Here is a 135,086-nt window from a genome sequence, read left to right as displayed (position 1 = left end):
CATCACATGCACCTGGTCCATCCCCCAAGCAGCCCCAGCTGCTCAGTGAAGCAGCTGTGTGCCCTACACCGCAGACCCAGCCTGCACATTCGGAGCCTCACCTTGTAGGCCCCGTTCAGCCCAAGGGTCCGGCTCAGTCGGAGCCATGTTTGAAGCCCAAGGGTTACGCTCAGTTGGAGCGTCTGGCTCAGTTCGAGCCTCCTGCCTCGTCTTGCCGCCGCCGCTTGGAGCGCGGTCGGCCCTCAGTCTCGTCTCGCCGCCGCCGCCTGGAGCGCGGTCGGCCCTCAGTCTCGTCTCGCCGCCGCCGCCTGGAGCGCGGTCGGCCCTCAGTCTCGTCTCGCCGCCGCCTGGAGCGCGGTGGGCCCCCTGCCTCGACTCCTCGTCGCCGCCGCTGGTGCCGCGGTGGGCCCCCTGCCTCGACTCCTCGTCGCCGCCGCTGGTGCCGCGGTGGGCCCCCTGCCTCGACTCCTCGTCGCCGCCGCTGGTGCCGCGGTCGGCCCCCTGCCTCGACTCCTCGTCGCCGCCGCTGGTGCCGCGGTCGGCCCCCTGCCACGACTCCTCATCGCCGCTGCTGGAGCCGCAGTCGCCCGCCTGAGAGGTTTGGACTCTGCTTTTTGGCCCCTTGGCCTGGACGGCCCCCTGAACTATGGACTGTGTGTTCCCCCTGGCCGTTGCTCTTTTTGTTTCTGTTTTTGTCATAGCTCCTGAACTGTTCCTTGTTTTGACCCCCTGTTTTGGACTTTGGAGCTCTCCGGCCTTGTGCCGTCGCTTTTTGTGTCATCCAGTTTTTTTTTCTCATCCCTGTGTTTTGTCCCTGTTTTTGGACTTTGTCCCGGCCTTGTGCCCCTGCTGTTTTTGTTCTGACCTTGTGATTTTTGATGTTTTGCTCCCTGCCTTTGTTGCTCCCTGCCTGGTTTTGTTTTTGTTCCGGTCCCTCCGTCCTGGTCCCCCGCCTCCCTCCCTGGTCTAGTTTTGTTTCCTGTTTTGGCCGTCGGGTGCCGGCCTTTGAGGGGGGGGTGCTGTCATGGTCCTGGGCCGTCTGCCCAGCGTTTTGTGTTTTTTAGTTTATTTTTCCTGAGTGTTTAATTCCCAGTGTGTTTTGATGATCTTGTTCCCTTTGTCTCTGTCTCCCCTGCTCCATGGTCTTGTCTGTTTTGTCCTGATGTCTTGTCCCTGACCTCCTGTGTTTTCATGTTGAGTTATTCCTAGTGTTGTGACTAGTCTGCGTCTCTGCCCCGTGTCTGTGTGCCAGTTCCCCGTATGTAGTCTGCGTGCACCTTGGTTAGTCACTTCCTGTATTATTTTAACAATCTTGTGTTCCCTGTGCTTTGTGTCTAGTTTTGCTAACCCCTGTTATTAGTTTCATTTGGTTCACCTGTTGCTCCCTGCTGTTTCCTCTTGCCCTGATTACCTGCTGTGTATTTAAGCCCTCAGTGTTCATCTGTTTCTTGTCGCGTCGTCTTCAGTGTTCCCTCGTTGTGTATGTTCCTTCTCTGTAGTTACTTTAGTTTAGTTTTGGCATCTCTCCAGCCCCTGCCTAGCTGTGTTCTGGTTCCTGTTATGTTTTCCCAATAAATCCTCTAAGTCCTGTTTTGTGAGTCTGCATCCTGGGGTCCAATCCTGCCTGCCACACACACACGCCATGACAAATTGCCATAAGTTTTCCACATATTAGAGAGGGCTGATTTCTGGCTACGCCCCAAAACCAGGAGGTCAACCCAAGGTGGATCAAGTCTGTGATGATTTTAATGCTTCTCTCATGCCAAATTCTAGTGGCAAAGTGGCATTAGTAGCAGCAGAGGGAAATAGATGATTTCTTAACAACGACATTCGGTCAGAGGGAGACACAAATTTAAACTGGGACCTAAACTGTGACCAAATTTTAAGTGTAGAGAGCACTATGGGATTTGAACTAACAGATGATAATTTGATAGGTAGTGATGAATAGATTATCGGGGCAGGTGAGAAAGAGGGAGAAATTGGTTGAATTTCAAGATCAGGTTAGGTGAATTTAGCTAATGAGTCAATTTATGAATATGTGAAGACCAGTAATAAAAATGGGTAGGGAAAGACCACCATTAGTGGTGAATTGCTGCAATAAAGAGAGGCTTAGTCTGGGCGTCTTTCCACAAAAAGGAAGACACCATCTTGTCCAAAGACTCAAACACTTCTTCAACAAAAAAAGAATGATACATTGATATAAAAAGAGAAATCTGGGAAGCACATTCATTTTAAAAACATTTATCCTGATAATTAATTACAGAGGGAGAGAGTTCCACCCCTGGAGATCTGATGCAATTTGTGAGACCAGGGGAGCAAAATCTACATGTAACATTAAATCGCAAGTATCTAAACCCTGAGGGACTGAGTTTAAAAGGAATGTCAGACTGCCTGAGCTCTAGAGCTAACAAATTTACTGGGTAGTATTCACTTTTAAGTAGATGAATTTTATAGCCCGAGAAAGATCCAAATTTTTCTAGAATTGATAAAATTGGAGGAAGACTATATAAGTGATCCGAAACATATAGAAGAAGGTCATCTCTGTACAAGGATAAGTTAAGCTCAACACCAAAGCGGGTTATTCCAGGAAAGAGAGAGAGGGATCTCAGTGCAACAGAAAGAGGTTCTATAGCTAAGGCAAACAGGAGGGGAGAAATCAGAATCAGGTTTATTTTGGCCAAGTATGTTTACACACACCAGGAATTTGGTTCCAGTTGATGGTGACTCTCTAGTACTATACAGTGTCATATAATTCAACTTAAATGCTATACAATATATACAATATACAATACAATACAATATATAAATACAAATCTAGGAAAGGAAGGTGCAGTGTAATTTAAGAACTATACAATATACAAATCTAATAAAATAAACTATAGTGTGCATTGTAGTGTAAAAACAATAGTGTGCAACATTTAGGCAATGTATGTAGAGATCAATGTGATCGATTAGCTGTTAATGAGTATGATTGCATGAGTAAAGAAACTGTTTGAGTGTCTGGTAGTTTCTGTGTACAGTGATCTGTATCTCCTGTCTGAGGGAAGGAGCTGAAATAAACTGTGTCCAGGGTGTTAGGAGTCTGTGATGATTTTCGTTGCCTGTTTCCTGGTTCTAAAAGTGTACAAGTCCTGAAGGTTGGGCAGAGGAGCACCAATGATTTTCTCAGCAGTTCTAATAGTTCTCTGCTGTCTGTTCCTGTCTTGTTTTGTTGCTGCTCCAGCTAACTTATCATCTGCAGAGGAACGGTTTATTTGAAGAGTTTCACTCAGGTTTCAGAATTCATCACAGTACAGAAACAGCATTAGTGAAGGTTACACATGATCTTCTCACTGCCTCTGACAGTGGACTCATCTCTGTTCTTGTCCTGTTGGACCTCAGTGCAGCTTTTGATACTGTTGACCATAACATTTTATTACAGAGATTAGAGCATACTATAGGTATTAAAGTACTGCACTGCAGTGGTTTGAATCATATTTATCTAATAGACTCCAATTTGTTCATGTAAATGGGGAGTCTTCTTAATACACTAAGGTTAATTATGGAGTTCCACAGGGTTCTGTGCTAGGACCAATTCTATTTACATTATACATGCTTCCCTTAGGCAGTATTATTAGAAAGCACTGCATCAATTTTGATACTCAGCTTTACCTATCAGTGAAGCCAGATGACACACATCAATTAATTAAACTGCAGAAATGTCTTAAAGACATTTAAGACATGGATGACCTCTAATTTCCTGCTTCTAAATTCAGATAAAACTGAAATTCTTGTACTCAGCCCCACAAATCTTAGAAACATGGTGTCAAACCAGATATTTACTCTGGATGGCATTACTTTGGCCTTCAGTAACACTGTGAGAAATCTTGGAGTCATTTTTTACCAGGATACGTCCTTCAATGCACATATTAAACAAATATGTAGGACCGCTTTTTTGCATTTGCGCAATATTTCTAAAATTAGAAACATCCTTTCTCAGAGTGATGCTGAAAAGCTAATTCGTGCATTTATTACTTCTAGGGTGGACTATTGTAATTCATTATTATCAGGCTGTCCTAAAAGCTCCCTGAAAAGCCTTCAGCTGATCCAAAATGCTGCAGCTAGAGTACTGACAGGGACTAGAAAGAGAGAGCATATTTCTCCCATATTGGCTTCTCTTCATTGGCTCCCTGTTAAATCTAGAATAGAATTTAAAATCCTTCTTCTCACATACAAGGTCTTGAATAATCAGGCCCCATCTTATCTCAAAGACCTCATAGTACCATATCACCCCAACAGAGCACTTCGCTCTCAGACTGCTGGCTTACTTGCAGTCATCTGCCCTCAGCCCAACCAGTCGCTGCCCCTCCCTGAGCATGGTTCTGCTGGAGGTTTTGTCCTGTTAAAAGGGAGTTTTTCCTTCCCACTGTTGCCAAGTGCTTGCTCATCGGGGGTCGTTTTGACTGTAGGGTTTTATCTGTATTATTGTAGGGTCTTTACCCACAATACAAAGCGCCTTGAGGCGACTGTTAGGATGTAGGATGTAGTGCAGTCCTATATTAACAGCATCATTCACTAACCTGTTCACTCGGTAGGCAAACTGCAGGGGGACCAGTAGGTGTCCTGTGACATTCTTCAGGTGAGCCAACACCAGATGTTCAAAGGACTTCAATACCACAGACGTCAGTGTGACAGGCCTGTAGTCATTTAGTTCCGTGATGGAGGGTTTCTTGGGTATTCCAATAGTAATGAAAAGGAGACTGTGCCGCTTTTATTGAAAATAAGGAAGTCATTGATTGCTGATAAAATGAAATTAGTGAATAGCTCATCCGATAATAGAATGATTACATGTCCAACAAGGGCAAGAGCGAAGTTTATCTGTGAAATTTATGTCAAGGCTTAGAGGACCATGATCCGAAATAATGATTGGATAGTATTCAGAAGACATAACTCTATGGATGAAAAAACCATCAACAAAAAAAAAATATAACAATAGGACTGGTGTACCTGAGAGAAAAAGGAGTAAGTTATTTTTTGTGGGTTAGGTGTCCTCTAAGGATCTACAAACCCATTCTGAGACATAAAATCCCAAATTGATTTTGACATAGAAGACTCGGTAAAGACATGAGGTAAGGAGCAGTCTAATGTTGGGTTCATTACACAGTTAAAGTCCCCAGCAAGAATTAATAAATGAGTATCAAGAAAAGGGAGTGTGCTAAATAGATTATTTGTAAAATCTGGACTGTCAAAGTTTGGTGCATAAATGTTCACCAATAAAACAGGGGTGTGAACTAGACTGCCTGATATGATAAGAAACCTGCCATTGTTATCCTTTATTATTTTTGATGGTGCAAAATGAACCTTCTTACTAAATAATCTGGCTACTCCTCTGGCTTTAGCGTTAAAGGCTGAAAGATTTCCCCAACCCATGGATACCAGAGCTTGAAATGATTTGTATCCTGTAGGTGTGTTTCCTGTAGAAGGGTTTAGGCACTTCAAATGTGAATATATTTTAGATTGCTTCACTGGGTTGTTGAGGCCTTTAACGTTCCAACTTAGAAATCTGACAGAGGAAGTCATTGATGAAGCTTTCAAATCAGAGGACAATTGATCAGTTGTTCATAGCAGAAGTGAAAAGGCACCACCACCCCCAGGATAGAAAAAATACACACACATAAAACAAATACAAAAACTGATGGGAAAACAAAAACACCCATCTTTCCCACCTCTTGCTTGCACTAAGTCCTTCACAAAATGAAGGAACAATGCAGACTCCAATAAGAGTCACTGGCAAACTTATCCTTATGGCTAAATAGCAAAATAGTGAAAAAGAGAAAAAGGGAAAGAAAAAAAACACTCCTACGTACCAAGTGCTAGGTGACTCCTGCAGAACTAGAAAAAAATGCAAAAATGAAAACGTATAATAGGCACTATTAAAAGAACCAACACCTGCGGTAAACATCCTATGATTGAATTAAACCAGTAAGAAACAACTATTTAAAAATGGAAATAGAAAAAAAAATAAAATCCCCAGAACATTAAGTATAAACCAGAAATGTCAATTCTTCTGAATATAGCTTTCATTTGGTTGTCGACACAATGTAGATTTCCGTAGAGGTAAAGTCTCATGAGACTCCATCATGAGTAATCTGCAGCCAGGCTGGATGAAGCAGGCCAAACAAACACAGACACATTCAATTCCTCGAAGCAGGCGGCAACAGTCCACGAAGTCTGCACGTGCTTGGGCCATCTTGGCAGTATAATCAGGGAAAACTGAGATAGTCATATTATTCTTAATTAAATAGAAACACGCACATCCACAAAAAAATAAAATAAAACTGGGTGCTGGATCCGAACAGAACTCAGTGAAAAAGGAGGAGGTCCGCACACCAACAAGCTCCTGGAAATATTTTAATCCATGGGTATTTTAGAAAGTAGTAGTAGTAGTAACGGGCATTGCGGCCCGAAACGTTACTACTTTCTAAAATACCCATGGATTAAAATATTTCCAGGAGCTTGTTGGTGTGCGGACCTCCTCCTTTTCATAGTCATATTATTCACTTTGATCTGCTGAAGCTCCCTTCCCTCGACAGGATTTTGTCACAGTCAGTGTAGTAATGTAGCTTAGCTACAATGGCGCGGGGCCGCTCACCTGCCTTAGGTTTAGGAGCTGGAATACAGTGAGCGTGATCTAACAGCGGCTCCTCCGTTAAGCCGAAGGCCTCTTTTAGCAACCGAGAGACGGCAGCCGTGGAAGCCGACAGTGGGTCATCCTCTGGAACACCAATGATGCTGATTTTTTGACGCCGGGACCGGGACTTCAAATGATCACATTTATCCTCCAACTTCGCTAGTTTTAGTGAGGAAATCCACTTTTTGCTGGAGACCGACGATGTCATCAGTACAGGTGGAAAGGGATTTGTCCATCACAACAACCACTACCTTTAGCCCAGTGAAACTCTCCTGTACCGCGAACAGGCTAAGAAGACAATTCCTTTTTGAAGGAGAGCAGCTTGGACCAAGAGCGTAGGAAGGAGTTTACTATTGGGGGGGACTCATATCAGAAACCTGACAGATCCTTAAATATTTGGAGCAAAGCATAAAAAATGCTATTTGATCTTTTACTTTCTTCTTTTTCAAATGTTTCTTGGAAAAATAGTGTTGTGTACACCTGTATTATTGCATGTATAATTTACATATATGTTGGACAAACCACCAAACAAAATGGCTTTTAGTCTTTTATGAAGCATAATGACCATGTCATTCCAGGCTGTAGGGCTTACATTATTAGCTGGCCACACTGGTACTAGTACAAGGGAGCATCAGGGCCACATTGAGAAAAAAAAATAAATTGTGCATTTTGAGAATAAATTCAAAATTTTGAGAAAAAAAGTCAAAATGTGCAGATTAAAGTCGCTTCAAGTCAAACTACCACGACACGTCTGTTATCCCGTCCAGAATGTCTTGTATTATGAGTTAGTGAAACTATACTTTAGAATTGGTTTTAGTAACAAGGAAATGATTTCTCTTTTAGTACACAAACACAATGTAGTGATAAGTATAAGGACGTTAAAGAGAGAGTGCAGAAAGCTGCATCTGCTCAGAAGAAAAAACCCACAAACTGGCAGTGGTTAGATGGAAGGATAGCTGCACCTTCGGACAGCACAGAGGGGACATGTAGAACCACAAGACACAATAACACAGCTGATGAAGTTGTTTCTACCAAAGGCATTTTGTAGAGAGTACAGCAGCTGTGGCCGTTATTTGACTTGAAATGACGACTTCGACGATTATGACTTTATTCTCAAAATGATTAATTTTTTCTCAATGTGGCCCTCACACTCCTTCATATACTTGCAAGCTAAATATTTCAGTACAAAAGTAACGCACAGAAGTGCAAAGTTTGTTATGTTTTATTGGTCGAAAACAATAGTCAAAAATGCATTTATGTAGGTTGACTGGCAAAAGAACTGGTTCTTTAATTAAACAACGTTCTGACATGAAAGAATCCTCACAGATAATGTAATGAACAAATTATTCACTTTTTAATATCAACCTTACGTTAAAAAAAACAGCTATTAAAATATGCCTATTCAGTTTGAAACTCTAATCAACTAAATCAAAAAATATCAATAAAAATAATAATAACCAAAAGAAATGAATAAAAGTGATACTTCTCACATTTAATAGACAAGCTGTGCCTCTTTACAGCCCTGCATTTAGCCAAACAGGTACACAAAAGGTTAAAAACATTAGCCTAAGCATAAGAGCCAAAATGATTTTTCTGCCTCATTTGAAATTCATTGCAAACTGAATTCTTGTCCAGTAAGTAAACTTTATCCTATGTATGAAAGTAGACTGACAAACAACCATATTCATGGATTACATTCCTGACAGACCGTTGTTTTACCTCATTCAAAGGGTTTCTGACTCCTCCCACTGTCTCCGGTTCCCAGACACTCTGCCGTTCAGAGGGGGGCAGAGATAAAAATAAATAAAAGCACGCGAGTTAAAAATTTTTCTCCTCGGCGGTGTAATTTCTGGGTAGGACAAATGTGCCTGTCTCCAATATTGTGGGGGACACGTCCCCCCTGTCCCCCCCGGTTCCTACGCCTATGGCTTGGACTTAATGGAGGAAAGACTTTCACCAAGGACAGCATGAAACTTCATTTTAAGTGTAGCAGCAAAGTCCTCCTGGAGAGCCGCAAGTAGCTCTTTTTTGAGATTGCTGATATTGCTAATTGTGGAGGCCTGTGCTGCCGTCCCCGCATAGTAGAGGACTCAGCACAAGTCGAGGATTCACCATGAGGAGCAGGCTGTAGGTGAGGCTGGATTGAATTTCCTCCTTTAGTCGGCTTTGGTGGCATTCTTGTGACCAAACCAAAAAAAAGAATATAAGAATATATTAAAATTACTTAGATAACATTTGAGGTCAAAATCATGAAAAGTTGCCGAAAATATTATTGAAAAAAAATAGCCAACACTGCAGGAGCTCACCAAAATGCAGCTCGCCATTAACCAGAAGTCCCCAAGGTATACTTGATTTTAATTGGGATTTTAAGGGGCTTATCCTTCGGAATGGCTGAAAAGGAAAAAGTCTCCTTCCTTTCTAAACAGTGAGACAAACTTAAATTCAGATAAAGCACCACCCAGGCAATGAAAGGATATAACAGACTAGAATGACTTTATTATACAGAATGTTCAATGTACAATGATATTGTATGACACTGAACTCCTATTCAGTGTCATACTGTAGAAAGGGAGAGGAGTCCAGGGGAGTTATCAATATTGTATAAGCCCTGTATACTGTAATAATAAAAAGTCATTGTAATACTGTAACTTTTGACCATAGTAAGTAGGAAGGATTTAATGGAAATTTGAAACTGCTAATCGTAGATTTGGTAAGATCATTATTCACGTCGGCAGTAATGACACCCGGTTACGCCAATCGGAGGTTACTAAAATTAATATTGACTCGGTGTGTAACTTTGCAAAAACAATGTCGGACTCTGTAGTTTTCTCTGGGCCCCTCCCCAATCAGACCAGGAACGACATGTTTAGCCGCATGTTCTCCTTGAATCGCTGTCTGTCTGAGTGGTGTCCAAAAAACGACGTGGGCTTCATAGATAATTGGCAAAGTTTCTGGGGAAAACCTGGTCTTGTTAGGAGAGATGGCATCCATCCCACTTTGGATGGAGCAGCTCTCATTTCTAGAGATCTGGCTAAATTTATTAACCCTCCTAAAACCTGACTACCCAGGGTTGAGACCAGGAAGCAGAGTTGCAGTCTTACACGCCTCTCTGCAGCTTCTCTCCTCCTGCCATCCCCCCAAAACCCCATCCCCATAGAGTCGGTGCCTGCTCCCAGACCACCAAAAAACAAAGCTAAAATCAGCTAAAATTGTCCATCCTAATTGGGAGAGTTTCTGTCTGATTTCTCAGACTTTTTATCTGATTTAGTGCTCAGTTCAGATAAAATAATTATAGTGGGTGATTTTAACATCCATGTAGATGCTGAGAATGACAGCCTCAACACTGCATTTAATCTATTGTTAGATTCAATTGGCTTCTCTCAAAATGTAAAGGAGCCCACCCACCACTTTAATCATACTCTGGATCTTGTCCTAACATATGGCATAGAAACTGAAGACTTAACAGTATTCCCTGAAAGCCCCCTCCTGTCTGATCATTTCTTAGTAACATTTACATTTACTTTAATGGATTACACAGCAGTGGGGAATAAGTTTTATTACAGTAGAAGTCTTTCTGAAAGTGCTGTAACTAAGTTTAAGGATCTAATTCCTTCATTGTTATGCTCTTCAGTGCCATGTGCCAACACAGTGCAGAGCAGCTACCTAAACTCTGCTCCCAGTGAGGTCGATTATCTCGTCAGTAGTTTTACATCCTCACTGCGTATAACTTTGGATACTGTGGCTCCTCTGAAAAGGAAAGCTTCAAATCAGAAGTGTCTGACTCCGTGGTATAATTCACAAACGCACAGCTTAAAGCAGATAACCCGAAAGCTGGAGAGGGAATGGCGTCTCACTAAATTAGAAGATGCTCATTTAGCCTGGAAAAAGAGTTTGTTGCTCTATAAAAAAGCCCTCCGTAAAGCTAGGATATCTTACTACTCATCATTAATTGAAGAAAATAAGAACAACCCCAGGTTTCTTTTCAGCACTGTAGCCAGGCTGACAAAGAGTCAGAGCTCTGTAGAGCCAAGTATTCCTTTCACTTTAACTAGTAGTGACTTCATGGATTTCTTTACAAATAAAATTTTAGACATTAGAGAAAAAATTATTCATAACCATCTCAAAGATTATTCTTCATGTTCGGCTGCTTTCAGCACTGCTGGTATTTGTTTAGATTCTTTTGCTCCAGTTGATCTTTCTGAGTTAACTTCAATAGTTACTTCCTCCAAACCAGCAACATGTTTATTAGATCCCATTCCTACTAGACTGTTCAAAGAAGTCTTTCCAGTTATTGATGCTTCAATCTTAAAAATGATCAATCAGTCTTTATTAGTTGGCTATGTACCACAGACCTTCAAGGTGGCTGTAATTAAACCTCTACTTAAAAAGCCATCACTTGACCCAGCTGTCTTAGCTAATTATAGGCCAATCTCCAACCTTCCTTTTCTCTCAAAGATTCTTGAAAGAGTAGTTGTAAAACAGCTAACTGATCATCTGCAGAGGAACGGTTTATTTGAAGAGTTTCAGTCAGGTTTCAGAATTCATCACAGTACAGAAACAGCATTAGTGAAGTGTAACCTTCACTAATGCTGTTTCTGTACTGCGATCTTCTTAGAGCCTCTGACAGTGGACTCATCTCTGTACTTGTCCTGTTGGACCTCAGTCCATAACATTTTATTACAGAGATTAGAGCTTGCTATAGGTATTAAAGGTACTGCACTGCAGTGGTTTGAATCATATTTATCTCATAGACTCCAATTTGTTCATGTAAATGGGGAGTCTTCTTCACACATTAAGGTTAATTATGGAGTTCCACAGGGTTCTGTGCTAGGACCAATTTTATTTACATTATACATGCTTCCCTTAGGCAGTATTATTCGAAAGCACTGCATCAATTTTCATTGTTATGCAGATGATACTCAGCTTTACCTATCAATGAAGCCAGATGACACACATCAATTAGTTAAACTGCAGGAATGTCTTAAAGATATTAGGCCTGGATGACCTCTAATTTCCTGCTTCTAAATTCAGATAAAACTGAAATTCTTGTTCTCGGCCCCACAAATCTTAGAAACATGGTGTCTAACCAGATACTTACTCTGGATGGCATTACTTTGGCCTCCAGTAACACTGTGAGAAATCTTGGAGTCATTTTTGACCAGGATATGTCCTTCAATGCACATATTAAACAAATATGTAGGACCGCTTTTTTGCATTTGCGCAATATTTCTAAAATTAGAAACATCCTTTCTCAGAGTCATGCTGAAAAGCTAATTCATGCATTTATTACTTCTAGGGTGGACTATTGTAATTCATTATTATCAGGCTGTCCTAAAAGCTCCCTGAAAAGCCTTCAGCTGATCCAAAATGCTGCAGCTAGAGTACTGACAGGGACTAGAAAGAGAGAGCATATTTCTCCCATATTGGCTTCTCTTCATTGGCTCCCTGTTAAATCTAGAATAGAATTTAAAATTCTTCTCCTCACATACAAGGTCTTGAATAATCAGGCACCATCTTATCTCAAAGACCTCATAGTACCATATCACCCCAATAGAGCACTTCGCTTTCAGACTGCTGGCTTACTTGTGGTTCCTAGGATACTTAAGAGTAGAATGGGAGGCAGAGCCTTCAGCTTTCAGGAGAACATCTGAATTCACTCTGTGCTAAACATTCATTTGATAGAAGGAACAATTGTAATCATAGTCAAATCAGGCACCTCTTCTGTGGAACCAGCTTACAGCTTGGATTCGGGAGACAGACAGCCTCTCTATTTTTAAGATTAGGCTTAAAACTTTCCTTTATGATAAAGCTTATAGTTAGGGCTGGATCAGGTGACCCTGAACCATCCCTTAGTTATGCTGCTATGGGCCTAGTCTGCTGGGGGGTTCACATAATGCACTGTTTCTTGTCATTCACCTTATTTACTTTGTTTATACTCCACTCTGCATTTAATCATTAATTGATATTAATCTCTGGCTCTCTTCCACAGCATGTCTTTCTCTCCCTTCAGCCCAACCGATCGCGGCAGATGACTGCCCCTCCCTGAGCCTGGTTCTGCTGGAGAGTTCTTCCTGTTAAAAGGGAGTTTTTCCTTTCCGCTGTCGCCAAGTGCTTGCTCATAGGGGGTCGTTTTGACTGTTGGGTTTTCTCTGTATTACTGTAGGGTCTTTACCCACAATACAAAGCGCCTTGAGGCGACAGTTTGTTGTGATTTGGCACTATATAAGTAAAATTGAATTGAATTGAATTGAAGTCACCAAGGTGATTTTTCCATTCTCTGATGTCTTAGTGGACTGGGTTCTTGATATTGACCCAGATGGAGTATCTAAATTTGAAAATGTACTCTGGGACCAATTTGTGGAGTATGAATAAAATAGAGTGCTGTGCTCCCACTTGAAAGATGTAAGAAGATAGGAAGATATATCTCTTTTATTTATATATAAAAGGAGGCTATCAGGTGAGGTTTTAGCTGTCAAGTATCCTATGAGTATAATGCCGTTAGAACATCCCATCCAGTCCATGAAGTCCCCCAAGACTCTCAAGCTCTGGGAAGTCTGAGATTTCTTAAACAGCAACAGAAGCAAATTAAATTCTTAGAACAATTTTGGGCATTGAAATAATTTATCCAAAATCTGAACAAGTAGGCAAACGAGACTAAATGCCTTAATTGTAGCATGTCATGTCATTCTGCCAGCTACTTGGTGACTAAAAGAAGGCTTATTTTTTAAAATCTATTTCAGTCCCAAGGAAACACTTTGGAAAAGTATTCCTTTTCTGGTTTCATCCTTGTAGCTATTGTTTCAGTTTCATCAATCATGGAAATCTTTGATTTTTTTCCTTTGTCTTTTTAATTGGCCATGCTTCTCTAATACTACAAATTCACTGCTCTCTCAGTGATAGTCCTAGAGATATATAGTATACAGACTGCAGATAGAGAATCAAAATCTTTCAAAATCATTAGGTGCAAGCTCACTGTTTATGAATCCAAGGTGATTTTCTTTTTTTTTGGGGGGGGGGGGGGGCACATGTGTGGAGCAACTGTTTGGCAGTGGTATTTCTGTCACATGGCTGGGTTCTGTGACAGACTGGTAGAGACGAGATAAAGACAGAGAGAGTGAGAGAGAGAAAGAGGGAGGGAGGGAAGAAATCTTCTCAGTAAATCGCTCAGCCTACACAGTCTCCTGACAAAACCACAGGCTCGGTAATGCAGTATACACTGCAAGAGTGAACTCTAATATCTACACTCTACTGCAGGATACACAAAGCACAAATCTGGTGAGTAGACCTTTGTATCCTTGTACAGTTTGTGTTTGTCTCCACATTATCTCTTTGAAGCTATATGGCTTTCACAGGTAGATACTCTTCTGTCAGACAAGACACTATGTATAGAGCTCACCAGTGTGTTATAGAGAACTTTCTACCATCAGTCAGTTACTTAGAAGTAATGTGATATGTGTGGAATTAGAATGAAGTGCAGAGTCTCTTGATTCTATAATCTTTTAATTCCTTTAAGCTGTTGGCTGTGTGCAACATCCCATATTAGTCGATGCTTACTGGTGGACTGGCACAGACTAAGGGCAGCTAAGGAATCACTACATCTTGCAAGATTTTTCTGCTATTAAATAATACAAAAATGAAGATATTTGCAATTGACTGCAAGCTGACAGGAAATGGCATAGATCTGGGTGTGATGAATGTATGTACATGGACACACATATGTGCTGTTGTATGAATGGTTTTCCTCCAGAAAACCATTCATCCAGTGCCTTTTCCTTCCCACTTATTTCAGTCTACATTCAACATTTCAGCACATTTAAGGGTTGAAGGGAGGCAACACTAATGAAGTAGAGGTCGTTTTTACAAATTTGTGGCAGTTTGAAATTACCTAGATATCATCAGGACTCGGTTTATTCTAGTGAATGCCAGGGATGCTCGGTCTGTTTGGCATCAGGTGGAGTTTTCTGAGCAGTTTTTGCAGGTTTTGGGGTGAATTCTCTTGCCAAAAGAGACCCACTGCTGTCTGGGGTGTTGTTGCTATGGCAGGATGTGCTTGGTCTGCAACAGTATTTAGGTGGGTGGTATGTGAGAGCATACTTATCTCATATTGGCTTCTCTTCATTGACTCCCTGTTAAATCCTGAATGTATTTTAAAATCCTTCTTCTCACATACAGTACAAGGTCTTCAATAATCAGGCCCCATCTTATTTTAAAGACCTCATAGTACCATATCACCCCAATAGAGCACTTCAGTCTCAGAATGCAGGCTTACTTGTGGTTCCTGTGTTATTTAAAAGTAGAATAGGAGGCTTTGAGGCCCCTTTTCTGTGGAACCAGCACCCAGTTCGGGTTCAGGAGACAGACACCCTCTGTACTTCCTCTTACGCTTAAAACCTTCTTTTTGATCAATCTTATAGTTGGGGCTGGATCACATGATCCAGCCCCTGCTGAGGGCATCCCACTGAATATTTCTTCTTCAGGCACCTCATTTCACTCTCTCTGTGTTTATACACCACTCTGCATTTAATCATTAATTATTATTAATATCTGTCTATCTTCCACAGAATGTCCTTTGTCCCGTCTTCCCTCAACCCCAACTTATTGTGGCAGATGGCTGCCCCCACCCCAACCCCCAAACCCAGTTCTGCTGGAGGTTTCTTCCTGTTAAAAGGAAGTTTTTCTTTCCCTCTGTCACTCCTTCTCAATGTTAATGCTTGCTCATTTGACTGTTAAAGTTTTCTCTGTATTATTGTAGGGGCTTTACCTTACAATATAAAGTGCCTTGAGGTGGCTGTTGTTCAAATTTGGTGCTGTATAAATAAAACTGAATTGAATTGAATGTGTCTAAGTAAGATACACATGAATGCCAGAACCCAAGGTTTTAATAAGACAATCTGTGCTATTTACTTGACTTGTCAGTGGAGCCCAGGAGCCTAGCTCAGGGTCATCCACTAATCAGGTCAGTGGTTTGATGCTCAGCTCCTCTACTGCACATATCAATGTGTCTTTGGGCAAGATACTGACCCTACATTGCCCCAATGCATCCATATACATGTGCATGCATAAAATCACATGATAGAAACCACTGCTTGAATGTGAGCTTGAATTGGTGAATGTAAAAAGTACTTTCAATACTCATAGTAAAAGTCAGACCTGTAAAATGCTTATGTAGATATCCCATCTACATTCTTAGTTCAAAGATAAAGATTGTGTTTCCTTTCATATTCACACAGCACATGCACTCATTACTGGTTTGAAAATACACATTTAAACTGATCTTTAGTACTCTGATGTACAATATGAACTAGAAACAAGTTCCACCATGTCATAGCTTGGTAAGTAAATTTGTCTTTCAAATCATACCTGATAATTATTTTGACTAAATTAAGAAACAGCCTTCCATATAATACATTCTGTAATCTTGTCTCTAGTACATTTCTGATTAAACGTAGAAAGAGATCAGCATATGCTCTGCTAACACTTAGCAAGCCCAGGGTACCAAACATCTCATTTACATTAGTTTTGTAAGAACATTGCAATGCACAATGTGCTACTTTAATTTGAGCTGCTTGTGTTTCTTTTCAGAAGCACTAGACCAAATCACACAATAATAATGCATTTAAACCATCTTTTATAACACCTGGTGTCATCAGTTTTGAACTTCTTCTCACCACTATCAGACATCCAACCATTTTACTTGAAATGTTAGAAACATGTTTAGACTGTTAATTTATTATTGACTTTTATGCCCTATAGTTTTCCCTGCACGTATCATAATAGACTTTGTTGTAGGCATGTCTAAAACCAGATAATTATTATTTCAGTTTTCTATACTCTTCAGCTTCTGATTGTTTCATTTAACTTTTCAGCTGAAGCTGATTATATTGCTTTTTTGTAAGATATTTTTTCCCTTTATTAGATAGGGCACCGTGAAGAGTGACAGGAAAGTAGGGAGAAAGAGAGATAGGGAAAGACATCCTGGAAAGGGCAGTCTGCCTCCAGTTTATCAGATAGCTTTCTATCATTATTGAAGTACAAGATTACAAGTACAAGAGAAACCATCTTACTGCAACTATTATGGTAAAAAGTAGTTAAGTCAGGACCAGTGTAACAAATGAACAAATCCATTGGTATTTCCATATACAGTGGTATAAGTGGTAAGAATGCTTTGTTCTGGGACCTTGCTTACTCTCCCTCTAGTGTTAGGGTCAGCACTGACCCATTTTCAGGTTTTAAATGCATAAAAGTACCATTTAAATTTTTTTATTTGCATCAAGGCTTTTGACTTTGTCAGGAACCATCATTTAAACAAAACAAAACAAAAATCTATTTCATTAAATTTTAAAATACTCTGATGAAAATAATGACCTTTGTGGCGTTAGGGTCAGTTTTCACCCAGATTATAAAACAATAATTTGTGTCAGAACTGAAATCATAAACACAATGTGACCCCACTAACACTGTCGGAGAGAAGTTAGGTTTATCTCCTTGCCTGGACAAACATCCCCCGTTATCCCTACTGCTTGTATTTATAGCCTCTCATACTCTGCTTCCAAAGACTGATTAGATCACCCAGATGGACATGTACAGCCATGTATAGAGCAAGGCAGTTTAGTTTGTTACTTGTAGCGTGCACATCTCCAGTTTGCAGCATGCCAAAGTGAGAAGATTTACAATAAACCAAGCTCATATCTTTGATGAAGGTGAGGCAGAAGACACACTGTATCATAGTGATAAAGTTGAGCCACTTTCTGATGAGGATCATGATATTGAGTATCAACCACACACAGACACATCTGATGAATCTGATGAGGAGGTCACAAGTGCTGAAGCTGCTCCCGCTGAAACATACAAGAAATGGTAGCATCTCTTGGAGTACAACCTCTTGGCTTATATGGGCAGGAAAGCTGCTTCAGATGTCATCAAAATGACCTCTGGGATGGCAAGGTTTGCTGTGACAAGTATAAGTCATCATTGCTATGAAAAACCTTGAAGGAAAAAAAAAGTGTACATTGGGAATGATGAGTACTTGGATGTGTGGTGCTCTTCTTCTTCCTGGAGGGTACAGATCCATCAATGAGGCTAGTGATAATATGTGAGACACGTCAACAGGCAGAAATATATTCTGGACAACAATGCCACTTCATACCTTTCCAATGATATCAAGAGTCTTTAGATTTGACAACAGAGATACTACAGTAAAATCTGACAAGCTTGCTTCCATCAGGGACGTCTGGGAGAGATGGGTGCAGCTCGTTCCACTGATGTCCAGAGGTGACAACAAATAACTGTTATATCCCTTTCAATAGGAAAATATGGCATAAAAATCTGGACAGTCTATGATGCAAAAACCAGCCATGCATGGAATCTACAGATTTACCAGGTAAACCTGCGAGTGACATACCCGAGAAAAATCAAGAAAAATGTGTGGCCCTTGATATGACCACTGGACTGTGAGCTCACAATATCATGTGCCATAATTTCTTTGCCATCTATAACCTTGGACAAGGACTTGTCAGAAGGAAATTTGTCATGATGGGCACAAACCCAAAACCATGCCCTGGCTGTCCCCGGAAATTTAGCAGGTGAAAGACAGGGTTCCACTTTCTTCGACATGAGCTCAATTCAATTCAATTCAATTCAATTTTATTTATATAGCGCCAAATCACAACAAACTGTCGCCTCAAGGCGCTTTGTATTGTGGGTAAAGACCATACAATAATACAGAGAAAACCCAACAGTCAAAACGACCCCCTATGAGCAAGCACTTGGCGACAGTGGAAAGGAAAAACTCCCTTTTAACAGGAAGAAACCTCCAGCAGAACCAGGCTCAGGGAGGGGCAGTCATCTGCCGCGACCGGTTGGGCTGAGGGGAGAGAAAGACATGCTGTGGAAGAGAGCCAGAGATTAATATCAATTAATGATTAAATGCAGAGTGGAGTATAAACAAAGTAAATAAGGTGAATGAGAAACAGTGCATTATGTGAACCCCCCAGCAGACAAGGCCTATAGCAGCATAACTAAGGGATGGTTCAGGGTCACCTGATCCAGCCCTAACTATAAGCTTTATCATAAAGGAAAGTTTTAAGCCTAATCTTAAAAATAGAGAGGGTGTCTGTCTCCTGAATCCAAGCTGGAAGCTGGTTCCACAGAAGAGGGGCCTGAAAGCTGAAGGCTCTGCCTCCCATTCTACTCTTAAGTATCCTAGGAACCACAAGTAAGCCAGCAGTCTGAGAGCGAAGTGCTCTATTGGGGTGATATGGTACTATGAGGTCTTTGAGATAAGATGGTGCCTGATTATTCAAGACCTTGTATGTGAGGAGAAGAATTTTAAATTCTATTCTAGATTTAACAGGGAGCCAATGAAGAGAAGCCAATATGGGAGAAATATGCTCTCTCTTTCTAGTCCCTGTCAGTACTCTAGCTGCAGCATTTTGGATCAGCTGAAGGCTTTTCAGGAAGCTTTTAGGACAGCCTGATAATAGGGTTAGTTAACCCTAACTCTAACCTTTAATACCTATAGCAAGCTCTAATCTCTGTAATAAAATGTTATGGTCAACAGTATCAAAAGCTGCACTGAGGAGCTCTTTCATTGTTGATTAGAAACTTGTTCTGCTTTTAATTTTATATTTTATATTTATATTTTATCTATTTCTGAAAGGAAAAAAACTCCTCAGGATTTGTGTAGAAGTAAATATATATGGGTCAAAACTGACCCATAACACCCTAGATGTTACTATAGTTAATATAAAAAAGGTGATATGTTCTAATAATTTTTAGTCATATTAAAGTAACATTACAACCTTTTATTTATTTATTGAATTCTCTTGAGGTTCATTTTACCATTTTTTTTTAGACTGAAAGCGAGAGGTATGCTCTTAAAAGAAAGCAGCTGCAGGGGCACACCAAAAAATATTAAAACCAATCTTTTCATGGATAAGGAAGCCTAACAAGGTAACCAAGTGGTTAGAAACAAACTGAATGACCAACCATTGGTTTAACTGTATTTTTTTGGCTGATTCAGGACACAGGTCAAAACCGACCAGCTAACATCAGTGATAATAACAGGAAACTAACACAAGAGGAAGGTTAAATGGAAAGAGAGCAGCAAGAAGATCTTCAACACACAATATAATTTATAACAATTATTAAGTTAGACTCCACATGAAAGGAGGAGCTGGGATGGAAGTGGATTGCAAAGCCACTTGCAGATCCCTGTATGAGATTAAAAAAACGGTATGAGCTGAAACATCACCTGATAATCAGTTGAGACATCATCTGATGTGGGCTGGCATTGAGATCAGCTTATCAGCAAGGTTTATTTATACTTCACGTTGTACCTCAATTTCTTCTTAGCACAGCAACTTACAAGGCTAGCAGTCCCCTACCTCTAATGTTTGTCTCAACAGCGTGGAGGAGATAATAGGAAATGGGCCATTACATGAGGAGAGCTGGGGAGGGCTGTAGAATGGACTAGACCAGCAGCAGGACCAATATGTGTTCCAATATGTGTTCCTTTGTGAACGTATATTGGCTCACCTCCACTGGGCTACTTGCATATTCTGGCTGAAAAGAAACACACTCAATGAGAATAGAATAGAATAGAATGCCTTTATTCATTATACAGAATGTAAAATAAGATTGGAGGGCCACTCCTGTTCACTGCCATGCAGTAGAAAGTCACACTTTCTAAAAAATCTAAAACTTCTAAGAATATACAGAAAATAAAGTAGAATGTTTAAAAAATATACATTATATAAAATAATAAATAAATAGGTAAGTATATGCATATTAAAATGAAGATGGATGAGTATTGCACTTTGGTGAATGAATACTGATATTGCAAAATTATATATTATATATATAATATGTAATATTGCACAGAGATGTGGGTATTGCACAGTTAGAGTAGGTTAGCGTGTGAGTTAAGGGTGGTGATTGCTTTGGCAAAGAAGCTGTTCTTGAGTCTGTTTGTTCTGATTTTGATGCACCTGTAGCGCCTGCCAGAGAGCAGCAGGTCAAATTGTTCAAAGCCAGGGTGTGAGCTGTCCTTGATGATGTTTTTGGCTCTGCTGAGGCAGTGGGAGGTGTAGATGTCCATCAGGGAGGGAAGAGGGCAGCCAACAATTCTTTGTGTTGTCTTGACTACCCTCTGAAGCCTCACCCTGTCTGTCTCAGTGCAGCTGCTGTACCATACTGTGATACAGTATGTCAGCAGGCTCTCAATGGATGAGTGGTAGAAGGTCAGCAGCAGGTTTGAGTCCAATTGTTCTTCCTGAGGACCCTCAAGAAATGAAGTCACTGCTGAGCCTTCTTGATAATAGCTGTGATATTATCTGACCAAGAAAGATCAGCAGAGATGAGTACACTGAGAAATCTGAAGGTGTGGACCCTTTCCACAAACGCGCCATTGATGTAGAGAGGGGGCTGGAGCAGTCCTGCGCTTCCTGAAGTCAATGATGATTTCTTTGATTTTCAAGTTGTTCAGTGCCAGGTTGTTCTCTGAACTATCAAGTTCAGGACCTTCTCTCTGTAGGCTGCCTCATCTCCCCTTAATCTGATTCTGACCACTGTGGTGTCGTCAGCAAATTTGGGTGGTTTCAGGTCCCAACATCCTTTAGGGGGACCTGTTTGCACCTGTAGTGTCTTCACAATTTTTTGGTTCATACAATTTACATTATCAGGTAAAGACTGACCATCGGCCACAGTGTTCTTCTCCCTTTTTGATCCTTTGCTGGGATTTATCTTGAAAAGGCATCTATAGCTCAATCTTCTGGCCAAGATTCCTGTTGTAGCCCTTTAAACTGTTGCCAAGCATGCTCTCTTGCCTGCATTGTATGGAATACCCATAGGATAGAAATGATAGATTTTACAAGGCAATGTCATGATCCTGGCCCGGTAGCCCAGTGTTTTCAGTTGTTTTGGTGAAGTTCTGTTTTTTGTTATATCTGGTTGAGTTTACTAGTTTTTCTTATAGTTCAGTTTCTGGGATTGCTGTAGTTTTGTATTCTGTTTTTAGTTATTAGTTATTTGTACTATTCTGGTTTCCCTTTGTTTGTGTCTGTATTCCTGTGTCTGTTTTGTCCCTGTGTCTTGGCCCTTTTCTGTTTCCCTTCCCATTGTTTCCTTGTGTGTGGTGTTTAGGTTTCCGTTCCCATAGCTTTAGTTTAGTTCTCCATGTGTTTTCCCTTAGTGTCCTTCCCTTGTGGTGTGGAGTCTCTTTTGTCTGTTTTACCCAGAGTGTATGCTATTTTGTGTCTTGTTTAGTCACTTCCTGTTTTATTTTAACAGCTTTTTGTCCCATGTGCTTTGTGTTCAGTCTTGCTCCCTTTGTGTCAGTGCCATTTTCTTCACCTGTGCCTTATCATCCCCAAGCTGTCGCTTTCCCTGATTACCTGGTGTGTGTGTGTATTTAACGTCTCAGCATTCTTCGGTTCCTTGTTGCCTCATCGTCTGTGTATCCTTCCTATCTGTGTGTGCGTCCCATTTTGACTTTCCAAGTGTGTCGCATTATGGATTAATACCTGACCTTTGTTTTGGGGGATTTAGTATTTTGGACATTGTCAAAGAGTTTCAGCAATAAAGCTGTTCCACTTTGTTCTCATGCATCCTGCATTGAGGTCCAGCCCTGCCTGCCCCACAGCCTAACTATGACAGGCAACACTGTGAAAAATATGACATGGGTGTGATTGACTTTTTGATAATGGTAATCTACTAAATGTTGGTGCAAAATTTTGTACATTTATGAAAAAACTAAATTTTTTCGTTATGTAAATGTCAGATTTTCCCATTGCAATAATACGGGGCATTTGGGGCATCGCAATGGCAATGCTGTAAAATGTGACATGGTTGTCTCTGACTTTTTTGATCAGAATGATGTGTTTGTACCAAAATTTCATGTTTTTCTTAGAGACAAAATTGTGATGCCTAAAATTTTTTGATTGATTCTGAGGGGGGCATTATTGCTCCAATTTCCATTTTTTTCTCCAGTTATGGGTTCAGGCTTGTTAAGTACATGTGTTTAAAATCTGAGTGAAATTGGGCAAAGTAAACATGAATGATTACACATATCGTTTCGTGGTGAGATACACAAAAATGAAAACCAAATTTGGAGTGTTGCTTTGGGAACACCAGCTAATAGTTTACAAAACCTGCAATAACTTTTGATTGAACTTGTTTAGATAATACTTTTTTTTTTGGTGTCAGTGGGTCAAGCTCCTAGGCAGAACGTTGGTGTGGTGGTTAGCACTGCTGCTTCACAGCTACATGACATCTAAAAGGTCTGGGTTAGATTCCACCTTGGCCCAGGACTCACTGTGTGGAGTTAGCATGTTTTCGCCCGTGTCTGCGTGGGTTTCCTCCCACAGTCCAAAGACATGCAGCTACTGGGGTTAGGTTAATTGGTGTTGGGATTTACCTCCTTCCTCTTGGTGAGTCCCTCCCGAGTTAAACATGTACAGTTTATCAAGAGTTTTAATATAAAGCAGAGCAGAATATATGAGCAATTGATTACAGATCTGGAGACTCTGTCACCCTTACCCTGACTATCCTAGGCGCAGTCCGACAGTCCAACTATTCTTTCTGTACTGTCCCCTTATGTATTCTCACCCCTGCCTTGTGGCTATGGTGTAAAATTCTTCCTTATATGGCAGTCAACCCCTATATTTTAAAAACACTGATCATAAAACAGCTACCTTCACTCAAGAGAGTGTCGTTTCCTGTTGTTCACTGAGGATAAGGGAGTACTGTCAGTAAGGACACAGACTCTTCTTGTTTTTCACTCTGGTGTATGTTACATGAGATGCTTATTGGTATCAAACAAAGGTTATATTATATGATTACTGATATAAAGCATAAGCAAACACCTTCAGTGATACAATCCTGCTACACATTTCAATCCCACATTGGTCACTCTAAATTGCCCATAGATGTGAGTGTGAATGATTGTCTGTGTCTCTGTATAAGCCCTGTGACAGGCTGGTGACCTGTACAGGGTGTACCCTGCCTCTTGTCCTGTGTCAGCTGGGATAGCAACCCCACCCCACGACCCTGAACAGGGTAAGCCAAAGAGAATGGATAGATGGGTTGTGATCCCTAGGATGAGTTTGTTAAACTAAAACGTAAGCAAAAATGCTGACTCAGCACTTTACAAATTTCAATCCAAGAGACTTCCTGTTTGTTGTGCAGCATTTCCAGAATATATATTTTTGTTTGTATTTATATAATCTCGGGGTGTACTGAATTTCATGGGTGTAAGACTAAGTTTATGTTGGGAGGGTTCCCATAGGTGCAATGTATTTTGAGTTTCGAGGAGGGCATCCCTCATGGACCATTTTTTTGTTTGCAAGCTAATGAATCCAAATAGGCTCCTTGATGATCACTTTGGAAGTCTTGGGCCTAATTAAAGCTTCAAGCAGTGATTATAGGACCCTTGCACCCGAGCGCATGTCAAGCCGCAGTCAAGCTGCGCTATGGTTTGGAGCATTGCTACAGTACACCATTTAATATTCTACAGAACCTTCAAAAACCCACTTGTCTAGCTGATGCTGAGTGATATTGGTCTCACTGGGTTGAACACCCTAGGACAAGTTTGTTAAAATAGAAGGCCTGAAAATGGTGAAAATAGCCCCCAAAAAAATCACACCTTAACATCAAAATGGTTGGGTTTTGGGTATGGCTACAAGAGTTTTTTGCACGAGCATCTTAAGGCAGATAATCTGTAAGCTGATGAGAAAATGATGTGTCACTAATTTAGAAGATCTTTATTTAGCCAGGAAAAAGAGTCAGTTTCTCTATTGATAAAAAAAAAAGCCCTCTGTAAAGCTAGGACATCTTACTATTCTTCACTAGTTGAAGAAAATCTGAACAACCCCAAGTTTCTTTTCAGCACTGTAGCCAGGCTGACAAAGAGTCAGAGCTCTGTTATACTGAGTATTCCTTTAACTTTAACTAGTAATGGCTTTGTGAAGTTATTCACAAATAAAATTGTAACCATTAGAGAAAAAATTATTCATAACATCTCAAAAACATATCTTCATGTTTAGATGCTTTAATTACTGCTGGTATTTGTTTAGCCTCTTTCTCACTAATTGATCTTTCTGCTTTAACATCGATAGTTACTTCCTCCAAACCATCAACATGTTTATTAGATCCCATTCCTACTAGACTGTTCAAAGAAGTCCTACCATTTATTAATGCTCCAAGCTTAATGATGATCTTGATCAATCAGTCTTTATTAGTTGGCTATGTACCACATGCTTTTAAGGTAGCAGTAATTAAACGATTACTTAAAAAACATCACTTGACCCAGCTGTCTTACTTAGGCCAATTTCCAGCCTTCATTTTCTCTCAAAAATTCATGTTGTAAAACAGCTAACTGATCATCTGCAGAGAAATGGTTTATTTGAATCGTTTCAGTCAGAGTTCACAATTCATCACAGTACAGAAACAGCATTAGTGAAGGTTACAAATGATCTTCTTACAGGCTCTGACAGCGGACTCATATCTGTGCTTGTCCTGTTAGACCTCAGTGCAGCTTTTGATGCTGTTGACCATAACATTTTATTGCGGAGATTAGATCATGCCATAGGTATTAAAGGTACTGTATTGCAGTGGTTTGACTCCAATTTAATCATGTAAATGATGAGCCTTCTTCACCCACGAAGGTTAATTATGGAGTTCCACAGCGTTTTGTACAAGGACAAATTTTATTTACACTATACATGCTTCCCTTATGCAGTATTAATAGAAAGCATTGCATACATTTTCATTGTTATGTAGATAATATCCATGAAGCCAGATGACACACATCAATTAGTTAAACTGCAGGAATGTCTTAAAAGTGTAAAGGCCTGGATGACCTCTAATTTCCTGCTTCTAAATTCAGATAAAACTGAAGTTATTATACTGGGCCCCACAATTTTTTGACCAGTATGTGTCCATTGTAATTCATTATTATCTGGTTGTCCTAAAAACTCCCTGAAAAGCCTTCAGCTGATACAAAATACTGCAAATACTGACAGGGACTAGAAAGATAGAGCATAGTTCTCCCATATTGGATTCTCTTCAGTGGCTCTCTGTTAAATCCAGAATAGAATTTAAAATTCTTCTTCTCACATGTTGAATAATCAGGCCACATTTTATCTTAAAGACCTTATAGTACCATATTACCCTATTAGAGCATTTTGCTTTCAGACTGCTGGCTTGCTTGTGGTTCCTAGGATATTTAAGAGTAGAATGGGAGGCAGAGCCTTCAGATTTCAGGCCCCTCTTCTGTGGAACCAGCTCCCAGCTTGGATTCGGGAGACAGACACCTTCTCTATTTTTAAGATTAGGCTTAAAACTTTCCTTTATGATAAAGCTTATAGTTAGGGCTGGATCAGGTGACCCTGAACCACCCCTTAATTATGCTGCAATAGGCCTAGGCTGATTTTTGTGTGTGAGTATGTGTGGCGGGGGGGGGGGATCATGGCTTTCAATGTCCTTCAGTAATCAATCAATCAATCAATTAATAGATCAATAAATGATTAACAAATGGAAAATCCAACTTGTTATACATTATTTTGATGTAGTGTCATAATGTGATTAAGTACATTTTCACTTCTTCCAGACTGCTCAGCCAGGATTTTATTGGACCATCACCTGATGGTCCAATATCGATTTCAATTACACCTATTTTGCCTTCAATCTTTTATTACACATAATCTTAAGTTTGTGTTCACTTTGATATAATAAGCCCCATCTGAATTTGTATGTTTATGTTCACTTTTTATGTCTGCTGCCTTCTGGCCCATGTCAGTCTTGAAAATGACAATTTTAATGTCAGTGAAATTTACACAAAGGATAAACAAGTGATTATATAATAAAATAGTTATTTGTGCTTGTTTAAGTGTTCAAATGGTCAATATTTAAATGCTGCTATTTTAATGGCTGTGGGTATCCATTATTTTTATGGACTTTTGTGCACTGAGATTCATGATCCTTGTGACAACATTTTTGTAGCCCAGAAATTAAATTTTGTCAAACTAGCTCTTTCAATAATGTGGACATGTTGTCAAAATACACCCATATTAGCAAAGGCTACATCAGCTATAAACTGCTGGATCAATAATTAGTTGTTTCAAAAAAATGTGACCAAGCAAATGGGAGGAAAGAGCAGTTTGTTGTATGATGCAGTGTTTTGGCATTACCTTGTCAAAGGTAGAAATGAAAAAATTTGATTTTTGATAACATATATTTATGGCATGACCATTGTATGAAAATCAGGTCTCTACTGTCAAAAAAAATCTCAGTTTTATTTCATTGATATAGGGCCATATCACAACTACAAATCAGTAATATAACTATTTACAGGGGTTGGACAATGGAACTTAAACACCTGGTTTTAGACCACAATAATTTATTAGTGTGGTGTAGGGCCTCCTTTTGCGGCCAATACAGCGTCAATTCGTCTTGGGAATGACATATACAAGTCCTGCACAGTGGTCAGAGGGATTTTAAGCCATTCTTCCTGCAGGATAGTGGCCAGGTCACGACGTGATGCTGGTGGAGGAAAACGTTTCCTGACTCGCTCCTCCAAAACACCCCAAAGTGGCTCAATAATATTTAGATCTGGTGACTGTGCAGGCCATGGGAGATGTTCAACTTCACTTTCATCAAACCAATCTTTCACCAGTCTTGCTGTCTGTATTGGTGCATTGTCATCCTGATACACAGCACCGCCTTCAGGATACAATGTTTGAACCATTGGATGCACATGGTCCTCCAGAATGGTTCGGTAGTCCTTGGCAGTGAGGCGCCCATCTAGCACAAGTATTGGGCCAAGGGAATGCCATGATATGGCAGCCCAAACCATCACTGATCCACCCCCATGCTTCAATCTGGGCATGCAACAGTCTGGGTGGTACGCTTCTTTGGGGCTTCTCCACACCGTAACTCTCCCGGATGTGGGGGAAAACAGTAAAGGTGGACTCATCAGAGAACAATACATGTTTCACATTGTCCACAGCCCAAGATTTGCACTCTTTGCACCATTGAAACTGACATTTGGCATTGGCACGAGTGACCAAAGGTTTGGCTATAGCAGCCCGGCCATGTATATTGACCCTGTGGAGCTCCCGACGGACAGTTTTGGTGGAAACAGGAGAGTTGAGGTGCACATTTAATTCTGCCGTGATTTGGGCAGCCGTGGTTTTATGTTTTTTGGATACAATCCGGGTTAGGACCCGAACATCCCTTTCAGACAGCTTCCTCTTGCATCCACAGTTAATCATGTTGGATATGGTTCGTCCTTCTTGGTGGTATGCTGACTTTACCCTGGATACCGTGGCTCTTGATACGTCACAAAGACTTGCTGTCTTGGTCACAGATGCGCCAGCAAGACGTGCACCAACAAGTTGTCCTCTTTTGAACTCTGGTATGTCACCCATAATGTTGTGTGCATTGCAATATTTTGAGCAAAACTGCACTCTTACCCTGCTAATTGAACCTTCACACTCTCCTCTTACTGGTGCAATGTGCAATTAATGAAGATTGGCCACCAGGCTGGTCCAATTTAGCCATGAAACCTCCCACACTAAAATGACAGGTGTTTCAGTTTCCTTGTCCAACCCCTGTAATGTATACTGCACAAACAAAATAAATAAATAAATAAAAATTAAAGAAACACTTTTTTAAATCGGAGTATAGCATCAAGTCAGTTAAACTAATGTGGACAGTTAAGTATCATAGGAGGTTATTAATCAGTTTCAGCTGCTTTGGTGTTAATGAAATTAACAGGTGTACCAGAGGGTCAACAAAACCCCCAAAACAGAAATTATTTTACAGGTGGAGGCCATTAACATTTTTTTCCCCTCCTCATTTTTTCTGACTGCTTTTCATTAGTTTTGCATTTGGCCAGGGGCAGTTTCACTACTGGTAGCATGAGGTTATACCTGGATCCTACACAGGTAGTCCAACTGCTCCTAGATGGCACATTGCTAGAAGGTTTGCTGCCTCCTCCATGCTCATGGGATGATTATCAATCTACAGCTGATTTCGTGTTGCCACCAGGCGGCATTATGAGTGTGGCCTAATATTGGCATATATATGTCTCCAGACTCCATACATGTGAAATTTGGGACATACTGTACAATGTATATTTCAGACGTTACAAATGATTAAAACTTAGTGTGCTGCTATGAACATGAGCTTTGACAAAAAAGCAATTTAACATCACTAAGATCTTGAGACTGAATTCAACAAAGATCATGTTGATCTGATAGAATTTATAGTTCATTAAAGTACAAGGCCTGAAAATGGCAAAAAAAAAAGAAAAATGCACCCAAAATCACACCTTAAATTTAAAATGACCGACTTCCTGTTGGTTTTCTCATATTGCTCCAAGATACATTTTTGCACATCTCAGGATGTTACAAGAGGCTGCAAAATTTCAGATAATAGCTGAAATGCAGCACCAGGGCTAATTTTTAAAACATTTCTAAATGGTGCTGTGGAGCCACTTTGCCATATTAAATGATCAGAGCATTAAAACCTTGGTGCAGATTGGACAATCTCTCTTTCAGTTACAGCATTTCCTGTTCACACCAGGTGGCATGGTGAGTACCTTCCGTTTACTTCGAAAAAGTAAATGGAAATGTTACATTTGGTGCCAAAATTTCATCTTTTATTCAAAATGCAGACTACCCTTTGGGTTTAGCTCATGAGGCCCATAGACCTATGTGCTGGGATGTTACAAATCTGTACTAAAATTCATTCATGTAGATCAGGGGTCTCAAACTCCAGGCCTCGAGGGCCGGTGTCTTGCAGATTTTAGATCTGTCCCTGATCCAACACACCTGAGTCAAATAGCTGAATTACCTCCTCAGTATGCAGTCAAGTTCTCCAGAGTCCTGCTAATGACTTCTATATTTGACTCAGGTGTGCTGAAGCAGAGAAACATCTAAAACCTGCAGGACACCAACCCTCAAGGCCTGGAGTTTGAGACCCCTGATGTAGATCAAACAATGTGTCCATAGTAGTTCATCATAGGTGGTGCTCTAGAGTCCATGTTTGAGTCCAGTGGAATATGTAAATTTTCACCAGACTTGATGCGTCTAAGTTTTTGTGCATGTTTTGGCCCCCAAAAAGGCATTCCCAGGCCAGCTAAGAGAGATAATCTATCCATTTTGTCCTGGGTCTGCTCTGAGGCCTTCTTTGACATGCCTGGAACACCTCACCCAAGAGGCGCCCAGGAAGCATCCTGGTCAGATGCCAGAACCACCTTATCTGGCTTCTTTTGATGTGGCGGAGCAGCGGCTTTACTTTGAGCCCCTCCAAAATGGCTGTACTCACCCTATCTCCAGCCACGCTTTGGAGGAAGCTCATTTCTCTACCCAAAGCTCATGACCATAGGTCATGAAAATTGATCGGTAAATCGACAACTTCGCTTCACGCTCAGTTCCCTCTTTACCACGACAGACCAGTGCAGCATTTGAATAATTGCAGACGCAGCCTCAATCTGTCTGTTAGTCTCCCAATCCCTTCTCGTCACTCATGAACAAGACCCTAAACTCCTCCACCTGGGGCAGCAACTTGTCCCTGCGCTGGAGTGGGCACTCCACCCTTTTCCAGCTGAGGACTATGGCTTCAGACTTAGAGGTGCTAATTCTCATGCCAGCTGCTTCAGACTTGGCTGTGAACCATTTCACTGGAAGCTGAAGGCCACCAATTGATGAAGCCAACAGGACCGCATCATCCGCAACAAAGCAGAGATGAGACTCTGAGGCTACCAAGGTGGAACCCTTCCACCACTCGGCTATGCCTAGGAATTGGTGACAAAGGGCAGCCCTAATGGAGTACAACACCTACAGGAAACAAGTCTGACTTATTGCCGGACAATACGGACCAAACTTTTGCCATGGTTGAATGGCCAGGCACCCCATGCTCCTGCAGAACCACCCACAGGACACCCCAAGGGACACGGTCAAATGCCTTCTCCAAGTCCACAAAAAACACGTACAGTGTATCACAAAAGTGAGTACACCCCTCACATTTCTGCAGATATTTAAGTATATCTTTTCATGGGACAACACTGACAAAATGACACTTTGACACAATGAGAAGTAGTCTGTGTGCAGCTTATATAACAGTGTAAATTTATTCTTCCCTCAAAATAACTCAATATACAGCCATTAATGTCTAAACCAGTGGCAACAAAAGTGAGTACACCCCTAAGACACTACACCCGTAAATGTCCAAATTGAACACTGCTTGTCATTTCCCCTCCAAAATGTCATGTGACTTGTTAGTGTTACTAGGTCTCAGGTGTGCATAGGGAGGAGGTGTGTTCACTTTTTTAGTACAGCTCTCACACTCTCTCATACTGGTCACAGAAAGTTCCAACATGGCACCTCCTGGCAAAGAACTCTGAGGATCTTAAAAGACGAATTGTTGTGCTACATGAAGACTGTCATAGCTGCACACAGACTACTTTTCATTGTGACAAAGTTTCATTTTGTCAGTGTCCCATGAAAAGATATACTTAAATATATGCAGACATGTGGGGGGTGTACTCACTTTTGTGATACAATGTAGACTGGATGGGCAAACTCTATGCACACTTGAATATTTTCAAAAGCATAATGAGCTGGTCCAGTGTTCCGCAGCCAGGACAAAAAGCACATTGTTCCTCTTGAATCCAAGGTTCAGTTAATGGATGGACCCTTTTTTCCATCACCCTAGCATCGACCTTACCAGGAAGGCTCCCATCTTAAAATGAGGACCACCACCCCAGTCTGTCAATCCAGTGGCACTGCCCCAGATCTCCACGCAATGTTACAGAGGCATCTCAACCAAGAGAGACCTAAAGCATCTGGAACCATCATGAACTCATTGTGAATCTCATCCACCCCAGGGGCCCTGCCACCACGGAGTTGTTTAACCACCTTAGTCACCTCACCCCCAGTGATGGACGCATCATCCCTGCTTGGCCTGCTGGTACCCGTCAGCTGCCTCCGGAGTCCCACAGGCTAACCAAGCCCGATAAGATGCCTTTTTCAGCTTGATGGCTCCCTTCACCTCTGTTGACCACCACCTGGTTCAGGGATTACCACCGTGACAGGCACCAATCACCTTGCAGCCACAGCTCTGAGCAGCAGCCTCAACAATGGAGGTGCCGAACATGGTCCATTCAGACTCAATGTCCTCAGCCTCCTTAGGAATGCTGTCAAAGTTCTGCCAGAGGTGGGAGTTGAGAATCTCGTGGACTGGGGCCTCTGCCAGACATTCCCAGCACAACCTCACAATGCTTTTAGGTGTGTCTAGGTCTGTCTAGCCTTCCCCATTGATTCACCTGAGTGTCCGGAACATACCGCAACAGAGCTGATGATACAATTACAAAATCGATCATCGACCTCCTTATGTTCGAACATGGTGTTCATTATGGACAAACTGTAGTTTGCACAGAAGTCCAATAATCAAACACCATTCGGGTTCAGATCAGGCAGGTCGTTCCTCCCAATCATGCCCCTCTAAGTCTCACTGTCATTGCCCACGTGAGCACTGAAGTCTTCCAGTAGGATGATGGAATCACTGGATGGAGCATCCTGAAGCACCTTGTCCACCGACTCCAAGAGGGGTGGGTAGTCTGAACTGTTATTTGGCACATAAGCGCAAACAACTGTCAGGACTCATTCCATGGCCTGTGTAAATGCTGTTGAGTAATGTTGTATGTGTGAAGTTCATGATGCTGACTGCTTTATGTTTTTACATGATTTCATAAGTATATAATTTAAGTTTAAATTGTTTCAATTTCAAATGTGTCATAATGCACAGTAAGTTCTTGTTGCAGTCTGTTTGTCTTGTTAAGGAACTTTAAGATGCAACGTAATGTGTCTTGCGAGGAGTAACGGCTACTGAGGTTAGTGGGAGAATGAGAGAAAATTTTACCTCTCATTGACTGCAGGAGGGCATCACAGCCAGCGATGACGCAACGGACATCCGGTGCAACAGATAAGCAGAGTCCATAACGTATCGTTGGCATAGCGATTACAGACAATGCTAGTCAGACTGTTTAAGCTGTACATTTTTCAGGCCAAAACCAGGAAGTGCTCTACCACAATAGTCAAGTTAAGGTGGTGTGAGAAGTGGTTCAGCTTGGAAACTACAACTAAGGACTCATATCTGCTAACCTTGTATACTGTTCTCAGTAGGGCGATAAGTACAATATGTTTGCATTCATAATTGTTACAGGTTTAAAGGGCACCGTCAGTGAATTGTTAAAGGAGTTACTACACTGACATAAAACCCTTTAAGTAAAGAAAGGTGATTTAACGCATTTCTGAAGATTTTCCTGCAGTGATTTAACATTTATTCATATATTTGTGCCAAATAATTTCCATTGTTCTCATTTTGTTTAGAAAACTGAAGTTAATGTTAAATTAAAAGAAAATGTAAGTGATTTCAGATTTATTTGATGTAATAATGATGTCTACAGTGTCTACATATTCGCAAGCCTTTCAGCTTAAGTCTGTTGTAGCTTTCATGCACACATAGCCAAAGGAACTCAATATACATTTAATAGCTACACAGTCAGTCATTATCCCAACATGTCTGACACAAGCACTGAGACCTGCCATAAAAATTTCAAAATGCCTACCCAAACTGAAACAACAAGCACAGAATCTGCAGCAGAAACTATGAAGAAGTGAAAGAACGTGAACCCTACCAGAAAAGGGACGAGAGCTTCAAGGAGAGATTGAAGGGCTTACAACGTGGAGGTGTCAAGCAAGAATAGGCAAGGAATTATTAAGCAATGATGCCTCTGACGATGAACTGAATGAGCTTATTGAGAACATGAAGTACACTTGTTCTAGTGTAAAGGCCATTTATGAAGAGTTACGGCAAGCCCAAACCCCTGAACTAGACTTACGACGCAGAGTCGACATGTGCATATCACCCTCAGAATTTATAATTCAAAGAACAGGGAGTCAGCTTCAAGGCCATAAAGCAAATGAAAATGAAACTTGGCCTGATGTTGGATCAATCTTAGATTCAACAGGTTCCTTATCTAGACCACTATCTCACCAATCAAAATGTGGTTCTACTCATTCTAGCATGTGCTCACTTAAAAGAATAGAAGCTGTGGCTGAAGCTGCTGCATTTCAGGAGGTCTTAGCAGTATTGGAGGAACAAGAAAGGGAAGAAACAGAACTTTAAATTCTAGAGGTTGAAAATAAACAGTGGCTGACACAATTTGAGTCAGAGAACCTAGCCAGACTACAAGCAATCCAAGATAAACGTAGAAAGCTTGCACGCTTAGAAGAAGTAAAAAGACTGAATGCTGCAGATGCTAGCTAAAAAGCCACCAAAGGCAGACACAGACTAATGGCTGTCTCCAGGTGTACAATAGGAGGAGTGAAACACCTGGAAGTGTCAGCCCTGTGATGTGCCCTTCTGTCCTCTGGTAGACAGGAGCTGATTTTTGGAGTGGCACAAATAATTTGTGTGACTGTCATGGTCCTGGGGTTGAACTGATGCTGTGTTTTTTGGACTTTCAAGTTTTGGTGTTAGATTTCTGCAACTTATTCCTTAGGTTGTTTTTGGTTTAGATTCTTTATGATTGTATTCCACTAGTTGTTCTCAGTCTAGGCCAGTTTGAGTTTGGTCACTTCCTGTTTTATTTTTGACAGTTCCTTGTCCTGTGTGCTTTGTGTTCAGTTTTGCTTCACTTGGGTGGTTAGTCTCATTTGGTTCACCTGTTGTTCCCCACTGTTTCCACTCTCACTACTTGTGTGTATTTAAACCCTCAGTTCTCCTCTCTTCTTCATTGTGTCATTGCCAATGGTTCCCTGCTCGCTGTGTGTTCATGTGTCCATGAGTTCCTTGTTATTTCTCAGAAATCCTAGAGTTTTTGTTTTTGTGGCTCCCAGCCAGCCCACTGTTTTTGTAATGTGAATTCTGATTTTACCAGTAAATAAAGGTGTAACATTGCGATGCCATGTCCTGCCTCGAGGTCCTAACCTAGTCACACGCTCTGTGACAGTGGCCTCTTATTATGACACCTGATTGTTCTATCAATAGCTATCCAAAAAGCAATTGAGGCATTGCTTGTGTTATAATGTAAATAGTTGCATATAACGTTGTTGTTGCTAAATTTGTACATGAAGTTATAAAAAATAGCTTAAGTATGTTTGTGGTTTTCACAGTAAAAAAAAAAAAAAAATCCTGTTCAGATTTCATGTTTTTTTGTGATGAAAATTCTGTGTACTGAAAATTCAATTCAATTTTATTTTATTTATGTAGCACCACTTCTTATCTTGGATTGTGTAATGATGCTGTGGTAGTGTTTTAAAGCTTATAACATAAATAATGGTATACGTCATTTTTAAATGAAAATTTTATTTTGCTTCAGTCATCATATTTTTAACATTTGGTTCAGTTTTTTGTGTTTTCTGAAAACCAGGAAGAAAAAAGGAGGACAAGTCCTCCTTTTTTCTTGTCTGTATGATCCCCAACACACACCATAGACACATTAAACATTTCACTCATCTCTTTGTTTCTTGGCATTTACGTGTTTCCACTTTTTGTTGAGTATGCGACATCTTCCCGAGCTCTGCTCCTCCCCACTCTCCTGCCAGCTACTCTTTAAAAGGGCCCCTCCAAAATGGTACACCAGATACTGTACCTTCTTCCATCCAACTGCGCATTTCTTCCAGTTGCCCTGTGCGCCCCTGCTGTCTCAGGGACTCAAGCACAGCGGCTACCCACTGCACATGCTCCCCCTAGGTGTCACTATGGATAGGCAGCAGCATATGCGGAATGCAGGCGTAGTATGTGGCCGGGGGCCCAAACAAGCCGAAAGGAAGCATCAAAAAATGGTACAAGCCATACAGAGTGGAAAAAGCCCTATTTCCCTGGACTCTGAAAAGAAGGGAATCTGCCAGTAGCCCTTGGTCAAATCCAGTATCTTAAAAAAAAATAGAGCGGTGCCCAACCAAACCAGGAGCTCTTCGACTCAGAACATGGGACATGCACAAACATTGTTCCAGTAACTCCAGATCTCCAGGGCCGAAGTGAGATGATTCTCAAAATCGAGTGAGGAGGGAATGGCTGAATTTTGCCACATCAGGCCCCAACTCATCCTAATTAATTAGATTAAATTTTTAATCGAGTCCCACCCCAAATATATATATATATATATATATATATATATATATATATATATATATATATATATATATATATATATATATATATATAAAGATTAAACCATTTATTGAGGGCTTGGAGACATATGGGCATAAGTGACATTTCACCAACTTTACAGGAGTGCCAGAACAAAAAATGACCATAGTTTGCTCTTACTTTGTATACTGATTTTAGTTTTTTTTTTTTTTTTGTTTTGTTTTTAAGCATCTTTTCTTTTTACTTGATGACACAATGCTTAATGAAAAATATTGTCGTAAATACACTTACGCCCTTTTGGCACCAACTTCTTGTGTGCATTCAGAGTTAAGTCTTTTCATTTTTTATTGAATAACTGTTTCTGATAATATTTTACTTCTGCCATTTTGACAGTAGATAGACCACATCAAGAGCTTTCATTTGATATATACATATCTCAATTTTGAACAAAATGTCAGTTATGCCCCTACGGCTCCACCCTCTCATTATATTTTGTTTTTAAATTGCATAATCCTTTACAAATGATGAATTATTTACCTTACTAATGCTTAATAGTATGTACTTTAGATTTAAGTAAAGATGTGCCTGATCATTTGCTGTTTAGACTTCTGTCATTTTAACGACAATAAAATATGTGTAACGTGAGGGTTTGTTATGTGCCACTGATTCTCTCTCAACTAAAAGACCATAATCATAGACCTGGCTGCTCTGGGCTGCATGCCAAAATATCCTTGGGCAAGATACTGAACCCCAAGTTGCTCTCCGACGCAAGCGTTGGAGTATGAATGCGTGTGTTTCTTACATGTGTAGCTGTTTCTTCTTCTTCTAGTTACACATGGAAGTGCTTGTATGAATGGGTGTGAACGGGTAAATCCAAACATGTTGTATAAGCGCTGTGAGTGCTCAGAGTACAAAAGCACTATATAAGAACTAGTCCATTTACCATTTCTCATTTTAGTTGAGAGATGGATCATTTTATCAGCAGCCTCTTTGTTTAATTCTCCACACTTATATTGTATTATAAATTACAACTTCCATATTCCACCTTCCCGTGTGACTCACACAACCAATCAGAAGCCAGAAACTCTTAGCCTTAGGTAAATGTTGGAAAACTGTAGAGGTAGATTAATCACAGTATTAAAACTGCACTGAAAGGTGTGTAAATAAACATCAAAAGGTATTTAACAAAAACACATAAACACTAAATATAAATGCAAATACTCTTCTGCAGCCACATCTCCATAAACTAACTGAAGTATGAGTTTACCTTTGCATATGCAAAACTATTTAATGTAAAAGGAAAGCTGTGAAAGCTCAGTCAATTTATTTTAGCTGTATCTGTTGTCATGCCACATCACCTCTTTGTGTAGTTCATTAACTATCATGTGCTTTGTCTCTCATGTAGAACATGGAAGAAGCTGACTTGCTGAAGGAGAGGCTCCAGGCCATCACGGTAAAGAGCAGTCCTACACTCCCAGTAGTACCACAGCAAAGGGTCCATATAATCTGTCGTACATAGCCGTGAACAACTGGTTCACTTCCTTTAAACTTCATTTAAAAAAAACAATTGCCATCCTTTTTAGATGACTAAGATGCTACTAAACTTGAATGTAAAGCTTTTTTTTTTCACCATTGTATCTATAGGGATGAACCTGGAAGTATTAACATATTAAAATGATCTGATATATGTCCACGAGTTAGTGATTAGATCAGATGAGTGTCTCCTCATGTTTTAATGGAGCAAACAAAAACTTGATTTGACGGGTAGCTCGAGCTTAGAAATAGAGTCTGAATGATTTGTCCTTCTTTAAAATATAAGTTCACTTTTTAATGCAGTGGATGCCTTCACAACTGTAATCTAACAGACAGGAGGTAATTCACACTTGCTCAGTGTACTTTTTGGTTTTACTTTTACTTTTTGGTTGTTGAGTTGAGTCTGACATAAGTTAATGTTTTTGTCCCTAATCAGAGTTCATATTTGCTTCTGAAACTTGAAAATTATTTTGTTACATTGAGCAATTACTGTAGAATTTGTCTTCAGTTTTTGACAGTGGTTACTACATCCACTCTTCCCTGTTTCCATATGGGAGGGTGAAACAATTGCAGTAGCTAAACTCTGTATAACAGCTATAAGCACAGTCTGTTGTTAATAGATAGAAACACAGAAAGCCAATAATTTCTCTATCTTATTCTATTGCTATGCTTCATAAAAAAAAAAAAAAACCTCACCAAAGATCCCCATTCGTACTTTGCTATGAATTTTGGTATGGAACAAAAAGTGCTAGGAACTCTGTCCCAGTTGTTTAGAGCTTATATGGAGGACCAAAACTGACATAATTAGAAATAAAAGCTGAAATATATATATATATATATAATATATATATATATATATTAGGGGTGGGACTCGATTAAAAAAATTAATCGAATTAATTACAAGCTTTGTAATTAATTAATCGAAATTAATCGCATTTTAATCGCATTTCAATGTTTGACATGAGAATGATTAATTTAAGTTTAGTTGATGAATGAATCAATATACATAAGCTTAAACTTCAAAATTTTGTTCATTTTCCCACCAGTCTACTACACAGACCAATGAAGGGTGGGAGTCCTCCTGTGATAAGCAAACTCCTGAAATTAAAGTTAAGCATCAAACTGGATAGTTTTATTCAACATTAATGTCTCACTTGTTATAGTTGGAAATTAATCATTAGCTCAGCTGTATTCCTTGATGTTGAAATGTGTTATGCTTGTTTTAACAGCTTATTTTGAATTAAAGACTTAAAATTAAACCACAAAAAGGAGAAAAAGTTCGTTCTCCATTTAACCAGCTGCTTTTACACAGCTGTGCTTCGCACTCACGGTTGCTAGGCGACATGAGCTACGCAGAGGTGACGGCAGCTGATATGAAGGCTAGCTGCTCACTTCCGGCCTTTGCGGTCTTCGTTGGCTGCGAAAGACGTGGGCCGGGTCCTTCGCAGGATGCGGCCCCTAATTTGGACATTGTGCGTCGATATAATCTGTATGCCGGGAACTCGCGCACTGAGAAACGTTCCACGGTGCAAAGTGCGATTAAAATGCGTTAAAATTTTTAACGCGTTAATTTCCCCGTAATTAATTGATCGAAATTAACGCGTTAAAGTCCCACCCCTAATATATATATATATATATATATATATATATATATATATATATCTGCTTTTATTTCTAATTATGTCAGTTCAGGTATTGTTATGTCAGTTTTGGTCCTCCATAAGCTCGTGCCAAAACCTTCTGCTGGCAAGATGGAAAATATTTTGGAAGAATGGTGTTAGACCAAAGACTTTGAGGATCAATGCTAAGGTGCACTTTTCTGGTGGCACATGGTGGCCCAATTTCTTATTAAGACATCTGATATTTTTTCCTTCAATTTTTCATCTCTCTGTATGTGTAAATTATATGGTTGTATGGTTGTGAACCATCATGAACTCCTTAAAAAAACACCAAGCACAGCCAGCTCAAACATGCTTCACAGAATGGAGTTAAAACTCTAAGTCACGCTTCTCATTAAAATCTGTGAAATACCTGCATGTTTTTCAGTGTATAAATGACTGCATTCTTATAATTCAGCTGTGATAGTTTGACTGGGCAGGATGTCAGGATGCAGCACAGTAACATAGCTTGCACCAAAGCAGAGCCCAAAAATAAGAAGGTGTGGGTGTGTACTTGCAGAATGATATGGCAAAGAAAAATATCCAGCCAGAAAACAGGTCTGGATATAGCTGTGCTAGTCAGCTCTGCTGACTATGTACAGGGAGGCTGTGTGGCTTTATCTTAAGCAGAAAGATGTTAACACCAAGCACAAAGCATAAAGACAAACTCATGGCGACACAAGACTGGAGCAGAGAATGCCTATCAGACACCACTCACTAAAACTGGAACACAGACTTTTACATTTTAACAGTCAAGGGGACTTTGTGAACCAGCGTCAGTTGGCAACTAGAGTAACTGAAGATTCTGGCTCTTAAGTGATTCTGGCACTTCATTTTGCAGCCACAGAGGCTGTCACTTTCCATAGCATCTGATATGATATTTTATTGAAACCTTAGAGTAAGGTAATCCTGTGATAATTTTACTGTATTAATTTTGTTATCAATGTCAGCTGTGTTCACAGCTTAACAGGGAAATGTTGGAACATTATCATGCACTATACAGAAACAGGAAAGAATCAGTTTAGAGTTAGACCAACTGCTTGTCAGCTTAAAACTCTATTGACTATTGCTCCATCTTTAAAAACTCATGTTGCCTACCCAACATTTGGTTAAGCCTTGCACATGTTAATTAAGCCACAGATTGCATCCATAGGAAATATTTATCCTTTTAGTAACCAAACCAAATAGTGTTCTCTGAAAAATTATGTTAGCTAGTTAGGTTGAAGCCACTGAACCAACCTTTCCCCTGTACATCTCACAACTGTTACAGTCCGTTGAAACGTCAAATGGCATAGTCCTTGTTGTGTAGCAAACAAAAAGCCACAGTGCTAACCATCTAGATCAGGGATCCTCAAATCCAGGCCTCAAGGTCTGGTGTCCTGCAGGTTTTAGATGTGTCTCTGCTTCAACACACCTGAGTCAAATATAAAAGTCACTAGCAGGATTCTGAAGAACTTGACTGCATACTGATGAGGTAATTCAGCCATTTGATTCAGGTGTGTTGGATCAGGCACACACCTAAAACCCACAGGACACTGGAACTCGAGGCCTGGATTTGAGGATCCCTGATCTAGATGATGATCAAACACATATGTCCCCAGTATTTTTCCTTGTCTGAAAATGACAATGTAAATATTATATTTACTGGTATCACTTCTTCTTCCAGCCACTTTGGTGGTAGTCCTCCATCTCACACCCTTTTTTTTTTAAACACCCTTTTGCTGCATCTTCTGCACATGTCCAGATCATCTCAGCCTCACTGTTCTCATACCTGATCTGCACCACCCTCACTTACTTCTCTGCCACTCCCGACTTAATCATGCAGTACGAGTTCCTCTCTTGGCAACCTATCATACGCTTTCTCTAGATCCACAAAGACACTGCAATTTCTTTTGTCCTTCTCTATATTTCACCATCATCACTTTCAAAGCACGAAGCCATACACTGATTGCTGGTCCAGGTATGTCATCTGGATCAACTGCCTTTCATTCTTCATCCTCTTTATTGCTCCCCTCACTTCTTCCTTACTAATCCTCTGCAATTTTTGATTCACTAACTACCCTCCATTCATTCTTCTATTTCTTTCATTTTCTTCATTCATTCAGAGTACTACTTCTACCTAAGAGGGTGTGCCTTCTCAGCACACCCTCTTCACTCATATATTTCCATCTCTATCCTCAGTCCTTTTTTCTGTCCTTAGTGTCCAGCCTCACATACAACTAGGGCTGCAATGATTCATCGAGTAACTCGAATAATTCAATTATAAAAAATCCTCAAACAAATCTGCTGCTTCAATGCTTCGTTTAAACTCGGCCGTCTTTTTCTTCTTGTGTGTTTAATGGCGGTAGACAAACCAGCTTAGAGCTGCATTAACCGCCACCTACTGGACTGGAGTGTGTACCAGGTGTTTAAAAAAAAAAAACCTTACATTCTAAAAAACGGATTCCCTTTGACAATTAAAGTGGATCATAGCTGACATGGTTTTCCACGCCTCCACTGCTCTCTCTTCCATGTTTGTGTGTTGTGCTCGCTGTGCTGAGAATTTCAGCGGTTATTTTTTTTCTCTACTTCAGCTTCCAGTTTAACTGCGATTTATTAGCGAGTGCCGCCATTAGCGCTAGCGATCGTCCAGTACCAGAAGGACCCCTTCCCCTATCATACTTTAATCCCTGATCAGTGACTAAATATAGACCAGCAGTAGAAACATGTTTAGAAGAATACTTGTGAATACAAAGCATTACAACATTGCGCTCTTGCAGCCCCCAGTTTTTCAACATAAACACTGATAATACAGCAACACCAGTCAGCTGTTCTAAGTGCAGTCTGTCTGCACAAGTGCAAAGAGGCGGAGCCGGTGCCAGAGACGACGAGCTCAGATGGAAAGAAGCTTCCAAAAGAAGCTTTTTCGCCCCTGTAACCACCATTAAACCTTTACTGAGAAACAGGTGGAGGTCCTTCATCAACCACCTGATCAATAAGTGAAGAAAAGTGAACTTTAGCTGCTGCATGAACCCTGATTGTTTCACACAGGGAAAAATTGCAGTACAGAATTTAAAATATGCAGAAGAACTGTTAATATGAAAAAAGTATTTCTTATCTGATTGCTCGAGTAATCGATGGAATAACTGATAGAATACTCGATTACTAAAATAATCGATACCTGCAGCCCTACATCCAAGAGGCATCAAAGGCAAAGGAAGCCATTTCCTTTGCCTTTGATGCCTCTCTCTTTGTTGTACAACTAGCCTCTCAGTATTCCTGCCTACTTTTTTAATCTCACTGTTTTTCCCACTCTTTCCTTTAAATCCTTTTCTTGTATTTCCTCATTCTACTACCAAGTGTTCTTGTCCTTCTTCCTCTATCGAGAGAACACAAACAACTTCTTGCCAGTTTCCCTTACCACTTCAGCAGTACTTTCTCAGTCATCTGGTAACAATGTATGAGTTTTTATCCAATCACATTGCCGCTAATATCCATAGGCCTCAAGCTCTTTTTAGGGTTTCTAATTCTCTCATCAAACCTGTGACCTCAGATCAGGTGCCATCATCTAATATGCTATGTGAAAACTTTCTTAGGTTTTTCACCAATAAAATATCTGGCCTCATGCATTCAACACCTGCTGTTGTCGACCCCTTAGAATCCCCTTTACGTCCCACTGTTTTGGATCGGTTTGAACCAATTACATTCCATTATTTATCAGACATAGTCAAGCAAATATGTCCCTGAAATTGCTCTCTTTACAGTATACCTGCTCATTTATTTAATGATGTTTTAGCAGTATTGGATCTAGTATTTTAACTCTGGTCAACACTTCTCTCAGTTCAGGTATTGTTCCAACTTCTTTTAAACATGCTATTGTGCAACCCCTCTTAAAAAAGAAGAGTTTAGATCCATCTGTCCTCACTAATTTTCATTTAATCTCTAAGCTCTCTTTTTTATCAAAGGTCTTGGAGAAAATGGTTTTTAACCATCTACAAACCTTTTTAGCTAAGTTTGACATTTATGAAAAATTTCAGTCTAGTTTTAAGTCTCACCATAGTACTGAAACTGTCCTTTCAAGAGTTCTTAATGATCTTCCCCTAGCTGATTCATGAAACCCTGCTATGTTAGTGCTTTTAGATTTAACAGCAGTTTTTGACACCCTCAGCCATTCAATTCTTCTGTCTTGTCTTGAACAGTGTGTGGGCATTAGAGGGATAGAAGTCCTATCTGAGTGACAGAAGTTTCTTTGTGAATATGGGCAAATATTCTTCTTCTGTAGCCTCTCTTTCCTGTGGTATGCCACAAGGATCTATTTTGGGCCCATTACTGTTCCCTTTATATATTCTATCCCTGTGATCAATTTTTAGGAAGTCTAACCTGTCCTTTCATTGTTTTGCTCATGATATTCAGATTTATTATCCTATGAAATTGAATGCTTGCGATTCATTGCAGATTTTGTTAAACTGCCTAAATGACCTAAAGAAATTAAGCATGAATTTTTTCATCTTAATAAAAGCAAAACAGAGATTGTTATGTTTAATTGTACTGAATAGTTGAAGGACTCTGCAGCCTCTCTTGGACATTTAGGCTTATGCATCCATAAATCTGTTAAAAATCTTGGTGTGATCATCGACAACTCCTTTAACTTTGATAGGCAGATTAGTTCTGTGGTGAAAACTATTTTTTTGCCAATTGAGACTGTTGGCTAAAGTGAAGCCCTATCTTTCTTATAATGACTTTGAAAGAGTCATACATACTCTTATGATGTCAAGACTGGATTACTGTAATTCTCTGTATGTAGGTTTACCACAGTCATCTCTTTGTCAGCGTCAACTGGTCCAAAATGCTGCTGCTAGATTTTTAACAGGGACAAGAAAGAGTGAGCATACAGTGATTACAGAAAGTATTCAGACCCTTTTAAATTTTTTACTCTTTGTTTTAAAAATCAAACAAGTTCATTTTATTTCTCATTAATGTACACTCAGCACCCCATCTTGACAGAAAAAAACAGAAATGTAGAAATTTTTGCAAATTTATGTAAAAAGAAAAACTGAAATATCACATATACCTGTATTACTCCAGTTTTAGCTTCACTTCATTGGCTTCCTGTCAATTTTAGGATCAATTTTAGGATTCTATTCATTGTTTTTAAGATTTTAAATGGGCTGGCCCCTCTGTATTTGTGTGATCTTATTCATGTTCATGCTCCCTGTCAGAGCATTGAGGTCTGCCAGTGAGATGATCCTAAATTTTCCTAGATCTAGACTTAAAAATAGAGGTGAGCTTTTTCAGTTATTGCACCATGCCTCTGGAATGCCTTACCATTTCATATTAGAACTGCTCGGACTGTTTCTACATTTAAGTCTTTGCTCAAGACCCATTTCTTCTCTCTTTTTTTTAAATTCGAGCTAATCTTGACATTTTGTATTTATTATTAAGTTATTATATTTTGTCTGAATTTTTGCTTGTTTTTCTGTTGTATGGCTTTTTTCTTTTTCTTTCTTTTTTTTTTTTTTTCTTTTTTGGTTGCCTGTGAAGCGCTTTGGTCCACTCAGGTTGTTTAAATGTGCTATATAAATGAATTTGACATTGACATTTTAATAGAGAGACACCCAGTGTCAACCAAAAATGCATAAAAAAAGAAAAACAACACATTACATAAAAGTTTTAAATTGATTTGCATTTTATTGAGTGAAATAAATATTTAATCCCCCATGCAAACATGATTTAGTGTCACATCTGGATTTGTGGACCCAGATGCAGGAACAGAGTATAAGCTCAACACTCAGTTTCAATGCTTATAATTCACAAGGAAAAAAAAAACAGAAAGCACAAAAAACTTGCAGAGCAGGGACTTTGAACATCAGGAATCTCTATGAAAAACACAGGGCAAGAAACACATAATCATGCGGGATGAGGGGTGACACAGACAATATACACAACATAATGAGCGGAGTGGAAACAGTTGGGAACACACCTGAGGGTACTCACAGAAGATGGGAATAGGGAAGTAGAACTAAATACAAAGCTTGAGTCTCAAAAGACCATCAACATAAAACAGGAAATAATTAACACTGAGATAAAGACTCAAACATGCAAATTTTGACACAGAAAGACAAAAGACAGACATTGGAGACAAGATTGAAGAAACAGAAGGGGAACACAAAAGGAGATTAACTGAATGAACCTACTGTATAAGGATCTCCAGGATAAAGCTCAGAAATGAAGGCATGAAATAACAACACCATAAGAAACTTATATGAGGCATCAGGAAATGAATAAGATAGGTAAACACTCATAACAGATCAGCTCCAAATTGAGGGCAACTCATGGTCATTTTATATTTCTCCCATTTCAAAATAATTGCACCAAAAGTTGTCACCTTCTCACCAAGCTTCTTGCTAATGATCCTGAAGCCCATCCAAGCCTTTCTGCAGGTCTAAAGTCTTGTCCCTGATGTCTTTTGACAGCTCTTTGGTTTTGGCAGTGGTGGAAAGGTTGGAATAAATTGACTCTGTGTACAGGTGTGCTTTGTACACATAATTAGCTCAGGAGTATCTGTAATTGATTGGCTGATGCTACATCGGCACACATGGACATGCTACCAGAATTCTGATTGGGTTGTAGGGGATAAAATCCTTATTTCACTCGATGACATGCAAATCATTTTCTAACTTTTATGTAATTTTTTCTAGATTATAACTACCATAAAAAACAGACATGGTTCATTTCAAACTTACAGATTCAGAAGGGGATCAAATAATCATTTTCACCATTCATCAGCTTTCACATTAAACTAACAGGATAAGCATTATTAGATATTTCCAGATACTCAGAAAATACTGCATGTTTCCAGTTAATAGGCTAAAACATTAAAAATGTTTATGATGATACTTTCAAACAAAGAATGATGGTAAAAAACTGGAGTGATGTGGAGGTTGGACTTGCAAAGATTTGTAAGGGGTGTTTTCAGAAAAAAAAACAAAAGTGGAAGGAAAAGTAACACTGTCCCATTTAATTATAATGACGCCAACTGTCCTTGTCCAAACCCATCAGCAAACTGACATCACTTTAAAGTCTGGCAGTCAGATACAGACTGAGACAGAGCCATAAATACCAGCAGACGTCATCAGGGAGATCCTGTTTCACTGGAGCTTAATACCACACTGATCCTGGATCCAGGAGCTAATATTAGTCAACAGTAACCCCACCCAGTGTGAACTCCGTGAAGACAGGGAGTGTGTTGTTATGCTTAGCTAATAAATAAAACCACTAAGCAGTATGCATGTCATATATTTTCCAGGACAAATACTGATTTATTCTGTCCAGCGGACCTAATCAAACTTTTAGATGAAAGGTCTTTGCTACATAGTGTGCTTAATGTAGTGTTAGTGTGCAGGGAATGCTGGGGCAGCTATAGTGAACAGGTGGACACACACGCACATGGTCACACAAACAACAGGTAGGTCACATCACGAAAGCCTGTGCTGCTCTACTCTATTTATGGCTGTTGGTATCCATGTGTCAGTTCAAGGTTGAAGAGTCAGGATCAGAAGACAACAGGTGGAATAGTTACCATGCTGTAAATGATACAAATGACTGTTTGAATTGCCCTCACAGGACAAAAGAAGAATCCAGGAAGAAATTTCCAAGAAAAGGAGACAGATTGAAGAAGAAAAGTTAAAACTCCAGTACATAAAGGTATTTTTCTTTTTTACAGCACAAAAAATCGAGGAGAAAGTGTGTAAGAAATGTAGTAACATCTCATTCCATCGAATAAAGAACAAAGCATACACTAAACAGTGAATGTGAGGACTCCCATAAGAAACTCTGGAATGAATGTTTAGTGGTTTCATTTACTGTTTTATTTCTCAGCATTTTCATCGAAACAAGGTTAGAGATTCATTTCACAAATATTAACTGAAGTCCCTCTACAGTAGCATTATGTAACTGGGTAATGTTCTTTTTATAGCTACAGCTTTTTCTCTCTAACACAAGAGATGTATCACATAGATTACTGTCAAAAGCAAATCTCCTTTTTCCATATTTATAAGTTATACAATTTTCTGTTATTTGATATCTATTATTGTCATATGAAGAAGAATTTGGTACTCTTGAATTATTTAGAATTGATGTTTTGTTACAAAGCATTTACTAGCTATATAATCATTAGAGGGCAGTCTTAAAGAATATTACAGCACTGAGCTGTTCTTGCATCTTTGACGCACTCATTGCTGTTGGTGGTGTAGTGGTATATGTTAGGTCAAAAAGATTTTTCACATAAGAATTTTGGTGACACCAAACTAGTATTCAGATGGATGAAGTGAGCAAAAAACTAAATCTTGCAGCTACTGTCCACGCTGATTGCTGTGTGAGAATGAGTTGTATATCAGCTAAACTTGAACCTTTTGAATGCAGGTGCTTCAAAGAAAGAACAGTTAAGTCTGTGTACTTACTTGACATAAATATTATTTATTATTATTTTAATATATTTTAATATTATTATTATTATTTTAAATACAAAATATAACTGAAATATTTAAATGTGCAGATCAAAAACTGTTGATAGGTTATAAAAACAAAAAAAAACAAAAAAAAGCAAATACAATCCACTTTTTCTTTTTCTTTATTTTTACATCAAACTGAAAAAAAATTGTCACAATACGGTTGTGTGGCAAGCTGAATGTGAACCAAAATGCAGGCCTCAGAAGACAAGGAAATACCTCAAAAGTCAGCTTTAATGCTCTAGCTTGCAAAAATACAAAAAAGAAAAAAAAAAAAGAATCAACACAGTTGTAGGCAATGTGTGGGGAAACTAAAAACACAAACAAAACTAAACAAAAATTAAAGCCGCAAGTGGTGATGATTGTGCCCTCGTACCCGACACGCTTCGACCTGTGGTGCGTGTTGACCCGTGGCGTGGTCAAGCCACTCTACACTTGGAGGTTCTCGCAGTCAGGAGTGTTGCATGCTCACCTGGATGATGTCAGCCCAGTAGGCTAATCGCACCTTGCATCATTAGGCCGCCAAACATCTCCCGTGCCCACTAGGCGGCATTGGCGAGTGCCCACTAATTACATGTCATGATGCTGTATGTAATGCCTGCACCCATCAATGAAAATTTAATGCTAATGGTATGATTATCAGTATATTGCTGATTTCCTGTCCCCACTAGGTCGCATGAGTGAGTGTGATGCAAAGCTGGTAGATAGGTGCATTCAGACTCACTCATACTCTCATGAAGCCTGTGAAGTTTGGGACTGATTGGACAATGTATATTTGAGATGTGACAATTTGGTGTCTTGTGACATATGATTGAAATCCCAAATTCAGAGGGTTGTTACAGCAACATCGTTGATATTCTATAAAACCTTGGATAACATTTGATGGACTACTTTGTCTAGATAATCTAGAGTGATTTTGGTGTCACTGGGTCAAATGCCCTAGGAGGAGTTCATTAAAATAGAAGGCCTGGAAATCGTGAAAAATGCCAATGATATTTCCCTTTCCCACTTGGTGGCGCTGCAACTGTTAATAAATATGGTCATATGTATGTATTCAGGAGCAGACTCTCATCCTACTGAAGAAGTTTGGTCCAGATTGGATTACCATATTTTCCGGACTATAAGTCGCACTTTTTTTCATAGTTTGGCCGGGGGTGCGACCTATACTCCCAAGCGACTTATATGTGAAATTATTAACACATTAACCAAAATACTCCAGCCACTTGACATATCTGTGAACCAGAGCCTTAAGACAGTCTTGCTTAACCTGTGGGAGCAGTGGATGATGGATGGAAAGCACAACTTCACGGCAACTGGGAGAATGCGCCACCCACTTTTGCTAGAAGCCATTGGATGGATCAACAAAACATGGGCTTCAGTGACATACTGTCGGGATTCAGAAAGGCCAGAATAATTGGAACTGCAACTAACGACGAGTCTGACAAAAGCAACACAGAAGAGGAAGCAGCGCTTTGTCTACGTATGGAGTGTGTGGAGTTGTTTAGAAGTGACACAGAGGATGAAGAATTCAGTGGATTGATGGTTTATTCAGTGGATTGATGGTTTGTGAACTTGTTAGCATGTTCGTTATGCTATGGTTATCTGAATAACTGTTAATGTTACATTAACATACCAGACACGTACTCAGTTCGTTGTGTGTTATGTAGCTGAATGTTACGTTAGCATAACGTAAGTGTAACCGTGTTCGGCCTGTTTTTTAATCCATTATTATTTTAACCCCTTAACTGGCAGCAAATAAAATCACCTGAAACAACTACATAACACCCTCTGGTTATTATTGGCTCTGAACAACCCATTTCATAGCCTATTAATCGGCTGCGTCTGGTCCGCGGGCCGAATGAAGTGCATTTATATGGCAGGCTAGACCCGCCCATTTTGACTGACACCTCATTCGGCCAATAATGTTAAGAAATGGGTTTCCCAGAGCCAATAATACTCAGAGGGCGTCACGTAGCTTTGTCAGGTGATTTGGTGCAGCCAGTTACATGATTGGCCGAATGACGTGTCAATAAAAATGGGAGGGTCTAGCCTGCCATATAAAAGGGACTACAAACGGCCCGTCACCGGGCCCTTGCCAGTTAAGGGGCTACATTGCCTTTCAAGATGGAATGTCTGCTCTGGGTCTCGGATTCTATCAAATACCCCCCCCCCAAAAAAAATGCAACTTATGGTCCAGTGCGACTTTTATATGTTTTTTCTTCTTTATTATGTGTTTTTTGGCTGGTGCGACTTATAGTCCAAAAAATAAGGTATGTAGGTATGAATGAAAGTCAATCAAAATTTCCTGGCAAATGAGTAAAATCCACCATGTTGTCACAGCCATGCCCCCCAGCAAAAACTCACCAGTTTTTAGATTTCGATTCCCCCCTCATGTGTAGCTAACACTAATCAAATATCAAGTTGATAACATCCAAAACCTAGGAGTAGTTAGAGAAATTATGAGCGCAGCAAATCGCGAAAATCACCCAATGGCGGACTTCCTGTTGGGTTTATGGCATTGGACCCAGTGGTCTTTTTTGTACACATAATATGTTGGACATGTTACATATCGTTCCACATATGTAATATGTCGGACATGTTACATATGGTACACATATGTAACATGTCGGACATGTTACATATGTGTACCAAATTTCATACATGTACCTGAAACAGCAGTGGGAATTGAACTAAAAGTGGTGCTGTAGAGCCATTTTGAAAGGGCCATGCTTGAAACCATTAAAATATTTAAATTTACACCTGACCTTACATGTGTGTAAACTTTCATGAGTTTTTGAATATGTTTAGGCCCTCAAAAAAGCAATTAATTTTTTCACACTTTGATATTGATGATTGAGGTAAAGCTCATATTCCAAAAGCAATTAAGTGTAAGCAATACTACAGAGTTGTCATTGGAGAGCAGCAGTATTCATAATTATTAGTGATACCACAACCAGAAATTATTTCTGGTCTTTCAGATATTTTCAGCCACCTAGTTCATAACACACAGCGTGAACACAGCTGTTACAAACACATACTGTACAGCATCTACAGAAAGGTACTAGTAAATTTGCTTTATTAGTGAAAAATTGTTTATGTTAATGTTAAGATAGAGCAAATGCTGAGAATCTGATAGTGTTTTTTGTTATTTTTTCCTTTTTTTTTGTATGATTAAAGAAATCCATGATTTTCTCTCTGTTTCGCTAAATGATGTATATTATGAGTAGAAAGGTAACTTTGGAAAAATTTCCATGTTTAAGACTAAGACTGAGAATAAGACTAAGACTGATCACATTGTCATACAACTCAAGATGGTAGCTGCGTATTCACTTGTCACTGGAAGTTCCATTTGTGTTAATCAGCAAACACTAAAAAAAAGAACACCACACTACCAGCCAGAGTTTTAAGAATCTTTAAAAAAAAAACACAACTCTTCATATTTACAATACAGAATATAATTTTTTTTATTTATTAAATTTGTTAGTTTTTGTTAGACATGAGTGTTTAAATGCTGTTTGTTCAGTACATATCTACATATTTAAGCTCAATAGCAGCACAGAGTTTTCAGAAAAAAAAAAAAAAAGCTAATTTTCAGTCATGATTGAAACTTGGACATTCATGTGAACATAAGTAACAACCTGTACCTACAATGACTGCTATCTCAAATTTTCCAAAGTGTACAAAAAAATAAAATAAATCAAATCTCATTTTTAATTGGGTGATATTACCTTTTACAACTAAACTAAAGATTTTACACTCACAATCCAGATGGACTGAGAAGCTCTTGGGTCTTTATTCTGCCACATCGGAGTTTTGATCTAATTATGTCTCAGAGTATCTGAATAGACTAATAACTGAATAGGAAAGCAAGAGATTGGCACCGCTGCAGTTATTGTTTCTTAAAGTCTGATCTAATATATTAATTATAAAACTGTGCAGACTGTGCAAAAATTAATTTATTAAAAAATGTCTTATAAAGGACATTCTGATCAAAAATTGTCAACATTTTTTCATCATTTCGTTTCCCTCCTCTTCACTTAATGGAGAAGTAAGGAACAAAAAGGTCTGAAGAGATGCAAAAAAATCAGAGGCCGTGAAGCTGGAAGGAAAAATAGAAAGCAGAGCAGGTGTCACCAGACATTTTAAACTTTTAAAATATCAAAAGAATACTGAATTATGTTTAAGGCTAAAGCTGAGGCTCCTGTGTGTTGGTGTGGTTGACTGACAGAAGAAGGCCCTGAGGGAGCAGTGGTTGATGGACGGCTTGAGTCAGCAGTCGAAGGACGAACAGGAGGCCATGAGGCTTCAAGCTCATGACGAACAGCAGCAGAGTGATCAGCTGCAGAGCAACATCACCAGGTAACCCAAACCTGCACTGAATCTCAAAGTACATCCCAAAATGGACACATGAGGCAAAGAGCAAGAAGGATTGAGAAATCATGTTGGTGAAGACATATGTATTTGGTTCAGGTGGTAAAGACAAACTGAAACTTCAGTGATAGTGTAGGAAAAATGCATTACTATAGCAACATGCCAAACATGGAAGGCATGTTGGTAAAGCTCATAGAACAATGAGTCTGAATGGACCATGTTCCACACCTCCATTGTTGAGGCTGCTGCTAAGAGCTGCAGCTGTAAGGTTGTTGGTGCCTGTCATGGTGGTAATCCCCAAACAAGATGGTGGACACTGGAGGGGAAGGGAGCCCTCAAGCTAAAAAAAATTAGTCCTATCAGACTTGGTGAGCCTGTGGGACTTCAGAAGTAGCTGACAGGTACCAGCATGCCAAGTGGAAAGTAGCTCAGGCGGTGGCCAAAGCAAAAACTTGGGTGTGGAAGTAGTTCGGTGAGACCATGGAAAAAGAGTTTTGGACAGCCTTCTGGAATGGATGAGATTCACCCTGAGTTCCTGAAGGTTCTGGATTTTGGCTGTCTTGGTTGACACACCTCTGCAACATCATGTGGAGATCTGGGGCTGTGCCACTGGATTGGCAGACTGGGGTGGTGGTCCACATCTTTAAAAACGGGGACCACCGGGCACGCTCCAACAATAGGGGATCACACTCCTATTCTATGCCAGAGTGCTGGAAAGCAGGGTCTATCCCTTAGTCAAACCTTGTATCCAAGAGTAACATTGTGGTTTTCATGCAGTGCTGTGGGAGTATTGGGTTTCTAGCCCATTGTTGTGGGCCGTTCAGTCCCTGTCCAACTGTAGCTAGAGCTTGGTCCACATTGCTGGCAGTAAGATGGACTCAGTGCTTGTGGATGTTGGACTCTGCCAGGGCTGCCCTTTGTTCAAGTATGAGGCCATGGTCCTCAGCCAGAAAAAGGTGGACTACCTACTCTGGCTCAGACAAGTTGCTACTCTTAGTGGAGGAGTTGTCTTCATGCCTCTTTTACCCTCTCCCGAGAATCATTGCTTGTGGTTCCTATTGTATTTAAAAGTAGAATCAGCGACAGAAACTTCAGCTTTCCAGCCCCTCTTCTGTGGAACTAGCTCCTAGTTTGAATTTGGAAGACAGACACCATCTCTAGCTTATTATCAGGGCTGGATCAGATGACCCTAAACCAGCCTTTAGTTACTGCAGTAGACCTAGGCTGCTGGGGGGGCTTCCCATGATGCACTGAGTTTTTCTTCTTTGCTCACCTCTTTTCACTCTCTATGTGTTTATACACCACTCTGTGTTTAATCATTCATTATTATTCATCTCAGCATGTCTTTTGTGCTGTCTCCCTCTCCTCAGCCCAACCAGTTGCAGCAGATGGCTGCTCCTCCCTGACACTGGTTCTGTCAGAGGATTCTTCCTGCTACAATGGAGTTTTTCCTTCCCACTCTCACCAAGTGCTTGCTCATAGGGTATCGTCTGATCATTGGGGTTTTCTCTGTATTATTATAGGTTCTTTACCTTGCAATACAAAGCACCTTGAGGTGACTGTCATTCAGCCCCAAATCATTTGCTGCTGTATAAATAAAACTGAATTGAACTGACTTGAAAAACTATTCACTTCCCCCTTCTGAGTCACCAAACAGCTTGCCAGAATTGCTTCAAAAAGTTTTGTTACATGGCCTCACCAAACTCCTCCTACCGTACACCTGTCTTTACTTCAGCTACTGCCAGAGCAGCATACCACTTGGCCTGCCTGTACCTGTCAGCTGACTAACCAAACCATAGGCCAGAGGTCACTAATAGGCAGACCTCGGTCCAGATCAGGACCAAAATGATGTCTCATGCGGACCCAAACCTCATACCAAAAAAGAAATGACCACTTAAAATCTTGTTGAGTGCTTTCTGGTTTACCGGTGCAGCATTTACAGCTCTTACGGTAGTGGTGAAGCATCCAGGGAAACCCACAGACCAATTGCATACCACCAAGCTGGTTCCAGCCAGCTGGTAAACTTTGTAACAAACAGTGTTATTATAGTTAACGAAAACAAAATAACAAAAAATGAAATTGAAAAAACCTTTTCGTAAACCAAAATAAATAAAAACTATAATTAAAAGCAAAAACATGATAACTAAAACTGTATTGTGAGTTTACAAAACAAAGTAAAACTTTTTTCTCTATAGCAATTTAAGCTGGGAGCACGATTGAGCAACTGTGTGCGTGTGCATGCTCACCACGCTGGTCCAAAAAGTAATGGCAGGGGTCTGCCGAGAAAGCAGCAGAATCCCATAAAGGGGTTTCTTTGAGTATGATGGCGAGACAGATAGAAGTGAGTGTCTTGTTGTGGATGATGAAAACATGTGCAGAACAGTTCTCAGGCAGAAAACCACTAACATCAAAGTCCACCTGAGAAGTGCACAACGGCTACCGAAATCGCTCTGATCATACGACGTCACCTGACATGCACCTCCAGAGAAATGTGACTACTTGTCGGGTCCACACAGCCACAATCAACCTGTTCAGTCCTTGTGAACTTTTTGCCCAGTGTTTGAATTTATCAGTCAGAGAATAACAATCAGGAATAATAATCCAAGCATCAATATAAGGACTCACAAATGTCAGCAAATTCCTGGAGGGGGACTGCTGAAACTATTGGAATCGGCGTGAGGGAAAGAAGAAAGTGAAAAAAACAGAGAAAAATATGTTTGCAGCCAAAAACCGAGGACAAAGAGTGAGGACCAAAATAAAGTCCCAGCCAGCATTGCATATATAACACCAGCATGCGACCACAAGGTAATTAAATAACACATAATCCAGACACGAGGTTGGACACTGCAGTTGGTTGTATACAGAGGCTGCAAAGACCCTGCAAGTCTATTTAGTGAGCATCTAACCAAGCTAGCTCTCTGAGCAGCTCCAAAACAGAAGCAGCATCAGGTGGTGGATAACATCAGGATGCATCTGGATTTGAGCTTTGATTGCTTCAGATAGTTCAGTTTGTTTTTGTCCAACATTCTCTGTTTTCTGATGTTATACCCCAGATATAGGTGTTGTTAATCTCCTGCACTGATGCTGAAGTTTGTTGTAGAGTTTATTGACTTTTGGAGTTCATGTTTTTCTTTATGTTTCACCCTGTTATTGTTCGTGTGTGTCCTTAATATTACACACATTAAGCAGGTAGTGCTGCTGTATTGTGAACAGTTGGTTGTTGAATATATTTCTTTAAATGGCAGCTTTTGTTGAATTTTTATTGCACAATAGTCACTCTTGCCCCTTGAATCTTGCACCTGACAAAGTATGAAAAACTAAAACTATTACTAAAACCTTTAAACCAAAAATAAAAACTATTAAAAATTATTAAAACCACTCTGAAAACGATCTAAAACTAACTGAATTAGAAAAAAAAAAGTAAAAATGAACTAAAACTAAACTACAAAATACAAAACTATAATGACCCTGGTAACAAAGATGAGATGAGAGTTTGAGAGAGGATACCCAGGAAAAGGCAAAACACAGTGACACATAGCAAGGGATACAGCCAGAAGAGACAGAGCAAAGGATGACCTGATAATTGAGCTCTGACAACATACAAGCCCAGGTTTAAAATTCTTGCAGGACAACCAAGAACTCACTTCTCTCACTGATCACAAAAGAAATAAGTGATTGCCTAAAAATGTTCAGTCATTAAATGAGTTCAGATTTAAATTCTTTAAATAATTTGAAACAGTTGAGTCCAGATGTGAAACATAAAAATGTTCTTTTTTTCTGAAGTTAGTCACTGAACCGGTACTGTTGTCATGTTTTATTTAGGTTCTTATTTTGACATGTCCTGAGAGAATGTTTCATGACAAATATTGTCAAAAACTACTTGAATAAGACTGAATTTATTTCATTTGATGGGCAAATCAATACATGCAGATGTTGGTACAAGTACTTACTCTCTACTCTCTCTCTCTCTCTCTCTCTCTCTCTCTCTCTCTCTATATATATATATATATATATATATATATATATATATATATATATATATATATATATATACACACACATATATATATGTATATATATATATACATACACAGACCCATTCCAAAAATTTGAATATCATGGAAAAGTGGCCCACAATTTAAACGATTTCAAGTATTTATTTGTTTATTTTTACATAATTTGGGCTTCCAGCTCATAAAGCCCATGAAAACAGAATTTCCAAAAATTAGAATACTGTGGAGAAATCAGCCCAAATTTTGCAGGGCATGAATGTTTTAAACTGAGTGTGACACACTAATCAACTACTAAACTCAAAGCACCTGCACAGGTTTCCCCAGTTGTCATTAAATTGCTTCAGTTCGGTTCAATATGGGGAAGACTGCAGACCTAACAACTGGCCAGAAGACCATCATTGATACCCTCCATAGGATGGGTAAGCCAAAAAACTTAATAGCTAAGGAGGCTGGCTGTTCACAGAGTGCTGTGTCCAAGCATATCAGTGTTAAGTCTAGTGGAAGGACAAAATGTGGCAGGAGAAGATGCACCAGCAGAAGAGATGACCGTGGGCTTCAGCGGATTATCAAAAAGAGAAGATTCAAGAATCTGGCAGAGATCCAGAAAGAGTGGAATGAGGCAGGAGTCACAGCTTCAAAAGCCACCACATTCAGACACATCCGGCTACAACTGTCAGGTCCTTCGGGTCAAGCCACTTCTGAACCTGAGCCAATGTAGGAAGCGTCTCAACTGGGCCAAGGAGAAGAAGGGCTGGCCTGTTGGCCAGTGATCCAAGGTCCTCTTTTCCTATGAAAGTGTGCCTTTAATTCGGGAATCAAGGTCCAGGGGTTTGGAGGAAAACGCGTGAGGAACAGAGCCCAAACTGCTTGAGGTCCAGTGTGAAATATCCACAGTCAGTCATGATTTGGGGTGCAATGTCTGGTGCAGGTGTTGGTAAACTCTCCTTTCTTAAATCCAAGGTCACCGCAACAGTCTACCAGGCTGTTTTAGTGGACTTCATGATTCCTTCTGCTGAGGATCTGTATGAAGATGCAGATTTCAGCAGGACCTGGCCCCTGCCCATGCTGCCAGAAGCACCAAAGCCTAGTTTGATGCGCATGCCATCACAGTGCTTGACCGGTCAGCCAAGTCACCAGACCTAAACCCCACTCACTTTTCATCTTTTCAAGATGGCATGCCCATATATATCATGAGGGTCCTCATGAACTGAGTCTGGCAAGGCCACTGTCCATGAGATCTTAAGTTCTCTGGGAGAACTTCAACAGCATTCCAAAGGAAGTTGGGCACATTGAGTCTTAACAGACCACATTCTATACCTCTGTTGCTAAGGCAGCTGCACGGTACTGCATTGAGTCAATCAGCCTGTGGCATTGCCTGGGAGTTATGGAAGCCCAGATTTCCTTGATGCTTGGTGTCAGCTCTTCTTTGTCGTTGGGTCTGGTGGCCCTCACTTTTCATCTTGAAAAGATGAAAAGTGTGGCCACAGTACCGTGCAGCTGCCTTAGCAACAGAGGTATAGAATGTGGTCTGTTAAGACTCAATGTGCCCAACTTCCTTTGGAATGCTGTTGAAGTTCTCCCAGAGAACTTAAGATCTCATGGACAGTGGCCTTGCCAGACTCAGTTCATGAGGACCCTCATGATATATATGGGCATGCCAAGCCTATCCAACATTCTCCCCTGCCACCTGATCCACCAGGTGTTGATCAATTGACTTCTCAGCTCATTTCTTTACCCAAGACATACAGCCAGAGATGTATTACAAAATCAGTCTGCAACCTAGAATCCAGGTGCCATGTGCACTTATGAACACACTTATGTCTGACCATGTTATGAATGTTATGGATAAAGTTTGATTGGTACAGTAGTCCAATAACAGAATTCCACTCGGTTCAGTTTGGGCATGCTGTTCCTCCCATGTCATACTGTCCAGGTCTCGTTGTTATTCCCCACATGAGTAATGAAGTCTCCTAGGAGGACAATGGAGTCATCTGATGGGCACTATCCAGCACCCCACCCAATGACTTTAAAAAAACAAAACAAAAAAAAAACAAACAAAAAAAAACTTGGTACTCTTAGCTGTTGTTAGGTGCGTAAGCATAAACAACCAGGCTTGTTCCCTGACCCAAAGGAGCAGAGAAATGACTCTCTTGTCCAACAGAAAAAAACTCCAATGTGCAGGCAGCAATTCAGGTAGATACGAGTATCTCCAACCATGTGTGCTGCCTCTCACCAAAAGCAATTCAAGTTTGGAACAGAATCCAGCTCCTCTCCAGGATTCTGGTTCCAGAGCCTGTTCTGTGTGTTGATGTGAGCCCAGCTATCTGAAGTTGTTATCTCTGGTTCCACACAAATCACATAGCACCAAACCTCCACAGTGCTTCCTGCAAGCAGTGGGCCCATAGCAGGGCAGACCCATGTTTTTGGGCTACCCAGCACTCTGCCCCCTCTCAAGGACTGGCTCCAGGACAGGGTGCTGGTAACCCTGTCTCAAGCAGGGTAAACTGGTTCCTCATTCTCGTCTTTATAGGGGTTATCTGAATCATTCTTCATCTGGTCCCTCACCCAGAATCAATGTGCCTTGGGAGACTGCATGTCCCAATAATCCCAGGAACTACACTGCTCAAAAAATAAAGGGAACACTCAAATAACACATCCTAGATCTGAATGAATGAAATATTCTCATTGAATACTTTGATCTGTACAAAGTTGAATGTGCTGACAACAAAGTCATACAAAAATCATCAATGGAAATCAAATTTATTAACCAATGGAGCCCTGGATTTGGACTCACACACAAAATTAAAGTGGAAAAACACACTACAGGCTGATCCAACTTTGATGTAATGTCCTTAAAACAAGTCAAAATGAGGCTCAGTATTGTGTGTGGCCTCCACGTGCCTGTATGACCTCCCTACAATACCTGGGCATGCTCCTGATGAGGTGGCAGATGGTCTCCTGAGAGATCTCCTCCCAAACCCGGACTAAAGCATCCGCCAACTCCTGGACAGTCTGTGGTGCAACGTGACGTTGGTGGATGGAGCGGGACATGATGTCCCAGATGTGCTCAATCAGATTCAGGTCTGGGGAACGGGCAGGCCAGTCCATAGCTTCAATGCCTTCATCTTGCAGGAACTGCTGACACACTCCAGCCACATGAGGTCTAGCACTGAACTGCATTAGGAGGAACCCAGGGCCAACCGCACCAGCATATGGTCTCACAAGCAGTCTGAGGATCTCATCTCAGTACCTAATGGCAGTCATGCTACCTCTGGCAAGCACATGGAGGGCTGTGCGGCCCTCCGAAGAAATGCCACCCCACACCATTACTGACCCACTGCCAAACCAGTCATGCTGAAGGATGTTGCAGGCAGCAGATCGCTCTCCACGGCGTCTCCAGACTCTGTCACGTCTGTCACATGTGCTCAGTGTGAACTTGCTTTCATCTGTGAAGAGCACAGGGCGCTAGTGGCGAATTTGCCAATCCTGGTGTTCTCTGGCAAATGCCAAGCATCCTGCACGGTGTTGGGCTGTGAGCACAACCCCCATCTGTGGACGTTGGGCCTTCGTACTATCCTCATGGAGTCGGTTTCTAACCCTTTGTGTAGACACATGCACAATTGTGGCCTGCTGGAGGTCATTTTGCAGGGCTCTGGCAGTGCTCCTACTGTTCCTCCATGCACAAAGGCGGAGGTAGCGGTCCTGCTGCTGGGTTGTTGCCCTCCTACGGCCTCCTCCATGTCTCCTGGTGTACTGGCCTGTCTCCTGGTAGCACCTCCAGCCTCTGGACACTATGCTGACAGACACAGCAAACCTTCTTCCCACAGCTCACATTGATGTGCCATCCTGGATGAGCTGCACTACCTGAGCCACTTGTGTGAGTTGTAGAGTCCATCTCATGCTACCACGAGTGTGAAAGCACCACCATCATTCAAAAGTGACCAAAACATCAGTCAGAAAGCATAGGTACTGAGAAGTGGTCATTGGTCCCCACCTGCAGAACAACTCCTTTATTGAGTGTGCCAATAAAGGAATTGCCAATAATTTTCACCTGTTGTCTATTCCATTTACACAACAGCATGTGAAATTGATTGTCAATCAGTGTTGCTTCCTAAGTGGACAGTTTGATTTCACAGAAGTTTGATTTACTTGGAGTTATATTGTGTTGTTTAAGTGTTCCCTTTATTTCTTTGAGCAGTGTATGTTGTCAGGGGCATTTTGCATGGTACAAACATCTTTACCACAATAAAGTGGCAATTCACGGAGGGAGTGTTAAAAATTGTCCACATAAATTTTGACATAAAAAAAGGAGGCAGTAAAAAAATAGTTTATTTTGGTCAGTCACAGAAAAAGGCTTATTTTGTTATGGCTGACAGTTAAGGCATAGTTAAGTTAAGGCATAGAATAAAGTGTTCTATGAATGCTGGTATGAATGTGGCTTACAGTAAAAAGCACTTTAACTGCTAAGTTAGAGTAGAAAAGTTCTATATCCGTCCTTTTACCATGTAATAAAGGAAAATAAGCAAAATGTTTGCAGTACTTAATATGTGTGTATACATGTACAGTCCTGTACAAATGTCTTGAGCTCCCTCTCAATTCTTTATATTTTGCTTAAAAGGCGCTGGATAGTCCTGTAAGCAATAGTTCTCCAAGCTTTCTAAAAGTCTTCCAAAGTTTTGCTTTGACCTACTGACTGCTCTTTCCATCATTTTCAGTCCAATCCATATACCTGACTATTTTCTGAATATTTTCACAGGAATGTTTTTTTTTTTTCTCAGTTAAGCCACTTAACGTTGACATATAAATCATTCATGCACAAATAAGGCACCTAACATAAGTAATAAACCGGTGTTGTGTCTACACATAACAGACAACTTGTCAAAAAAATTATTATATTAATCTTTAGGCAATTTTTTACAGCCTGTAGCAAAACACACAATTTGTTCCTATTTCTTTATTTGAACTTATAAAAAAGGACAAAGATCACACAGTTTGAAAGGCTCACAATAGTATTTTGCACCAACAATAGTGTACTATTACTCCAAAACTGCACTCCACACAGAGATTTCAACATGTGTGCAGTGGAGGAAACTAGACAATTGGATTACAAAAGAAGAAGTGGCAGGCCTAAATGGTAAATGGACTAGCTCTTATATAGTGCTTTTCTACTCAGTCAGAGCACTCAAAGCGCTTACACAACATGTTTACATTTACCCATGCACTCACATTCATACAAGCACTTCCATGTTTATACTAAGCTAAGTGCTTTTTTAATTAGCTAACATTCACACACATTCATACTCCGACAGGACGGTTGGAGAGCAACTTGGGGTTAAGTATCTTGCCCAAGGATACATTGGCATGTAGCTTGGAGTAGCCAGGAATCGAACCGCTGACCTTCCGATCAGTAGGTGACCTGCTCTACCTATTGAGCTACAGCCACCCCTAGAAAACTATTGTCGTCTCTTAAGTGGTGTGTTTAGTCTTGGGAAAAAATCCTCGCTGACAAAGTCTTTATGCATATACAAAGTTTAATACAAAAAAGACAATATCAAAACAGGCACTTCTTCTTGATACCTGGGAGAGGGTATTGCCAATCGCCCTAGCTCCCTGAACAAAGGAAGAACAAAGGTTTTATAGGGGTGGTCAAACCCCCCAAACTCCTAACTTTCCATATATGGTTATGAAAACAACTTCATCCTATATCTGAACATATGGTCATCCCTTATATGGTAGGCCAGAGACCTAAAAGAGGCCCTTCTGCATTCTTTCTGGCCTGAGGCCAAACCTTAAAGCTCAGGTTACTTCTTTTTACACAATCAATAAGGCCTAAAAGAACGAGACCATATATGCATATATAGTTTAGCAGAGCAGTACAGACACCACACTATCTACAGTAGATGAATATTATCTGAAAATAATGTCCTTAAGAAATAAGAAAAAATCCAGCAAAAACCCGACACAGAACCTGAGATGCCTCTGCATTCACTTGATTATCTTCTGTACATCAAAGCCCCATCAGACAAGTCTCAATGGAAAGGTAGCTATCAAGAAGCTATCATTAAGGAAAGGAAATGGAGAGAAAAGGTTGAGGTAGGCTAAATTATACAAAAACTGGACTGAAACTCAATGGCAACATCTTAATTAACAGATCCAAATTTGATTTTTTTTTTCAAATTGTTGTCATTAATTTGAAATAAAACTAACTGCTGTCAGGAGAGAGGTAGAACAGTATCTGCAGCAATCTGTAAAACACAGTGGAAGCTCTGTCATGATTTGGGGTAGCATTTCAGCCAGTGATGCTGGGACTTTGCCAAAATTGATGGAATTGTAGATGCAGAAAGTACCTGACATGCCCCCCCCCCCCCTTTTTTTGGGTGGTATGTTGTGTGTCTGTCTATCTGTCCTTAACAATATTACAGCAAAACTACCAGTCTGATTAAAGTTTTTCTGAAAATCTTGTGAATGTAATAACTCAAGATTAATTTGAATCTATGTGCTATTGACCTCAAAGTAAAGGTCAACGGTGAAGCTTGCTGAAAATTTTGTGAACGTGGTAACTCAAGAGTGATGTCACCAAATTCACACCATAGATGCATCGCCATGGACCAGTTCAAATCTCATCAACCTTGACCTCAAGGTAAAGGTCAAAGGAATGGGACAATAGGACCCAGGTGTTCTCAGTGATTCAATGTTTGGAGAGTGTTTGTCAGACAGACAACTTTCAAATCCGCTAAAATGTCTTCCAGGGGTAGGGTTTGTTGTGCCCGCCACCACTTCAACTGAGTTTATATAGAGGTGCTGGTCATAAAATTAGAATATCATGAAAAAGTTGATTTATTTCAGTAATTCCATTCAAAAAGTGAAACTTGTGTATTATATTCATTCATTACACAGACTGATATATTTCAAATAGGGCTGCAACGATTCAATGATTAACTCGATTAAATCAATTCTAAAAAATTATCGACACAAATTTACTGTGTCGATGCTTCATTTAAACTCCGCAGCGCAGAGTGGATGATCAATAAAGTTGCCACTTGTTTCGTAAAATACAGAACTCCGTATGTTACGGGACTCCGTGGAATACGGCTCCGTAACATGCGGGGTTCCGTACTTTACGGGACGGGTGGCAACTATCACTTACATGCATTTCCACGCCTCCACTGCTCTCTGTGTGTCTGTGTGTGTTGTGCTCGCTGAGAATTTCAGCTGTTATTTTTGTCTTTACTTCAGCTGTAGCTACCAGAACTGGTTTGCTAGCGAGTGCGGGCCATTAGCACTAGCGATGGCTAGGTACTGGAAGGCCCGCCCCCCAGGACTGAGGGGCTCCGTCAAAATATTTTTTTTTAATCCCTTATTAGTGACTAAATATAGACCTGCAGTAGAAACGTATTTTCGAGAATGCTTGTGAATACAAAGCATTACAACATTACTCACACATGCGCCATGGCTCCCGCAGCCACTAGTTTTTCAAAACACTCATAGTAGGCAGCGGTTTTAACTGCACAAGCACAAAGAGACGGTGAGCTCAAGTAGTGCAAAAGGAAATGTTTTTCCAGCGTCCAAAACAGCAGCTTTTTCCTTTTAGTAACCACCATTAAAATCTTTACTTGGAAACAGCTGGAGGTCCTTCATCAAGCACCTGATCAGCAAGTGTTAAGGTGAAGAAAAGAGAACTTTGTAGCTGCTCCATCCACCGCTGTTTGTTCACACGGCGAAAAACTGCAGTACGGAAGTTAAAATATGCAGATAAACTGTTAATAAAAAAAGTATTTCTAATCCGATTAATTGATGGAATACTCGATTACTAAAATAATCGTTTTATGCAGCCCTAATTTCAAATATTTGTTTCTTTTTATTTTGATGATTATAACTGGGGTTAGGTTAATTGGCTACTCTAAATTGCCCATAGGTGTGACTGAGCGCGTGAATGTGAGTGTGAAAGGTTGTCTGTCACTCTGTGTTGGCCCTGCAACAGGCTGGCGACCTGTTCAGGGTTTACCCTGCCTCTCGCCCTATGACAGCTGGGATAGGCTCCAGCCCCCCTCGCGACCCTGAACAGGATGTGCGGAAGCGAATGGATGGATGGATGGATTATAACTGGTAACTAATGAAAACCCCAAATTCTGTATCTCAGAAAATTTGAATATTGTGAAAAGGTTCAGTATTGAAGACACCTGGTGCCACACGCTAATCATATCATTAACTCAAAACATCTGCGAAGGCCTTTAAATGGTCTCTCAGTCTAGTAATGTAGGCTACACAATCATGGGGAAGACTGCTGACTTGACAGTTGTCCAAAAGACGACCATTGACACCTTGCAAGGTCATTGCTAAAGAGGCTGGCTGTTCACAGAGCTCTGTGTCCAAGTACATTAATAGAGAGGCAAAGGGAAGGAAAAGATGTGGTAGAAAAAAAGTGTACAAGCAATAGGGATAAACACACCCTGGAGAGGAGTGTGAAACAAAACCCATTAAAAAATGTGGGGGAGATTCACAAAGAGTGGACTGCAGCTGGAGTCAATGCTTCATGAACCACCACAGACAGACATGGGTTTCAGCTGTCGCAGTCCTTGTGTCAAGCCACTCTTGAACAAGAGACAGCATCAGAAGCATCTCGCCTGTGCTAAAGACAAAAGGACTGGACTGCTGCTGAGTGCTCCAAAGTTATGTTCTCCGATCAAAGTCAATTTTGCATTTCCTTTGGAAATCAAGGTCCCAGAGTCTGGAGGAAGAGAGGAGAGGCAGAGAATCCACGTTGCTTGAGGTCCAGTGTAAAGTTTCCACAGTCAGTGAGGGTTTGGAATGCCATGTCATCTGCTGGTGTTGGTCCACTGTGTTTTCTGAGGTCCAAGGTCAACGCAGCCGTCTACCAGGAAGTTTTAGAGCACTTCATGCTTCCTGCTGCTGACCAACTTTATGGAGATGCAGATTTCATTTTCCAACAGGACTTGGCACCTGGACACAGTGCCAAAGCTACCAGTACCTGCTTTAAGAACCACGGTATCCCTGTTCTTAATTGGCCAGCAAACTCACCTGACCTTAACTCCATAGAAAATCTGTGGGGTATTGTGAAGAGGAAGATGCGATACGCCAGACCCAACAATTCAGAGGAGTTGGAGGCCACTATCAGAGCAACCTGGGCTCTCGTAACACCTGAGCAGTGCCACAGACTGATTGACTCCCTGCCACACTGCATTGCTGCAGTAATCCAGGCAAAAGGAGCCCCAACTAAGTATTGAGTGCTGTACATGCTCATACTTTTCATGTTCATACTTTTCTGTTGGCCAAAATAGTTTTTTTTGTATTGGTCTTAAGTAATATTCTAATTTTCTGAGATACTGAAATCAAAATCAATCAAAATTAAAAGAAATAAACATTTTAAATGTATCAGTCTGTAAGTATTGAATGAATATAATAAACAAGTTTCACTTTTTGAATGGAATTACTGAAATAAGTCAACTTTTTCATGATATTCTAATTTCATAGCCAGCACCTTTAAATCAAAGCTCAGCTCCAGACAGTCCTGGACCCCTTTGGAATGCAAACTGACATGATGTTGACTAATCTGATTAACGCTAGCTAACAAACCAGATCAATGTCAAATCCACAATTGCTTTAAGGTGGTTTATATTGTAAAGCAGAGACTCTACAATAATAAAATACATAGCTTTGAGTCTTGAGGTTCTGCTGCATGCAAAATGCAAAATAAGTAAACACAGCTACCCAGTATAACAAAGAATACCATGCATGGAAAGTCTTGTACTTGCCTTATTGAAACCCTTGAAACATACCCTAAAATCCAAGTGCCTCCCCTTTTCTGTTTATTTGTTAATCTTTTTTCCAATTTACCAACACTGTTCATTACTCTGTTGTCCAGAATAGAGAAGGAGATTGAGGCCTTGGAAGCGCAAGAACTCAGTATCTCTGCCAATGAAGAAGTTGTGCTGAAGCGGTTAAAAGAGGTGGAAAAAACAGCTGAGGACATTATCAGGGTAAGCACAAATCAGTTGCCTCTTATTGCTTTATTGGATCTAATACTAATATGTGTTACTTATTAATTAACTCTGGCTTGTGTTAGTGCTGCTAGATTATGGTTTTCACCTAAGTACTGTTATGAAATAATGAACGAATGATAAAATGATGGAAGACGAAAAAGTATGCAAAAGTTTGGGCACCCCTGATAATTTTCATGCATTGGTTGTTCGGATCAGCAATTTCAGTTAAATATATCATATAGCAGACAAGCACAGTGATATTTGAGATGTGAAATGAAGTTTATAGGATTTCAACTCCACCAACATCCTATAGCTTCCAATGAGATTCTGGATTCTGGTTGAAGGTATTTTGGACCATTCTTCTTTACAAAACATCTCCAGTTCAGTCAGGTTTGATGTTTTCCGAGCATGGACAGCCCACTTTCAATCACACCACAGATTTTCAGTAATATTCAGGTCTGGGGACTAAAGCTGAGTTATTTGGACATAACAAGGGGCGGTATATAATATTCAGGTCTGGGGACCTGAATATTATATACCGGTAATATTCAGGTCTGGGGACCTGAATATTATTGGGAGATGGCTATTTCAAAACATTGTAATTGTTCCTCTGCATTGAATGCCTTAGTAGATTTTGAGCAGTGTTTAGGGTCGTTGTCTTGTTGAAGTATCCAGCCCCGGCACAACTTCAACTTTGTCACTGATTTTTGAACATTGTTCTCAAAAATCTGCTGATATTGACTGGAATCCATGCGACCCTCAACTTTAACAAGATTCCCAGTACCTGCACTCGCCACACAGCCCCACAGCATGATGGAACCACCACCAAATTTTACTGTGGGTAGCAAGTGTTTGTCTTGAAATGCTGTGTTCTTTTTCCGCCATGCATACCGCCCCTTGTTATGTCCAAATAACTCAATTTTACTTTCATCAGTCCACAGCACCTTATTCCAAAATGAAGCTGGCTTGTCCAAATATGTTTTAGCATACCTAGCATACGACTCTGTTTGTGGCATGTGTGGAGAAAAGGCTTCTTCTGCATTACTCTTCCATACAGCCTCTCCTTGTGCAAAGTGTGCTGAATAGTTGAATGATGCACAATGACACCATCTGCAGCAAGATGATGTTGTAGGTCTTTGGAGCTGCTCTGTGGGTTGACTGTGACTGTTTTCACCATCCTTCGCCTCTGCCTATCTGAGATTTTTCTTGGCCTGCCACTTCGGGCCTTAACTAGAACTGTGCCTGTGGCCTTCCACTTCCTCACTATGTTCCTCACAGTGGAAACTGACAGCTGTAATCTCTGAGAGAGCTTTTTGGATTCTTTCCCTAAACCATGATGTTGAACAGTCTTTGTTTTTGGGTCATTTGAGAGTTGTTTTGAGGCTCCCATCTTGCCACTCTTTAGAGAAGATGCACCTTAACCCTTTCTCATATTTGGACTCACCTGTGTGTGTAGGTCAAGGGCAGGGTTATAATAGTTGTGGATTTTACATTATTGTTTAGTTTTAGTTAGTTTTTACTTTTATTTCTCTAATTCAGTTAGTTTTAATTCGTTTTCAGAGTGGTTTTGCTCGTTTTTATTACTTTTTATTTTAGGGTTAATGCTTAGTTTTAGTTTAGTTTCATTAGTTTCAGTATTAGTTTTAGTTTTTCATACTTTGTCAGGTCCAAGAGTGACTATTGTGTAATAAAAACTGAACAAAGGATACCGTTAAAGAAATATACTCAACAACCAGTGGTTTACAAGACAGCAGCACTACATGCTAATTGTGTGTAATATTAAGGACACACATGAGCATCAACAAGGTGAAACAATAAAAAACATGAACTCCTCTGAATGAACTCCTCTGAACGAATTCTACAATAATCTTCAGCATTACACCTACATGCGGTGTTTGACAAAAACAAACTCTTTGAAGAAGTCAAAGCTCAAATCCAGCTGCATCCTGATGTTCTCCACCACATGAGGCTGCTTCTGTTTTGGAGCTAGCTTGGTTAGAAGCTCTAATTAGACTTGCAGGGTCTTTGCGGCCTCTGTACACAACCTACGAAAGTGGCCAACCTCATATCCACATTTATGCTTGTGTTGCTGGATCGTGTGTGTTAATGACGTTGCGGTCATGTGCTGGTGCTTATGCGGTGCTGGATGGGACTTTTTTTTTGGTCCTTGATCTTTGTCCTCAGTTTTTTGGCTGCAAACATATTTGTCCCTGTTTTTTCCCTTTCTTCATTCCATCACGTCCATTCCGAACGTTTCAGCAGTCTCCCTCCAGGAATTTGCTGACATTTGTGAGTCCTTATATTGATGCTTTGAGTATTATTCCTGATTGTTATTCTCTAACTGATAAAGGAGCTGGAAACGCACACGAATGGAACAGGTTAATCACAAAGATGCGGCTCCGTGGACCCAGTGAGTAGTCACGTTTCTCCAGAGGTGAACGTCAGGTTACGTCACTTCAGAGCGACTCTGCCGCTTTCTCATGCACACACGCACATAGCTGTCCAATGGCGCTCCCAGCTTAAACTGTGTAAAAATGATCAGTCCACAAGGCTTTTAAATAAAATGACAAACAAGAAAAGGAAGGTCATTTTATCTATAATTTCAGTTAGTTTTAGTTAGTTTTTTAAACTCACAATACAGTTTTAGTTAGTTATCGTTTTTCCTTTCAATTTTAGTTTTTATTTCAGTTAACGACAATGTTTTTTCAATGTCAGTTTTCGTTATTTAGTTCTTTTTCATTAACTATAATAACCCTGGTCAAGGGTCAATGAGCTTACAAAACAAATATTGTGTTCCAATAATTATTGCTAAAGGTATTCAAATCAATAAAATGACAAGGATGCCCAAACATATGCACCTGCCTAATTTTGTTTAAATAATTATTGCACACTTTCTGTAAATCCTATAAACTTCATTTCATTTCTCAAATATCACTGTGTTCGTCTGCAATATGATATATTTAACTGAAATTGCTGAGCCAAACAACCAATAATTTATAAAGGAAAATCATGAAAATTATGAGGGGTGCCCAAACTCTTTCATACCACTGTATACAGACACTGGCCTGTGTTTTTTTTGTGTCTTGATATATTGATTAAGCAGCACAGATGCCAGTAACAGAAAACCTTGGGTAGGTAGGCTTGTTTCATTTGTGCTTCTTAGCATTTAAATATGCTACCTCTTACTGAGTCATCTTAGTGCTTTTAGATTGACCGGTAAATGGACTACCGTATTTTTCGCACTATAAGGCGCACTTAAAATCCTTAAATTTTCTCAAAAATTGGCAGTGTGCCTTATCATCCAGTGCACCTTATGTATGAATTCTTGTTTTGCTTACTGACCTTGAACCAACTTTATGTGGTACACTGCGCTCAAGAATCTGTCAAAATGTTTTAGTGCTACTTTGGTAAGAGACTCTTTACAAATATCAACATTTTCCAGAGCATACAAAGCGTACAACAGGGGGGAGGGGGGTAACACCCAGCGTGCTCTTTTCAAATAGTTGAACGCTGCCATCTGATGCTGATGGCTGAGGCATCCACACCACAGCACCATTGCATGGTGTTAGAAAATGTTAGAAATCAAAATGACTTTAGTTAACATTATCTGTTAGCCATTTCATTACAATAATAATAATAATAAAAAAAAAACTACTTGTGCTTGTCACAACAATGGTAAATCCAGCAACTTCAACCTCAAACTATAAAGTTTTGCTTGCCTATAAAGTTTTGAGTGGCAGAAATATATACTTATGAGAAGAACAGGATTGGACTCAACATAAACACTATCTTAATCTTAACATAGACTATGTACAGTGTTCTGTGTGTGTATGTGTGTGTGTGTGTGTTTAACAATGTTAAAGTCTAACACTATTAGTGTACCAAAGTTTCCAGTCACCATTGTATAATGTGTGTCTATACTGTCAGTTAATTTTTTAGTCTCAACTTGTTAAACTGATACTTGTTAAGGATGCATTGGTCTCACAATGGACACCAAGTACTCTATTATTGTATTTTTTTTATGTGTGCAGAGTAGTCAGTGACACTATGATCATGGGATGCATGTGTTAACCAGGAAAATGGTGATCTATGTTTTCATCTTTGTGAACAGATTCTAGTGCTTTTTAAAATGAATATTGTATTTCAAATTCAAACATCACTCTTTTCTACTCATTCCATGCTGCCTGTTATTCTTTCTGTAATCTCTGCTTGTTTCTAACAAGATGCACTCACTGAGGACTGTGAGGACTGTGACCGCTATGAGTGAATAAGGTGGCAGATAAAAGGATTGCTCACATGCTGGGCATGCAGTGCAAGGCCTAATATGCCTGTTTTGCTTTCAGGAAACTGTCTTGATCTAGACTTAAAAACCTACTGAAATTGCCACAATTTTAATGTGACAGCTGTGAACTGCTGCTACACACAGCTGAATTGTAGCATTGCTGTGAAGTTGACTTGCTGCTTCTTTCACTACTTTGAACCTCAACTACTTTGTCTTCAGGAAATACAAGCACAGTTCCAGCCAGGTGAGCACTTTTGTAGCACTGTGGTGTGTTGTGATTGGTTGAATGTATTAAAATCCCTATTAAATTTCCCTTTATACTTTCATTAAACATTTTTTGGTGAAAAGAAAGAACTTTGGTCAGACCAGTATCTCTTGACATATTAACATACCTGAAAGTTTTTAATATGTACTGTGCAAAAAATGAAGTGAACATTTAAATCACACTTAAATGAAATATTTAAAATAGTTAAAAGATTTACTGACATACAGAGTGGTTTTTTTCTGAAAGCACAGTAACTGATAATGATTAGTGAAAAAAATAAACCAAGATTGAGAGCTTTATTTCAAATCAAACCAAAAGTCAATGTTAAAAAATTTTCAGTGTGTCCTTGATTTTTTTTAAGCAAATGTAAATGGCTTTAAGAAAATTGTTTTTTGAACATTTTAAAGACTATAAATTTAGGCACATGTTCCTGATATTTAAAACATCTGCAAAAAATTAGTTAACTCAGGGCTCTACAGACCTGGTAAAAGAAGTAATGGATTTTTTTTTAAATCAAAGTTATTTATAATGATGACAATAATATGACAGAGACATCAAAACCAGCAAAATTAATAAATAAATAGCACAATCAATTCTTCTCCCTGGAATAACTATGAACCTGCAATCTAACCTAAGGAGCCATCTCCAAAAATGTCGAAATAGGAATTAGGAGGTTATTTTTATTAAATTAGGAAAAAAAAGCATCTAATCCAAAATTAAATGGTTACACTTTTATATGATCCAATATGAGAACTTCATTAAGGCATAATATCAGCTTTATTAGAAAAATAAACCAGACTAGCATATGATAAGATGAAACAGTTGTGAAAATTTAATTTTTTTTAGATATAGCACCAAATCACAACAAACAGTTGCATAAAAATGCATTATATTGTAAGGTAAAGACCATACAATAATTACAGAGAAAACCCAAAAATCAAAATGTATGGAGCTAAATTGGGGCCATAAAGTTTGTTCAAAAAAAATAAATAAAAGGGTTTTTTTGCACTTTCAGATTTTTTTTTTTTTTTGCAGTTTCACATTTTTTTATCGAGTTCAAACTTTTGGCCCGTTTTGGCATGGGGGCGGAGCCTCATGACGGGGTGTGTAATCATGACTGACAGCTCAACACAGTGGCTGAACAACATAGTCCCAGCTGTTGACCGTGGGAACTGAATGCTGTTCCATTCAGTTCCCACGGTCAGAGGCCATAAGAAGATCATTTGTAACCTTCACAAATTTTCAGAACCGCTGTACATTCGAGCAAGGGAATTTAAAAGCAGACACAGAGGACCAAGGAGTTCAGATTCAAAGTGAACTATTTCCAAATTGAATAAAATAATGCTATACAAAGACACGTATTTAATCTGTGATGAGATAATGTTTCATATAGGTCCAAAAGAACACACACTGAGAAACATCTTTCATACCTCCATGTAAGTCAAAAAAAAGTTCTAATTATCTAACCATTTAGTTCTAAACATTCTGTGAGTTAAGCTGCTTGAGCACTAGCTTTTAATAAAAACTAACTTACTAACACTCCTTAAGCTTAATTAAATTGCATTTAGATGGCATTTATAATGTGCTTTTCTAGTCTACCCCATCCACCCAGCATACATTTGTTAGAAATACTTTTAAATTAACCAGGTTAAGATTCCACCTCACCAGTCTACAAGCACTCATTCACAAGACTAATATCAGTTTGCCTGTTTTGTTTTGTTCTTTTCATTTTGTTCTATAAAGATATTTTAGGTATAAGCCAATAGTCTTTGTTGTGATATACTGTGGCATATATAGGCTTAAAATGCTAAAATGAGTGTCATATTGTTAATGTAAGTGTTGATATTTGTTTATTTTTCCCCAAATATAGCTAACCTTGCCATATGTTTACTTTCATTTCACTGCTCTTATATTCTTCTCAGATGTGATGCATCATGTGCTTTCACCACTACCAGATATTCCATCATCAGCAGAAACCCATTCTGTATGTGAGCCTGGTAACCATGAACCAAAGAAAGGTATACTTCTGTGACAGGTTATAAAAATATTACTGTGGTGCAGACTGATCCTACAACGGGTCCTATTCCAGGAAGCAGGTTTAGCTAACAAATTTGTTTACCCTGAAATGAGGGAAAAATTAGGTTTTCTGTTCCAGAAAGAGAATTAATTTAAACTTAAATCCTGGTTAGATGTTAGTTCACCATTTTTGCATTTTATATATGAGAATGTTTACAATAATCAGTATATATAAACAGATACAGCAATCTCATCTGAGCATCTCCGATTTATGATCAGCTTAGAATAAAATCTATAGCCATCTTTCTAACACTGAGACTCATAATGCAGTTGTCAGACTGTCACTGGAAATGTTTAATGTACATTACTGTAGCAATCACCATTCAAATCACACTTATCTGTATAAAGCTTTAGACAACACACACTGATCAGTCATTCTTTTGTCATGTTTTAATGGAAAAAATGTCACATTGGGAATCTTGGAGTGATGCAAATATTTGAGAAAAGATGAGGATTTAAGATTCTTAAAATGTAGGTTGAAGTGAATTTTTAATGCAGTTTGCATGCAGACTGTTTATTTCAGAACTTTTTTTTTCACAAATTGAGATTCAGTCAATGATTTACATGATATCAAAAAAACATTTTGAAAGGTATGGCATCTGAAATTCAGTCTCAGTGGGTCCACCCAGAACTGAATCTACCCAAAGGTAGGCCCATCTTAGACTCCATAAGGGATCAGCAATTTGTGTCTGGGTCAGAGTCCACTTTGACTACAGGACAAATCCAGAATGGATAAAAATCATAGATTCAGACTGGATTCAAGATGGATCCATTTTCAGCTCTGGTCATGTGTTCATAGCAGCCTATTTTTTCCCTATGCCATCTATAGTTCTAATTTAAAATCTGTAAGGAGGAGGAAAATCTCAGCATTTTTATCCAGTAATGGCAGAAATAAGGAAATTCTATATAAACTTACCACAAAAAGTAAAGAAATTTGCGTTGGGTTGATTATTTATTTGCTGTAACAATACTTTTTGGCAATCAATCTTATCTAGTTGGAAATCCTGTTTATTTCCACTTAAATGTTGCCATATTTGTAGATAGATAGATAGGTAAGAACATACCTAAGCTGCACATTACTGACAAATATTTGCTTTGGCCAAAAAATACACTTTATTTAGAGTACGGTGCAGCCAATGACTATTATTATTACTACTACTACTACTACTACTACTACTACTACTAATAATAATAATAATAATAATAATAATAATAATAATAATACTTAATAATAAAAGTTCACTTTTTTCATAATCAATAAACCCAAGCTGATATACTATATTGCCAAAAGTATTTGCTCATCTAACTTCACACATATATGAACTTGAGTGACATGTAGTTGGCCCACCCTTTGCAGCTATAACAGCTTCAACTATTCTGGGAAGGCTTTCCACAACACTGATGTTGGATGAGAAGGCCTGGCTTGCAGTCTCCGCTCTAATTCATCCCAAAGGTGTTCTATCAGTTTGAGGATACTGCGCAGACCAGTCAAGTTTTTACATACCAGACTTGCTCATCCAAGTCTTTTTGAAATTTGCTTGTGCACTGGTGTTAAGTCATGTTGGAACAGGAAGGGGCCATCCCCAACCTGTTAAGACAGATTTGGGAGTAATTTTCTAATTTTGGCAACATAGTTGGCAACATAGTGTATCATTATTTCACTGTGACATAACATATTTTTTTCAAATCTAACATTAGAAAAGGTGAGCAATATTTATTGTCTAGTCTATGTCCTAAGAATTAATCTATGGCTTTCATTCCAGCTACATTTGCAATGAAGATCAGTGTGGAATATGACAAGAAAACAGGCAAAAGTCAGGTGGTATCAACTACAACAATCATCCCAGAAACCACAGAAAAGACTGGGATAAAGGTGTATGAAGATCAGCATAAGTCTGTGTATGCACTGAATCCAGACAGAACTAAAATCCACAAGGGAGCAGGTGGAGAGCTGACGCCTACAGAGTTGGAAGAGCTTCTGCATCAGGCCACTGAAGAGAAGGTGCCTAGTGAGGTGCATTATCATTTACCTGTCTACTCTTTACCCTACACAGGGACACCCAGGACACCAACTACATCCCTAACACAAACCCCAACACCTAGCCCCAGCTCCTTACAGGGCATAATCTCATCCAGAAATGGATTTCAAACCCTAAATGAGAAAAAACATTGCAGCAAAGGCCTACAGGAACATAAATCCCCAAACAAAACCCACAGCTCTAACCATATCCATCAAAACTCCACTACAAAAGTACAACAAACTGGAGAAAAGACCAAACTGCACATTCCAGATGAGTCCCTGAGTGACAAGTGTCTAATACCCCAGTCGCAGTTTTGGAGTAAAACTCAAAGAAGATTCACCAACAGCAAGACAGATACAAGCAGTCCAAACGGGGCAGCTTTTGTTTCAATTCAATTTAGGCCTGAAGGAATGCTTGCACCCATACAACCAGTCTATAGACCATTAGATAGGTGTAGTCCTTCATTGGCTAGCTACAAATCTGATCCTGATGTCTTGATAGACAGCTCAGGTGATTTTAACAAAGATTGTTCCTCCTGTGCAGAAAATAATGCCACACTGAACCTTGACAGCACACTAGCAGTGAAGTCAAAACCTGTCACAATGATATTCATAGGTTATGATAATGCTGAGGATGAAGAACAGGAAGACATCCAAGCTGAGTTGGTGATTATTGGCAATAGTTTTGATAATGATGACAATGATGATGAAGAAAATAAAAATGAAAGCAAGAGGGAAGAGCGTCTTTCATACCACCCACAGGGGTACATAAGCAAAGTCTTCCAACCCAATGTGGGCATAGCTAAGGTTGTAGGCTGCAGAGACATTAGTGAAGACACCTACACAGACTGGAAGGATTCAGGATTCCACAAGCCAACATTCACCTACAAACCTGGAAAATACAGTTCTTATTTGCACAGACAGGGGGTGGATTAGCCAGCTAACGCAGAAAGCATCAATATGGAAAAAAATGAAGCTCAGTTCAACAGGAAGATGAGAAACTGAGTTGTTTGGGGAAAAATGGGAATAGAATTTGCTTGATTTATTTAGTGATCCTTCCTTTGTTTCTTTTCTTTTTTTTTTCTTTTTTGCTCATGAATGCTGCCAACCCAATCCAATACGTATCAGTGCCAATTTTATGCAATATGATAACAAAAAAATTGTGATTCATGCTATCATAAAGCCTTATCTTGACATGTGAATGCCTGCTCCTGATAGTGAGACTTTGTGTTTATTATCTTTATTGCCACTTTCTGGCCCATTACATTGCTGATTTGTAGCTTAGTTACATTAAATGGTACTCTACTGTAAATCAAATTTGCTTGCCTATAGTCCACTTTAGGAGATAGAGTGAGGGAGTTTTGCATTAGGGAAATACAGGATGAGAATTTTTTTTTTGTCACTCTTTTGTCAGGTTTTGGCACCAAATGTAGTTGGTTATGTTTAGGAAAAGACCATGGTCATACTCAAAAGACATAGGCCTCACAACTCAAAACCTTTATTATAAAATGTGTTTTGCACTGTGAACCACTGTAGCTATTACAAGTACTGAGTCTAGACCTCAACTCCCTCCAACATCTCCATTAATAGTAAATGAATCATTATTTACTATTAATGGAGCCAATTCATTTAATGTGAAATGATAGCAAGATGTGGTTTTGTTTGACTTTCTATTGTAATTCTTTCAAATAACTAAATGGAGTGCTACAAACAACTCTGCTATTAAATTTTTTTTCTCATCAACTAAGGGTGAAGATGCTTGCCAATATGAACTTCTAACTCAATATGATACTTACTCTAGACAGCATTATCAGTAACACTGTGAGGAATAATTTTTGATCAGGATATGTCCTTCAGTCTGCATATTAAACAAATATGTATGCTTAATCTGGTTTCTGGCAGTAGTGGAAAATTACTCCTTGAGATGCAGTGTAAAGACTGATCATTTCATCATCAGCACTGGCCACTTTCAGTGACCAGCTGGCTGTTGCAGCATTGGCAAATACCACAACTCCAGAAGCAACATACCATTATCACCACTTTTTCATATTAAAGTAATAATTAAAGACAGAACAGTCAAAAATAGCAAGCTAGTAAGCGGACCTTAAAGACTCACTTCTCAATCTACTAATACTACTACTACTACTTTATTTATAAAGCACTTTAAAACAACAGCAATTGCAACAAAGTGCTGTACAGATACAAGTCAAATGAGCCAATACACATAACAATGACAACAATGACAATAAGAAACCAACACAATAAAACAAATAAAATGAGTCTCAGCATGGGAATCACCAATAGAAAAGAATACATTAGTCACACATTCACATTAGTGAATTTTCAAAACAGACATTACCGGTACTGTCATCATATCATGAAATGATAGAGAATTTCTCTGATGCAATTTCTAAAATTATTGACCATATTTCTTCTGTCAGAACTATTAATGTATGTGATTCACCAAAGGTAACTTGGAGAAACAGTGTAAAGATTGTAAAAAGAGATAATTATAAACAAAAAATAAACAACCAATTCTATTAAATCTATTAAAAAATCCCCTCTACTGGTCAAGTTCTGTTTTTTTTTTTTTTTAATGTAGTTTGTTTGGTTTTTTTCTTCATCTTTTTGTAATTTCATCTATCAATAAACTATTTAATCCCTCCAAAACTGTATCAAGTGAATTTATTTCAACAGGTAAATGTGACAAATTTGCTTATTTCATCCAGAAAATATTTGGAAAAATATTTGGAAAATTCCTTTGTGTCCATCACTTGCTAGAAAATAAGTGATGAGAGGGTGGTGATGTCATGATGTTAACAGTTATTATGGATAAGAGTTTGCTTAATGACCTCCTCTCCACCACAGAGTAAAACATTGAACTGAAAGTGAGAGGTGAACTGAACTCAAGACAGCACAGTTCCCTAGTGAGAGTAAGCTCTTTGCAGCCTTTACTCCAAGATTTGGTCTGTATGCAGAGGGTCAAAAGACACTTTCACTTGTGGTCTTAGGTTGGCCAAGAACAGTGTCTCCAGCACTTTCATCACATGTGATGTAAGGACAACTGGTTAATAGTCATTAAGCTCTGATGTTTCAACTTTTTCAGTAGGAAGAGGAATGAGACAAGTTGTTTTCCATAATGTCACTATCCTCTGCTGTTTCTGGCTTTGGTTGTAAATGTGACTCAGTTCATATTTCGTATGACCACATTGGTTGTTCAACACAGCCTGAACTGTGTCTGTTGTCTGTTACATGTACACACAATACTGGTTACACACAATCTTGAGTTAAATTAGTATTTAAGCTTGAATGATTCTGTGCAATGCCCACTTCTCTGTGCAATATATATATATATTTTTTTTTTTTTTAATTCACACTGAACACTATCTATCACTCCTATATTGTGCAATATCCAATATTCATTCACCAAAGAGCAATACTCGGCATCTTCATTATTATATGTATATCTTAGCTTATTTTATTAGCTTATTTGTATATTTTTTATATACATTCTATTTTATTTACTGTATATTCTTAGAAGTTTTATTTTATATTTTTAGAAAGTGACTGTGTGGCCCTCCAATCTCATTGTACATTCTGTATAATGACAAATAAAGGCATTCTATTCTATTCATTGGTCAGTATCAAGTCGTTCCTCTAAAAATCGTCAGGTACAAGGACTATACAATGGAGGGGGGGCAAAGTTCAAAGAAAAACTTTGAAAGGCCTTCAGAAAGACTAGAAAATTATTGCTCTAGGAAATGAGGCTTTGTTTTGCATAGTACTCTATAATTAATAGATCCTGATGCACACTTTCATTTCTAATCCTGGTTCTTTCCTTGTTTTTTGACTTTTTGCATAATAATAAATGTGTTACTGTGTGTTGGCTGCTCAATCTTACATACACACAAGTAATTTGCAATACAGTGAATACCTGTGCCTGTAAATTAAATGATTTGCTTGTGATTATGTTATATTGGCCGCCACTGTTTGACAAAAAAAATTCCAAATAGAAGTGCAAAATGTGGTGAGATGATGCTCAGAATAATCAGTCCCTCAATACAGGGAAAGACCAAAAAGCTCATCATTGACTCCATAAGATCACACAATGAGAGTTGTGCTCCAGTCTTTATCAACAGTGACAGGGCGGAACATGTACCATGCTTTATATTCCTCGGGATACACATCTCCAAGGATCTGTCATGAACAGTTAACATCACAGCGCTGTTGAAGAAGTCACAAAAATAGTTGTTTTTCTTAAGAATGCTGAAAAAATCTGGCCTCCCCTAACAGGTGCTGCTGACTAACTAATGCTGCACCACAGAGAGCATTTTTACATCCTGTACAGCAGCTGATGAAAAACCTCTACAAAGGGCTGGGTCATGTGTAAGATTGCCAGAGTGTAGCTACCAGCTCTGGAGAAGATTTACAGCACACACTGTGTCACAAAAGTCACCAGCATTTGAACTTCTCCTATTAGGCAAATTTAAGTTCATGCTTAATGTACTTAAAGCAGGGACCTCAAGGATCAGAGACAGTTTCATTCCAAGAGCTATAAATGCACTCCATCAATCCATCAAGTGCCCCCCATAGAGCTGTTTTGGACTGTTTTGGAGCGGATCCTCCTGAGACCCGGCCCATTAACTTTTGTCCTCTGTAGTGGACATTACAATTTCATGCACTTTTAACTTTTGATCTTTACAAGAAACTCAATTAAAGAGTACATCCTGGGCTTTCTGGGGATATGTCATATGACAGGCTGGCATGTTAAGAAATTTATTGAGTTCTCAATCCAAAATGGCCGGCAACAAAAAAGGCACATTTTGTTAAAATGGGAGAACTAAGTCAAATATTGTTACGTTTTTATTGTTTTAATCATGGTTATCATACTGTATATAATTTTGTTTGTAAGGACTTCAGGAAGAGTACAGTGGTCCCTCACTATATTCAATTCAATTCAATTTTATTTATATAGCGCCAAATCACAACAAACTGTCGCCTCAAGGCGCTTTGTATTGTGGGTAAAGACCCTACAATAATACAGAGAAAACCCAACAGTCAAAAGGACCCCCTATGAGCAGCACTTGGCGACAGTGGAAAGGAAAAACTCCCTTTTAACAGGAAGAAACCTCCAGCAGAACCAGTCTCAGGGAGGGGCAGTCATCTGCCGCGACCGGTTGGGCTGAGGGGAGAGAAAGACATGCTGTGGAAGAGAGCCAGAAATTAATATCAATTAATGATTAAATGCAGAGTGGAGTATAAACAAAGTAAATAAGGTGAATGAGAAACAGTGCATTATGTGAACCCCCCAGCAGACAAGGCCTATAGCAGCATAACTAAGGGATGGTTCAGGGTCACCTGATCCAGCCTTAACTATAAGCTTTATCATAAAGGAAAGTTTTAAGCCTAATCTTAAAAATAGAGAGGGTGTCTGTCTCCCGAATCCAAGCTGGAAGCTGGTTCCACAGAAGAGGCGCCTGAAAGCTGAAGGCTCTGCCTCCCATTCTACTCTTAAGTATCCTAGGAACCACAAGTAAGCCAGCAGTCTGAGAGCGAAGTGCTCTGTTGGGGTGATATGGTACTATGAGGTCTTTGAGATAAGATGGTGCCTGATTATTCAAGACCTTGTATGTGAGGAGAAGAATTTTAAATTCTATTCTAGATTTAACAGGGAGCCAATGAAGAGAAGCCAATATGGGAGAAATCTGCTCTCTCTTTCTAGTCCCTGTCAGTACTCTAGCTGCAGCATTTTGGATCAGCTGAAGGCTTTTCAGGAAGCTTTTAGGACAGCCTGATAATAATGAATTACAATAATCCAGCCTAGAAGTAATAAATGCATGAATTAGCTTTTCAGCATCACTCTGAGAAAGGATGTTTCTAATTTTAGAAATATTGCGCAAATGCAAAAAAGCGGTCCTACATATTTGTTTAATATGTGCATTGAAGGACATATCCTGGTCAAAAATGACTCCAAGATTTCTCACAGTGTTACTGGAGGCCAAAGTAATGCCATCCAGAGTAAGTATCTGGTTAGACACCATGTTTCTAAGATTTGTGGGGCCGAGAACAAGAATTTCAGTTTTATCTGAATTTAGAAGCAGGAAATTAGAGGTCATCCAGGCCTTAATGTCTTTAAGACATTCCTGCAGTTTAATTAATTGATGTGTGTCATCTGGCTTCATTGATAGGTAAAGCTGAGTATCATCTGCATAACAATGAAAATTGATGCAGTGCTTTCTAATAATACTGCCTAAGGGAAGCATGTATAATGTAAATAAAATTGGTCCTAGCACAGAACCCTGTGGAACTCCATAATTAACCTTAGTGTGTGAAGAAGACTCCCCATTTACATGAACAAATTGGAGTCTATTAGATAAATATGATTCAAACCACTGCAGTGCAGTACCTTAAATACCTATAGCAAGCTCTAATCTCTGTAATAAAATGTTATGGTCAACAGTATCAAAAGCTGCACTGAGGTCCAACAGGACAAGAACAGAGATGAGTCCAATGTCAGAGGCTCTAAGAAGATCATTTGTAACCTTCACTAATGCTGTTTCTGCACTGATGAATTCTGAAACCTGACTGAAACTCTTCAAATAAACCGTTCTTCTGCAGATGATCAGTTAGCTGTTTTACAACTACTCTTTCAAGAATCTTTGAGAGAAAAGGAAGGTTGGAGATTGGCCTATAATTAGCTAAGACAGCTGGGTCAAGTGATGGCTTTTTAAGCAGAGGTTTAATTACAGCCACCTTGAAGGTCTGTGGTACATAGCCAACTAATAAAGACTGATTGATCATTTTTAAGATTGAAGCATCAATAATTGGAAAGACTTCTTTGAACAGTCTAGTAGGAATGGGATCTAACAAACATGTTGCTGGTTTGGAGGAAGTAACTATTGAAGTTAACTCTGAAAGATCAACTGGAGCAAAAGAGTCTAAACAGTGCTGAAAGCAGCCGAACATGAAGAATAATCTTTGAGATGGTTATGAATAATTTTTTCTCTAATGTCTAAAATTTTATTTGTAAAGAAATCCATGAAGTCACTACTAGTTAACATGAAAGGAATACTTGGCTCTACAGAGCTCTGACTCTTTGTCAGCCTGGCTACAGTGCTGAAAAGAAACCTGGGGTTCTTCTTATTTTCTTCAATTAATGATGAATAGTAAGATGTCCTAGCTTTACGGAGGGCTTTTTTATAGAGCAACAAACTCTTTTTCCAGGCTAAATGAGCATCTTCTAATTTAGTGAGACGCCATTCCCTCTCCAGCTTTCGGGTTATCTGCTTTAAGCTGTGCGTTTGTGAATTATACCACGGAGTCAGGCACTTCTGATTTGAAGCTTTCCTTTTCAGAGGAGCCACAGTATCCAAAGTTATACGCAGTGAGGATGTAAAACTATTGACGAGATAATCGACCTCACTGGGAGCAGAGTTTAGGTAGCTGCTCTGCACTGTGTTGGCACATGGCACTGAAGAGCATAACAATGAAGGAATTAGATCCTTAAACTTAGTTACAGCACTTTCAGAAAGACTTCTACTGTAATAAAACTTATTCCCCACTGCTGTGTAATCCATTAAAGTAAATGTAAATGTTACTAAGAAATGATCAGACAGGAGGGGGCTTTCAGGGAATACTGTTAAGTCTTCAGTTTCTATGCCATATGTTAGGACAAGATCCAGAGTATGATTAAAGTGGTGGGTGGGCTCCTTTACATTTTGATGAGCCAATTGAATCTAACAATAGATTAAATGCAGTGTTGCGGCTGTCATTCTCAGCACCTACATGGATGTTAAAATCACCCACTATAATTATTTTATCTGAACTGAGCACTAAATCAGATAAAAAGTCTGAGAAATCAGACAGAAACTCTGAGTAAGGACCAGGTGGACGATAGATAATAACAAATAAAACAGGTTTTTGATTTTCCCAATTAGGATGGACAAGACTAAGAGTCAGGCTTTCAAAAGAATGAAAACTTTCTCTGGGTCTTTGATTAATTAATAAGCTGGAATTGAAGATTGCAGCTAATCCTCCTCCTCGACCTGTGCTTCGAGCATTCTGACAGTTACTGTGACTCAGGGGTGTTGATTCATTTAAACTAACATATTCATCCTGCTGTAACCAGGTTTCTGTAAGGCAGAAAAAATCAATACGTTGATCAATTATTAAATCATTTACTAATAGGGACTTGGAAGAGAGAGACCTAATGTTTAACAATCCACATTTAATTGTTTTATTTTTTGGTGCAGTTGATGAAGCTGTATTATTTATTGTTTTTGAATTTTTATGCTTAAATAGTTTTTTGCTGATTTTAGCTTTGGTTTTTGGTGGTCTGGGAGCAGGCACCGACTCTATGGGGATGGGGTTTTGGGGGGATGGCAGGAGGAGAGAAGCTGCAGAGAGGCGTGTAAGACTGCAACTCTGCTTCCTGGTCTCAACCCTGGGTAGTCAGTTTTTAGGAGGGTTAATAAATTTGGCCAGATTTCTAGAAATGAGAGCTGTTCCATCCAAAGTGGGATGGATGCCATCTCTCCTAACAAGACCAGGTTTTCCCCAGAAACTTTGCCAGTTATCTATGAAGCCCACGTCATTTTTTGGACACCACTCAGACAGCCAGCGATTCAAGGAGAACAAGCGGCTAAACATGTCGCTCCGGGTCTGATTGGGGAGGGGCCCAGAGAAAACTACAGAGTCCGACATCGTTTTTGCAAAGTTACACACCGAGTCAATATTAATTTTAGTGACCTCCGATTGGCGTAACCGGGTGTCATTACTGCCGACGTGAATAACGATCTTACCAAATCTACGATTAGCCTTAGCCAGCAGTTTCAAATTTCCATGAATGTCGCCTGCTCTGGCCCCTGGAAGACATTTGACTATGGTCGCCGGTGTCTCTAGCTTCACGTTTCTCAAAACAGAGTCGCCAATAACCAGAGTTTGTTCCTCGGCGGGTGTGTCGCCGAGTGGAGAAAAACGGTTAGAGACGTGAACAGGTTGGTGGTGTACCCGGGGCTTCTGCTTAGGACTACGCTTCCTCCTCACCGTCACCCAGCTGGCCTGTTTTCCCTGCTGCTCGGGATCTGCTGGGGGGGAGCTAACGGCGGCTAAGCTACCATGGTCCGCACCCGCTACAGGGGCCTGGCTAGATGTAGGATTTTCCAGGGTGCGGAGCCGAGTCTCCAGTTCAGAAAGCCTGGCCTCCAGAGCTACAAACAGACTACATTTATTACAAGTACCGTTACTGCTAAAGGAGGCCGAGGAGTAACTAAACATGTGACACCCAGAGCAGGAAAGTGCAGGAGAGACAGGAGAAGAAGCCATGCTGGTAGTGAGTCGGCTAAGGGCTAAGCTACTAGCTGAGCTAAGCTAGCGAATTTCTAAAAACAAATAAAGTGAGTAATGTGAATACAGGTGATTCAGCAAAGAGTATGCTATTTAAAGTAGGTGAAGATTACACTAAAATATGTTATTATCCAGATAAATCGAGTTATACAGATATAACAGCTAACAGACAGCAAAACACTGTGCTCCGAAACAGGAACAGGAAGTGATACAATACCGCAGTGAGAGCCAACACCAAGTGACAGCGCCACCCAGCCAAGACAACATATTGCAATTCACTAATTACGGCTTCACTGTATTGCAGATTTTTTAAAAAAAATATATATATCTAATTATGTTTCACGCAATTTTCAATATTTTGTGGGATTCTGCGGTATATAGGTATTTCTGTAACACCCCATAACTATGTTCGTCACTCAGACAAAGAGATAAGTAACACCTATGCCTTTAGTGGAAATAGAAATAACGGCCGAAGGTGTTCATTATCATCAGTACTGCACAGCTACTGCACATCATCTTCCTTATTCAGATTGTATTAAGAGAGTGGGAAATGTTCATAGGAGTGTGGGAAGGTTTTATAAATCCTTAAAATATATAAATAATAAAATAAATATGTAACCACTACTTTGTGGATTTTCACCTATTGCGGTGGTCTCTGGAATGTAACCCCGCAATAGGTGAGGGATCACTGTATTTTCAGATTTAAATGGAGTTAAATCATTTATGGTTTGAAATAATTTTCTTTGAATGAATGTCAATTGTAATGGACGTCAGGACCATCTTTATGTACATTGAGACCTAATTCTTGTAGGCAACAGGAGAGAGGCAGAGGCAGAGAGTTCTGTACAAGACAGTACTAAAGTACAAGACTTTGCACCATCTACTAGGGGTAGATGGTGCTGGCTGGGGACTTTTTGCATTCTGATGTACAGTCCATCAGATCAGCCCCTCTGAGGCCACAGCCAGGATTATCCTAGCAATTTCTGTAGTCCCAACTGGAGGCGGGAAAATCTGCAGTTACCCTGTGCGGTACAGTGGCAGAGATTCACGTTGGTCGCTCAGCACTCAATCAGGATGAATCATCTCTGATTTCCCAGTTTCTTAAAGGTGTCCACGGGCTTAAAGTTTATATGTCTGGACCCTTGGTTCCCGAATGGAACCCCATAGTCCTTGGTGCTCTTCAGCATCCACCCATTCTGTTGAGCTACATTCACTTCCTACTAGTGGCTTAGATCAGGAGGAAGCTCTGTGACAGGCTGCTCTGTGCCCTGGCTGGATTTTGACAGAGTATATGGGGTGTACACAGACTTTTAGCAAGATGGACCAGCATTTTGTCTGCTTTAACTCTGGGGTTTTGGGCATACCCAGACAGTCAAAGCCCAGGCTCTCTCATTGGGTTGAAGAGGCCATTCACCAAAGGTATGAATTTTTGGGAACTCTCCCAGAGTACGGTGCCACTCAGCCTGAGATGTGGACACTTCAAGGGCCATTTGTGCTACAGCAACATAGTCATGTCAGTCCACATATTCCTTATTATTCCTTATATTACTTATAAAAATGTGTAAAATTAATTGCTAATGTAAAAACATACATTATGTGTTTCTTTATATATTCAACATAGAATAGAGTGCTCCAAATACAAATTATAAAACAAAAGATTGGCACTCAGAAAAACCAAGGGCCTTTGAGGGGTTGATCCTGTTTCTCCTACCTGATATGACCTGCCCTGTTTTGTTCTTGTAATGGCACTGATGGATAAACAGTTCATATATGTCTATGCAGCTTGTTTGTGGAGCCTGCTCAATATGAAATTTTAACTTTGCAGTCTATCAAATTAAAATGTGTCCAAACTTTACTATGTTTTCTGTCATGCATTTCCTAACTGTTCCTGCATGTAGCATCTATGTAAAGCACAACTTCTTCTAGCTCTTTCCTGTCTCCGAGTGAACTTTGGAGGAACCTCTCCCTCTCTGGTGTTTCTGTACTAACTGCATGGTGTGTCCGTGGCCCCTCCCCTCCTGCTCAGTGTAGACGCAGAGACGCTGCCACCCATCTTAACCAATCATATGTGGCTTCCACACAAAAAAAAGAAAAAAGAAACAGTTCATAATCAGGAGCTGGCTCCTGTTGTTCACTTCAAAGAGCCGGCTCTTAGAGCCAGATTGTTCGCGACCGACTGATCGTTCATGACAGCCCAGCTGTTTTATGGAAAAGCTGTGTGGTGTGGCCAGATTGTCTTAAAGAAGACCATGCATTTTTTTTTTTTTTTTTTTTTTTTTCCAAGATGGCGCCACGGTAGGCAGCCTGTTACTGCAGCTCCCAGGTTACTTCCCTTTCTTGTGTGTTTTTCTTGTGTTTTTAGTTTTTCTTTCAGACTCTTAGTTTCGTAGTTATATTAGATATCAAACCCGTCATGGACCTGCGAAGTTTCATTAGAGTAGTGGCATTCCTTATACTCTTTTTGGGACTTTTCACCACTTCATCTGGAGAACCGGTGAGCCACTCTATTGTTTACAGCCGGGATCAGCTGTTAGCCCCATGCAACAGGAGCGTACTCCCGGAGGAGCGACCCGAGATTCCGAAGGAATTACGGCGTCGGAGGAGGGGATGCAGAGCTGGAGCGAAGTACCGGGAGAGGAGGAGACGGTACAAACCGAGCATTCCATCTATTCTCATGGGTAACGTAAGATCTTTACGCAACAAGATGGAAGAGCTGGCAACGCTAACCAGACTGCAGTGGGAGTACCAGCAGAGCAGCCTCCTGCTGTTCACGGAGACTTGGCTCACGGACCACACACCGGACTCCGTCGTAACATTGGAGGGCTTTCAGCTGGTGAGAGCAGACCGGAGCATGAGGGAGAGTGGTAAGAGGAGAGGTGGGGGACTGGCGATGTACGTTAATGAGAGATGGTGTAACCCAGGACACATCACTGTGAAGGAGCAGCGCTGTACCAAAGACATTGAACTGTTAGCGGTTAGCGTTCGGCCATACCACCTGGCCCGGGAGTTTTCACATGTTATTGTGTTAACTGTTTACATCCCGCCGTCGGCCGACGCTACAGCAGCCTGTGAGGACATCCACACCACCGTCTCTCAGTTACAGACGGCACATCCGCAGTCCCTGATTATCATCTCTGGGGACTTCAACCATGCCTCACCTTCTTCCACTCTCCCTAACTTCACCCAATATGTTGACTGCTACACAAGGGACAATAAAACTATAGACCTGCTGTTTGCCAACACAAAGGAGGCTTACAGCTCTACCCCCGCTTGGCCACTCAGACCACAACCTGGTCATTCTTCACCCCACCTACACCCCCACACCTACACCTACACCTACACCTACACCCCCATTGTGAAGAGGAAACCCCCCACCAAGAAGACAATAAGACTGTGGTCTGAGGACTGCAGTGAGGCCCTGAGAGACTGTTTTGAATGTACAGACTGGCAGGAACTCTGCAGGCCTCACGGTGAGGACATCGACGCCCTCACCCACTGCATCACAGACTACATGAACTTCTGTGTGGAGAACACTGTGCCAACCAAGAAGGTACGGTGTTTCTCCAACAATAAACCGTGGGTGACCCCAGAGCTGAAGGCCCTGCTGAACGAGAAGAAGAGGGCCTTCAGATCTGGAGACAAGGAGGAACTGAGGAGAGTGCAAAAGGATGTAAAATACAAGATCCGGAGAGGCAAAGAGAGCTTCAGGAGGAAGATGGAGGAACAGCTCCAACATAACAAAGTCCGAGAAGTCTGGAGAAACATGAAAAAAATCTCTGGCCACTTTGAGGACAATGGAGGAGCCACAGTGTCTGCTGACCGGGGGTGGGCTAACAACTTGAATCTGTTTTTCAATAGATTTGACTCTGGGTCGTTGACCACCTCCCCCACCCCTCAGCTCCCATCTGCCCCCTTCCCTATGCTGACCCCCCTCTCTCCTGGTGCAATGCCATCATTGCCTGCGCTCTCCTCACCCTTACCCACAGCGGAGCCAGCCCCATCAACCACCCAAACCCAGCCTCACATCCACCTCACATCTGATCAGGTGAGAAGTCAGCTCAGGAAGACGAAGATCAGGTAGGCAGCGGGTCCAGATGGAATCAGCTCCAGACTGCTCAGGTTGAAGATGTGCAGGACCACCTGACAGAGCTGGTCTGCACATCTTCAACCTGAGCCTGAATCTGGAGAGGGTTCCTGAACTGTGGAAGACTTCCTGCATAGTTCCAGTGCCAAAGATCGCACATCCCAGGGAGTCCAACCACTACAGACCTGTGGCCCTGACTTCTCACCTGATGAAGACCATGGAGAGGCTCATCCTGCACCACCTCCGCCCACTGGTGAGCTCAGCGCTGGACCCCCTGCAGTTCGCCTACCAGCCCGGCATCGGGGTGGACGATGCCGTCATCTACCTGCTGCACAGATCCCTCTCTCACCTAGAGCAGGCAGGGAACACTGTGAGGGTCATGTTCTTTGACTTCTCCAGTGCTTTCAACACCATCCAGCCTGCACTGTTGAGAGGGAAGATGGAGGGAGCCGGAGTGGACAGGCAGCTGACGGCATGGATCATCAACTACCTCACCAACAGACCACAGTATGTGAGGTGCCATGACTGTGTGTCTGATGTAGTAGTCTGCAGCACGGGGGCGCCACAGGGCACGGTCCTCTCACCCTTTCTGTTCAGTCTGTACACCTCAGATTTCAGGTACAATTCAGACTATTGCCACCTACAGAAGTTCTCAGATGATACGGCCATCATCGGATGCGTATCAGATGGGAACGACCAGGAATACAGGGGGGTCATCGGTGACTTTGTCGGCTGGTGTGAGAACAACGCACTCCAAATCAACGCCAGCAAGACGAAGGAGATGATCATAGACTTCAGGAGGAAGCCACCCCCTACAGCACTGGTGAACATCCAGGGAAAGGACATTGAGACAGTGGTCTCCTACAAGTACCTAAGTGTTCATCTCAATAACAAGCTGGACTGGAGTACAAACACAGACGTCCTGTATAAGAAGGGCCAGAGTCGACTACACCTGCTGAGGAGACTGAGGTCCTTTGGTGTCTGCAGGACTCTGTTAAAGACTTTTTATGACACAGTGGTAGCATCTGCCCTTTTCTACGCAGTGGCCTGCTGGGGGGGTGGATGCACCGAAAGGGACAGGAGCAGGATCGACAAACTGGTGCGGAGGTCTAGCTCTGTGTTGGGATGTCCTCTAGAGTCTGTGATGGTGGTGGGTGAGAGGAGGATGTTAGCAAAGCTGACATCCATCATGAACAACCCCCATCACCCTCTTCATGAGACCGTGGGTGAACTGAGCAGCTCCTTCAGTCAGAGACTGAAACATCCTCGCTGCAGGAAGGAGCGCTTTCGCAGGTCATTCATCCCAACAGTAGTTAGACTGTATAACACATCATAATGTCTTGAATCACTTGGACACTTTACCTCCACTTTATCCATACAGTCAGATACATTTTATTTATTACACTCACCCATATAATGCATACCGTGTATGCTGTGTACCTTACCGGCTACAAATGTATATAATATTTTGATATCTTTATATAGTGTTTTGACGTGTGTGTATATGTGTGTATATGTAAATGTGGGTATTGACACTGATATATATATTTATGTATATAGTGCTTATGTATATGTGTATAGATTTTTGCTATTTTATTTTATTCTATTGAATTTTAGTTTTTAGTTTAGTTATTTGTTCTTACTCATCCTTTTCATTTTTTCTCTGTATTGAGCTGCTGTAATGCACAAATTTCCCCGTCGTGGGATTATTAAAGTTTTATCTTATCTTATCTTATCTTATCTTATGCATGTATTGTAGAGGAGTCCAGAATAAGATATAACACATTATGTTGCCTTCTTGAGAATTTTTCTTTTTTTTGTATATTTAGTTAATGACTACAATTAATTAAATCAGCTGTTTGTTTTCGATGATCATCCTGTTGTCCACTACAGTGGACATGCTGAAAAAAAGTTAATTGTGAGATGTTTTGTTGATTCTGAGGATGTAGGAAATTAGAAAGAAAAACTAATTTCATGGCACTTATTTTGCTTGGTTCCCAGGAGGATATTATGACTACCGTATTTTCCGGAGTATAAGTCGCACTTTTTTTCATAGTTTGGCTGGGGGTGCGACCTATACTCCGGAGCGACGTATATGTGACATTTATAACACATGAACCAAAATACTCCAGCCACTTGACATCTCCGTGAACTGCAGCTTTAAGGCAGTCTTGCGTAACCTGTGGGCGCAGTGGATGGAGAGCACAGCTTAACGGCAACTGGGAGAATGCGCCACCCAACTTTCCTGGAAGTCATTGGATGGATCAAGAAAACATGGGCTTCAGTGACAAACCATCCTGTTGGGATTCAGAAAGGCTGGAATAATTGGAACTGCAGCTGACGACGAGTCTGACTAACGCGACACAGAAGAGGAAGCGGCGCTTCGTCTACGGAGTGTACGGAATTGTTTAGAAGTGACACCGAGGATGAAGAATTCAATGGGTTGATGGTTTGGTTAACTTGTTAGTATGTTCTTTATGCTATGGTTATCTGAATAACTTAATGTTACGTTAACATACTGTAGCGATTCTCTTAGTTAGAGAGCGTGTTAATGTTGTGGGATTTCGGACTGTTCGGGAGGTTCGTGAAGGCAGCATGGAGAGAGAGAAAAAGACCGAGAGCTTGCCTGTGTGTGTGTTGCTGTTCCGCTGTTGTAGTTGTGGTTGGCGTGGCTGTGGCCTACAGCAGCCGTTTTTCTGTTAATAAAGACGACCTTTGTTGTGAATATCGCCGACTTTGGAAGTGTGTTTACAACGTTACAATACCGAACACGTGTTCGTTGTGCGTCATGTAGCTGAATGTGCTACGTTAGCATAACGTAGGTGTAACCGTGTTCGTCCTGTTCTTTAATCCATTATTATTTTAAATTGCCGTTCAAGATGGAATTTCTGCTCTGGGTCTCGGATTCTATCAACCCCCCCCCCCCCCAAAAAAAGTGCGACTTATAGTCCAGTGCGACCTATATATGTTTTTTTCTTCTTTATTATGCATTTTTTGGCTGGTGCGACCTATACTCCGGAGCGACGTATAGTCCGAAAAATACGGTAGTTCAAGCTCAGGCTCTTACCCTAGCAGACAGGAGATGATCCATAAAGCCAGTCTTGGCCGCTGGGAATCAGACCTCCAGGGCCTTTACCATGACCATCACTGAAAGCTTTATAAGCAGCTTTTAGAACAGGAAGCTTTTACAGTAGCCTGAAAATAAGAAATTACAATAGTCCAGCCTAGATGTGTGGACTATTTTTTTCAGCATCACTCTGAGACAGGCTGTTTTGAATTTTGGCAATATTGCACAGATGAAAGAAAGCAGTCCTAAATATATGTTTAATGTGCACATCGAAGGATAAACTATCCTGGTCAAAAATTACTCCAGTATTCCTCGCAGTCTTACTGGAGTTCGAAGTCATGCCATCCAATGTATGTATGTGGTTAGACACATGTTTCTCAGACTCTAACACAAACACCAAAAAGCTTACTGCAGAAATTACACTTGGAGCTACTCAAGAGTTTATTAATAAAGGCATAGAGTAGATCTACAGCAAACATAAAATGACAGTTACTCCCTTTTTTATACAAAAGATAATTAATAAGATAAGATAAGATAAGATGGACTGAACGTACTATATAAAGATTATATTACAAATCATATTATTATATTGCACCTGTTTATTGCACTAAATAAATACCAAACCTATTTGAACTGAGGTATGTTGTACAGTGCTAGTAATAGTGAACACACTTCAAAACACTGCAAACTTATGAACATGCAACATTATCTTGTATAACCCACAGTTTAATTAGTAAATGCAGATTTATATTCATAAGATAACAATTCTAATTTCAACTAGAGAAATAATCAGGTGGTTCGAATCAGTCTCACTGTAGGACAGAATGTGTGCAAGAGGACTAGATGAGCTCCTTTGGGCTTGAGTGTGTGTTCATCAGAGAAAGCTCAAGTATTGGCCGCCAATTTCCCCTCCTTCCACCAGTCATCCAATCAGAGGCAAAAAGCAGCCAGGCAGAACTGCCACTATAAAGCTGCACTCAGAAACAAAGCAGAATCCTCTGCGTTAGACTGCCACTCTCTCTCTCAGGTAGGTCCCTTCACACAAATACACACATGCACTGAAAAGTTTACTAAGATTTTCCTTCATCAGAGTATAGATCTATACTACATTATCTGCTTCAGCTGATAAAATGGAAATTACAGCGTGTTGGCATTGATGTGGATGTAGTGATGCTGCAAGCCAGTTATTGCATTGATAATATGAATGTATGACGAGCTGCACTGGTCCGTGTGTGTGTGTTCATGGTGGTGGAGGCAGGGTTTAGGATGTCATTAAGCAATTAGGTTTAACTGTCCTTGCACAGAGTGGAAAAATACTTCTGTTCTTTAAGTGGTCAATAGAAATAATATTTTCAGCCAGGATTTGAGTGCTGAAATACTCATTGTTATTTAGCTATGCAAACAGCATGCTTGAAGATATACTCACTCACTCAATAATTATTCTTATGAAGCATACATTGTGTATATATATATATATATATATATATATATATGAATTTTTAAGACGTTTAAGAGAAAAATCTTACATATATCAGAACCTGTGTGTACACATACACAAATAAAGTGTGTGAGCTTTGTCCTGATTTTTGTCCTGAGTTATTTTTCAATGATGTTTACTACACTTGTCTCATTTGATATACAAGTGAAATCTTTCAGATGTAGCTCTCCATTACACAGGAGTCTTTCCATGATTTCAAAGAACGTTACACTAACTTACATTGATATACATTTCCTGGAGACTAAGCCTAACCATAACTACTACATACCTGGCCTTTAAACTTATCTTTATCATATGGAAGCTTGCTTTTTGTCCTCTTAAGGGAGGCAGGTCTAGACTGCGTACCCCTGTAACACTTCCAAATTTATTTATGTCAAACAAGATTAGTAATACACACATAATTTTGTTTCAACAATAGACTGCTACAAAATCATTCTCCTTTAACAGTTTGACAACATTCATTCATTCCAGCTCATACCTTTGAGGATGAGCTACAGGAAGGAGCACACTCAGGTCATCATCTGCATCTAAGAGTTGTAACAGTGTAAACATTCAAGTGTATGTGGATTTAAATTAAAATAATGTATTTTTGTTTGTTTGTTTTGTTTTCTCTGGGTACTCCGGTTTCCTCCCATAGTCCAAAGACATGCAGTTACTGGGGTTAGGTTAACTGGTAATTGTCAATTACCCATAGGTGTGAATGGTTGGCTGTCTCTCTGTGTTGGTCCTGCAACAGACTGGCGACCTGTACAAGGTGTACCCTGCCTCTCACCCTGTGACAGCTGGGATAGGCTCCAACCCATTCATCTTTATCTTGCTGGAAAAAATTGAGTATAGAAATTATGTAGTTCATTTGTGCTTTCCAAAAAGGAATTTCATAGGTATATATGTAATATACATTGCTGTGAAAAAGTATTTGCCTTCTTCCTGATTTCTTATTTTTTGCAAATTTGTCAAACTTACAGATCATTAAACAAATTTTAATACTGGATAAATTAACCCAAGTAAATATAAAATGCAGTTTTTAAGTTATGCTTTCATTTTTTAACATTTATAATTGGTCATTCCACCCTAGGCAGCAATAACTGCAATTAAACCTTTTCAGTAACTGGCAGTGAGTTTTTTACATCACTGTGGAGAAATGTAAGTAAAGTAAATGTTAAGTGGACTGGTTCTTATATAGAATTTTCTACTCTGAGCACTTTTTATTCACCCATTCTCACACACACGTCTTTCTACAAGTTCTATCTAACATTGACACTCCGATGGTTGTATCAGAGAGTAAATTGGGGTTCAGTATCTTAAGAATACTTTGACATGCAGACTGGAGCAGCCAGGAATCAAACCACCAACCTTCCTATAAGTATGTGATCTGCACTACTTCCTGAGCTACAGCCACCCTTATAGAAATAGGGGTATAGAAATATTAATAACATGAACAGATATTAAAAGGGCTGAAGGGAACCGTTTCATGTGTAATTTAGCATCTTAAGTTTTCACTGGTGTTATATAAGCCGAACACCATGCATAAAATACGTTAAGGTCTTATTTTTATTCCAGATTTAAACCAATATACCGGTATATAAATTCAACTATAATTGGAAGACAAAAAGAACCATTGTGAATGTTAGATAATAAGCACTTAGCTTAGTTACATATGGAAGTGCTTGTATGAATGGGTGTGAATGGGTGAATACAAACATGTTGTATAAGTGCTCAATTACAGTAGAAAAGTGCTATATAAGAAGTAGTTCATTTACCATTTTGTTCTATGCAGGGATATGTTTGCTAGCAGTAATTAGTGAGAAAGAGCTGCATAACCACCATTAAGTATATACAATGTTTCAAATATGATAATTTTTTTTATGTTATATAAAACACCAAATGTATAGTATGTATTTTTGATAGTCAACCATAGCAGGTACACATTAGGACAGGATGTAATTCAAGAAGCAGAAATAATGTTTGTAATTGTAAGCAAATGTATTTATATTTGCTTACAATTACAAAAATTAATTACAAAAATTAAGCATTCATTTTTGGCCACAATTTCTAAGTGAAAGCATCCTATTTAAGGACATGTGCCAGCTGACTAGAGAATTGTTTGACCTGAGGGCCTTTAGCATACCTGTGTATTTATAAAAGAAAACATCTATATTTGCAAAAATATTTTATTATATATTAAGATGGGTGTTATTTGTACATTTTAGTTGGAAACAGATCCCATCGAAAGGCCCAACCTACTAATGTATCCATTGCTGCATACATATGCATATACAGGTGCTGGTCATAAAATTAGAATATTATGAGAAGGTTGATTTATTTCATTAATTCCATTCAAAAAGTGAAATTTGTGTATTATATTCATTCATTACACGCAGACTGATATATTTCAAATGTTTATTTCTGTTCATTTTGATGATTATAACTTACAACTAATGAAAACCCCAAATCCTGTATCTCAGAAAATTAGAATATTGTGAAAAGGTTCAATATTGAAGACACCTGGTGCCACACTCTAATCACCTATTTAACTCAAAACACCTGCAAAGACCTTTAAATGGTCTCTCAGTGTAGTTCTCTAGGCTACACAATCATGGGGAAGACTGCTGACGTGACAGTTGTCCAAAAGATTACCATTGACACCTTGTACAAGGAGGGCGAGACATAAAAGGTCTTTGCTAAAGAGGCTGGCTGTTCACAGTGTCCAAATGTCCACAGTGTCTATCAATGTGTCCAAGCACATTGATAGAGAGGCGAAGGGAACACTGTAAAGCCCAATGAGTTAGTTCAACTCCGATATCCTTGAATCATTTAAATTCATTAACTCAAACATTTAAAGCATGAAAAAAATACTCATTATGAGTAAAAGTAACTCAGATATTTTGTGTTAAAGCAGCTTGGATGAATAAAGCCAAAAATGCTCTGATTTGATTAAAAGGAAACATAACATCACATTTTTTTTCTTGTGTGTGGTGGTGGGGTGGGGGCTTTATTTGACAGTCAGCAGTGAAGAGAGACAAGGAAGTCACGCAGGACGGGATGCAAACCTGTGCCGTCGGCACCGCCACGTGGCATGCGTGGTCGCCTGCTCTTCCATTGACCCACCCAGGCACTCATGAGTGCCTCTTTTTTTTTTTTTAATCTACAAATGTACTTATACAAACATTATTTGATAAAATAGTGAATTTTCTGTGAATCAACTTATTTAACAGTTACTGATTTAATTATTTATTATATCTTTTTGATATGACCAACATCAAATCTTTACACTTTGGGGGATCGTTAACAATTATCTGAATACAAATTTGGTACTGTATGTGATTATTTAAAAACTGAAATAGAAACAGCAACTAAAGGATGAAAGATGAAGTGGTGTTTTTGCAATGATATAAGGTAAACTCCAAGAAAACGAATCAGTGGAGATAACTGGAAATATATTACCACAACTTTAAATACTCAACAAATTTAAGTGTACTCAAAACAACTGAGTTAGAACGTCAACAATTAATTTTTAATTCTATTTAATTTATGGGAATGAGTGGCTCCAACTTTTTCAGCAGATTAAGTTAAATGAAGTTACTTCTTTTATTAAGATATAGCCTTTACAGGGAAGGAAAAGAAGTGGTAGAAAAAAGTGTACAAGCAATAGGGATAAACGCACCCTGGAGAGCATTGTGAACCAAAACCCATTTAAAAATGGGGGGGAGATTCACAAAGAGTGGACTGCAGCTGGAGTCAATGTTTCAAGAACTACCGCACACAGACATCTGCAGACATGAGTTTCAGCTGTTGCATTCTTTGTGTCAAGCCACTTTTGAACAAGAGACGGCATCAGAAGCGTCTCGCCTGGGCTAAAGACAAAAAGGACTGGACTGCTGCTGAGTGGCCCAAAGTTATGTTTTCTGATCAAAGTCAATTTTGCATTTCCTTTGGAAATCAAGGTCCCAGAGTCTGGAGGAAGAGAGGAGAGGCAGAGAATCCACGTTGCTTGAGGTCCAGTGTAAAGTTTCCACAGTCAGTGATGGTTTGGAGTGCCATGTCATCTGCTGGTGTTGGTCCACTGTGTTTTCTGAGGTCCAAGGTCAACGCAGCCGTCTACCAGGAAGTTTTAGAACACTTCATGCTTCCTGCTGCTGACCAACTTTATGGAGATGCAGGTTTCATTTTCCAACAGGACTTGGCACCTGCACATAGTACCAAAGCTACCAGCCAAAGCTACTGGTTTAAGGCCCATGGTATCCCCGTTCTTAATTGGCCAGCAAACTTGCCTGACCTTAACTCCATAGAAAATCTATGGAGTACTGTGAAGAGGAAGATGTGATACGCCAGACCCAACAATTCAGAATAGCTGAAGGCCACTATCAGAGCAACCTGGGCTCTCATAACACCTGAGCAGTGCCACAAACTGATTGACTCCATGCCACACCACATTGCTGTAGTAATCCAGGCAAAAGGTGCCCCAACTAAGTATTGAGTGCTGTACATGCTCATACTTTTCATGTTCATACTTTTCAGTTGGCCAACATTTCTAAAAATCCTTTTTTTGTATTGTCTTAAGTAATATTCTAATTTTCTGAGATACTGAATTTGGGGTTTTCATTAGTTGTCAGTTATAATCATCAAAAATAAAAGAAATAAACATTTTAAATATATCAGTCTCTGTGTAATGAATGAATATAATATACAAGTTTCACTTTTTCAATGGAATTACTGAAATAAATCAACTTTTTCATGATATTCTAATTTTATGACCAGCACCTGATCTGCTGATTATGCACACATACATAATATATGCATTGCTGCATACTTCCCATTGGTGATGATTATAAAACAAAACTGTTTTATAGACATCCTACAAATAGGTAGCTTTGTGTGCTCTAAAAAGTACCACATATATGTGGTGAATTACTGAGAGGGTTTAGATCCACGTAGATTCACTGCAGATCAGTATAAAGTTATTCTGAGTGATCACCCATGATGAAGCATTTCTAACTCTATGGGAGTCACCTCTTCCAGGATGATAATCTTCCATATAATAGAGGAAGGGAGCTCACTGAATGGTTTGATAGGATGAAAAATCATCAAAAACTAAATGAGAGAATGTATTTTTGAAGAAGCATTCCATTCCTCCTGTAAGGGTATTAGCATGACTAGATTCAGAACATTTTATACTTCAATTTAAAAAAGAAAAATACAATTTTTGAGTACATTTAGAGGTTTGGGCTGCTGTTGGCTTACACTAAAGAAATCAAATCAACCCTTATCCAAGCTTATCCACAGCTTTTACACTAACTTGCAGATTGCTTTCAGAATACTAATTCATCTGTATCAACTGAACGCACAGTTACTCCAAAGACACAAAGCTATTCCTTGAATGTTATATAAAGTGCTTTTTTTTTCTTTATTTTCAGAAACAGTCTACAAAAAAATGTAAGATATTAAATAAGATGAGAAAATGAGGATAAAATCATGGATAGTGGAACAGGACTAAGATCCCACATGTATATTCACTCATATAGTCCACTTTTTGTCTTCTCTGACTGGTGCCAATGTTTTCCTAGTCACTATTATTATTTGTCAATGTATTGTGTTACAATGATGGGCATTTGTATTAAACATGACCAAATTTTCAAATAATGGGGTCAGTCAATGTGCAAGTAAGTGAGCCAAAAGGTCAGGACAGAGTCCTCTAAATGCTTAATTTTTTTCTGATCTTGGATAACTATAATGACACAGAGAGGGGTGTCATTAATATGGTCATCTCAGTAACATCAAAGACCCACCCATCTGCTGGTTACACATTCTGTTTGCCATTAGCAGCTGAAAGCTGGCTTAAAGGGAGGGTGGCCTTAAAGGGAGAGGAGCTATGATAACTCATTTCAGACAGAGGATGAACTGGGGGACAGCACTAAGCCTCAATATATTATAAATTGGAAATATTGTGAACCATGGATCATGTAAAGCTACTCTAGTAGTGTCCAAGAATAAAAACATGGAGCTAGGAATAATATAGAATAGGTCAGTTTCAAAAGTATGACTCAACACTGCAATGAAGCACATTTATTTTCAGAGCTGTAAATATGGGTCTTTCATATTCCTTTAAATGGAAATTTCACAACCAGTCAGGAACTATAGGGATTTGGAAGAAATGTGCTGCAGGAAGTTTAGTGTTTGCATGTATTATTAATTAGACTGCTTGAGTTTGCTGATTTTTTTTTTTTTTTTGTGTGTGTGTGTGGGGGGGGGGGGGGGGGGGCATATTATGAAATAATAGCTGCAGTTGTGTATGCCCTTATTACTCAGACAGTTAAGTCTTACTTCAATGTAAATTAGTGTGGATGTTTGAGTGTTTTATCAAGTATTTCTTACAATAACTGACTCCAGTGGCTTGTATATGTTCATCAATATGAAACACAGCCCATATGACATTAGGGTAAATTAATACATAAATCAATCTTTTGAAGTTAACATGACATTTTTATTTCAGTAGAAAATTGTATCTATTCATTCTAACTATTACTTCCTACGGCATAAGTGCATCACTGCTTCCCATCACATTTAACAGTCTGCTGATGAGTTGTTGAGGGGGAGGTGGAGGTGGAGGAGGTGACAGCTGAGCATTGCAGTAAGTGCCAGGCCTTTCAGTGGTTACCATAGCACTCAGTCTGTCGCATGCACGTGTCCCTGTTGGAGTGTGTGTGTGTGTGTGTGGTTGTGTGTTTGCAGCGTGGTTGTGTGTTTGCACGTGTATTAGCAAAGCCTTCCACTGCCAATCTGTGTCACAGTCACTATCCAACTGCAAATGAAACTAGATTTAAAACAATTTGTTTCATGGTCTTTGTGACCAGTCATTTATGTTAATGATACACTATACTGTCAAAAGTATTTGCTCATCTGCCTTCACACATATATGAGCTTCAGTGACATCTCATTCTTAATCCATGTTAATCCACCCTTTGCAGCTATAACAGCTTCAGAGAAGCAGGTGTATAAACAAGAAAAAAATGTAATTAATGCACTGTGGGAAATTCCACAAGAATGATCATAGTACAAATTGTATCTACTTCTTATTTTGTATGTTCAAATTTTAGAGCCCAAACCGCCTTGGAAAAAGACCATATAGTGACCTGCAGGGTATCTCAGAAAGCAATCAATCAGAACAGTTGGCCAAGGGGTGAAACATCTTTTATGTTTTTCACTCTGCAAGGCATACCACGTGTCGGCTATATTTTGTAGGAAGGCAGTAGGGTAGCCAATGATATTTTATGCTGTGTTTACACCCTAACTTTTTGAAGAGCCATTTTTGTCTGCTGCCAAACAGATGACATACCAAAACAAATGGCAGAAAGAAAGACTGTTTTTCTCCTCATGATTTTTATTTTGTGTGCACAGTCAGTATATATATATATATATATATATATATATATATATATATATTAGGGGTGGGACTCGATTAAAATCGAATTAATTACAAGCTTTGTAATTATATATATATACATATATATATATATATATATATATATATATATATATATATATATATATATATATATATATATATATATATATATGTTCTGCACACTAAGAAAAAAAGTCAGTAGCCATTTTGTTTGTGTTTACCCCTCAAATAAAAGAGGCGCATTTCATATGTCAGATGACAGGTCCTTGAATTTCAAATTTGTGCAATCTCTTGTTTTTTGACGTCATTATATATTTTTATATTTAAAAAAATAATTTAAAACAGCATTGTGTCATGATGCATGACGTGCTTGTTGTTTAAGACAGAAAAAACAAAACAAACTAAAAAAAAACACATAGTCTGTGCATACACTGGGGTACAAATGTTTTAGACCAGTGATTATGATGCTGCCATTTTGCAGTGTTGAATACAAAGTGTTTTATTATATGCATTGACATTAGCCTAATAATGTGAGGGGACTTTTGAATCATACATTTCAGAATCTTGTAGTAGTTACAGAACTAAGTAAATTGACATGGACTTGATACACCATGCTATCCAGCATGACCTGACATGTTCCAAGGAGCATTTTGTGATGTCTTTAAGTGCCTCTATAAATGTTCAATGGGGTTGAGTTAATGTGACTGTGGGTGTAAGTTCATATTCATCAGCTCCTGCTGATCTTCTGCTGCAGAATAAATCATTCTCTGCAAAGAAACCAATAAGAGCAAAGAAAGAATGAATGGAAATGCAGTTTTTAAATTATTTCTTTTATTGAGGGGGCGGGGGGAATCATCACTTTAACACAGAAGGTGTCTTACATCTTGAAGTATAATGTGCTTTGGTACTGTATTGCACCATCATCTGTCATTAACAACTAATTCTCCTTTCCAGTGCTTTGTTAAATGTTCTTTCTAGTTGTGGTTAAATATAGTACGTTTAGACAACAACCCCTTTAAATAGTGTACAGTTACACAAGTAACCAAACCAAGAATAGAATAGAATAGAATAGAATAGAATGCCTTTATTGTCATTATACAGGATGTACAATGAGATTGGGGGGCCACTCCTCTTCAGTGCCATGCAATAGAAAGTCAAACTCTCTAAAAAAAAATAAAAATAAAATATAATAATCTAATATAATCTAAAAATATAGAGAAAATAAAACACAATGTATAAAATATACAAAAAATAAAAGTATAAATATATATACAGAAAATAAAATGTATTAAAAATACAGAAAATAAGAGAATGTATAAAAATATATACTTTGTTAAAAAAAAAAAGTAAAATAAGTGTATACATATAATAATGAAGATGGTGAATATTGCACTTGGTGAATGAATATTGCACTAGTGAATGAATACTGGATATTACACAATATAGGAGTGATGGATATTGTTCTGTATGAATAATATAATATTGCACAGATATGTGGGTATTGCACTGTTAAAGTGGGTGAGTGTGAGAGTTCAGTATCAATCTGACAGAAATGTGTACAGTTCAAGAGACTATAAACTCTTGACCTCCCTGGTGTAACTGGAAATGTTGGGGTTTTTTTGTACTTAATTACAATGTCAGCTAAAGCATGCGTGTGTGTGTGTGTGTGTGTGTGTGTGTGTGTGTGTGTGTGTGTGTGTGTGTGTGTGTGTGTGTGTGTGTGTGTGTGTGTGTGTACGCAAACAGGGATTATGGGGCTTACTGTAGGTAATCATCTTGAAGGGACACTTGAAGTGTGTGGGAGGCAGTCCTGCAGTCTTACATAAGAGTAGACATACTTTTTAATTCAGCTGCTTTTCATGCGATTCCTGTCTTTTTGCACATAACCCACTTAGGGAAATATTCCTGCAGCACAGCAGCAAGCACAAACAACAGAGAAATAACACTCCCACTCCTTCTCCCAACACACACACACACACACACACACACACACACACACACACACACACACACACACACACACAGACACACACACACACACACACACACACACACACACACAGACACACACACACACACACACACACACACCTGCCATGATAATAACCATCACCCAGAATCCCACAGATAAAAGCCTGCAAACAGTCTTCAAGTCTGGCATTTAAGTGCCATGCATTGCAGTTCAAGAGGATCACATTGGTGTGACTATTTTCATAACAACATTCTGTGTTCTAATGCATTTAACAACAAAAAAGTACAAACAGCAATTCTCCTTCCCAAAATCATATGTTTACTTTTCTTATTCTCTTTTTACTCAGAAAGCTACATCGGTAGATCGAGAGACAGATGGAAAAGAACTGAGGAAAGGTTGCAGCACAACTGAGAATCACAACTCCATCACCATGGAAACAACAGAACAATCAAAGCTGGAGATGCATTGTGAAGTGGTGGTTGCTGTGGCTGATTCACCTAAACAGGATTTCACTGCAGATGATAAGCAGGTTTATTCAGAGACAGATCCATCAGTCCCAGAGTTCCAGGGGGAAAAGGTAAAACTTGACATTTTATTAACTGACATCCCAACTAACACAATTGAGACTGACAAGCTTGACTGCTCTGAGACCAATGTTTGTAATGAAAATCCTTGTCAGGATCAAAAAGAAGCTTTGATTTTGGAACTGGGGCATGAAGAGCTCAACAGGAATGAGTCAGTCACCTCATCTGTGTCCGACACACACTCCAGCATAGACAGTGTGTGTGAGAATGAAACACATTATAAGAGGCATGACACACCAGAACAAGATGCTCAGCAAGAACAGATCACTGAACCAGGCCAGTACCCTGATCAAGAGCAGTACCCTAAACTAAAGCAATACCCTGAGCCAGAGCAAGACCGTGAGCTAGAGCAGTATCCTGAGCCAGCACAAGACCCTGTGCTAGAGCAGTATCCTGAGCCAGCACAAGACCTTGAGCTAGAGCAGTATCCTGAGCCAACACTAGACCCTGAGCTAGAGCAGTATCCTGAGCCAGCACTAGACCCTGAGCTAGAGCAGTATCCTGAGCCAGCACAAGACCCTGAGCTAGAGCAGTATCCTGAGCCAGCACAAGACCCTGAGCTAGAGCAGTATCCTGAGCCAACACTAGACCTTGAGCTAGAGCAGTTGCCTGAGCCTGAGCCTGAGCCTGGGGATAGTGATAATCTGAATTCTGAAGAAGATGGCTATCTCAATCTCACAATATACACAGATGAAGACTCAGAGGCCCACGAAATCTTATTTGAACCACCCATCACAGAAGAATCTATATCAGCACAGTGCATTAAAGAAGAGGCAATGTCAGATGTTTTCACTGAATCCTGCCATGAACCTGGCCCTGAAGAAATGGACGAATGTCTGAGGGTTGAGATTGCAGCAGCTTCATCAGATAGTGAGACAGATGAAAAATGGAGAACAATATTCTCGTCTTCTATTAATAAAGAAGATGATGATTCATATTTGGATAGTCTTCAATTGAGTGCCCAGGAGCTCTTTGTGCAAAAAGTTGAGGTGACAGACTTTGAAGACCAAGACAACAACTCCTTTGACGAAGTGTGCTTTGAGGTCCCACAAGTGGAAGAAATTCTGGAACAGCCTGAGTATAACATTTCTTTTCCTACGGCTCCAGAAGAGGTTAAATATAGCCCATTATGTCTTCAAGGTTTGTCCAAAATATCTGAATATGACAGTGAAAATGGTAGAAATGCCAGTCATAACCACACCAGTCACCAACCACACATCAATGCAGATACAGTCAAGAAGCTACCTAAAGACTTCTGTGTGATACAAGAGACCAAGAGTGAGAATGTTAGTACAGAGCATGTGGACTTCCAGTTGGCACGTAAACAGTGGCGGGAAATGGAGGAGCAAACCAAAAACAAGGTAGTCTTACCAACAACCAAGCAGCTGAGCTTCCACGGCAGCCACAGCTTCATGTACACTCCAGTGCGCAACATTGACAGAACACACAAGAAAGTACATGGTCTGGAGAACTTAAATCTGGTGGGGGATTATCCTCACACCCAATTCAGCCCCTGCTCAGAGGATTCTGGTTTGGATGATTTCAGTTACAGGTCCCCTTATGATGATCCAGAAACACCAGTTGAAAGGGAGATTCGCATATCACTGGAGAGGGAAGAAAACTTCAAAAGGGAGAGGGGCCTATCCAGGATGGGTAAATCAACAGACTGTGCTCCATCAAGAACTATCCCTAGATCCATAAGTACTCCATTGACGCCATCATTTATCATCACCTCATCACCTACTAAGGAACCACTGAAGCATGAATTGTCAGCTAACAATGTAATCATTTTGGACCCTAGCAATGATTTCACCTCTGGTTCTAGACATGTTGAAGACAACATGAATGTTCAGTCTGGTGAGTGGCACACCGAAGACAGCAGCTCCAATCTCATCATCCTGGAGACATCCAATCTGATTATTCGCAGTGCCTCTGAGTTCTCCCTTAGCAAAGCCTGTGACCAGCCCCAGGAAAAAATGTTCCTGAACAACCCATTTTTCAAACTGCGTTCAAGAAGCACAATATCCTTGGTTGATGAAGAGATTAAGATGGTGAAGCAGAGGGAGGATGAGCTAAAAAAAGAGAGGGCAAACCTGTATGCCAAAGGCAGGTTCAATACTGAAAGAGTAATGTCAAGTCACATGGAGAATTTGGCCTTTAATAATTCAGGTATGTCAGCATAATACTCACCATAAAACTACACACGTTTGTTTCCCTGTGCTTATGTACATTAAAGCTAATGATCAATTTTGTTCATTGTTATTAGTTGATGTCCCAGTGAAGTGCAAATCCTCTCCATCATCTCCAATGAAAAATGCCCACAGGATGGATCGCTCTGCTCTATCATGTGATCACAGAGTAAGTTCTTGTTAAAGCATCTTTTTTTTTATTGGAAATATGTTGCATTTATTTATTGTGTTTGGACAAATACTGTAAATCAAATGCTAAAACTGCAAAAATTTACTGCATTTTGAAAACTGTAGTCATGTTTTTCACAGGACTGTAGAGGACTTATACAGTCCCATGAAAAACTAGTACAACTTTTAGCAGCAAGAACTTAAGTACAGTAATCCCTCGCTACTTTGCAGTTTGCTTTTTGCGGACTCGCTGTTTCGCGGGTTTTTTTCAATCAATAATACTCTAAAATATTTATTGCGGGTATTTTCGCTGCGGTTTCACGGGGTTTGCAGTACTCATTCTTCACATGCGTAGTACGTAGATATAAATATATGATATATGATATAGAGAGAGATGAGAGAGAGATAGAGAGAGAGAGAGAGAGAAGACGAGAGACGACCGAGAGAGAGAGATATAGAGATAGACCACAGATAGAGACAGATAGAGGTAGAAGAGATAGAGATAGATGACACAGATATCTACAGAGAGATACATATATAGGTAATATATTATATATATATATATATATATATATATATATTATAATATTATATATATACTATATATATATATATATATCATATATACATATACAGCATAACACCCGCGATAAGTGAGGATTACTGTAATTGTTTTCTTTATGGTTTTATGAGTCTAACACTTCATTGTGGAGAAAATTTGGTAACGCTTTCTTTTACAGCCTGCCCTTAGGCCGTAACTACACGTAATTTACAGGGATTTATCCTGTAAGTAAATTTATGTGTAATTAGGTTGTACTAATTTTAATAAGGCTGAATTATTTTGACAAATGCTACTGTTTTGACCAAGGCCGTAACTACACGTAGTTTACAGGGATTTACCCTGTAAGTAAATTTAAGTTATGTGTAATTAAGCTGTAATATTTATAATAAGGCTGAATTATTTTGAATAAGGCTGAATTATTTTGACTGAGGCTGAATTATTTTTAATAAGGGTGGGCCATAAAAGAAAGCTTTACCAAAAATTTTGACCCACTTGCCTTTATACCATTCCTTCAATTCACTGAAGTTTGAGGGCATTCATTTATACACAGCTCTCTTAACACAGCATTTCAATCAGATATAGCTCTTGGGTTTGCACCCAAGAACTACATCAAGAACTGAATTTGTTGGGACATTGTTAGAAAAAAATAGTTACTGTGCTAATTATGATTATCATTCTTTTATGAACTGTTGTAGGAAGCCTTTATATGACTTCTCAGGAATTATTTTTTAACCTAATCTCAGAGTAAGCAGGAGTGTGAACTATTGAACCTATTGGAGACAGGGACTAGTGAGCTGTAAACAACCTTTAAATTGCTCCCATCTCCATAGCCTTTTCAGAGATGGGAATTTCATAAACATCATATTCCAGTCCCGTGGGAAGTCATGGAGCCTATTTTCTGTCTTTATATGGTTCTCAGGCTTGGCAGTTTTATTGTATGCATTCTATTTGTATAAAAAGGGACCTGCTGGCACTGCCCAGTGTGCATTCACTGATGCCTGAGCTGAGATTGACTGCTCCTATTGCAAAAATTAAACTCTTATGAGATCTGGTTGAGTGAGTTGAAGAAGTTTTCCAATAAACAACCACAAGACAAGTGGCATTGTGCATTTGGCAATGTGTAAGGTGCCCAGATCCAGTGGCCACAAAACAAGCCTAAAATCTCCTCTCCCATCATGCTTGACAATTGACATGAGGTGTTTGTGCTGCTATGTTTGGTCTTGTCTGTAGGATACTTTTCCAGAAGTCTTGTGGTTTGTTCGTATGCAACTTTGCAACTAGATAACATTTTTTTTTTAGAGAGAGAGAGAAGAGGCTCTCTCATGGCAACCCTCCCTAACAAGTCATGCTCATTTTGTATTTCGTATTGTACTGTCATGAACCTTAACATTTATTATGCTAACTGGGGCCTGTAGAGTCTGAAATTCAGCTTTTCTGTTTTTTGCAATTTTTCTGATCATTCCATAGTCTGACTTAGTGAATTTGCTGGATCATCCAGTTCTGGGAAGACTGGCAGCTGTCTGTGAATGTTTTTCACCTGGGATTAATCTTATTGTGAAATGACAGACTTTGAAAATGGCCTTCACAGATGGGCAGCAACAATTGCTTCTCTAAGATTCTTTTTCCTTCTTAGCATTATATTAACACAAACCTGAATGTGCCAGACCAGCAAGCTGCCAAAACTTCTGCTTTATAGAGGCAGTCACACCTGCCAATGAGCATTAGCAACACCTGGCTGCTACTTACCCTCTTAATGGCTATGGAAGCAGAAAGTGTGTACTTAGTTTTTCCACATAGTGCTTCTGCATTTTGGCTTAATTTTTTATTAAATAAATGACAGTGTAATACATCATGTTCGTGTGAGATTGTGTTTAAGACCTGCTAAGCACTAGGTTATTTTTATTCTGTCACAATATGTAAAACCTTGGAATTGAAAGAGGGTATACTTGATTTTAACCATGACTGTATATCATAGATGAAAAAGTTACTTTTGGGGAGAAAAGTATCTAATTTGTGTATTTACACACATGCTTTCAAAAACTGGTGAACCTTAGCCCATTTTTAATCCAGAAAGAGACAGTTTCTCTTGGATTCACTTTAGTATATACAATCAAGTCACTGAACTGAACCTCTTAAACAGGTTTTCACCAAGTGAAAAGATGAAATAATGAGTTTCAATATCTGTTATGTTGTCTGTGTGGAAATTTTCAATCAAGTATACAGTTGTGGTCTGGTGATAACACTCATCCACATGGATATCATGGCAGTTTTAGGCTTTTATTTCTTTGAGCTGTTCTTTTCCCAGGGAGGTATGACTGTAGAGCATACATTTTAGTAACTTTAATACAATGAGAATTGAAAACTTTACAAATAAACTAAACTTTATATTTTCCTCTTATGTTTTTCTCCAATTTTCAACATGATTTTAATAAAATGTAAAATATAATAACCCGAGAGAGTTAGTAGGAGAGATGAAATGCTTTGAAAGCAGAAAACAATAACTTGTCTTTTGGCAGTTTCCAGATGTCCACACAGGAGGAAGACGCAAGAGTGCCATGGCTTTGCGCTGGGAGGCAGGCGAGTTTACAAAAAATGACTGAAGTGGAGCAAGTCAAGAGTTTGCCATTTAAGGACTGCAGTGTTATTCTCATTCAAGTTAGATGCATTGTTGCAATTATTTGTTTCATGTTGTGACAATCTAAACTCTGCTTCCTGTGATGCTTGGGCAAAGTGTTTGTGGTCGCATTAGTCTGAGCAAGGTTTAGTGAGTGCTGACAGTCGAACTGATTAGGTTAATGTCCGGTTCTGGCCAAGGGGTGTATATTATGTTTGTGAATACCCATACAGCTCTGACATGTGTTTATTACTTCTGAATCAGCTGACTAGCTGAATGCTGCTGATTGAAGCTCTTAATAAGCTACAAAATCTTATTGTTTTAGTAAAGTGATGTTTAATAGAAGACTGAAAACAGTGCCAACACTTTCTATTCAAATATACAACAAACATATAATGCAATAATTTCAATAATTGACTGTTTCCTCACCCTGTGACAGCTGGGATAGGTTCCAGCCCCCCTGCGACCCTGAAATGGATAAGTGGAAGAGGATGAATGGAAAGTCTCCTTGTAGGTTATTCTGTAGCTGAAGATTTTTCCCCTTGGAATAGGAAGGATAAAGAATAATTTCGCTACCCCCGTTTTAGTCTTATTAAAGCATGCCTCAACAAAATCAAGATTCAGGAAGCTTCACTGCAACACTAACATTTCTACACTAGGAGAAAAGCACATCAATTGAGCGATTCTTTGTTGAAAGAATGAACATAGCGGGCTAAACACACTCCAGGATCTTAAGACTTAGAGAATTACTTTGTCCCAACAAGACGAAACTCACTATATGTTATGTGCATTGTGTATGGTTGATATGGCTATAGTTAGCATCTGTTTGCTGTTTTCCTACTTTATGCTTACATATGCTGTACTTTAATACACCTGAATTCTCAAAAAAAAAAAAACGGCATCCACATATTTTCTGCTGGAAGGACAAGCATGAAAAACAAAAACAGCACATTAAGACAATTTTAAACCAGGACACTTTAATGTCATTTTCATTCTTGCTTTGAACTGCTGAAATCATAACAGCAATATTTGACCAAGCCAGAACATGTATATAGCCAACTTTGCTTACATACACTGCCGTCTTGCTGGAGCAGATATTTCAGGGTGAGCTGGATGGATATAAAGGAATATGGTATATAGATTGTACCTATACATTTTACTGAAACAACAGTTTAGACAATCATATAATGTCAAATGCACATAATTTTGGTGGGGTAGGTTCCTTTAACCAAACAAGACTTTTCCAAAAGAAATAAAAACTGATTTTTTTTTTTTTAATAAGGAAATGTTTATTTACACTGCCTTGATACTTCAATTTTATTTATCTAGCACCAAATCACAACAAAAAGTGACCTCAAGTAATTCCAGCTACTCTGAAAAACAACTTATTCAAGCTCAGTACTTTGACCTTTGATTCAGACTGACATATTTGTATGTTTAATTATTGAAGTATAGCTTGCAAAATTATAAGACTGCTTGCTGATGTTAAAATGTTGTGTATAGCCCTTGCTGTGGCTCCTGGGGGCTAACTGGGGCTCTTTATGATTAGATTTGCAGGGGATTTTCATTGTATTCCTCATGCAATATTGCATATATTAGCACAACAAAAATAAAGCTATATACGTAGAATTTTGTCTAGCTGTGGTTGTGTTCAGCCTGTGTTGCCAGTTGTGACAATACTTAGGTTCAATGAACGTGAGTACAGCACTCAAAAGGTTTCTTCAGGTAACACTTTGTTTCTCTCCCAAAACAAGCTTGTTACCTTCTTAGACCTTGTTTTAAATGTAAAAAAAAACAAAACAAAAAAAAAAACTGTGTTGAATACCAGAATTATAATTAATAATGTGTCACGTAATGCTGTATGTGGCAGGCGGGATTGGACCTAATATTGCAGCACTCCAGAAGCATGACTTGACTAAATACTCAGATGTTGCCTAAAAATAAAACTAACAACTCAGGAGGTCAGGAGACACAAACCAGAGAATACTCAGGAGTGAAACAGGAAAACAGGAATACAAAACACAGCAGGCAAGAAGCCAATGATGACAAAGCAACACAGAGCATAAGAAATGGACAAATACACAAGAGATTATGAGGGAAGAACGGATGAACAGAAAGACACTGAGGCAAGCGGAAGTAAAACTGAACACAACACATGGATCAGGAGACTAGGAAAAATAAAACAGGCAGTGATAACTAAACAGGGAAGACACAAATGACCTAGATACATGGGATTTCACAAGGGAGGCAGGCACACAGTGAGGAAAAATGGAAGTAATGGAACTAGGAAATGTACACTAAAGAGGAAACATGAAACCTTAAATAAACCAGGGATCTCTACAAAAAATAACCAAAGCACTAAGAAATAATAGAATTAGATATACTAAGGAAAAGATATAAGAAAGCAATATAAAGAAATCAAGAATCTCTGGCACCTCAGAGTCTAAAACTCTAACACTGGGTCACAGACCCAGGACATGCTGGAAATACTACACAGAGCAAGGTAATTCAATGATCATAGCCAAGTGTCAAGAAAACAGCATTGGCCTGGTCTCATTCAACCCATGTAATGAAGACAAAACAAATAGGATAGAGCACATTTTGATATTTTCACTACACATTGCCAAATGAACTATTTGCATCAAAATGATTGTGACAAAGCCTCAGTATTGTTATACTGAACACTATTGTTATGTTGTATATAAAACAATTAGAAGTCTCTGATCCTTCATTGAAAATGTGTTATGACTCTCAAAAATGCAGTCAGAAATATTATAATTAATTTCCTATTAGGATTATCAACAGTAACAGCTTCTTGACTGTGAAAATCTAAAGGTAATTGCAGTAAGATAAGAGTAAAATGTATGTACAAACAAAATGTTCTCTATGTCATCACTGTTTAGCTTTCACATTCACACCCATCTCTGACTCTCGGGTCTGCAGAAATAAACCGTATGGACAGAGTGAGGAGTGGGGACCCAAATGCAGGCAGGCAGATGGAGAATAGCAAAAGATCTGAGTACATAAACAAAACCAGGCAGGTAACTAAAACTTAAGGAAACCTAAAGTGGGGAAAAATAAACTAGGGAACACTAGGAACACAGAGATCACAGGAGCCAACACTACCACAAACAACAAGATTCTGAGAAGAGACAAGGGGAAGACTGAGACAATAAATAAACAGAGGGATAATGAGGGAACAGACAACAGGTGGGGAGCACAAATGAACACAATCACAGAAAACAAGACAAGGAAGTAAAACTAAACACAGAGAACAAGACACAAAGGGCCTATTCCAAGAAGCATGTTCAACAAACTCTGAGTTTAAAAACAAACTCTGAGTTGACCAACTCTGAGATCGGCAACTCTGAGTTTCCCATTCCAGAACAGCTGATCAGAGTTAGTTCAATCAACCCTGAGTGTGATCACCCTGATTTAGTGTGTGCATGAGTAAGGAAAGAAAGCCATCATCAATGGAGCGGTGATACCAGGATTCACCATGGTAACGGGTAAATAAAGAGCAGCGCCTCAATTTTAATCCGATGTATGCACGTGTCAGTGTGGAGCATGAGTCATTTTAATCAGCCTGACCCACTCTGTCATCATCATGGACAGAATAAAAGTTTGTTATAAAATATATCATTTCTTTTATGTCTGCTGTCATCATTTACAGAACTTGAATCTCCATCAGATGAAGCTGAATCCTAATTTCGCATTTAATTTATAAAATCTAATTATTCAGCCTGACGGACAAACTGCAGGAGACAAAAAATGTGGAGAAACAGCTCAGACTGAGTTTACTGACCGACCTGTGTGTTAGTGACTGAGACAGCAGCAGACCCGGGGGTGGGGGGGCGGAGCTGACCTCAGGTCAGTTTGTTACTTAATAAAAACTGTTTTTCATTGCAGTTCATTTTATGGTTATTTGTTAAATAATTGTACAATAAAAATGGAATCTATTGATGGAATAGCAACCTCACTTTATTCATTTTTTAAATTGAGAATTTCATTATTTCTGCCGATACTGGATAAAAATGAGACATGAGGTTGACAGAAAAACTGCTTTAATATTTCCAGTTTAACATTTTTAATCTGATCTAAGATCAGATTCACTGATAGATGACAGCTCTCTGACAGCCACAGTGGAGATGTTTCACTGAGTTACTGTTAAAGGTCAGACTTCAGTCATAGTTTAATATTTAGCTTAAAATATTCAGAGCATCAAGTCTGTAACGACTGTCACTGCACGAAAATAGGGATTTTCGTCCCCGTATACTGACGCGGGCACTGCTAGTAAACGACAGCTTTCGACAGTTTATGGGGCAGCGCATTTGTGTTCGCCTGAGACAGATATGGTCGTTTACATACCACCAGAAGCAGCCCCGGGGGGGGGGGGGGGGGGGGGTAAAGGTATGGGGGAGGTGTTAACGACTCTACTTTACATATGAATAGCAACGCTGAAAGCCGAAGCAGCAGCAACAGACCCACGTGGTTTCATTGGATGAAAAAAAAATGACATCACAATTCATCACTCACATGTGATTGGTTGGTAGATCTGTTCCCCCCCACCCCCACCCCATTGGCCTTTATAAGACAGGCCTGGGTAAGCCCCTCTCTAATAAATAATAACCCAGTAATAAAATTATTTTTAATTACTATTTCTGTGATATACTTGTATGTTATGTTGTATTCATGCTATGCTAATAACCTCAACTAAAGGGAATATATATATATATATATATATATATATATATATATATATATATATATATATATAAAACAAAAACATTATGACATTCTGGGCTATGTTTTGGTGGCTTTCTCTCAGAGCATGGTCCAGCATACAAACACTTATGGTGCATGGCTTTGTATTTTGGGTGAGGTTCTAGTCTGTCTTGCAGTTTGGTCACTGAGCTCCTGGCTGTGGAAGCTTGGGGGTCTTAATCCAGCCTGATACGCCCTCTGAGACGCCATCCTCCTCATCCAACATGAGGTCAGCTGTGACACCATCCCAGAAGGCAACCTCCTTCACTGCCAAGACACTCGCCCTCGCCTCCAGCAGCTGTTGATACAGAGCACACATTAAGTCATTATGAAATATGAAATATTGTGAAAAATCAGGAAACTACACTGAAAGTTTGAGTCTCTTGACTTTGAATGCACACATAGCAGATAAGACCCTGAGTGAAAAAAAAAACAAAGAATTTAATCAGCCCATCTTTGTCACCAAGAACAGTGGTTATCTGACAAACTACCAACTCCTGCATCCTGTGAATAAATGCCAAATGAACAAGTACTTTGAAAAAATTTAACATTGATAAAAGTACTTCAGTGATTTTGGTCATTAACAATTGAGGCACCTTTAAACTGATTGTATACTTTATCTTTTAGGTCCCAAAATGTTACAACTGCTAGAACTATAAACATTCAGTGGTAATTATTTTCACCTTCACTGCATCATCTTTTATATACACTTTGGGTTGTTCAAAAGAAGCCAGATTTTTTATAAAGTTAAAAAAAAAAACAAGTAATATTTTCCAAAAATAAAACTGCATTTCCAAGCTAACTACACAAATACAGCAGACCAACAATACAATCCAACACATCTTACCCTACATGTAGTTTTACCAGTAAAGGCAAACATACTATGATAAATGCCTCAGCTTTATACGTTTTAAATATTTCAGTACATTTTGGGAGGATGAGGCATTATAATTAACGGATGCAGATCGTATCGGGAAAATGAAGCCATTATGAACAGATCCAGACTGGATCTGTTCATAATGGCTTATTATTTGTCATTTATTTTAGTTTTGCTAACATGAAATCTTATCAGGCAGGTTGTACAGTATGGCTTAAAGGATGAGGAGAATAAAATGGATGGATAGATGACACCGATACCTAACAGTTGGGACCAAAAGTCCAACTCAAAAAAGTCTAATTTATATTAAAAATCAAAAGATTCATCATGATCTAGATACTAACAAAATTAAATCTAGAGGAATTGTGTATAACAATTATATTTTTATAAAGAATTTTTAACGTTTTGGGGGTTCATTTGTTAAATGTTTAGTCTGTATTTAGCAGATCCATGTTATTGTATCTGTCCTCAGCAAGAGGTCACAATATTGTCCCCCAAAAATAAAATTAAAAAAACCCTCTACAAGCATGCAAATATATACAACAAATTTTTTTTTTTTTTAAATTGAATGTATGAAATAATGCCTAAGTAAACTTCAAACAATATTTTCCCTAAAATTGACAACACTGTCTCGCATTTATAATCACATATTTATTAAATTTAGGTATTTAGGCAGCAAGCAAGTGAGGAAAAAGCAGTTAGCTGCAGTGTATATTTTTGCAGGGAAAAAACATGCCATTTTGTTAACTCTGTCAGACAGAGTTGATATTTAAACTGAAAGTGCTGACAGATCCATTTATAACCAATTAATATGCAAATATAATATTATCTGTGAACATATGAAAGGATTAAAATGCTATTTCAGAGTTATTTGCAAATGTGCTTCCAGATACAGACAGACAAACTTGTGATGGCTAACCAACCGGACATCGTAAGAGAGATAAGTGGTAGTACTTTTTGTCAAGGAATATGATTGATGACCGGATATGTCATATTTGTAGGACCGAAAATATATTTCATAATATATATCATAGTGCATATATCATAAACGGGGGGTGAAAAATGTAGACCGGGACTGTGCGTGCTTCTGTGCCACCAGAGCGTAAATCAACTTGTGAACTTTTTTTATGAAAAAGGCTCCTTTTATATAGAAAAAGGAGTGCTTGTGTATACACTGACCAGGGTGATTTTATTTTATTTTTAATGAAAAATAAGACCAGCTGTTTTTACCCCCAATTGACTCAGTGCAGCTCATTTTCTCATCCACATGGCAAAACTGCAGCATGGTGGCGTGAAAATGCGTGAAAATGCATTTTCTTGCATGAAAATGCAAGCTTAATGTGTGAGGTCCTTAAATCACCTGGCCTTGTTAAATCCAGCAAACTGGATGACAGTTTTCAATTAGTTTTTTGGTCTCCAGCAAGCAAGGTTTGTTTTCTTCACACCTGCTTATGATGTCTAAACAAATGCATGATTCTAACTCAGAGCAAGAAAAAATCCATGTTCAGTGGAAGCAGTGGGAGAAAGTTGAAGAAGATACAGTCAACGGAATCCACATCAACACTAAGCTTGTCCAACACAGTGGCAGTTTTTCATCAAACTCTATGAACAAAAACTCAGAAATGAAACCACAACACATATATGTTGTGAAACCAGTCAAAAGCATACAGAAACACAATTGAGACCAGTAATGAAAGTACAGCTATTGTCCATGTTGACTTTTTGGAATCTGGAAGCTGTAGATATCAATCTGAAATTCAGGCCTGCCATTTTGTGCAAAATCTGCCAGATTGTACAACCTCGAAGCTTGCTTCCTGTCAACACGCACCAGTGTTAATTTCATTGACGGAATGTTTTCGTCATAGTTTTTGTCAACGACCCTTTTTTTGGTGACAAAAATGAGATGATAACTAAGTAAAATCTACCTTAAAGGATAAAAAGATGACGAAATTAATTGACACTTTTGTCAACGAATGAAACGAGACGAAATGCTTGGCAGGGATGACATCCAATTAGAACTGATTTAATTTTGTGACAGGGCTGGACAAGTTAGGAAAACATTCAATCAAACGTACAGTTGCAAAAATTTGCTCTAAACCCAGAAAGACCAAACTAGCCTGTGATTTGTCTTTAGTTTCTAGAACCAAGTTGTGTAAACAATGTCAGCAGGGAGAAAGAGAAGAGCCGATGTATGAACACATTTGTCTTTTGATCTTGTAACAAACAAAATGATGTGTAAACCATGTGGGGCGACTATCTCGGGTAAAAACACAACAAATCTTAAAAACGACATCTGCAAACCAGTCACCCAGCTCTCCATGCAAAGGTAAGCATTTTAATGTCATGCAGGGTAAAGGGTTTTTCCCAGTTTAGTGTTTGTGTTTAGAGAAAATCACCAGACTGCGGTGGATTAGCCTTTCCTAATCTTAGTCCTGAACACTGCCCTGTACCAGTGTGTCCTGCTGTAAACGCTCGTATTATCTCAGTAAGGTGGTGTGTTAATGATCAGGTGTGTGGGAAGCCGGTGAAACGCTAATGTTAATATTATTAATAATATTCCATAACTTTTAATAAATGTTTAATTTTGTATAAGTGTGTATAATGACTAATTCAAGGGAACTGAAGAAACAGCATTTACATTTTACACCCTTTATATTTTAGTCAACTAAATTGACTGTAGATTTAGTTGATTATATTCTTACGATAATTCATCGACTAAAACTAAAACTATTCAGATGACTAAATGATGACTAAAACTATATTAGATTTTCGTCAAAAGATTATGACTAAAACTAAATCAAAAAGCTAAGTCAAAACTAACACTGACACCCATCCCTGGAATCCTGGACCACCTCTGCCTTGCCTCAGAGCCAGCATCCCTTAGCTGCCTACACTCCAGCCTTCACCAACCTGGCCCCCCTGGATAACACCTGCCTGTCCACGCTCCACCACCAAGCCCTGGAAACACTCTGCCCAGTCTTCACCCTGGCAAACCCCCCTCCGAGGTCATTCCTTTCCAAAACAACAGTAAGGCCAGTCAGTCATTCCAGTTCACCTCCACCATTGTAATCCTGATCCTGGTTAAAGCCTTTTCTCTCTATCCCTGCAGATTTTCCGTGATTAGCCAGACTCACTCCACAGGCACATTTTGTTCTTGTTTTTTTGTGTTTGTCTGTAATAAACCTTGTAGTGTGAACTGCTGTGTCAGCTCTTTGGGTCCAACCCACCTGGTCATAATAAACATGTCAGTGCATGTTTTTATTTGAGAAGGAAGACACCTAACACTTTAATTAAAAAACAAAGACATTTAATCTATTAAAGAATCAGAAGAATAACACATGTACAGGAGCCCAGAAGAGCGCAGCTCTAAGCTAAACATAACAATTTTATACTATAAGCAGTATCAATTCAAAAACAGATGGCGAGCTATGGTTTAGACTTGGTCTTCTGAGGTTTGGTTCGTCCAGTGATTGGACGAAGCAATCTGGCACAAGCTTCTCCAATCAGCAATAAAAGCATCCATAAAAGAAACACATGCCTGCCTCCCTCACATGTTCCTAATCATGTCATGGCAGTTTTGTTCTACTTAGCAACAGGGTGCGATGACCTACACACAGCCTTCCCTCCTTAGACAGAGATGTACATGTTTTGGCAAAACCTATAAGGATTAGATAAACATATTCTTCTCCAAGACCGAGAAGGTCATATATAAGATAAACATATCACCCAAAAGGCCTGAAGTTAGTCTGGCACTATCTATCTGTCGCTCATTGTCTAATGTATTAATTTACTGTCTATTATTTGCTTCAGCCACTACTTATAATTAATTTACTGGAGTTTACTTTAAACATTTGTCATTTTATTCATTGGGTAAAAAATAAAACCTCAACACATGAACAGGGGAAAAACACAACTTCTGTGTGGGTAACAGCACCCAAAGGAATACATCAGTGAAGAAAATATAGTTATACAAATCAAACTGTTAAAGTCAGAGGACAAAAGCATCATGGAAAGAAGTAGCTAAACTACAGGAGGAAACCAATTCTCTTCCCTGCGCTTCCTCCAGTGGGGTCTCTGAGATATACAATAATGAAGGTACACTGGGGGCTACATCATGTTCAAGCAGTGGTGGAAAAGTAAAGCCCTTTCCCTGAAAATGGAACTCATCCATGGCAGATTTGATTGCCAGTAACATGTGGAGATCATATGTTTAGGGAACTAATGGTGGACAAAACATAAAAATATGTGAAATGAACAAAAACATAAAAGAGGCAGAGGGAAAGCCAAACACAGGCACCATCTTGGCACCCAGAAAATTCAGAATGGCTGAATCTACTTTGGATGATTTGCAGTTTCAGTGAATGGGGTTGCTTTTTCCACAGTGTTTGAACACAATGTAGCCCTCCATTGCTTGCCTGTCATTAACACACTTCTGAGACCCCCACCGGAGGAAATGTAGAGAGGGGAGGTAGCCAGCATCCAAAGAAAAGGTTTTAGAATAGCCTTCAAGAAGACTGGAGACCTATTCCTAAAAGTCTGGGCTGTGCTGAAAATAAAGGTGGTCATACCAAATATTGAACTTCAAGCTCATTAGAATTCCACAAACTCTGTTTTGCCAAGTCTTACTTTAAAAACTGGAATTCTTTTAAGTTCATACCATACCATACCATACCATACCATACCATACCATACCATACCATACCATACCATACCATACCACTTTATTTATGAAGCACTTTTAAAAATAACAGGGCTGACCAAAGTGCTGTACAATAACATCACACTTAAAAGACCAAGATAGGCCAAAAGGCAATAAAGTATAGAAACAAAACAACAAGAGGTGTAAGAGTTAAATAAATAAACAGATAAATTAAGAACTATAAAAGTGTCTTACGATTTCAGTCAACGTCTTGCACTGGGTCAAAGGCCAGGGAATAAAAATGTGTTTTTAAATGAGATTTAAAACGGCAAGCAAAGGAGCTTTCTGATATACAGTGGCAAACCATTCCATAATTTTGGAGCCGCAACTGCAAAAGCTCGATCACCTCCAAGTTTGCGTTGTGTCTTTGGAACGAGTATAAAACATCTGGTCTGCTGACCTAAGGGAACGAGATGGAACATATGGGTGTAGCAGTTCAGACAGATACAATGGGACATGACCATTAAGAGACTTAAAAACAAATAAAATAATTTTAAAATGGATTCGTAAATGAACCGGAAGCCAGTGAAGAAAAGCTAAGATTGGGATGATGTGCTGTCGATTGTACCGGATTAAAAATTGAGCAGCAGCATTTTGCAACAGACGAGATGTTATAAAATTATGTATTACCATTTTGAGATTACCTTTTGAAAGAAGAGGCTTGATTTTTGACAGTCTACTCACCTGAAAGAAGCAGGATTTCACCACTGCATTCACCTGAGTATCAAGCCATTTTCACACCTAAATTAGTGACAATGGATTTCTCATATGGGGCAAGATAAGAAAGGTCAATACAGGGGGTACTGTTGGTGCCACTGGGTCTAAACAATGTGATTTCTGTCTTTTTTTCATTCAAACTCAGAAAATTTTGTGACATTCATCACTTGATGTCCATAAGGCAGTCAAGGAGAGGCTAGATAGAGCACAAACCAGTATGTTTCAGTGGAAAATACACTTGACAGATGTCCGCGTAGCAGTGAAAAGAAATATCATGCAGCAGGTATAAGAAGAACAGAAGAGGTCCCAGAATGGAGCCTTGTGGAACCAGACTCAAAATCATCAATGCTGACACAGAAGTTTCTATCAGAGAGGTACAACTACACCTGTGATGCCCACACACTGCTCCAGCCTGGAGATGAGGATCTCATGGTCCACAGTGTCAAAAGCAGCTGTTAAGTCTAATAACACAAGTATCACACAGTCACCAGGGTCAGTTGCTAACAGAATATATATTAAAAACCCTTAACAGAGCGGACTCTGTGCTGTGATGGGTTTTAACCCAGACTGGAACACTTCCCTTGTCAAGAGTGGGAAAGAAAATCTCCCTTTTAACAGGAAGAAACCTCTGGCAGAACGAGGCTCAGGGAGGGCAGTCATCTGCTGCGACTGGTTCGGTCTGAGGGGAGAAAGGACAGGATAAATACATGCTGTGGACGACAGCCAGAGATTAATAATAATAAATGATTAAATGCAGAGTGGAGAATAAATAAAGTAAAAGGAGGTGAATGAAAAGAAGCAGTCAGCATAACTAAGGAATGATTCAGGGTCACCTGATCAAGCCCTAACTATAAGCTTGATCAAAATCTAAGTTTTAAGCTTAATCTTAAAAATAGAAATGGTATCTGTCTTCTGAATCCAAACTGGGGAGCTGGTTCCACAGAAGAGGGGCTTGAAAGCTGAATTCTCTGCCTCCCATTCTACTCTTAAATACCCTATGAACCACAAGTAAGCCAACAGTCTGAGAGTAACCTGCTCTATTGGTGTAATATGAGGGTCTTTAAGATAAGGTGGGGCCCTGATTATTCAAGACCTTCACTGCACGAAAAGAAGCATATTCGTCCTCGTATACTGACGCGGGCCGCCGCTAGTAAACGGCAGCTTTCGTCAGCATACGGGGATTGCGCATTTCGTTCGCCTGAGACGGATATGGTCGTTTACGTACCACCAGAATCAGCGGGGGGGTAAAGGTACGGGGGGAGCCGGCCCGCGGTATGGTGTTAACGTCTCTACTTTACATATGAATAGCAGCGCTGCAAGCCGAAGCAGTGGTAACAGACCACGTAGGCTTCTCTGTCATTGGCATGAAAAAAATGCCATCACAATTCAGCACTCACATGTGATTGGTTGGTAGATCTGTCCCCCGTTGGCCTTTATAAAGACAGGCCTGGGTAAGCCCCTCCCTAATAAATAATAACCCGGTAATAAAAATTATTTTTAATTATTATTTCTGTGATATACCTTGTATGTTATGTTGTATTAATGCCATGCTAATAACCTCAACTAAAAGGAATTCAATTAAGAGAAACAAATTGTGAGGCACAAGTTTGAATTTCTTTTTTTTTTTTTTTTACAAAGCAATATGCACATACACACACACACATCATATATGAGAATACAAAAACATTATGACATATAATGCTTTGCTACTTCTGGGCCATGTGGTGATGGCTTTCTCTCAGAGCATGGTCCAGCATACAAACACTTATGGTGCACAGTGTTGTATTTAGGGTGAGCTTCTAGTCTGTCTTGCAGTTTGGCTCAGAGGTCACTGAGCTCCTGGCTGGGGAAGCTTGGGGGTCTTAATCCAGCCCGACACGCCCTCTGAGACGCCATCCTCCTCATCCAACATGAGGTCAGTGGTGACACCGTCTCAGAAGGCAACCTCCTTCACTGCCAGGACACTCATCCTCGCCTCGAGCAGCTGTTGACACAGAGCACACATTAAGTCATTATGAAATAATATGAAATATTGTGAAAAATCAGGAAACTACACTGAAAGTTTGAGTCTCTTGACTTTGAATGTACACATAGCAGATAAGACCCTGAATGCAAAAAAAAAAAAAAAAATTAATCAGCCCATCTTTGTGATGAAAAACAATGGTTATGTGACAAAGTACCAACTCCTGCATCCTGTGAATAAAGCCAATGAACAAGTACTTTGAAAAATTTAACATTGATAAAAGTACTTCAGTGATTTGGTCATATAACCCTTGAGGCACCTTTAAACTGATTATACACTTTTTATCTTTTAGGTCCCAAAATGTTACAGCTGCTAAAACTATAAACATTCAGTGGTAATTATTTTCACCTTCACTGCATCATCTTTTTATATACACTTTGGGTTGTTTCAAAAGAAGCCAGATTTTATATAAAGTTAAAAAAAACAATAAGTAATATTTCCCAAAAATAAAACTGCATTTCCAAGCTAACTACACAAATACAGCAGACCAACAATACAATCCAACACGTCTTACCTGCTTCCTTCTTGCACGTCACCGGGCAGGATTTTTAATGGCTGCCGCCTTTTCCCGGAACGTGAGGCTGACTGTAGCGGAAGCTGTGGCGGACCGTCTGTAGGTTTTAACAAGAAGCTGGAAAACATTTTTGTACATTGTAATAAAGAGCATAAACACAGTGTATACATAAACATATTCAGGCAAAAACACACAAACAAACAACACCAATAGATACTTACACACAATTATATCACGGTCCACGCATTAGGAACACTCACACTCGCGTTGTGAGATGGACACAGTCTGTGGAAAATAAAGGTGAAAATAAATAAGAGTAAAAACATTTTAAGTTCTTCTCTCCTCCACACATTGAATACTGCGTGCTTTGTTTCTGATTTTTACCTCTGCAGAGGATCATACCGGCTTTTATTGGATTCAGAGTTGTGCAGGAACTGCTTCCTATAAGATGAAACCAAATAAAATAAGAAACCAAATCACAATACGTCTGTCAGCTTACTGTGACCATTCCTCCACTCTTAGTATTTATGTTTTAGAAACGACCAAGTCTTACCGCAGTTTTCGGATTGTGCTGCCGTCTTTTCCTCTTTAGTAGGTGAGTCTTTGTTAGAGCATCGAGTCTGTACACAATAGACGCCATCTATCTTTCAGCTGCCCTAGTAGAAACTTGAGTTAACTGAGTCGATAACCCACTCACTGCAGCCAGCAGTGTCTTCTCGTCTGCAGCGGGGCTGGTTGAAGCTGGCCGGTATAGAGAGGCCCGCTTTCACCGGGAGATTCTGGGGTGTTGAAATATAGACGACGTCCTCCATTGTTGTACCAGGAAAGCAGCGTAGACAAAGACCGCCATTCAGTTTGAATGGAAGAGAACGACCCGCGCTGATTTCCTTTGGTTCTTGCGAGACCTTCAGCGTGATCCCGCACGTGATCTGTATTGTCCAATCACAGGCGAGGAAGTTGCCACACGGAATCAATTCATTTCGTTTCAACTCAATTAATTTTATTATATAGCGCCAAATCACAACAACAGTCACCTCAAGGCGCTTTGTATTGTGGGTAAGACCCTACAATAATACAGAGAAAACCCACAGTTTTTTTTTTTTTTACATTTTCTCATGAAGGTTTTGCTGATATCTCTTATGTACATCCATGTATAGCAAAATGAAAGTTTATAGTTTTATATTAGTTTATATGTTTTCTTATTACATCTGCCTTGGTAGTCTTTAATGTCATTAATTGCATGTGAACATTCACTGAACGTTTATGGTAGCGTTCATGCGATGTTGTCTGAATGTTCAATGCTAGCTGGGAAGCCACTGCACAGGAGAGGTATGATGGTGTGACAGACATTTTGTTACAGTGAATTAGACTGAAAACTGAGTATGCTTTTCAATGAAAATAATGCTTGTGGTGTCACCAAAATCAAGATATAGCCTTTGTTTATCTCCCTCAGTCCACTAAAGTTCAGGTTCACAAAAAACTCCATGACAAAGGCTCACAGACAGAAGCTCACAGACAGAAGCTCACAGCCTTATTGGAAAAAGGGACAAAAGCTGAAAACGTCCAAAAGTATATTTCTAACTAGATAATACTAATTTATAAATAGAATGACTTCTTCTGAGTTTAGTCTTGTTGAATGTTTCGCTGTATAATTTATGTGTAGTCACATTGTAATGGAAAAAGGCTTAAAAGATGATAATGTAAATTTGATTATATATATCTCAAAATAAAAATATGTGTGGCCCGGTCAGCAAAGGACAGGACTGACACCAAAATAAAATTTAAAATGGGTCTTTATTCCCCGACTGAACTCATAATAAAGAATAAGAACAGCGTTAATTCTTTGTTTTGAGGTTAATTAACAAATGTCTCAACTTTAACAATACACTGTGCCCCTGCCTCCTCCAGTCTCAACACCGCTCATGGACACAGAACTGATCAACGGCTGTAGATTGAAAACAAAATGGAGGCCTAAGCTTTCCTACTGTGTACAAATCAGATTCCCTATACAGACAACAGCAGTGGCCTCACTTTTCTGATAAAGAAAACAAAGACAAGAAGAAAAGGAATAAAACAATCAAACACATTCACAATATTACAACACGACTAAACTCTATACCCTCAATAAAGTTAATCTAAACAGTGTTTTACAGCAAAACAGTACATAACACTTCACATCATAACACCAGGAAATAGTCGGTGACTTACTCTGACTCCAGTGGTCAGCCTGTGCTATAACACACCACCTCAGCCTATCACTGGATTTCTCCCCTCTGAAACCAGCAAGAGCAAACATAAGCTCAGTCTCTGAAAATAGCGCACACACCATGCACGCTGGATCACACGTATATGTTGTGCCTTTGGTCACTTACGCTGCTCCACTGCTCTGGCTTTTCCACACCGTGCGGCAAACAATCGGTTTCTCAAGCAGCTTTGCGGCGATCTGATGGCGTACGGGACATTAGTCTGGCCTCTAGCCTCGATCTGAAATCTCGCGGGATTTCCGCATTCTCGCGAGACTAACCAGCTTCAGTGAGAATGACAACAATGCTCCACCAGGTGGGGCTGTTTAACCCTCTATTTAATCGCTTCCAATTTCACCTGGCTACATTCTCCCCTGCTAAAAGTCAACGTCCTCGGTGACTTCCTACTCCCCCATCCCTTCTCTAAGGTTGGATGTATAAAGGGCCACCCCTGCTAGTATCTGAGAGAACACATCTGGGCTAAAGGACACAGAATTACATGCTGATCTGGGTAGGTGAAACATATTTCTATGTCTCCCTGCAGTCTCTCTCTCACTTCGACGTAGAGGGGGAACGGGTGGCTCCACCTGGGCCTTCCTCTCCTTCCTTCCTCTCGGAGCGGGTACAGGCTGCGGTCCCCCTTCCTCCTCAGGGCAGCTGAAACGCCCTGATGGTGGGGCATGGTCCATGGAGTTGGCCCCCACATCACTATTAAGTGTCTCGCTCCTCCTTTGCTCAGGCACATCCTCACACTCTATTACTTGATGGCCTCCTGCTCTGTCTGCCAGCAGGTTCAAGTTGTCAGGCCCCGCAATGGCCTCTTGCCCAGCTTGGGGACACCTGACTTCCTCCATCAACACAAAGTCTGGCTCCATGTCAGACTCCGACTCCGAAACTAACATCCCTTCAACAGTGGGAGCAGCCAAACAGTGACGCTTGGTTTGCACTGGTACGGGCCCCACACATGGCCGAAGGTTGGACCTATGGACCCTCTTCTTCGGGCCTCCCTCCAAAGGTTCCACGGTATAGGTAGTCCCATGGACCTCGACAACCTTGTACACTGGAATTGCCCATGCATCCTGGATCTTATTCCTCCCAGGAGGCCGATGTCGGAGGTACACCTCCTGCCCCACCCCAACAGGTGGGCAGTACACTTTCTCCTGTTGCTGCACCACTCTTCCAGCAGCCTTTCTCTCGGCGCACTCTCTTGCTCGTGCGTGCGCATCCCGCAGCCTCTCTTGGTGGGTAATTAACCAGTCAGGCTGATCATCCCTCATTTGCTCTTGGCCCAACAGGGCATCAACCGGGAGGTGTGGATGGACCCCGAACAGCAGGTAGTAAGGTGAATACCCTGTGGTTGAATGTGGTGTGACATTGTAAGCGTACACAAGTTCTGACAGATGCTCAGGCCAACGCCGCTTCTTTTCAGGGGGAAGCGTGCGCAGGAGGTCATGTAAAGTTCTGTTGAACCTCTCACACTGGGGGTTACCCTGTGGATGGTGGGGTGTGGTCCTGGTTTTCTTTACTCCATACAACTTGCATAGCTCTGCAACCACAGCACTTTCGAAATTTCTGCCCTGATCAGAGTGCAGGCGCTCGGGCACTCCATACTTCAAAAACCATTCCCTGAGAAGGGCCTTTGCTGTCGTATCTGCCTTCTGATCTCTTGTGGCAATGGCCTGACTGAACTTTGTGAACACGTCTGTGATCACCAGCACATTCTCACGACCATCTGTGGCTCGCTCCAGCACTGTGTAGTCCACAGCCACCACTTCAAGTGGTCGAGTAGCTAAAAAAGGGGTATATGGAGCCTGGATTCTTGGGTGCGGCATCTTTGTTAGGACACATCTCTGGCACTCTTTAACCCACTGTTCAACATCCTCATGCAATACCACTCCAGAAACACCTCTGTCTCAACAGTCCTAAAGTTTGTTCAATGCCCTGATGTCCCATCTGGTCATGCACACTTCTTGAGGACTTGCTCTTTGAGGCATGCAGGTAGCAACAGCTGATAGCATTCTCCAAAGGTGAGTACCCTCAATCACTCTGTACAAAAGCCCATCTCTTTCTCTCAGTCGGGACCACTGTTTCAACAAGGAGCGTACTGGTTTGGATAAGCCTGCTCTCTCATGGTAAGTAGGTTTCTTTGGCGGCCCCAGACCTTTCTCAGCACACCCAACACTGGGTCAGATGTTTGAAAACAACTGTAGTGTCTGCTTTAGAGTACCCAGGCAACACAGGTATGTTATCTGGAATTACTTCAGATGCCTGCAAACTGCCTGATGATTACCCTGTTCAATCCTGCTGCTACCAAACTCATATCCAAAGATGTCCCTGTCTTGAGTGAGCTGCATATGGCTACACAGTGATCAAATTCTGCATCTTCACTATCTTGGCTCGGGCCTCATCAGCTGGCGGATGCCGGGAGAGGGCATCAGCTGCTGTATTGCACCGTCCAGGCCGGGTATTTCACATCAAAGTCAAAACACAGCTAGCTGAGCGACCCATCGCTGCTGGATAGCCCCCAAATTGGCAGTGGAGAGAGTGACACAGGGGGTTGTTGTCTGTGATGACAGTAAATTTGGACCCCAACAGGTAGCTCCTGAACTTCTCCGTAACTGCCCACTGAGTGCTAGCAGCTCGAGTTTCATGCTGCTGTAATTTCGATCATTCTTCTCAGCCCCTCTGAGCCTCCGGCTCGCATAGGCTATCACCTTCTTCCCACCTGCCTGTTCCTGGTACAGAACAGCACCTAATCCTAGGCTGCTTGCATCTGTCTCAAGGATAAATGGTAAGGTGAAGTCTGCATAGCCTAGTGTGGGAGCACTGGTTAGTCTGTCCCTCAGCAGCTCGAAAGCTTCTTGACACATTTGTGTCCAGACTGACCTGAACATCTTGTTAGCCCTCATCTGGCTAGTCTCCCTGATGCATGCATTCACAGCATCATGAAGGGGCCCTGCGATCTTGGAGAAACCTTCAATAAACCTCCTGTAGTAACTGCAAAGGCCTAGGAAGGCACGGAGCTCCCCTACAGTACTGGGGATGGGCCACCGTTTTACAACACTTATCTTGTCAGGGTCCGGGCCTATGCCTTGGGCTGAGGACTGAGTGACCAAGGAACCTGACCTCAGGTTGAAGGAAGTGACACTTCACCATTTTGACCTTCAACCCTGTCTCCCTCAACCTTTTCAGGACCCTCTCTAACCTCACCAGGTGGTCCTGGAATGTTTGATGAGAACACCAGCAAGTCATCCAGGTAAATCAGTACAGTCTGAAACACCAAGTCACTCATTGTTGCCTGCATGAGCCTCTGAAATGTGGCAGGCGGCATTGCATAATCCAAAGGGCATTCTCTTATATTCATACAAGGCCAAAGGGTGTGGTAAATGCAGTTTTGTGCCTATCTTTCTCATGTACTGCCAACTTGGTGATATCCGCTAGCCAGGTCAATCGTTGAAAAGAATCTGGCGCCACAGAGTGCATCCAGACTTTCGTCGATGCGTGGGAGCGGAAACGCATCCCGCCTGGTCTTCGCGTTTAGCCTCTGTAGTCTACGCAAAGTCTTAGACTACCATCCGACTTGCGTACCAGAACAACAGGTGAAGCATAGGAGCTTGAACTCTCCTGGATTACCCCTTTCCTAAGTAGCACTGAAATATGCTCCCTAACTTCCTGGTACTGGTTGGGTGGTATACAGCGGTAGGGCTGGGAGACAGGCGTCTCCTCAACCACCGGGATCTCATGTTTCACTCGATCAGTGAACCCCAGGTCCTCATCATGCACAGCAAACACATCTGCATATCTCTTCAAGAGCGACTCAAGCTCTACTTTCTGCTCTGGGCTGCCGCCACAGTGCAGCCGATCTAGAAAGCTCTGTATGTCACTGGCTGATTTTTGACTGTCCCTCGGACTAATGCTAACTTCCTCCAGGTCAGCAGAAATCCGCTGAAACTTAACCTCATAGGGGTCATCTTCCACATGATGGCACTGGCTGAGAATGCCTAGCCTGGTTTTTGGTGACAACCAGATATCCTCCTGTGAGAGGTTAATAACCTGAACCGGAAACACAGATCTGTTGGATGAGACGGCAGTTGGAACAACCATCAACCCACAAGGCAGTGGTGAGTCTCCTTGCTCGAGCAGCATAGTGGAGTTGCCGCTGGACTGTCCCTTGCGCCCCCTTGCACGGAGTGTGGCAACAGACATGGCAGGTACACGCACCCTGTGCTTACTAGCAAGCCGGGCCATGGATGTCTTTCCAACTAGCTCCGCCTCTTGTACCCTACGGCAAGCTTCCCTCCAGATGGGATCCAACTTCCCATCCAGAGCTACATCAAACTCTGTGTGTATCAGCTGCCGGCATCTCTTAGCAATGTTCATTCCAATTATGCCAGGTACCGAAGGGTCTGGCTCCTCATTGTCCCCATCTTTGATTATCAAGAAACCACACTCAGGGAGAGCTACCCCAAGAACTTGTATGTCTAGCTCGACATAGCCCAAGTAGGGGAGGGGCAGTTTATTGGCTGCAGTCAGTTTGAGCCATTTAGCAGTACAGTGCATGTCCTCGTCTCCTCCATGGAGGTGGTTTCTGAAGAAACCCTCAGTCAAAGTGCTTACGTTACTTCCTGTGTCCAGTATACACCTAAGGGGGACACCCCCTATCTGAACATCTAATTCAGGACACTTGCCAACAGCCTTTTCCAGAAAACGTTCTTTGGTTAAAATGCTCTCTGAGCCTTCTGACCTTCCTCGCATTGCTCGGCTCACAGCAATGGAGGGTTCCTGTTTCCCGGCACCGTGGAGCTAGGTGCAGCAGGTGACTGACTTTCTGTCTTCCGCGGGGCAGTACACTGCCTGGCCATGTGTCCCACACTCTCACAACGCAGACATATAGGCTGACCATCACTTGTGTACTTGGGCTGGACCTTAGGCCTACCTCCCTGATTAACACTCCCTGAGCTGATATTCCGCTCAGTGAGCCCCCGAACTGCATCAGTTAGCTCAGTGATCGCCCTACCCTGCTGTGCAATCATTTTAACAACTTCCTGCAGAGTTACGGCCAGATCAGCTTGTATTTTACTGGTTGAGTCTGGTTTCTCTAAAGTCTCATCTCTGCTGTCTCCTACCAAGTTTCGGTTTCGTGCTACATTAATGTTACGGGGCCTGTCTTCAAGTGACCACATTATTGCTTCATCTCTGACATCAAATAGGTTAGAGTCGGGTTTCTCTCTAACTAGTTTACGCAATCCGCGTCTCAGGGCTGAGTCCCGAACCCCCTCAATGAACTGGTCTCTCAAAGCCAGTTGTGCGTCAGCTACAGCATTAGGGGATTGTTGGAGAGCTAGATTTAGCAGCTGAGAGAGGGCATGTGAATACTCACGAAAGTCTTCCCCATCCACTTGTCTGCGAGAATAGAAAGCATGTAATAGCTGTGGTGTGGTGCGCTTCTCTCTGAAGGCTTCAGTCAAATATGAAAATAGGTCACTAGGATGCTTAGGCTGAGCTCCCATCCGTAATTTGACCTCCTCTAGTGCTGGACCCTTTAGATGTGACAAGATAAAGTCTACCTGTTCCTCTCTCTGTAGGCCCCTCACCCTCATTATTCGCTGCATTTCTTCTATGAACTCATCTACAGTGTACACATCTTTTCCAACCTCACCACAGAAAGGTACAACATGTTTTTCTCTTGGGATGTAAACAACAGACCGTGTTTGAACATTACCTAGATTAGCAATACTTGACATTATCTCATCATGCTTCCTGCCCAGCTCTAGGACCTGTGACTGTAGCTGTGCAACTGGGTTACCTCCATCACTGAACAGAAAACCTGCATCATCTCCATGGCTGGTTCCTGCCGTGGGAGCAGCTGCCCCCACTTCCTCTTCGGACATTCTCAGGAGTCTCTGTTTCTATGTCCTTAGTGAAGTCAATTATCACAGTTCTAGCCGTTATGTATCTCCACCGAACAGTCCCAAACCAGTCGAAATTAGTCCTCTCCAGCAGCCTCTGATGACGAAGTCGGCTCTCCTCCAGAACACCAGCAACACGCACAGTTGCCTCCAAGACACCGCGCCACAGCCGTCACCCTCTCTGGCTCTCTGGAGCTGGACCTCCTCTGGCCACTACTGTTGTCTCTGTACAATATGTTCGTGCTCACTCTCAGTACAATGACCTCAAAACTTAAAGAGGAATCCCACCGCTGCCACCAAAATTAGTGTGGCCCGGTCAGCAAAGGACAGGACTGACACCAAAATAAAATTTAAAATGGGTCTTTATTCCCCGACTGAACTCATAATAAAGAATAAGAACAGCGTTAATTCTTTGTTTTTGAGGTTAATTAACAAATGTCTCAACTTTAACAATACACTGTGCCCCTGCCTCCTCCAGTCTCAACACCGCTCATGGACACAGAACTGATCAACGGCTGTAGATTGAAAACAAAATGGAGGCCTAAGCTTTCCTACTGTGTACAAATCAGATTCCCTATACAGACAACAGCAGTGGCCTCACTTTTCTGATAAAGAAAACAAAGACAAGAAGAAAAGGAATAAAACAATCAAACACATTCACAATATTACAACACGACTAAACTCTATACCCTCAATAAGTTAATCTAAACAGTGTTTTACAGCAAAACAGTACATAACACTTCACATCATAACACCAGGAAATAGTCGGTGACTTACTCTGACTCCAGTGGTCAGCCTGTGCTATAACCCACCACCTCAGCCTATCACTGGATTTCTCCCCTCTGAAACCAGCAAGAGCAAACATAAGCTCAGTCTCTGAAAATAGCGCACACACCATGCACGCTGGATCACACGTATATGTTGTGCCTTTGGTCACTTACGCTGCTCCACTGCTCTGGCTTTTCCACACCGTGCGGCAAACAATCGGTTTCTCAAGCAGCTTTGCGGCGATCTGATGGCGTACGGGACATTAGTCTGGCCTCTAGCCTCGATCTGAAATCTCGCGGGATTTCCGCATTCTCGCGAGACTAACCAGCTTCAGTGAGAATGACAACAATGCTCCACCAGGTGGGGCTGTTTAACCCTCTATTTAATCGCTTCCAATTTCACCTGGCTACATATGTTACAACTGTTGGGAGGGGTAGACCTCTGGTGAGTACTGGTTGTTTTATTCTTGTTCGTTTCTTTCTTGTAATTCCTCAAAGAGCACAAACTCGGTCCACTTTAACTCATAGGGTCTTTAACTTTATTAATTCAGGCGTGTAAACAACAATACAGCTCGGTCTGGATGCCCTGCTGCATACGCTTCCGGCCCCTAAAACTGTCCGAGCGCTTCACCTATACAAACAGTAGTTCCTATTGTAACATCCCTTTTCTTTTCAGAATTACAGCTTCCCCTTAATTTCAACATCTGACTAGTACCTCTGAAAACAAACTATTCATCTTTAGTGACCTCTGAAAAAATTCAAAAAAACATTGACTGTCACATGACTCGCATCATTCCGAGCCTGAACATAGCTCATCCCCATTTCAACATATACAGTACAGTTTTTTTTTTTTTTCAGTTCAGAGTGCATTTCTTTATAACAGGTAATTATTAACATAAACATATTCCATTGTCCTTTTTCTATTTTGAACACTTATTGTCATTTTCCCCATTTTGATGTAAACCCCCCAAAGGCCATGAGCAACACTGAGTAATTTATCTGTGTGACAGGACATAGTCCTTATAGTGTTGTGGCATCTTGACTGTGCGACCTGCTCTGGTTGTGACAGTGGTCTCTCCGCTACCAATGTCCTTTGGTGTGTGGTCTAAAACCCTGTGCGGAGGATGGACAGACCCTGCCTGACCCTGTCCTGTAACCTCTGCCTGAATTGGGAAGTTGATGTCCACATCAACGGGGTCCCTGACTGCCCTTTCCGGAACCAGTCTGAGGTGTCTGCGGTTTCTCCTGATGACACTCCCAGATTGCAGTTGTATCTCATAGGACCTTTCATCGATCCGCGACAGCACCTTGCCGCATCTCCAGACGGTCTGTGGTGGGAACGGCTGTATCCTCACTGAGTCCCCACTTTTAAGCACAGGCAGATCCTTGGCTGAGCGGTTGTAGTAGGTGCTTGGATGTGTTTGCCTGTTCATCAGTTCCTGTTGAACTTGAACAACCCTTGGTTTCAGCAAGCTACTTTTCATTGGTAGCAATGTTTTGGTGCGCCGACTGAGCAGTCTTTGTGCTGGACTGGTATTCAGGCCCAGCGACGGTGTGTTACGGTGGTCCAGCAAGGAAAGATAGGGGTCCTGTCCTGCGGCTTTGGCTTTGTGCAGAAGTCGTTTTGCTGTCTTAACAGCTGATTCTGCTTTGCCGTTGCTCTGGGGATAACCTGGAGATGAGGTCTTATGTTGAAATCCCCACAGTTGGCTAAACTTTTTGAATTCTTGTGACACATATTGTGGGCCATTGTCTGAAATCACTATATCTGGTATACCTTGACGGGCGAAATGAGCCTTAAGTTTCTTTATCACCGTGGTTGATTTTGTGTCGGCCAAGTAATCTATTTCCCAGAAATTTGAGAAATAATCCACTGTGATGAGGTAATCCCTGTTGTCAAACATAAACAGGTCTGTGCCCACCTTAGCCCATGGCCTGTTTGGCACTTCGTGTGGTATTAGTGTTTCCTTTTGCTGTTTGTCATCCATGGACCGGCAAATGTCACACTTCGCTATGTACTGTTTAATCTGCTCATTCATGCCTAGCCAGTAAACGCACTCTCTTGCCCTTCTAAGACATCCTTCGACACCCAGGTGCGATGCATGTATACGGCTGGTGATTTCGGTTCTCATGGCATCTGGTATAACTGCACGCTCCCCTCTGAAGACTATCCCATGCTGGTGACTGAGTTCCTCTTGGAATGAAAAATAAGGCCTGATTTCACTTGGCACATGCAGCTTGTTCTTTGGCCATCCCCATGTCATTGTGTTGATGAGAAGCTGCAGTGTTTTATCCTGTTCTGTGGCTGTCTTTATCTCCTGTAGTCTGTCTGCTGAGATCGGTAGATGTTGTACCATGTTAACTGTTTCTAGCTCAGCCTCCACAGGTACGTCCTCCAGAGGATAGGCTCTGCTAAGGGTGTCTGCTAGCACTAAATCCCTTCCTGGCACATACAAGACTTCTGTATCATATTTCTGTATGCGCAGCATCATACCCTGCAGCCTTTTGGGAGCACTCAGCAATGGTTTTCGCACTATGGTTTCTAATGGCTTGTGATCGCTCTGAACAGTCACTTTGTGGCCATATGTGTACTGATGAAATTTCTCCAGGCCAAAGACCATTGCCAGAAACTCCTTTTCTATCTGTGCATATCCTTGTTCTGTTTTTGTTAGTGCTCTACTAGCAAAAGCAACTGGCTTGCCCATTTGCATCAGTGCTGCACCTAATCCTGTGTCTGATGCGTCACTCTGCAATGTCAGCTCTTCTTCTGGGTATAGTACTTTAACACAGGGGCATTTGTTATTGTCTTTTTTAGATTAAGGAACGCCTCCTCTTGTTCTGCATTCCACGTCCACTCACTATCCTTGTGTGTCAAGTCTCTTAACACTTTACAGTGATCTGACAGGTGAGGGCAAAACTTGGTTAAGTAATTAGCCATACCTATCAGTCTTTGCACTGCTTTCACATCTGTCGGCGCTGGCATCTGCTCAACAGCACGCACCTTTTCTGGGTCTGGTTTGAGGCCCTCAGCAGTCAGGCGGTGTCCGATGTATGTAGTCTCCTTCTGCTTCAATCTGAACTTGTCTGCATTCAGTTTTATATTCTTTTCTCTGCATCTGTCCAAAAACTGCTTCAATTTTCTGTCGTGATCTTGCTCTGCCTCCTCTTCCGTCTCTCCCTGCCCTGTGATCAGAATGTCATCCGCTATGATGTACAGTCCAGGCATATTGTCTAGTGCTTGCATCAGTTTTCTCTGAAAGATTTCTGGGGCTGTACTTATCCCCATTGGCATCCTCAGCCATCTATACCGACCAAATGGAGTGGCAAACGTCGTCACATAGCTGGACTCCTCCTCCAGCTGTACATGCCAAAATCCACTCTTGACGTCGCACACTGTGAACACTTTAGCTTTCGACAGGTCTGGTAGAATGTCCTCAATAGTTGGCAGTGGAAAGTGACTACGCCTTAGCGCTTTGTTCAAAGGTTTGGGATCGATACACACTCTAGGCTTGCCATTTTGTTTTTGGACAACCACCATGGCACTGATCCATTCTGTACTGCATTCCACAGGTGTGATTATCCCTCTCTGTTGTAGGTTTTGTAATTCTTCTTTAAGCGGTTTCATTAAAGCCACTGGTACACGTCTTTGGTAGCTGTACTGGCTTTACTGTACTGTCTATCTCCATTTTATTTTCCCTCTAAACACCCATCTCCAGTGAATACATCAGCGTATCTCACTTTAATCTGCTCCACCGTCCAGGGTTCTATTGCAGGCTTTTTTGCCGTTGTGACTATGCTATCAATTGCCATGATGTTTTCATAGTGCACTTTAATCAGCTTCATTGCCTCACTGGCTTTCCTACCAATCAAAGGCATTACACCATCTGTATCCACCACTTGGAACTCCAGTCGGTACAGTTTATTGTTTCTTGGGTTTCTTATCTTAACTTTACACTTCCCTATAGGTCTCAGTTTGCTTTTGTTGTACATGACTAGCACACTTTTGGTATGTTCCAACTCAACGTCTGGATTTAGCAGGTTGATTGGGATAATGTTGCAGCTAGCTCCACAGTCTATTTGAAATTGTACTGTGTTTTTCCCTAGCAGCATGCCTGCGTACAGAAGCTGGGAGTCTTTTTTAACTGTACCTGTCTCTTTTCTTTCTTTTATTCCCTTGTCCTCACCACATCTTGTCTCCTCAGTGTCCACCTTCTCCATCTCTGTTGAGGTGACACTGGCGATATCCTCGTATTCATCGCTCACACTTTCTGTCTTTATGTTACTCACATGTTTGTGTCTTGTCCGGTCCATTTTTGCTTTGCATTTAGCTGCAAAATGGTTCTTTGTGCCACACTTAGCACACTTTTTCCCAAATGCAGGACATTTTTCTTTCCTCTTCTCGTGCGTTTTCCCACAGGATTTACACTGCACTGTGTTGCTGTCTGTACTCTGGTACTGTGCTCCTTGTACAGCATGCACCTCTTCTGCAATTGCGCTGGTGATTGCTTTCACATTCTCCTTGGACAGTTCGGCCGCTCTGCACAGTTGAAGAC

The 135,086-nt window shown here is 40.2% G+C and overlaps 1 protein-coding gene across 1 annotated transcript; it reads left to right on the top strand.

Annotated features, from left to right (window-relative positions):
• Nucleotides 1–13,813: 13,813 nt before the first annotated feature.
• palmdb (palmdelphin b) lies at nucleotides 13,814–109,990 on the top strand. The gene is made up of 8 exons (XM_030756798.1): nucleotides 13,814–13,945; nucleotides 37,236–37,283; nucleotides 46,624–46,704; nucleotides 51,736–51,866; nucleotides 65,775–65,889; nucleotides 102,250–104,656; nucleotides 104,754–104,845; nucleotides 107,923–109,990. The coding sequence occupies exons 2-8, from the start codon at nucleotides 37,239–37,241 to the stop codon at nucleotides 108,004–108,006; spliced, it is 2,955 nt and encodes a 984-aa protein (XP_030612658.1). The 5' UTR covers nucleotides 13,814–13,945; nucleotides 37,236–37,238; the 3' UTR covers nucleotides 108,007–109,990.
• Nucleotides 109,991–135,086: the final 25,096 nt, after the last annotated feature.

Source organism: Archocentrus centrarchus, chromosome 20 (assembly GCF_007364275.1).
Source record: "Archocentrus centrarchus isolate MPI-CPG fArcCen1 chromosome 20, fArcCen1, whole genome shotgun sequence".
Taxonomy (NCBI): domain Eukaryota; kingdom Metazoa; phylum Chordata; class Actinopteri; order Cichliformes; family Cichlidae; genus Archocentrus; species Archocentrus centrarchus.
This window is presented reverse-complemented; position numbering and strand designations above follow the sequence as displayed.

Bases quoted from the DNA above. Each gene is read 5' to 3' on its own strand.
- palmdb (XM_030756798.1), top strand. From the start codon at position 37,239: ATGGAAGAAGCTGACTTGCTGAAGGAGAGGCTCCAGGCCATCACG. The intron at 65,890-102,249 runs GTAAGCACAAAT...CTTTTTACTCAG, and splicing joins CAGCTGAGGACATTATCAGG to AAAGCTACATCGGTAGATCG. The intron at 104,657-104,753 runs GTATGTCAGCAT...CATTGTTATTAG, and splicing joins TTTGGCCTTTAATAATTCAG to TTGATGTCCCAGTGAAGTGC.